At 37.4% G+C, this 144,179-nt stretch overlaps 1 long non-coding RNA gene across 1 annotated transcript; it reads left to right on the forward strand.

Annotated features, from left to right (window-relative positions):
* Window positions 1–15,423: 15,423 nt before the first annotated feature.
* Window positions 15,424–108,593, forward strand: LOC114682141. Its single transcript, XR_003732993.2, has 5 exons — window positions 15,424–15,595; window positions 25,095–25,219; window positions 103,733–103,844; window positions 105,156–105,201; window positions 108,015–108,593. It is a non-coding gene; the product is annotated as an uncharacterized LOC114682141 (long non-coding RNA).
* Window positions 108,594–144,179: the final 35,586 nt, after the last annotated feature.

The following is a 144,179-nucleotide window of genomic DNA, read 5'->3' on the forward strand; positions in this document are numbered from 1 at the left end:
ATTGCTTCCTCAGTACTCCTCAGCCTAATACAGGAGCTTTAGAGAGTTCTTTAGTGAGATTCTTGACAAATGCTGAAAGACCTGACTCAGATTTGGCAAAGCACAGAGTTGTTTTATCAGCAGGCATTTAAAATAACAACTAAAAATGGACTTTACAAAACAGCCAACAGTGATAGATATAGAGAATCTGAACAGACTGCTAGGTGGCATTCACTGCAACTAGGATATTCACTTATTAGATTTTTGAGGTGAGTTGTTAATGAATGACCAAATTGATATATCTGACAAACAATGGGAATGAATGACATTTTGAGTAAAATGATTGGCTGGTAATTTGTTTTTGTTCACTCCTACCCTTTCAGTTAATTTCCTCTCTTCTAAAACTGACAAAAGAAGAAAAAAATGATTCAAGTGAAATATAGACTTGGCCCTTTTTCTTTCATGTTAATCAAAAATGGCTGATAAGGACAGTCTACTTTAAAGATAATTGTTGGTGTGATGAGTTTGTAATTGACCAGTTGACCTCTTGATAGGATCCAAGAGAGAAACCTCACTGCCAGCAAACATGTTCTGAATTTCCATGGCATGTTTCTATAACTTTCATTTATATGAATGTTCAGTCAATGTGTGTATGTGATGGTTGAAATCAGTGTCAATTTTCTTTTCCCCTTGTCTCTTTCTTCTTTTTGGAGTTTGTCAGTCTTGACAATTCCTATTTAAGGTGTAAGCTCTTCAATTAACAAGGATGCTTGTTTTGAGGGTGCTGCCTAGGATCAAGGCTCTTTTCATTCCTTATACATTCAGCAAACATGATCTAATTTTTTATTCCAGAGACGTAAGAAATAGGTTGGTTCCCTGAAGGCCAATGCAATCCATGTAGAGACTGGGGGTGATACATAAAGGCTATGATGTTGATCCATCCTGATTGATAAACAGAGAAGCCTTCACATCAGAAAACAGCTGACTTTTATATGTGGGAGATGAACAGATGTTCTAGTCCCAGACAATGAAGGTGTAAATATCCTCAAACTGAGAAGTAGTAGCTCATGACTTTGCAGAGAATAGTATATCTTTACACTTTAAAACATAACTAGATTGATGGATCCTGGGTTTTGTTTTTCACTTCAGAAGTTATTTTTTGAGATTCTTATTTAGTAATTGATAACAATTCACAATATATTATCTTACCTGACTATTTTTCTCTGCTGAAATGTTTAGGGCATTTTTTGTCTTCGAAACAACTATTGTGTACAACTTTCTAAAGTTCTGTTTACAATTATCTCACCTTTGAAAGTGAGGAAAAGAAACCAGGTGTGAGTCTGTGCAAGAAAAATTGCTTATAGAATATTGTGGCTCTCACTACACACTGGAGAAGAAAACCACATAGAAGACATGCTGCATGGGAATTCACAGCAGCTTAGTTAATTTCTTCCCAACACATGGTTTCAGAACTGAGCAAGTCCTGGTACAGTAAATCTAAACACATTTGTTTTCCTACAACTATTTTATTTTCACACTTTATGCATCTTGTAAATGATTAGGAAGTTCATAGGCTATGGATATCAGAAGGGGATTTCATGCTAGGTTTATAGCTAAATTTTGTCTTTGTCTCAAGCTACAGTTTCACCTAATTGTTGAAATACTTATTTAGGGCAAATCTAGTGTGGGGGGTGGGAAATCAATGGATTTAGTTGTTTCCAGCCACTCAGAGTTGTACTAATACTTGATACTTTTTCTCCCCCCCTCAATTCTTCCTATAACTATGTTTCAGTGTTGAAGGAACTCTGGGGATAAGGATAGGTACATATATAACATCTGGATATCAAGAGAAGATTATTGGGTACACAAGCTAGTGGCCACTGAAAGTTAGAGTCCTGAGTGAATCTTGTTATCTAGTATCTGCTGAGGGTTCTTATATATCAAGCCTACTTTTTGGTTGTCTATGGTGCTTTTGAGAGACATTTTGTTTTTGTCAGGGTTCTCTAGAGTCACAGATTTATGGAATGAATCTATCTATCTATCTATCTATCTATCTATCTATCTATCTATCTATCTATCTATCTATCTACATCTACACACACACATACACACACACACACACACTCTCTCTCTCTCTCTCTCTCTCTCTCTCTCTCTCTCTCTCTCTCTCTCTCCAGTGCTTCAGTTTAGATGCTTTTCTGCTCTAGCATCCCACATGCCATTGTAATCTCTGCCTCCAGCAAATGTCTTTGCATTTTATTTTCTACAAGTCCATTGTCTCTAACAAGCATAGTACCACCGGATTAGGGTCGTGTGTGTGTGTGTGTGTGTGTGTGTGTGTGTGTGTGTGTGTGTGTGAATTTATTGAAATGACTTACAGGCTGCAGTCCAACAATGGATATCTGTGAACCTCAGCTGGTTTTCTGTATAAGACATAGGCTATAACGCCAGTGAAGAAGTGAATATGCTGATGAGGTGAAGGCAAACAGGCAAAAAATAAACACACTCCCTTCCTTCTTCCATTGTCTTTCCAGCAGAATGTGTGGTTCAGATTAAAGGAGTGTCTTTCAGCCTCAAAGTCTGGATTAAGGGCATGTGTCATCCAGGCTCAAGATATGGATCAAAGGCATGTTGTCTTTTTGCCTCAAGATACAGATCGCAAGTGTATCCTCCATTTATGGATTATAGTTCATTCCAGATATAATCAAGCTGACAACCAAGTGGCTCTCTTTCCTCAGTTAACCTCTTCATTTCTCTCACTGACCTAGAGCTAGTATTGACCACCTTTCCTGACTCAGCATTGTATAGTTTGAATCCTAGTTAATTTGAGCAGATATTGTGCTATCGATGTTATTATTTGGATTGTAATTTCAAACACTGCTGAACATAGGGAAGGATAAATTGTGAGGTAGACTTATATATACCTCAATCCAACCTTCTGGATGCTAGTCATGTCAACCCCATTATTTCTGATAACTGTTATTTTTTATGGATTGCCATTTCTTACAAGTGGTCACCATTTTGCCCAGTCAGAGGCTAAACTTGTGAAAAAGAAACAAACAAAATGTAAGACAATCCCTTGTCCTTGTATAAACATAGTCCCTTTCCACTGCGAGACCACACTCTCTAGTGCTTCAGTTTAGATGCTTTTCTGCTCTAGCATCCCACATGCCATTGTAATCTCTGCCTCCAGCATATGTCTTTGCATTTTATTTTGTACAAGTTCCTTGTCTCTAACAAGCATAGTACTACCGGATTAGGGTCATCTGAATCCAGCATATACTCATGTCCATCCATGCCATTGACATTGCCTCTGAAGAATCCATTTTCTAAATAATGTTGCTTTCTCAGGTTTTTGGTGGACATGATTATTTGAAAGACACTATTCAACCCAGTAAAGTTTATGAAGCAGAAGAAAATCACAGTACATATAGAAAGAGCGAATCTAAATTTTATCTACTCCAACATCTTGGGTTTTTGTCGTTTGATTTGCCAACTTGCCACTACCTAGAGCTATCTGAGAAGGAACAATAATTGAGAAAATGCCCCCCTAAAAACAGACTGTAGGCAAGCCAGTGGGGCATTTTCTTAACTAGTAATCAATGAGGGAGGGCCCAGCCCATTGTGGATGGTGATATCCCTAGACAGATGGTCCTGTGGAGTACAAGAAACCAGACTGAGAAAGCCAAACAAACAGAACAGTAAGCAGTACTCATCCATGGCTTCTGCTTCAGTTCCTGCCTTGAGTTTCTACTCTGATTTCCCCTGTTGATAGAATGTGACCTGAGAATGTTAAGCTGTAGTAAACTCTTTTCTCCCATAGTTGCTTTTGATCATTGTGTTTTATCACAGCAATTGAAACCTTGATTAAGATATTCATAGTTCAATGTGTATATTTATATACAACACAATCCAAATACCTTTCCCTTCAAATATCTATAGATTGAATACAGATGCAGTTTTAGCCTCTTAAGAATTGTCAACATCAACAATGAATATATGAAAAGTGAGTAAATGGAGCAAAATGGGATCATGATTCATATGTTTGTAAGCACACACTCTCTCTGCCTTTGCTTTAATTGGTATTTGTGGTTGATTATATTTCCATTCACTTTTCTATGCTCCTCTATGGAAAAGGCCATGCCTTGCTAATCTTTGTATAGAACAAAATTTTAGATGCTTTATATGCTTAAAAATGTGACTTTGACATTTTGTATTAAGTCCAGAATACAGTAGAACACATACCATAGAACCACAAATCCATGTTACGAAGAAAAGGAAGACATCTGAATGATTTCAACCATGAATAGGGAGATTCACCTCAAATAGTCATAATTAAAATGATAATATGATTATTTTCAAGTTCTTATTACACAAAGCAGAGACAGAGAATAAACTTTGAAACTGGTGGACACTATCAGAAAGGTTTGCTTTCTTTCTTATAGTCTTTTATTTATAGGGCACTTACATCTTAAGGCTGATCCCCATGATTGACAGATAATTCTTGATAACAATTGATGGAGTCATAGGATAAACTGCTCTTCCATGTATAAATAGGCTGACACAGAGAATCAGAATTCAAGAATAGCATGAGCTCAAAACACAGAACAAATAAACAAACAAACAAAAAGATTCTCCTTGGCTGCTTTTATTGGCTAGTTTATTTATTCAAACATTTTTGTATGTCAACATGTATAAGGTATGGCTCTGAGTGTTGGGGATGGGACATATGATGAGGTCAAGTAATGAAATCCTGTTTTTGTGTAGATTATATTTTAATTGATGAAACAAGTGTTCTATGTTGACAAAATTTATAGTTTGTAATGAAGATCAGTAATGATGTTTTAATAAATCTTCTACGAAAAATGTCCTATATACATCTCATGAAAACTATAGGAAAATATTTTGGTTTGTATGAACATTATTTAATGAATTTTAAATGAATTTTGATTTGTAAAACTATATACAAACTGACCTAAAATTATAATTATTCCTTTATAGTTATTACTGATTTGTATATATGAATATGATAATACATGTGTGAAATTCTTAAGAATTACTACCAAATATTACATTTCATAAAAAGGTACACTATTTCACAAATTGATCCAATATAGTATGGAATTATTGCAGAATAGCCACATTTTTTTCCTAAGTAACAGTGAAGTTTAGATAATCATTCAATGTATGAAGATAATTTAACCATATAATAAGCATTTGACCTAGGATGAGTAACCATTCAGGCAGCCATTAAACATATGATGACTACCTTGACAAGAAGAGCAGGCTGTTCTCCATTGCGCCATGACCCAGCTCACTTTAGCCTTCTGCCAACCTAAACTAAGCAAAAACAGTGTCAACAACCATGTTTTCTGCTCATGTGAAGGAGCAGTGAGTTTCTTATTTGTTTCCATAGCAACATCTGTTCATCAACACACATATATCATGTCATTAGTACCTTGTGTTTTTAAGGAAAAAAAGCACTGTGGAGAAGGATTATTCAACTGACTATGAGTGCTTTCATTTTTTTCCAGGTTGTTGAAAAGATGTGGAACAATAAGAACTGGTTTGAGTTAGAGGATATTCTTCCCAATTCATGGCCACAGTATTCTCCACTTGTGGGGCTTTAGGAAAGGTGCTTACATTTCCAGAATATTAATATCTTGATTAAGAAAGTCAGAATTTTGTGAGGATTAAACTTAGTTATAAATAATATTTAGGAAAAGCAGGAGGCTTGGGACATGGGAGGCAGGCAATCAGCCTTACTTTAACTAACATTTTAATATAACAAATGTAAACAGTCTCCAGAATAAAACACTGATGCAGCCCAAAGTTGGAAGTAGGAACTCACTATTCTATTGGGTATTTTCAAGAATGTCTTTCAAAGCCATAACTTCAAAATAAAGTAGTAACAGAAGACCCCATAGTGATCAAGTAGGAAAACCAGTGGAGTAGAAGTCAGTAGATGACTTAGCCCAGCAAAGTATTTTCCATTTGAGTGACACAGGGGAGTCAGGGAGATCTTAAATGTGACTTTGTAAACACCTACGGTTTTCCAGTCTGTGTTTGCTTCATTCCAGCCTTCCCTTGGTTGGCTTTAAAAGCAGTTCAATAAAGCCAGCAATCATGTAATCAGGCAAGCAGCTCACTTGTTTTCCATCCATTCTTGGCAAGAGTACCCTCTTTTCCACCCAAAGCCACCCTAAAGGACTGTCTAGTCCACTCTTCCATCTACTTTGTGTTCAAGATTCTCACAGTCATCTTTGTGAAGTCTCCTCTTTGGAGAAAAGGTTTATTTCTGTCATTCTAACCTGAATTGTAGCTATGACCTCTGCTCACAGCCCTTGTTTCTTCACAGCATTTGTCATAGTTAATAATACATGTAAATTCCCTCTCTTCTGCTAGAATGAGGGCAAAAGCCACATGTGTTCTATCATTTCGGTATCCTTGCTGCCAATCTAGCACAGAACCTGGGAAATTTTCTTTTCTTTTTTTAGTTGAAAGTGAATTCTTCTCTCATACAGTATATCCTGACCACAGTTTCCTTTTCCTCCAATCCTCCTAGCTCCCCTCAACCTCCTCTCTCCCCCAGATCAACTCCCCCTATGTTTCCTCTTCAGAATAGAGTAGGCCTCCAAGATATGACAACCAAACAGGACAAAACAAGATACAATAAGACAAGGCAAAAGCCCTTATATTGAGGTTGGGCAAGGCAACTCAATAGGAGGAAAAGAGTCCCAAGATCAGACAAAAGAGTCAGAGATACTTCTGCTCCTAACTGTTAGGAGTCCCACAAAAACTCCAAATTGACAGCCACAATATATACCCAGAGAACCTGGTACAGATCCATGTAGTCCCTGTGCTTGCTGCTTTAGTTTCTGTGAGCCCTGATTTGTGGATTAAATGGACCATGTTCTCCTGGTTTCTTCCATTCCTTCTCAATCTTGCAGTCTTTGCTCCTTCTCTTCAGTGGTGATCCTCGATCTTTGTCAGGAGGGACCTGGTGGAGACCTCCAATTTAAGTTCTCTCTCCACATCATGTCTTTCTGTGGGTCTCTTTACCCACTCACATCTGCTGCTCGAGGAGGCCTGTCTGATGATGCCAGGACAAAGCACAGATCTGAGTACAGCAGAATATCTTTAGGAATAGTTTTATTTTGTTGTTGTTGTTTTGCCAATTGTGTTTGGTTCTACTCTAGGTCTCTCAGCTGGAAACAACAAAGTGAAGCCCATCATGGTATCCTAGTCTGTCATCCTGTCACTCTAAAGCAGCCAATTGAGTTGGAAGATAGTCTAGGGCGCATAGTGAAACCCTGTGACTACTCTAATTGTCATCAGAGAGCCTTCATCTTATAACTGATGGAAACAGACTCAAGGATTCATAGCCAAGCACTGGGTGGAGCTCCAGGAGTCCTGTTGAACAGAGGGAGGAGGGATTGTATGATCCAGGGTGGGGTCAAGGTCATGACAGGGGAACCCATAGAGATAGCTGACCTGAGCTGACTTACCAACTCACCAAGCTAGGGGGCCTCTACATGTGGGTGACAATTGTGTAGTTTGGTCTGTTTGTGGGGCTCATAGCACTGGGATCAGGACCTGTCCCTGGCACATGATCTGGCTTTTTGGAACCTATTCCACATGGCGCGATGCCTTGCCCAGCCTTGATGCAGGAGGAGGAGGAGCTTGGTCTTGCCTCAAAGTGATGTATGCCATGCTTTGTTGACTGCCATGGAAGCCTGCCCCTTTCTGAATGGAGAAGGAGTGAATGGGGGAGGGAAAACTGTGGATGGTATGTAAAATAGCTAAAAAAACTTAATAAAAAAAGAAAAGATAAAAACTCCAAATATATTGATTTTTTTTCAGAAATAATAGATAACTATCAAGGATTATGCAATCCATATAGATTAGTACACATTATACAAATAATAAGTTATTAAGCAAAGCTAGTTCCTATCACTAATTAATTAGTGTACCTCAATATATAATTTATAAGAATATATTTTATAAATATGCTTCTGTATGATTATGATTAAAAATTACATAAAATATGCCAGGCAATGTGCTATGTAAAAGCTTTAGGTGTGAGGTATACCTGAGAGAATATGCAGATTTCTTGTGGAAATGATGTCAGGCTTTCAACTGTGAGTCTGACTATGTTACAGCTAAAAGTAGTGATCCCACAGACAAAAGAACTGAAGATGAACTGGGAGGATGGACTTAGCAGGTGTGGCAGCAGTAAGGTTATTTGCATCTAGGAAACAGATGGCATTCTAGTTTGACAACACAAAGCTATCAACTAACTGTTTATGAAAGAAATGAATTTTGGAGATTAGAAAGTCAGACCATTTACTTTTGAGGGGAAATTATTGGCAGTGTTTTCAGTAATTTGGCTTGTCATTCCCAACATCTGTTGCCTTTGCTGTTCTACCACTTAGCTCCGGATGACAAATTGACCAAGATCAAAGTTAGGGCATGGTAATTAATAGATATCTTCATGAGAAAAATCAGTTCATATCAAGTGCAGGGCAGTGACATGTGTGTACTCTTCTTGTAGCCATCTCTGCGTCTTGTCTAGTCTTACATAATCTTACTTCTGAAGCACTCTTAGCCTCATCTGTCTCTTCCGGAAAAGATCTTATTGGTAATGCCCTATTTATAAAAATAACCCTAAAAGAAACACTTATGTTACATGATTATAAGACTGTTTGATGCATCTTATCTGATGTAAGATTGTCTATCTCAGTCATATCTGTAATGAAACTGAAAAAATTTACAATGAAAAGAATACAAAACGGTTTGGCTCTGCCTTCTGCTTGGTCCATCTGTTGTTATTTTTTCCCTACTGGCAAAATGCTAGACAATATTTCAACTTAACATCTCATAGGCAGTTACGCAACAGAAAAGATACACTATATCAATGTCCTACTTATTTATTTATTTTTACTCCATTTTCTGTTTTATTTGTTCTTCCCTTCAGTTAACAGCAAGGCTAAGTTGATCATCATGTTTTTATGCTTTAGTAAAATCTTCCTACATATCTGACTGTCTTTCATGCTATGTAATGAATAAACTGGAATTCTATTCTGTAGACAAAGAAATGTGTGTGTGTGCGCGTGTGCATGGTTTGTTTCAGGAGGAATAATAGTTTCAGGGATCCAACAAGGACATATGCCAGCCACTGAACTAAGATTTTAAAATAATTAATTCTATCTGAACAGATCTCAAGAGAAGTGAGTTTTCAGTTTTCTATTCAAGAAAAAAAAGCATTAAAATAAAACATACATTCTAGAAAAGATGAAAAAGAAGCGGTTATCCTTTATTCCTTTTTATTTGTTCATTCATTACATCTTTTATTTAAAATGAATGATGCCACACTTACAAAGCCTTGGGTAAAAATGAGGTTACATGGATTTTAATAAGTAGTTTTTCCAAGACTCTTATCTGTAATCTACATGATGTGATCATAGCCTGTTAGTGCTTCTGGCATAAACAATGGTTTCTGGGAACCACAAAGGAGTTCATAAGATATCACAATTAATTCCTTCATATTGTGTGCTCTGATATTTTGCTACAGGTATGGTGTCCAAAGCTTGTGTGACCACTAAATAAGGATTTATGTAAGAATGCAACTTTGCTGGACAACTAAGTCCTCTGTTACCTGCCAGCCACTCTCTGTTCTGAAGAGCATCATTTCATCAACTGTAGTGGGATGATTACTTTGCAAGGACCTCGGTGAAATTCTGCTATGAGGATTTTTTTTTTTTTTGAATTTGTACTTTGTTTCCTGAGATTTTTTTTTCATGTGCTGACCCTTTCAGCTTCTTCCAGGTGTTGCTATGTGTATGTCATGTCTAGTTCTGAAACTGAGTTAGAATACTCATATCTTTCCTTCCACTTCCTTAATTTATTTTTTCCAAATACCAGTGCAAACAAAAGTAAAGAAAAGAAAAAGCTAAAAGAAATCTTTTTCTTTTTTATCCATCCCAAGTAAAATTTGAAATGCCTACCAGCACTTTCCAATTGATTCCCCAGACTGTTGCTCATCTGCTATTCTGTAAAGAACCAGACTGAGTCCCTGTTTTACTTAGAACAAGAACAACAGAAATATAAAGCACTTAGAATGACCTAAACCATATTAAATTCTGGGTCAGTTTTTCAAAAACAAACAGAGAACTAGTCTCTGCTTTTTAATGAGCCCTTACTTGGGAATTTATGTACAACCATAAAAGTATCAAGTAGTAATGAGAGTTGTGGAATTTAAATAGTAAAGAGAACTTGGGAGTTTTTTTTTTTTTTTTTTTTTTTTTTTTTTTTTTTTTGTTGACATTCATGAGAATGGCTGTTTTCCATTAGAGCACAGCACCCAGAGCAGAGATAGACAAATTGACAGACACAGTTGGTGTCTTGGGTGGGCTTACAAAAAAGGTTAACTTGAATATCAAGGTATAGGAGAAACCTGGGAGGTCCAGAAATATGGTGAGTAAGTCACAGCACTCTTTGGTTCTGAGGGCATCTGTAGGAGACACTGAGTACTCTATGTGGGTAGGGTCTTAGGGATAGGAAACAGGATTAGAGGGGAAATAGAGTGGGGTAGGAAAGTTTACAGATTTTGATTTCAAACTCAGGTACTTGGATTTTTATCATGTTAAATGGTAAGTGATTATTAAATAAGGGTCTGACACACTGTTAGATTTTAACAAATGAGGTCCTCAGCTTAAGGCTTTCTCTGTACCCAGAACTCACAAGTAAGCAAACTGAAAGTGAACTTCAAGGCATTTCTTTAACTAACTTAAAGAGAAGAAAAAGACAAAGCAAAGGAACATCTGGCTGAGACTCAGCCTCTTACGCACAGCCAAGAAGCTGGTTGGTTACAGACCCTTTCATAGACTCACACCCATACAACTGGGTACTTAGTTTCATCCAATGGGAGAAGTCCTTTGCCTTGCTGCTATATTCAACAAAACAGGAAAAGCTTGTCATTCACACTCCTGGAATGTAGTCCACAACTTCCTTTCATCTTGCTACTTCCTAATTTATGAATTATCCTTTATTCAAATAAATTCCTTTATGTGTTGTTGTTAAGACATAACTCTGGAACCGTATTGGAAATTAAGTAGAAAGAAAGTGGAGGTATGCTGTGGATATCGCTCTGTATAAATAAAATGGTGATTGGCTAGTAGCCAGGCAGGAAGTATAGGAGGGACAAGCAGAGAAGAGAATTCTGGGAACAGGAAGGCTGAGTCCAGAGATGCTGCCAGCCACTGCCATGAAAAGTGAGATGTAAGGTGCTGGTAAGCCACAAGCCATATGGCAACTTATAGACTAATAGATATGGGTTAATTTAAGGTATAAGAACTAGATAACAAGTTTGTAAGCAATATAAGTCTCTGTGTGTTTACTTGGTTGGGTCTAATCAGCTGTGGGACTGGCAGGTGAGAGAGATTTGTTCTGACTGTGGGCCAGGCAGGACTGGAGAAAATTTCAGTTACAGAGGTAAGTTTGCATGCCCTTGAAATAATCAAGGGACTAGATTGGAAGGGTCTGAATTAAAGATGAAAATGGAATAAATAAGGGATTTTTTTTAGGGATCTTAGAATTTGAGTGAGAGAAAGAATGAGAGAGATATCAATGCACTTTTATCATTTCCAACATAGGATATTATGTCAAAGAGCCCCCAAGGGTGAATAGAGATGAGTGCATTAGTTTTTAAAACTTCAGATAAACAATTTTAGATGTTTGGTGGCGAGACCTCTCAAATACCACCACGTTGTAATTGCTTGAAGCTGTGAATATATTAATGTTCCCGGTAAAAGAGTCACAAACGGCTGGCTGAGGGTCATTTGGCTCCTTTTGGATGAAAATCATGAATAGGCAAGGCACAGCTTCCTTTGTGTTGGCAGTGCTGAGGACTGCAGGGCCAGATGGATATGGGTTGGACTTACAGAACCAGAGGCTTAATGCTCTAGGTTGTGAGAGCTAGAGGCTTAAGGCTTTCCAGGCTTTAAAAGCCAGAGGCTTGTAGATCTCTTGGCACTCAGGGCAGAGATGTTTTGCTGTGGATTTTTAGTGCCAGCAGCCAGTGTTATAATTTCCGTTCACTGTGTGTTGGGACTCTTAGCTTGTAGCCCTTGGTAGTTCCCAGGAACTCTTCCAGCACCTTGAGCCTGGAGCTCTTATCCTTGGTTGTTTATAGTTTCTCACCATCTGTCCTCTCAGCTCTCTGCAGTTTCTGTCCCCAGCTTCTCCCTGGAACTCTTCAGCTCCCTTCCCTCTTCTTCTAGGTGGGTCTGGGGCTAAAAGTCCCAGGGGTTCTTTTGTTCTTTGAGCAGCTACATCAGCCCACTCTACCTATAATAAGACCACAAGTAGATAAAATAATTCTTGAAAAGTCTTTATTGGAGTCATACCTTGCAGAACCAGGGGATAATGCATAGGAGAGAAATCTACCAGGCTGATTCACCAAAACTGAGAAATAGGCTGCTTGTACAGCTAGAATTGGGTTTGGTAAACCTGTGCTCAGATTATTCTCTGTTCATCACAGGGTGATAGTGTGAGGCTTCTAGTCCATCAACCCCAAGCCTCATAATGCACTAAGCACAGTTGTTGCTGTTGTTTTTTTCTGAGTTACTGGGAGGTGCTTTCTCTCCAGTCTTCAGTGAGAGTAACTGCAGGGTGAGCAGTGTTATCTAGAGTTGACTGAAGTTGCCATGCCTGAAGTAGGGTCTTCCTTGTATTATCTGGAGAAGAGCCTTTCAATGCCAGTACAGTTTACTTGGAATGGTCAAGAGTAGTGCAAGGCCCCCTGAAACCAGTAGGACTTCCAGCAGCTGGAGAAATAGTTGCAGTGGTGTTTGCTGCTGAAAAACTTTCCTCAAAGTTACTGTGACAAATAGAGAACCTCTTTGTGGCCACTTTCTGTACAAGGCAATGAGGCATAAGGGGAGGGTCTTCCTGTTGTCATAAAGGGCTAAATGTCCTGTTTCCAAGAGTTTTGTTCATCTACAGGAAGAGTGCTCACAATACATACTCAGTAAATTATCCTTACTCATATTTAACAATGCCTGACTCCTAACTACATGTCCTTAAGAACACCTCTATGGGGATTTCACAATTATGATGAGATTAAGGAAGCTGTGATGGAGTGGTTACCCTGGATTACTCAGGTGGGTTCAATGTAATAATCAGGTGTAAGGAAGGCAAGAAACTCAAAGGCAGACTGAGCACATCATAGAGCTGTGCTGTGAAGATAGGAGCAAAGACTATAGGCTGGCCATTGAAACTAGAAAAGGTAAGTGTATGATTTAATTTTCTTATTACTGTAATAAAATACCTGAGAAGAATCAACATAAGGAAGGGCTTATCTTGGTTAAAATTCAAGGATATGCTTTAGTCCACCAATGGGGTGAAGGACAAGGCAGCAGGGACCAGACACTGCTGGTCACATTGCATTGGCCTTCAGAAATCAGAACAGGAAGCAGGACTGAGCTATGAAATCTCAAGACTAGCCCACTGTGATCCATGTCTTCCAGCAAGGCTCTACTTCCTAAGGGTTCTGACCAAGACTTTGCCAGACAGCACCCCCAGCAGGGTACCAAGTTCTAAAACATGCAAGTCTGTCAGTGAACATTTTACACCTAAACCATAATAGTAGGAAAATAGACTGTTTTTCTCTTAGAACTTCAGACATCTTGATTTTAATAAACAAGATTCAATTCAGGGCCATAGAGATGGCTCAGTCGGTAAATGCCACCAAGCCTGAGAATCTGGGACCCACATGCCGGAAAGAGAGAGAGAGATCAGATCCCATAAGCTGTCTTCTGACCTGTGTATGTGCAACACCACACACACACACACACACACACACACACACACACACACACACAAAACAAACACACACACAAACACAAACACACATACACACTAAAAATGTAATAAATTTTGGAAAGAAAAATTATTTGAAACTTCCAACCTCCAGAGCTATATGTAACACAATACCTTTGTGTTATTTACACAAACAAGATTTTGTAGTAGAACAATCTCTGTGCTCATGTCTACACATTTGAACTGAGAAAATGTCAACCTTTTTTTTTATGTGACAGAAACTTATAAGATTAAGATTTACTTATTTCTCAGACAATGTTAATAAGGGAGTGCTGGGTAAATTAGCTGTACAAAGTCCCACATTCTAGAAGCTGATGAAGTAGCCTCCTAAGCCCTTGGTGCTTGCTCTTCACTGGTGTTGGTGGCACTCCCCATATGTGTTCCCCAGATCTACCAGCCTGATGGAAGTCAAAGCCCTATCACTAGCCATACCTGACACTCTGTTTCTGGGACATTTGACCTGCTAAACTCTGCTTCTTGCTTATGTATCTTTCTCTACAGCCATTTCTCTGATGACCCTTCTGGACTTCCTCCTCTTGCAATGTCCTTGCATTACTGGAACTGTGTGAACACAGTCAATCCAGATTTCTATGTTGGAAGGTCAATTGCTTAGCTATAAAATAAAATAATAATTCCAGGTTCCTTGGCTCAGGGATCATGGATTGTTTTTGGTCTTCTTGATGTACACCAGTAACAAGCTGAAGGGTCCAGAGGAAAGGCCAGTGTCACCTAATCTCTCTGACAGCCTACAAGGCTTCCTATCATCTCCCCTCCCTCTAGCTCATGGTTTTATGTCTGATTTGAGAAGGACAGCCACATTTCTTTCAGATATGTGAGTGGGAGGAGAATGAAGGAATGAGGCATTTCCTGCAAGAAGGACATGGGACTAGTCAGTGTTTGAACGACTCCATCATAATGATAGCGAGTTGAAATATGGAGCATCAGAATTTGAAGCCTAAAATCAGACAAGGAAGCTTGCAGTTTTAAGCCAAGCACTAGTAAGTGGAGACAAGAGGATTACCATGAAGTCAAGGTCATCTTAGGCTACACAATGAATTCCAGACCACCTAAGCCACAGTGTGAGAATATGTCTCAAAAACAGAAACAGAAACAACAAGCTTTCAAAGCCTCCTATGTCTCAAGTTGAAATTCACTTGTGGATGGGTGAAAAATTTCTGAATGTACCACTTTCATCTTTCTATTCTAGCTTCTAACCACTGACTTGAAGACACAAGGGGTGTCTGTTGTAGTTTTAAAGAATAGAACTTCATCTATTCACCCTATTTCAAGTTAATGGCATACTGACAGCATATACCCTAAAGAATCTGGACATTTGATATGGACGTCAAAAGTGACCCAGCTAATGTGCAGAATGCTTGGCATGTGCTTGGCTTACACTTTCCTACTGGAAACTCACATGAAAGCTGTTGGTGCAACTGTCTCGTTTTCTGGACTGTTAATGAATATGCAGAGGTTTAATGAGATCTGCATATTGCCAAGCTGAACACAGCTAACTAGTGACAGGGCTGGGATTAGAATGTGGGTCCTTTTCATTCCAGACACAATGCCTGTTCCTCCATTCCATACATTCCTCAACAGGAAATTCTCTTACAAGCTAAAAGCTGAGAATTCTTTTTCAACCTGTCCTGAAGAGAGTGGTTTAGAAATCAGACTCTCCAGTGAGATGTTCTGGGTGAACAGAGAACGTTGTTACCAGCTATTTGTGTGACTTTGGGTGAGTTATTGCTTCTTTTCCTTGAGTGTTATTATTACTGGTGACATAATGGTAAGTGGAAAATCAGGTGTTTAAGTTTGGGTTTCAGTTTTGTAATTAATCAGCTGTGTGGTAAGAAGAAAATCACTTAACCTATCTAGGCTTTAAATTTGTTTAATTTTTTTTCTGTGTAAAATGAGATGACTATAATATAGGACTTGTTCCTTTCAGGTCTGTGACTGTATTATATTAAAGGTTTCAATTTCAATAATTACAGTTCCACCCAGGCAGCTAATGGGGCCACTTCTAACAATTCCCTAATATAGACTCAATCTTCTTCCAACAATGAAACACTATCCTGGCAAGCCTGGGCTTCAGCCAGATATATTTACAGCACATCCTTCAGCTTGAAATAGAAATTTATTGCTCAGCCATCTGTTACAATTAAGAAAGGGTTTGAAAATGTTTCTGTGTGTTTGACTAATCATGTTTTAGAGCCCTGTGGGTGCTTTACAAATTATATGCATTCCTTTCTTGGCACCACTAAAAATCTGGGCTCTGCTTCCAATATATACCCCCTCCCCAATTCTCTCTTTTCCATAGAAACTTGCTCATAGTCTCACATGGGACAGACTGTGCAACCATGCTTTAAGCTAATAATTGCCCTCTGGTGAATGACTTTTTTGGATTCAAGCAACTGCTTAGATGCTGTAACATGACTTGGTGTCTGCCATAAGAGATTAAATCATGGAGATGGAGCTTCTGGATACAGTCCCTGGTTTCTTACCTAAGAATACAGTGTTAGAACATGATGCTGTTTGTTCCTGTACATGTGTCCCACCCATGTGAACTGTGCACAGTAGGAAAGGAGTACAAAGGGAGGCTCTGAAACTGTCTCATCCCTTATTCTTCTTCATGTCCCCTTACCCTCCCTGGCCTCTATGCTCCATCACATACTCTACTCAAGACGGTGAGACATACACTTTTTAAATCTATTATTTCCCCATAAAATTCAGTTCCCTTTACAGTCAAGATTCTTTTAGTTGTGTTCATGGGAAGAAAATACTTCAGTAAGCTGTTTTTGGTGTCTTTTTTTTTAAACAACATTGAAGGTGATGCAGTTTCTATTTTTTGAAGTAGTTGTTTTGAAGGTAATTTTTTTATAAATTAGTTTTGGAAGTAATTTTTTGAAGTGCTTTTTAAAATAAAAAAACCATAGTGGCAACTTTTCTGTGCTCAGCTAAAGATTTCTGCATGGAGAGAAACATTTTATGCTTTATCTTTAGGGCTTTATAACACCCCCAACCCCAACATTTTAAAGTAACCTTGGCTTTTGCTTATTTATAAGGCTAATTATTTTTGTAGCATCAGTCAGGTAGTGATTGATTTCATTAAAACTTTCCCGTGGAGAGAGCAGGGGTGGGGGTGGAGGCCATGTTAGGATGATTAAAATAATTAACGTAAGAAACTTCCATGTCTATAATCATTGATGGGGCAGGGTTGGGCTAGATGCCAGGGCAGTCTCTTGAAGAATGTTGTTGTTTTCTTTTTCTTCCGTAGAGGCAACAATACTATTGCTTTTCAGCAACTGATTGTAAGAGTACACTTACATTTGAATTTCTCCAACATTTGTAGGTGATACAGGTGTGATAGCATAATATTTATTGTCTAAATCTATTTGCTAACTGATCTAGGGAATAGGCTTTTGCTTTTTAATATCACCACATGAAACTGCTTCAGTATTAAGTGACATTGTCTCATCTCATCACTACATTAACTTATTTGGTTTAAGAATGGGACCTTTTACAGTTTCTCCGACTGCATCTCATTTTATTCACCAGATGAGTGGGTATTAATTGTTTTTAGAACTACCAACAGTATAACTTACTTTTTCTTTAAGACAGAGTGCTTTGTTATTCAATACCTCAATTTTGAAACTTTTGAATGAATATGACTTTTCTTAAAAAAATCTCCAGGCTGTTTTGAATTCCCATAGCTGTTTAAAATAAAATCACTTTTCCTTGCCAATTGGATATGATTTGTAATTAAGTGTCTTTTCAAGATTTTTGAAGACATTGCAACATTTCACTTGTCTATCACAGCCAACATGGAAGAACCCTGTATAAGGGTATTTACTTGTAGATAAGATTCCACCCCTTTCTTGATGTACCAGCACAGTAAAATAACCTAGAGAATTTCAATTCTTCATCACTAACCATATGCAAATGAATCATAAGCCAGAATCTAAACTCTTTTTCATAGTACATCCTGTCTTCAAAGATTGCACTTGGACCATCAGACTTGATTGTGAAATACATACATAAATAAAACACAAAAGGGGGAATATAAATAATGCAATGAGAATATGACAATGAAAAAGGTTTATATTCATAATGTAATTTAATTCAAAACTATGAAACATATTTTTTGCAATAGAAATAAATATTGGGTATAACTTCAAATTAGTAGTAGGTCAGCTAGGTTAGAGCACCAAAGATTTCCTTTTCCATATTGAAAAGGTCTTTCTGATTGTGTATTCCATCAGAGAAGTTATTTTCTCTCTCCCAGAAAATCATTGAGAGGGATGTGGGGCCAAGAATGTAGGAGGAAACGAAAAGACTGAGGACATGCCAGAGTAGATCCATGTGTGAGGGCAGAGAAGTAGCAGGTGGGAGCAGAAAGCACCATTCAGCAAGGCCCTCGAGACTGCCCTGAAAAGAAGAGCACATCTTCACTAACAAGCATAGGGCTAGCTCTCCTCTGCAGGTGGCAGTGCTCACGGTCGGAGAGATGAACATGATTTGACCTTGTTAATAGTAATAGACACGATACAGTCCTAAAGCCACAGCAGAAGATTGCAATGGCTTGGCTGATTTACAAGGTTGGAGGAGCATGATGCCGATGAAAGACTGACAGAACACAATAGTCCTAATGATAACACAGAGGAGAATGATCAGCAATGCTGTTGCTTAATGCACAGGAGATTGGAGGAGTCACCTTTATTCAAAGTCACACTCTTTAGTTAAAGCTCTCTTTAAAGTTTTCAGACCCAGAAAACTTGGCAGGGATGCTCAGGTACCCAGGAAGACAAAATTTGCCATATTATAGTTTTTAATGTTTCCCCCTAATATTTACTCAAAACATTTATAGTCATTTGCTTACCCTCCTGTGTCTCAGTGAGTAAATAGTGTCCATTTGGAAGATTATTAGGTATAGGCTTTGAGTTGAATTCGATGCCTCACATCTCCATGATTGTCTAGGGTGGAAGCCTACAGGAACAAAGTAAAATGTGGATTCCTAGCCAAAGTTGGGCTTATGGTAGGAATATAATCTCTGTGGGTTCACTCATAAATCCTCAGTTTATAGCCGAAATCAGTGTATTTGGATGTGGGAATGGTTAATGTGTAGACACTTGTGAAGCTATTTTCTCTCCCATTGTAGCAGAGAGACTCTCAAACAATATGACCTTGAAGGGGCAGAATTAGACTTAAGAATCCCAACTGTGGACCGTTAGTTCAGACCCTTATGTCAAGCAACTCAATCCTTAGTTTTTATTTACACTTTACAGAAGGGGGGGAGGAAGCTCAGGCTGGCTTGTAGATGTGGCAATCCTGATTTATGGGTCAGGCCCCCAATGGGCCATGACTTTAATAGAGCAATATTCAAGGGGAGCCTTGAAATATGACTGTGAGGAAAATATTCCCAATGAGGAAAGGGCCAAGTAGTCACCTGTGTCACCTGTGTGAAGGAGAGTGGCTTTAATTTAAGTAAGACTGCTTGCAAAAGTGTGAGCAATAACAAATGGACAAGGAGGGCTGGTGAAGAGGTCAATGGATGGGCCCTGAGTGCAAAAATGAAATTGTTGAGTCAGATAAAACCCTATAGAAGGCAGATGATCTGCTTGAGTGCTTTATAGAATGTTCCTGCCTAACTGTGTCTGTGGCTTGACAAACTCAGCAATTCTGGCTTAGTTGAGTTACTTCCAAAAGATGACTTTAGGTCACCTTATCGCTTAAGCTACTGAGTGAGACAAGCAGAGAATGGATATGGAGAATGGTTGGTGGATGGGGGTGCAAACTGCAATGTTTTGTCCTAATCTTTTAGTTTCCCTTCAGAGAGAGGGAGAAGGAGAGGGAGAGGGAGAGGGAGAGGGGAGGGGAGGGAGAGGAGAGGGAGAGGGAGAGGGAGAGGGAGAGGGAGAGGGAGGGGAGGGGAGAGGGAGAGGGAGAGGGAGAGGGAGAGGGAGAAGAGGCTAGCTTCCAAATAAAGGATCTATAGCTCAAAGACTTGTGGAAAAATGGACTAACCCCAGTTCGAGGCATGGGATGAGGTAGCCATGGGTATGAACTGAACAGGTCTCCCTGCAGGGATCCTAGACTGCTGATCATCTAGAAGCACATTGTACTGCACTATCTGAACTGAGGTCATGCTTTTCCTTGAGAAATCTTAAATGAATGAACTTTTCAGGGTAATAGGATATAGAGATTTCTGTCAGTTGGGTACTACCTTGGATGTAGCTAGAAGGTTTCTCCAGTCCTGCCCGGCTTTGTGGTCCCTCAGCCACTTATAAAATAATCATTTGGAGGCTTAATATTAATTACCAATTGCATGGCCTATGGCAGGCTTCTTCTTAGCTAGCCCTTATAACTTAACCGATTTCTATTAATCTATAAGTTGCCACATGGCTGTAGCATTACTGGTCTGCTGGCATCTTGCTGTTCCTTAGGTTGAGGCTGGCATCTCCTCCCTTCTTTCTTCTCTCTGTATATCTGCTTGGATTCTTCCACCTGCCTCTAAGCTATCTTGCCATAGGCCAATGCAGCTTTATTTATCAACCAATCAGAGCAACACATATTCACAGTGTACAGAAAGACATCCCACAGCACTTGGAGGCTCTCTTTGTGACTAAACTTTGATGGCCTGATGCAGACTTGACATTTTCTCTACATGATTGGTCAGTCTGTCACCTATAAACTCAACCTCACTCAAGGTCTTAAGAGATGAGCATTACATAGACTAATTCATAGCCTCAATATCATGTGAGTGGCATCTAGTCCGATTCCTATAGTGTCTTTATTTCCATGTACAAGTCTCATGAGCAAAATCTTTCTTACTCCTATACCTATTAGCATTCTGGTCTTCTGAACTGCCATCAAAATAATCTATGAAGATCTGTTTATCATATTCTAAACTTTTTCTAAGTAGTGTCTCCATTCCCCAGATTTCTTTCATAAGGTCATACCAACTGCATCTGACCCACATGGTGAGGAAATTACAATAATGACCCTACTTTTCATGGCAATTTCATTTTAACCAGTCTTTTGTCAGTGAAACAGAATACTTGAGTAAAATAGCTTAGAGAGGAAAAGATTTATTTATGCTGATGGTTCAGAGATTCAGGTCCAGGGTCAGCTGGGTTATTGTCTCAGACTTATGATAAGGTAGAATTTATCACACATTGGAGCATAAGGCATATCACACAAATGTCTTCTCATAGCAGACAAGAAGCCAAAAGGCAAAGAGCTAGAATCCAGGAACCAAAGATACACTTTTAAAGACATATCTGTAATGACCCATCTCTCCAACTATGCCTTGCTTCCTCATAACTCACCAACGAAGTAACACATAAACAAAGTTAACATCTTCATAGTGCAAATATTTTCAATAATTCCACTAGATAGGGACAAAACTTTCACCATACGATTTTCTGAGACTTTATATTCAGACCTCAGTAGGGATGGAGACATTGGTGTCATCAGCCTGTCATCATCTTTCTGCTATCATATACTCACCAACTGTTGGTGGCCCCTCTAGTCACGTGAAAAACTAATACATACCCACATAAGTGAAGGCCGTCCTTATGGACTCTACAACTCAGGGCTTGCTGGGGATGTCTTTCTGTATGCTGTGAATGTGTTGCTCTGATTGATTGATAAATAAAATGCTGATTGGCCAGTAGCCAGGCAGGAAGTATAGGATAGGCAGAGAGGAGAATTCTGGGAAGTGGAAGGCTGAGTCAGTAGACACTGCCAGCTACTGCCACCACAAGAAGCAAGATGTGAAGACAGAACTAGGAAAAGGTACCAAGCCATGTGGCTAAACATAAAGAAGAATTATGGATTAATTTAAGTGTAAGATCTAACTAGCAAGAAGCCTGAGCCATTAGGCCAAACAGTTTTAATTAATATAAGCATCTGTGTGTTTATTTGGGTCTGAGCATCTGTGATCTGAGTAGGACCAGGAGAACTCCAGCTACAAGGGCTAAAGGGCTACTAATGAAATCATGGACTAGCTGATAACTTACTGTGTTCTGTAAATGCTGCCATTCCATGAGCCACATAGATCCACAAACGATGTTTTATTTACATTTTAGAGACAATCTCAAGAATCCTTTCATGACACTTTGTAAAGCTCTAGATTTCAAAAGAACCCTCCTTGAGAAGCTTTGTTCTAGAACATGCTTTATCATTGTATTTTGTTCTCAGTGTTTTGTCCATGAATTTCTCTTCTATGTAACTTACTCTTTTCCCTCCTGTCTTCTCTTTCATAAAATTTCTCTTTTCAAGTCTACTGTATTTGATACTGTGCTTCTGTTTTAGAGTGGTCTAGAGAAGAGAAAACGACTCACAGGATTTTTAAGGTTGAGGAAAAAAATAAACTGACATAATATTAACATTATGGGATATGACTCATTATTATTCATTGTAATAATGAACTTGAGGTCCTAGAAACATTAATATAGTCCCAAACTGAAACATTAAAATTTAAAGTAAACTTTAAAAAAAAATATTTCTAGCAAACCCCTGTTGGCTATTTTTACCTTCTTGACATTGATGTGATATAGGTTTTACTCTTGACTTTATCCCTCTGGCATTCTCCCCACTGACAGTAAAGTGCTACTTTATTCTATAAGTAAAAGACCCTGTTTATTTATTTGTCTATTCTTTCACAGCCCGTTTTTTTCTATGTTAAATTGTAGATTTAATACAAAATGTGGCTCTGATTTAAGTGTGGTATATATGTCTATGTCCCTATATGGGTGTGGGGGTGTGGGGGGGTGGTTCATGCTGGTGCATGCATGTGTGGAAGCTATATTAAGATGTCTAGGGTTCTGCTCATTTATTTAATTCCTTTAGACAAGGGCATCTTTCTGGTGCTATGCTGGCAGACAGCAAGTTTTAGTCATCTCCTGCCTCCCCACCTCCACAGTGCTGGAGTTGCAGGCATAAGTACTAAGAATAAAAATCACATCCTTTCATTTGTACAAGAAATGTTCCTAACCACTGAATATTTTCTCCAACTTGAATACTCAGTTTTTACATCACTTGGAATTTAAACTTTTTCTCCTTATAATAACTTATTAAATATCTCTATAGCAGATTGAGAGAAAAAAAGCAACTCACCATTGCAATTCACCTAGCATTGTAGCTAGGATGATACCTGCGGATTCCAGAAGGAAATCTTATAATTAGATTAGGTCTCTCTCTACTGTCTTTAACAAGTCTGTGCTTCTCAAGTACTTTAGCCTACTTAGGTGTCAGAGTGATGATCTTAGCAAAGAATATTATAGAAAATTACCCATCATTCTTGTATCCATTGATCTAGTGTGTCAGATGATTAGAGCTGTTTCACAAAAGTGCATTTCCCATTAAATGTAATGATCCCTTTTAAGTGTCAGCTAATTTTTTTTTACTCCTTTTTTGGTGAAAATAGATCAAAACAGCATTATGTATTTTATTGATTTTCTAAACTGTTCATGCTTAAATTTCTAAAATTTCATAAGATGACTCAGAGACAGTTTTCAACTGTAGAAAAGTCTTTCTGTGATGCATTAATTTCAGTATGCTCAAGCTCCTATAAGCAATGAGGGAAGTAGACTCACACGAATTATATAAATGTAACATATATGTGTGTTACCTGTATTGTTTATGAATATAACCTCTGCTCTCAGTTCTTGCTTCTTCTATAAGCATTTACAGGTTTGTGTAAGTAACATACAGACCTCCTGGAAATGCTACTGTTTCCTTCTCTTATGGAGTCAACAGAAATGTTAAGCCTTCTCAAGCCATTTCTCTTCTGAGGATGAGGATCCTTACCCAGGGAATTAGACATTTTTCTTCCCCCCAATTTTTGTAAGAAAATCTTAGTTGTTCATGCAAACCATTTAACCACAACCTTTAGATCCCACAGACCTTGTCTGTGTTCAAATTGAAATAACTAGGTTGCAATGGGATTCCTGACATTAAACACATATCTATATAGTGTCTCAAGAGCTGTTTATTTTTACTTACATCCTTCTTCTCCTATGCTCTATACCATGTGCCAAAGAGTTGTCAAAACAGACATAACAGCTAAGTATCTGGAGTAGTGGGGGCAGGATATGCAGGTGTGTTTGAGGCTGGCCACAGGAACAGACACAGACACTGAGAACTACAGGGGCATTTCTAACATAGTTAGGCCTCCTGCTCTGCTAGTTGGCAGCTTTCATGCATGGACCTTTGGAGCACTCTCTGTGGCATATTGCTTAGCTGAAAACATTGTTGTGCATTTCAAAAATTGATCTTATGTGTTTGCTGCTCTTTATCTTTATGAACATGACTACTTATTTTACTGGTTCCTAACCTGTTAATAGAAACATTGATGCTTAGCAACTTCATGCTGTTGAAGACATATTATATATATATTGCATTACATAATATGTCTGAAACTTTGAATATTATAAATTGTTATAAGGTGTAAGAATTTTTTTTTTTTTTTTTTTTTTTTTTTGGTTTTTCGAGACAGGGTTTCTCTGTGTAGCTTTGCGCCTTTCCTGGAACTCACTTGGTAGCCCAGGCTGGCCTCGAACTCACAGAGATCTGCCTGCCTCTGCCTTCCGAGTGCTGGGATTAAAGGCGTGCGCCACCACCGCCCGGCAAGGTGTAAGAATTTACAGGAGCAGAATCAGTAGAGTTCACATGACATCACTTCCAACTTTTTTTAGAACCTTCCTAAGGAACAAGGAATTCATTTTCTGGCTGAATTCAAGATCTTTACTGACAGGAACATGTCCTGTCCTATTTGACAAGAATGTGGGTTAATGTATATAAAATATAGGAGCACACATTATACTTCCTTCTTGCTTCTTACATCTATGTGTCTATAGCCATACCTCCCTGCATGTGCTCAGTCGGGTCTTACAACAGAGGCTGAGTAAGGTCAGGTCTGGTGAGTACTGGATGGGAGATCTGTTAGGAAAATGCTCCTGACAGAGCTTCCCTCAGCTCATTCAACTGTGCTCCATGTTCTGTCGGTGACTGAACATGGAAATGGAGTCCCTTCCTCATTTACAGTGATGGGCATTCAGATTCAGAGGAATGAATTGAGGAGTGGTCACTAAGCTTTTCAAGGTCTACCATTTCACAACAGAAGCACTACTCAGAAAATCCCATGTTCAGAATAATCAAAGTAATGTAGATATTAATAAAACCTGCCCATTACTTCTCAATGTTATTTTTCCTTTGTATTTATCTTTTTGCAGAGAATCCCTGGTGGGAGAATGAGTGTCAGCATTTCAGCATCGATACCACATGCCAAACTCCAACAGTAGGAGAGAAGGGAAACGATCAATGACTCTTGTGCTCCTGGAAACCACCTTCTGGTTGGGTGAGAAATGTTTGAATAAACAGCTCCACCATCTCGAAGACAGGCGATAAGGATGTGCAAACTGCTTTGCAGCAAGCAGGTCTAGAAGGGTCAGGAAAGTTTTCAGAAAGTAATGGTGCCTGAGTTGAGCCTTAAAGGATAAGAGCTTAACCGTGGAATATCATAGACGTTGTTCTGGGAAAGGGGCAGGATAAGCTAATACACAGGGCTCCTGGGGAGAAAACTCTTTGTGGTTTGGAACTGTTGGAGCATAAAGAGCAATGCGGGGAGTAATGAGAAATACTACAGAAATAGAAGGTGTGGTGTGCAGAGTGCAGGGTTTGTACCGTTAGGAGCTTGCATGTCCTCCTGCAGGCAAGGGGAACTCTTGGGAAAAAAGTCTTTAGAGCAGATACTGGGCGTGTGTGTTTCTCAAGACAGATTTTTATAACACTGTATTTGGTAAATTTGAGGATAATATGACTGGAAACCACTTACGAGGATCTTGCTGCAGTGATTTAGATCAGAATTATAATTTGACAATAGCATTATATATGATTTTAAAGCCAAGACTCACTGTCTCTCAGTTTACATACATATTTTGCATATATGCAGATGCTTTGAAAATACAGGCTGAGTTCTTCGGGCGTGGAATCAGGAAAGTTGGGTGTGTTCTAGACTGGCTGCAGTGACTCATATAAATTTGCAAACACTGCAGAAAAGTATTTCTAACATATTTAGTCATCCTAACACTCACTAGGAAATCACTTATGTCTATGCATTTGAAGTATCTTCAGTGGCAAATTGCTAGGTTGGGAAATATCATGGCATTTTAGACCAAAATTCTGTCTCTTATCAACATTTTACAATGTGATTAAATTTTTTTTTATTTTGATGATAAATAATGGTTTGCTTTTCTTCTGTTTGAGAAAATAATTTAAAATCTTCAGGACCGTGGTAGCACAAGCTCTATTTATAATAGGTTTCTTAGAAGTGAATTCTTCAATTAAATGATTAATAGCTGTGATCACTATTCACCTAAAGAAACATTGTGCTTGACTACACATTCAGCATGATCTAATCATGACTTGTGACTAGACCTTTCTCCTCACCAAATACAATTTATGATGTTTACTCAGGTGTATTCTGGCATGTAGGAAAAGTCACAGAATGTCCTAAGGTAGATGAAAAAGTCAAGTTGCAACTGTCCTCAAAGTGTTCCTCTTGTGCAACCTGATGTTTCTTGAGGTGTTACATTTCTCGTTTGCCAGCAACCAGTAACTTCATTCTGCCTTGGTACTTTTCCATGTGGGATTGCATTTTACTAGCTAGAAAAAAAATTGAATTTGATTTCACAAAGGAGAGCACAAATGTTACATCTGTAGAAGAAATTAAAATGAATCACCAATTTCAAGAATAGTCTAATAGAGACACAGGAATGGTAGTCTACAACAGACTCACTCAATGCATCTTGACATGTTACCTTAGGCAATGCATCATCTCTATATTTATTACAAACTAATAAATTCTACCTTCAAAGTTTTTATTTTTTCATTTTCTTTTACTTTATTTATTTATTTATAGTGTGTGCATGTGTGCACATGTGCCACTTGTGGAGGTCAGAGGACAACTTGCAGGAGTCAGTGCTCTCCTTTCACCATGTTCCTTCCAATGACCAAACTCAGGTCTTCAGGACTGAGGGTAAATGCCTTTATTCTCTGAGCCATCTAACCCAGGCCTGCAGTTTGCTTTTTAAAATTAATTTTTGAAAATAATGTATTTTTGACTTTTGGAGGAAGCATTATCCTCTGTGTAGGTTAGTTGCAATTCAAAATACACACACACACACACACACACACACACACATTATATATGGAGCTACTGTCTAATTTGATTTAAGGCCTCCTGCACAGGATAAAATGCATGCTTGATACTGTAAATATTGCCAAGAATTTATGGTTGGGGAGTGCCTTAGTCACTATTGCTATGAATAGACACCATGACCACAACTCTTATAAGAGAAAGCATTTAATTGGGGATTTGCTTACTGTTTCAAGAGGCTAGTCCATTATCATCATGGCAGGGAGCATGGGAACAGGGAGCATGCTGCAGGCATGATAGGCATGGTGCTAGGAAGTAGTTGAGAGCTGCATCATGATCTGCAGGCAGAAAGAGAGAGAGGAGGGAAGGGGAGAGAGAGAAAGAGAGAGTATGAGAGAGACAAAGACAGAGATAAGAGAGAGAGTGTGGGAGGAAGGGAGGAAGGGAAAGAGAGAGGGGGAGAGAAAGAGGGAGGGAGGGAAGGAGAGAGAAAAAGAGGGAGGAAGGGAGAGAGGGAGAGAGAGAGACAGAGAGAGGGGGGAAGACTGGGACTGGCATAAACTTTTAAAGCCTCAAAACACACCCCCAGTGACATAGTTTAACAAAGCCATGCCTCCCAATCCTTTTAATCCTATCAAAGAGTTCTACTCCCTGATAACCAAACATTCAACTATATAAGCCTATGAAGACCACTCTTATTTAAACCACTACAAGGGGCTTATAGGTCTCAGAGATAAACCTATTATTATTATTGTTGTTGTTGTACTAATGGACAGAGTATCAAACTGCATTCTAAATTTGTGTCTCTCTACCCATAGATGAGTGCCTCTCTCTTGCCTCATCAGAGAAGCTTCTTTGTACATTGGATGATGGTTAACTCAGAAACTCACAACTGATCAAAAGGCAGAGAATAAATGTTAGTGGAATGTTTAGCCACAAGTGGGACATCTGTATCACCCATCCCTCAGGGCTCTATAGCCTCTGTAGAAGAGGAGGCAAAAATATTGAAGGAGCCAGAGGTCAGGGAGGACTGCGGAAAGTATCTTTTGGACATGACTTGACAGCTACACGAACAAACTCACAGCGGCTGTGGTTACCTGTCCAAGATCATGCTAACTAACATTCTAGTGTGAAGTGGGCAGGGGATCTCCACCTTCCTCTCTAGCTAAGGTGCTATTGGCAGTTGATGGTTTTTGGAGGAGGGAGAGTCAGTTTTCTTAAGGGTATGGCTCCTAGTGGGTCAACCATACCACAGTAGATGGCTTCAACCCAGGGGCACAACTTGGACAGGGTAGATTGTTGGAAGGAAAAGCATATGAAGTTGAGATGGGGTGGAAAAGTCGGGTAGGTCTGGGAGAAGTTGTGGGAGGAGAAGGGGCTAAGTATGATTAATATTCATTGTATTGAATTCTCAAATAGTGAAGTATAATATTAAAATAAAATAGTCTCTCCCTCTTTTCTGTCCCTCTCTGTGTCTGTCTCTCATATATTTATCAGTTCTGAAATAGAGTCTCAGGTAGCCCAAGGTAGTCTCAAGCTCATTATGTAACTGAGGCTGGCCTTGAGCTCTTATTCCTTTTGCCTCCACCTCTCAAGTGCTAGGTTACAGATATACACAACCGTTCATAGATTGAGTTTAAGTAGGCATATGAAATAGTGGGTTTTGCTGTATTTTCATACATGTAAATCACTGTACTTTGCTTATGCACCACTCCTTGGGACCTTTCTCCCTCCTGTTCATTTCCTTCTTTATTCATCCTGTTTTCATGTCACACACACACACACACACACACACACACACACACACACACACACACACACCCCTAAATCTGTATATGAAAGAAAACACTGGATTTGTCTTCTCCTTATTACTTACTCTCTTGCTCCCCTTAACCCTACCATTAGTCTTCTACTAAAATAATACCCCTCCTACATTTGTGTCCTATATATTCCTATCTGTCTATCTAGCTATCTATAATTTCTCAGTTCCCCATATGAGAGAAAATTTGTTATTTTTCTCTCTGAGTGTGACTTATTTTTGCTAAATATCATCTCCAGTTCCATCCATTTTCCTATAATGCCATAATTTTGTTAATATTTATGGTTGAATAAAACTCCATTGCGCATATATATATTATACATACAATATGTGTATATATATGTATATATCACTTTATTTACTCATTAATCTATTGTTGAATATCTAGGGTTATTTCAAAGGATTATTTCCATACTTAGATGAGATCAATTCCTCAAATGTCATGCCTGGCAAATAGTGAACATTCCATAGTTAATACTTTTTGTTGTTCTTTGCTGTCACTTTCTGATAACTGATTTTCTTATTTTCTCCATCACATGATGCTTACCTCCAATTTTCTTTGTTATTCTTTTCTCAGTATGCAAGAGTATACAGGAATATTACAAGGCATGGCATGGAATACTGTGCCAGACAGTTTTATGTCAACTTGACACAAGCTGGAGTTATCTGAGAAGGGGGAACCTTAGTTCCCTCCAGTGATTGATGGGGAAGGACTCAGCCCATTGTGGGTGGTGCCATCTCTAGGAAGATGGTCCTGGGTTCTATGAGAAAGCAGGCTGAGCAAGCCATATGGAGCAAGCCAGTAAGCAGGACCTTTCTTTGGCCTCTGCACCAGCTCCTGCTTCCAGGTTCCTGCCCTATTTAAGTTTCTGTCTTGTCTTTCTTTGATGATGAACAATAATATGGAAGCCAGATAAGCCCTTTCCTCCCAAAGTTTGTCTAGTTGTGGTATTTCAACATGGCAATAGTAACTCTAACTAGGACAGACATTGTTAGTTTTCTCTCTATAAAGCTAGATGTTTCTGTTTAATTCCAATATTGTTCTTGATAAGACTTCTGAATCTAGATCTCTAGGCATGGTTTCCCCAGCAACTCTGTATCAATTTATCCATTTCAAATTACTACTTAAGCGTAGTAGGTATTTTATTTATTAAGTCGGTATTTATTGGGTATCTATTGTTATTGTAGGTGTTAAATATGCATAAATAGGAAAACCAGAGATTTTCATCTTTATGTATTTATACTCCAAAAACAGGTTCCTGAAATATTCTTGACATATATAATAATAAAAATTAATGAATTATTTACTGTGGTACTAATAAAAGCCATGAAAAAGCATGTGGAATGGTCATTTATTGCTGCACCATAAATTAACTTGAAACAGTATAGAATTATAGAACAATTCACATTTATGGTTTTTCAGTTTTCCTGAGACAGGAGTACAGTTTTGGTTTTGCTGAGTGGTTTCAACACAGGCTATCCAATGTAAATTAATATCAATTCCCATTTCTGATGCACTGAATGTTGGAAAGGACACAGTGAGACAGTTTCATAAAAAGGCGATGATTTAAGGGCTATAAATCTTGGGGAAAAAGTTTTAAGTACATGAGTCAAAAGTTTAAAGTTCTTTATACAACAGAACAAGGCTTTCTGGTGCCAATGAATTTTTTCTTTTGTTACATTTTATAAAAAATTCTTGTTTAAGGATTATAAATAGAAAAAAATCTCTTAAATACAATAATAGAATATATTGTGACATGTTGAATTAACCAAAGTGTTTAAAATAATGCATATAAAGAATCTGTATGGCTAAAGACTTGAATGGTAAATTAAAAAGAATCTTGTGAAACTATATTTTCTGTATAAACATTTGTATCAGGTCCTAATGTACTTTTTTATTTTTTATTATTATTTTTCATTTTTCTTTAGTTTTTTGCCTAATGCATTTTAAAGAATATAATGGAATATTTAAAAGTTCTCTCCTTGGTTATGTCTGAATAGGAGAGGATTGTGCTTGTTTGTTTGTTTGTTTTTTCCCTGTCTCTTTATAACATTGTCCATTGCTCTGGGACTTGCAAACAGCAATGCCATTTTCCTGTATTCAGATAGTACCCCTGAAATAATTGAGAACAATATACTGAAGTGTGAAGATCATTCTGTCAAGAAAGAGAACTCAGGAGGAGCAGGGGATGGGATGATCTGAGGATGAGCTTCAGGACTGTTAAAGGGGTCATTTACTATGTTCTATTGTCCACATCTCATAGAAAGGCTGAAGTGAGTGTGGCAATCCTCACTGGAGTCTATCTGGTCCCCATTATTCTCTCCATGGTAGTTAGAGGAAAGGAGAGTGAAATGACCGATTCTCTGTTGAATTTTGGAGAATAAGTTGGTAATTCAAAGCTCAAGCACTCTATCTTTTCTTTCCTTTGTGAGTGGGATATTTTCAGGGAATATCTGTTAGTTTTTTTCTCTTTTAGATGGTAGTTGCTCACGAGTGAGGTTTTCCCCATTTACTGTTCATTGTGAGTTAATGGGTCGTCTTTTTCATTCAGGCATTAAGCATAAAGAATCTGACTGTCTCAGAAAGCAAGTTATTTTATCAAATCACAGTTTTGTTAGTAATAATACCAGGGATTTGATATTCTTTTGCTGAGTTCTAGTCTCAGTTTTGATTGATTTAAATCCTAATTGAGGAGAACCCTTACTTCCATTCTCGCTAATGCAACCATGTCAGTCTTTCTTAATGAGTCTAATACCAGCTCCTGACTTGCCATGATCTAGAATTGTAAATGGAATTATGACTATTCTAGAGGTTTAGATGCTTAAAACATTTTCTGTTTTCTGTTCTTCAGGTAGGATCACTGTTGGACTCTCATGATCTATGACACAGAATGTGGACACAGTTCAGAAAGAGGTTGCTTTCAATTTCAGATAAGCAATACCAAACATGGGAAATAAATTCAAGGATATGTAGGTGAGAAAATAATATAGGAGTGAGGATGACTCTAAGGAGTGGAGAAAGCCCTTGATGAGTGATGTCCTGAGTGGTTGTGCATTTTATGACATGGGCACAAGCATTTCAAGGACTCTAAGGCTTTGGACTTATGGGAAATTGGCAAAGCCATTACCCATTTGGGCTTGACTCAAGAAGAATGGCAAAGCTTTCATCTGGAGTCCAAGTATCAGTATTTATGGATGACTGAACATTGTGTATAAAGACCGGCAACTTCAGCTTCTTCCTCTAGGATGTTTACAGTCTGAGAGGCTCATCTATAGGATCTCCTACTAAGACGAGCTAACCTCTCTCTCTGTTCTGTGCCTAATAAACATGCTGAGGTTCTGGGTTGCAGAGATAACTGACTCCCGGTGATTCCTGCTTCACTGCATATATATCTGAGTGCCTGTCCTTTCTTCATCAGCTCTCAGTCAGGTTCCGGGATTCATGAGATACTATAGAAACAGAAGCTTTTGTATCAACTTATAATAAATGTCTTCCTGATATGCTTCTTTTGAAGCAGAATAAGATTAATACATAGATGTTGTCAGTACAATAAGCCAAAAGGTGAATTGTAACTGCTAGGTAAGTGTAGGGCAGTGTAAAGAGAACATATACAATACAATAAAACTATAATAGCCCAATTAAATAATTATTGTTGGTAATAAAATGTCATTAAAAGTGATATTTGTAAGTGCTCTATGAATTGGTAACTATTATTAGTAGCTGTTAAAAACACTGATGGTGCTAAGAGTTAGAATGAGGGATGAAGGAGAATTGCAGAAACACCAAGAAAAAGCTAAAATCTGTTTGTTTCCATAGAACTGTATTTTTCACACTAATTTGTATTTCTAGTTGCTTAACTACGTTGTCTGTTTAGCTACATAAAGAGTGTATGGCCTCTGGGACAATAAAGACCCTCTCTGGCGGGGCAATGGTGGTGCATGCCTTTAATCCCATCACTTGGGAGGCAGAGGCAAGCAGATCTCTGTGAGCTCAAGGCCAGCCTGGGCTACAGAGTAAGTTCCAGGAAAGGTGCAAAACTACACAAAGAAACCCTGTCTCGAAAAACAAACAAACAAACAAACAAACAAACAAACAAACAAACAAGCAAAAAGACCCTCTCCTTACAAGTGGGCATGTGATGTTGGTCTTTAACACAGAGATTTGGAGGAAGTAGAGACAAAGAAGGAGTCTTGCAGTAGCTATGAAATGAAGAAGCGTTTGTGGTCTCTATGCTTTAATTAAATATTAACATTGCATTCCAAATTCAAATTAAAGAGAAGTATAGCCAGTGTAGGTTTCAGGATGTCACCAAGGGAAGCTAACTGTCACCAGGCTTCACAAAGTACCATGCTGAGTTGATGGTATGGCCATCACTGTTCAAGTTTTAGAAACCTGTATATATATATATTTCTTTTGGTACAAAAGAATTACAGTAACTAACTTTACCAAAATGATGCATAATATAAAAATTACATATATATATCATAAAAATATTATATGTTAATTTAAAAAGAAAATGAGTTTTTTTTTTTTTTTTTGGTTTTTCGAGACAGGGTTTCTCTGTGTAGCTTTGCGCCTTTCCTGGACTCACTTGGTAGCCCAGGCTGGCCTCGAACTCACGGAGATCCGCCTGGCTCTGCCTCCCGAGTGCTGGGATTAAAGGCGTGCGCCACCACCGCCCGGCGAAAATGAGTTTTACATATAAATTTCACTTTTTTTAAGTTTTAAGACATTCTTCCATTAATCTGCATACAAAGAGATTTTCTTTTGGCATCTCCACAGTGCTTAATACTCTCCACAATCCATTCTTCTTCCCCATCTCTGCCCCATGCTCTACTTGTACCATTCTTCCTTCGAATCCCACCCATTCAGCTTTCTTTTCACAACTTCTGTTACTCTTCACACCCCCTTCCTTAAAGCCTCTTTTCCCTCATCTTGTGAGACCTGTTCTAGTTTCATGACATCTGTGTACACTAAACCTCACATAACCCCATATGTAATAATTAAAAGCATGACCTATATATTAGAGAGAACATGCAGTAATAGACATGGATAAGTAGATATCTCTGTGGTAGGATACAGAGTCTTTGGGTATGGCTGCATCATACAGTAGTTCTATTTTTATTTTGGTGTGTAGAATGTGTGCTGCTTATACAAGCAGGCAGATCAAAAACCTGAAGAATGCTTGATGGGGAAGAAACAATGACCTCGACCTGCCTCTCCCATTAGCCATCATTTCCACTTCTTGAATAAGCTCTTGATCTGTACCACTTTCCTTCTTAGTCTATTTTTAGAGTGAAGTAAGAGTGATCTTATTTATAACAGGAAAAGCTGTATAGTTTTGCTCCCACATAAAACTGTAATAACTTGCCACTGGGGGCAGAAAAACTAACCCTTTGTGCTCCCTAAAAAGAATTCTCTGCATATTATGACCTACACTTATCTGGAGAGAATATTTTATCTGAGGTGACTGAGTTTTACATCCACACGTTCAGATATAAAACCACTAATATTGAAATTCCTGGTGAAAAATATTTTTATTGTGAGTCTGCATGTATCCAGATGATATTCCCTCTTCATCACAGAAATTATTTTATATTTCTTTTTAACAATGCAGTTTTATTTTCTAGCAGAACTGCCTGTTTGTAAAATCATTTATCTCCAAATAGGCATTGGCACTGTCTGTTAATGACAGATCAGCTGATGGGGATTTGGAGGAGTCTGAGGACCTGTGTGTGCATGTTTCCCCACTTGATATAGAGTAAACTCTAAATATCAACACTCTTCAATGTGAAGTAAAATCACAACACATTTCATATTTCATGGATTTTAATTTTAGATAAAGTAAGATCAGAAATTAAAAATATCAGACCCAAGATGCACACAGAACATTATTTTTAAAATGAAGCAATACCAAATGAATGTGATAAGTAATGATCCGGCAACCTTAGACTCTATGGCTGCAGAAAGGCAAAAACCGAAAACCAAAACCAAACCACCACCAAGAGAAAGCAGCAGCAGCACCATCACCACCACACCACCACAACACCATCACCACCACCACCATTATCCACCACCACCACACCATCACCACTACCCCACCCCTACCACTACCACCCCACCACCATACCATCACCACCACCACATCATCACCACTACCACCATCAACACCACCTCTACCACCACCATACTACTCCCCTCTCCACCACCCCACGACCATGACCACCACCATTATCCAGTCACCACCACCACCAGCGCGACCACCACCAATACCACCAAGACAGGAAGCACTTAGTTAACATTTGGGAAGTTATCCATGGCTTAAAATGGGCTTTTATAATTTATATGTGAAATATAGCACAGGGCTTGGGTTCCATTGATCTAAATATTGATATGTTAGATTTATGGGGAAAGTTCTGATTATTTGTTGCCTGATAGGATCTCAGATGTCTGGGTTCTCATGTTTTATAGTGATATCAAGCTAGTTTTGTTCAGTATACAAGTCTTTTAAGAAACTTTTAAAGAATTTTTGAGGTTGGTGCCTATGTACCAATTGCTGGCTATTAAATTCTGTAGGGGATTTGATTATTCTCTTAGCAAACAGTTTTGCTACTTTTAGCCAGCTGCTTCACCAGAGAAACTGGGAGCATTCCTAGAAGTACTTGGGAATATTTCTACAGGTGTAATTAACTCAAAGGCATCTCTTTTTATGAAGATACACCAAAATTGTACCAGTCTTGCTACGAAATGTCATTCAGAACAGATCATTTCAGGTGTTTTTGAAACTCGGTTTTGGGAAAGTAAGAGGAGCCAGAAGCCAATGTCATGATTGCTTCATGGAAAATGAAGGATGACAGTGTGTACTGACCATGAAAATATTGTTGAACAGTTCTGCTCTCTAGCCTTGATTTCCAGAAAATCTATCTGCAATGATTTTATTTTATCTCCTTAAGCAATTAGAACTAAAAACAAGGGGACAAACACTGGTATGAAGGATGTGAAAAGGAATAACAAATGCTGATAGTACTCACATACTTTAATTTTTAACTTTTTAGATGGGATCATTTTTTCCTTTTTTCTTTTCCTTCTTTTTATTTGTTCTTTGTGTCTTTCACATCATGAATCTCTATCTCATTCATTTCTCCATTCCTTCATGTTCATCCTCTGCCCCTCAAAATAAAATAAAATTTAAGTGAAAAAAGAAAGAAAAAAAAGACAGAAGGAAAAAAAAAACAATCTTGTCATGGAAGCTATAGTGTGACATAGTGAGTCACACAGTATAAACCCTTTTATCCATACATCTTTACTTGCAAGTGTTCATTGCAAAGAGTCATTTGTCTGGTTTGAGGCCTCTGCTTTCTGCTACACTATTGATGCTGGGCCCTCACTGGGACTCCTCTTGGTTATCCTGCTGTTACCCTGTGTTGTGGAAACCCTTTGGGTCTGCAGGACTGGTCCCTTCACCTGCTCCAGCAGATCACAAATGGGATGGATGTCAAGGTGAGCCAACATATAACCCTGGTTCTGGGCCTGGGTAGTTGCAGGGTTGGTCAGCCTGCCAGATCTCCCTTGTCGTCATCACCAGGGTGAGCTCTCCTGCATTTTCGTGGTGTATCTTGCAGCTATGAGCAAGGCAAGGGGCCAGTTCTGCCTGTCTTCAGGATCTGATCCCTCATACCTACACTTTCCGGGCCAGCTCTACTGTTGTTTCCCAGGCATGGTGTAGGGGTTACTTTCCCAGGTGCTGCAGCTGGTGAGGGGAAGGGCCAGCTCTTCCAGTCTTATGAGGTCAGGGCCAGCTCTCCCACATACCTCAGGAGTTGATGGGAAGGTGGGGAGGGCATCTTTCTGCTGTTCATGCTGCCACATGACAAATGAGTAGATGGGGACAGCTCTCCCATGCTCACAAATTTGGGGCTTGCTCACCCACACCTCTGCCAGCAGGATTGGCTCTATTGTGCTGCCCTGGTGAGGTGCAAGGTGCAACACTCTCTGAAGTGTTGCAGCTAGTATCAGGCAGGGGCAGCTCTTCCCTCTGCCTCAGAGGTATCTCTCACCCACCCATGCAGATACGTGATAGATGAGTAATGGGGACAGCTCTTCCATTTTTAAAAACTTAGGGGCTGGCTCACCCATACTTCCACCCATGGTGTTGGCTCTATTGTGCTGCCCAGGTGTGGTGCAGGGCCTGCTCTCCTGTGTGCTGTAGCTGGTGGAGGAACAGGTGCAGTTCTCCTGCCCTTATGATCTCAGGGCTAGCTCTCCCCAACCTAGATGGGATAATTTTTAATAGTTCTGAAGTGAGAAGTATAAATGGGGCCAAAAGAACACAAATCTTATTCTTTTCTCTGTGTTTATTACCTCTGCATTGTTAGTAAATTATTTCTTCACACACACACACACACACACACACACACACACACACACACACACACACGAGTGCACCCTTAATTAATATACAGGATCCTGAAATTTACTGTATGCGATCTTCTTTTCATAGCAACAAGCTTAAAATGTAGATACTAACAATATTCATACTCTGTAGATGAGAAAACTGAGTTTATAGCTCTTATATATCTTCTTTGAGAGCATGCTCCAACAAATCGAATGGACAGAATTTAAATTAGGTCTGTCTGTTATTAAAAACCTGAGATTATAATTCCATGTATTGCATACTGGAAGTCTTAACATAAGAGTAAATGGAACTATTTCTAGGATAATGACAGACATATAAACACTCACATAAAGACGTCACAGCTACAATCTTCATATGAATATTTAGTTGTGTAAGAAAGCAATGGTTTCTGTTTGGTTTAAATAACAAGAAATTTAAATACTTATCTAGCCTTGCCATTGGGGTATTTGTTTTGGTTCCCTGTTTGGGCTCAAGCACTCTGGTGTTACAGTATGATGTGTGGCCCCTATGCTGTTCCACTGGATCAGGACACTCGCTTCAGGTTTTCGGCCTCATCCCTGCTGGTTTGTACTGAAAAGCCTCATCTTATCGTCAGCAACATTGCTTCAGGGCCAATAGATCTAATAGATTTGAGGGACAGAAATCTGTTGTGGGTAGATTCTACATCCCTTATTCATTCATTTCATTTGTACTAAATACTCTTGAAGTATGAAATATCTTCCTAGATGTTGAGAAAAAAGTTCAGCCACTAAAAACATTTTTTGCTCTCTCCTAGAGTCTAGTCCATCTTGGTGTGCATTAAAGAGATGCAATGAGTCATTATACAAAAATCTTTTTTCCTCTTTTAAAATATTTAAAAAATTTTATATGTAAATGATTATTATTTTTGTCCCTTGATATTCAGGAGGATTGGATCTAGATTACACATAGATTCCAGAATTGATGGATGATACTCAAGATATCAAATGGCATCATATTTGAGTTCAACATCTGTTCAGCCTCACATCCTCTGTAATGCTTTAACCTTTAGATTATTACACTACCAATGACACATGACCACTTTGCAAATAGTTATATTTTGTATGGAATAATTACATGAAAAAGTCTGTTCATATTTGGCACACAGTTTTAACCCATAGTTTTGATCCGAGGTTACTCAGTATATAGATGTACAATGCATGGATGTGGAAGGCTGACTATGTTTTGTTTCATAGCCTGCACATCTCTAAAGTGACTCTGAGCTTACAGCTCTGTTCTTCTTTTAAAGCTGCAATTTAAAAATAACCCAAGTACCCTTTTCTGCATATTTTGGAAGCTGAAAGAGCATGTGTGAATTCCCCGTACCCATTAAGCTGCAACAATCCCTTAGGCACACCAGAACATTAATATTTCCTAGAGGGAGCAATGTTTCTTGATATCTCATTCTCCCCCACTGTGAATATATGGAGACCTATAAATGTCTCCTTTAGTAACTCCCAACTTGAAAAAAATTGTCTAGGAGTGTTTTGAAATTCCTATCTTTTGCCCCAAATAAGAAGGACATGATCATGCCTTTGATCTCATATCAGTCCATTAAATTATCAGTTAATTAAGCACAATGATGGCTTTGAAGATGAAAAGATGCTATTTCTTCTCAGCTCAAAAGTAATCTGTGGGGTTAGGAGCAAACAAGCTCAGGCATTCGGGTGACAGAGAAACAAAGGCAGTTACAGCTCTCAGAGTACCACCCTAAAGGTTACAAAAGAATGCATTATCAAAAGAAGACTTTCAGGGGTGGTCCATGAATTAGCAAGTGGGTGTCTCTTTTTTTTTTTCTTTTTTTGCTTTTCTTGGTGTATTTTTTCCCCCAACATAATATTTTTATTATTTGAGACTTTCATACAATTACCTAATTACAATTGGCCCATTCATCTAGGGTCAATCCCCCATTCTTTCTTGTTCCCACCCCAAAAGAAAATAGAAGGAATTGGCCACTGGGAGTTTGACCATGCTCCAATAAGTATATGTACAACAAAACCCGAATTAGGTATCTTTAAAATATGTAATCAGTTTAGTCTTGGTGGCTTTTTAAAGTTTTTTTTTGTATCAATTAGGAAAAGGAAACTAATCCTATTTTGCCAGAACGTTTCAAAACCTTTTAATATTTGTATAGTGGCTGGTGTTTTTAATTTAGTGAAAAAGTCATTCAATTTAATACTTAACTTCTAGATTTACTGAGACGGTACTTAATATTAGAAAAACTGTTTTGGTTCATTACATTTTTTAAGAGGGTCTAAACTTTAATCAGTGAGAATTCACTCAAGCTTCTAGCTGCAGGAGCAGGCTATTTTTAAGTAATGTGACAACTTGAAAATTTTAAAGCTCTTCTTCACAGTTTTTCATGAGTGCCTGTGAAGTTTTGCATTTTTCTAATGAGATAGTGCTTATAAATAGAAGTTCATAAGCTCTATAAGATACGTCTCAGAAATAAATTTTTGAGTCCAAGTTTGCTTTCTATTTAGTATTTTAGAGATTATTTTGAAAAGTAGCATCAAAGCTTATGTTTTTTAAGAGCTTTAGGATTGGCTAGTCTTCTGTGTTATTTTGTAATCATTCTTAAGTCAGTATCTTGAGCAAAGAAATGATGAAAAAGTCTAATATCATGCTAATATAGTTTATATCAGTAGTTCTCAACCTTTCTAATGCTGTGACCCTTTATAATACAGTTCTTCATGCTGTGGTCATCCTCAACCATAAAATTATTTCCATTGCTACTTTATAACTGTGATTGTTACTGTTATAAATTTTAATGTAAATATTTTTGGAGATAGAGGTTACTAAAGGGGCCACAACCCACAAGTTGAGAATCACTAGGTTAAATATAATGTAGTATTACATGATTAACAAGGGATTCTTTAATGGTTCTATGAAAAAAAAAAGATCAAGGAAAGGAAGAGAAAATACAGAATCAGAAATAGTGTCCAAATTGGCATTGTATAGATAATGCTGAGCCCAGACAATGACAGCACCATCAAAAGACAACACTACGAAGCAATTAACACTAAACAGAACAACAAACATTTAAAACTCACTTAAAAACAGCTATCCTCATGTTGATGAGAGTAGAATAAAAATTCTTTTACTGAAATTGAAATTGGTATAGCCCTTCTGGAAAATGTGTCAACAAAACTATATTGTCATTCATGGTCTTTGATTCACCAGTACTGCTTTTGAAGGGCATACATCCAGATGAAAAATAAGTCAGAGTGTTTGAGTCTAGAGTCTATCTGTAGCCATCATTAGAATTTGAGGATATAAATACTCATTTGTGCCCTTATTAGAGCCGAGAAAGTAAAAATCCAGGAGAGTTAAGTACTTTTTCAGAAGTCTACCAGTATCGGTGACATGCCTGTATCTGATCTTTTGGATTTCAACAGTATACATATGGCTTATCTTGAAAAGTAGAAAATTTTGGCTGAATGATAGATTTATTTTAGGCTCTGGACTTACAAAGACAATAACACCTAATATTTACTGAGCATTTTCTGTGTGCAAACTTTTTCATATGTGGATTATGTGATCTGATATGAACAACCCTTTAGTGTCCTGTGTTTTTCAACAAGGAAACAGAGAAATTCTCTAAATGCCAGCAGTCTGAACAATTGTTTTCCTGAGTTGCCGTTCTTATCCACTCCATTGTATTCTCCATGTGTGTGAGATCTAGTCCTCAAAAAGCTCACAGAGCATTTACAAGGAGGCAGTGTTGTTATGGTTCAGAGCATGTGACTAACATACCACGGGAACACAGGGGAGGACACCATCATTATTAATACTGCTGTGATTTGTTTCTCCTAGTGCTGACAGGATCTATAAGAGGGTTCTCAATAACTCCATCTCTAAGGTTTATTTCTTTTTGGAGTTTTCAGCTTTGGATAATCACAGGAACTGGGGAGAAGATTCAGCAGGTGAAGTGTAAAGGGTCCAGGAGTATAGAAAAATAAAATTATAAGCTTAAGAGGTGAAAACTGACAGTCATCAGCTTTAAAGGTTAACTGCTAATAATGGCTCTCTGCTTACAGCCCGCTCCTCTGTCAACAGCCAGGGGTTAACTTTTAATCCCCCCTGCCCCTTATAGCCAACAACTGCCTGGACCAAAGTTAACTACGTGACTCCTAGCATGCACTCTGTGCCTAAAGCCTCCCCCTTACTATAAAAAGGGACTCATAACCACCTCCCAATCCAACTGTCACAGCCTTAAAATCCAACTCTGGCTGTGGTCTCAGCTAGCTGATAAGCTTTTGTGCCCCACTGTGATTTTATTTTATTTTATTTTTTCTTTCTTTTTTTTCTGGAATAAAGCTTGCTTCTGGTTTAATAGACTTTGGTGGTCTCTCCTCCATTATTGTGAAACCCTGGAACCAACAAGTGCTTATGGTGCAAGGATGATGGTGTGAGTTTGATACTTAGAACTCATGTCAAAAGCTTATATGGTACTCTGCTTATACCCCCAGCACTGGGAAGACAGAAACAAGCAGCCCTCTGTGGTTTGCTGGTCAGGCTAATAGAAATACCAGGCTCTAGATTCAGTGAGAAACTGTATCTTACCAAAACAAAGTGGAGAGAAACTGAGGGTGACACCCAAGGCTGACCTGATCTCTGGCCTCCACATACATGCTCATACATGTGCATGTTTCCTAAACAAAAATGCATGCATGACATATTTTAATATGTCATGATTTATGACATATTAAATATGACATGTTTTAATGTCTGGGAAGACTTTGGAGTTAGGTGAACATATTTTTACTTGTTAATTTGCTGAAAACTCTATGTGTTTTGGGCTCCCCTTATTGAATAAATCAAAACAATATTCTTAGAAAATTATTACATGAAATAATGCATTCAAATGTTAATAAGGCATGGTTGTACTCTCAATGATAAAATATTTTGTCTTTCTTATCTCTCTAAAGTTATGCTTTATAACTGGAAAAATGTGTAATAGTATATTATCAAATATGTAAACATTTGAATATTGGTAGGAAACAACTAACAACATCCCATGGGCTAGTGCATGTGTTAAGGGCAGAGGCCACCAGGTGTACTTTCAGAGTTTCTCTAAATTCTTGCACTGGTGAAATGTAGGAGCTGCCCTATAGGTCTTTCCTAACAACACACTCAGTCAGAACTTAAGAGGACTGTGGCCAGAGTGGCCCTGCAATCAGAACTGAAGCATTTACTTGTCACACCAAATAAGAAAATATACACAAATACCTTTGAAGCACATGTCGTTGTGGTACAGATACGAGATGTATTTAGTAAGGCTGAAAAGTATGAAAAGGAATCTCATTATCAGAAAATCATTGAAGAAATGCCATTCTGAGCATTTCCGCTCTTGTCATGGGTCACAGTATAAGTACTGAGAGCTTGTAGTTAGATGCCCCCTCGAAAGCAAAGTTTGAATAATTTCCAGTCTCACATACAAAGAGCAAACATCATCTGAACAATTTCTCATGCTAAGTGCTTAACAACATTACTCCTTTGACCCTTGAAAGGATTTTTGTTGTCTTCACTGACATGGGAGTAGAAGGAACATAACTTGATGAGGGTCAGAGTCTTGTAAATTGTAAAGCCAAGAATTAAACTGAACCAGAAAATGGACTAATTTATTTACTAGATGGCCCTTTGCATTTCAGAGATAAAAACATAGGCATTTAGAATTTGATAATGATTTCTCCCATGTCTTCTTCCACTACCTTCTACTATTATCCACCATGTCCCTAATGCATTTTAATGCATTATTTCATGTAATAATTTTCTAAGAATATTGTTTTGACTTATTCAATAAGGGGAGCCCAAAACACATAGAGTTTTCAGCAAATCAACAAGTAAAAATATGTGCACCTAACGCCAAAGTCTTCCCAGACATTAAAACATGTCATATTTAATATGTCATAAATCATGGAGTCCTCTTGATGCCTTATAAAATGGATTTTAAATCTGATAATCAATACATTTTGTGTCATCCTCTAAATACTATAAGACAATTGGGAAGAATTCAATACACCCAGTAGCACAGGTAAAAAAAAGAATCAAGATTCTCTGGTGTCGATAAAATGGCTAAAACCCACAGTTAATATAACCTTTTATCCTTCCTCTCATATCATGCTACAAACATCTCCATATGATTTTGCAGATTATTTTCCCCAAATATGCACCAATCCAGATTTGGCTACTGTAATTTAAAAGAAAATAGTCTTGTTCTGTCTCTATTGAGTCTCTTTCTTTCTTAGAAGATCAACTTGGAGAATGAGCTGGTTGTTCCCAGCTGTGCACCTTTAGTGCTACATTATTGACCTACCAGACATGATAGGCCCCCTGGTGCAATGGTGTTAAGATTGTTTTGGGGGTAATCAGCTGCTTTCTTATTGAATTTGAGACATATCCCCCTGAAAGAGAATATGTGCCTGGTACAATAATCCTGGCCAAAACCTATGACCAGCAGGTCAGGCCCTGGTGGGGAATATCCTTATGAGTGCTTTGTTAAACAGATGTGAAGGTAAACTGTTTTTAAGTATATAAATATAAACATCCAAGAGCTAGCATCACTCTCACCTGGCTTAGAATGGCTTGGTTTTTTTTTTTTTTTTTTTTTTTGCAGTGAGTGATTACTATCAAAACACTCATAACTGGTCAAAATTCTGAGAACAAGTGACTACTGAATGGGCTGCCCTAAATGAGGCAGCTACGCCATCCTCTCTACGGCCCAAGGTACATAAAAGAAAGCTTTCAGAAGCAAAGGACAGAGATGAATGATATCTTCTGGGTATGATACAGCTTTGCAATCACGAACACAGGGCCTCTGTGGTCACTTACTTTTAAAAATCCATGAAAGTGAGAGGAGGATTAAAAGAAGAAGGAGGTGGAGGAGGAGGGGGAGGAGGAGGAAGAAGAAGAGGAAGAGGAAGGTCAATAAAAGTGGGAAGATAATGAGGAGTTGACTATGATCATAGTATATTATATACATGTATTAACTTGTTAAAAATTCAAGGCTAGTAATTAAAACCATTCTCATTATCAAAAAGAGAAATGACTGTTAAAAAATTTAAGGAGCAGAATATAGAAAGAAATCAAGAGAAGATTTGTAGAACTATACAACCTCAGGAAATCGAATAGAAGTTGGCTTCAAGGCTGATAAAACCTAATCCCACAGCTCTGCAGTTTGATTGGCTTTAGGTTTCTGTGATGGTCTTCATCTGCAGACAAGAGAAGTTTTCATGATGAGGGGTGAAGACTACCCTTATCTGTGAGTATGAGGGCAAATGTTTATAGATTGTTGTTAGGGATTATGCTGGTCTAATAAATTAGAAATGTGGAGTCAAGTCCCAATGGATATCTACAAAACACCCTGGCACTTAAGACTCAGGTATCATTGCAGAAGAGGGGGCAGAAATATTGTAAGCACCAGAGGAACAGTAAGTTTGCTATAACATTGTGTCTCCAAGTAACATTAGAAGCTACAGCCATAAAGTCTCAGCAACATAACTGCCCAAATGTGAGCTGAACAATAATGACACCAACGAACATGTCAAGCTAGATGGGGAAAAGCCAGGAAACCTGATCCCTACATAGAGAACTGTAGGCAACCGAGGAAAGCTGAGAGTGGGAATGTGGTTTTCCCAAGAGAAGAGTATACCAGTTGGTTGTCCAGTGCCAAATGGTCAGCACTGAGACATGCATAGAGGTAACATTATATAAATGGAACATGTTAGGTTTAGGAATATATATGTATATACATATATGCATGCAAAAATAATTCGTGAAAAAAGAGGTCATAAATTTGAAGGAGAGTGGGAGCAGTATATGGGAGGGTTTGGGGTGAGAAAAATCAAAGGGATAAATTTTGTAATTGTATTTTAATCTCAAAAAACCCTCAACCTAGTCCCATATTTTGTGGTTGTACAGATACCTGTACAATTTAGGAAGTGGTAAGCTCTGAACAGGCAAGAACATTTGAATCTGCTTTATGTGAAGTGGATTTTTTATTCACATGAGTTAGTGGCATTTACTTTATAGCACAATCTTGAGAAGCCAATATATTTAGATACAAATAAAGTTCACCTCTGTGAACTATTCTGACTTTTGGATGGATGTGGTAGAGTTCACCACTCTATATAGCTGAGGTTCTTGGATGGATATGATAGAGTTCACTACTCTATATAGCTGAAGCTCTTGGATGGGTATGGTAGAGTTCACCACTCTATGTAGCTAAGGTTCTTGGATGGATATGGTAGAGTTCACCACTCTATATAGCTGAGGCTCTTGGGTGGATGCAGGTAGAGTTCAGCCTCTGTTCTATCAGACTCTTCAGTGAATGCAGGTTTTAGAGTTTACTTCCTTTATAGCTGAGGCTCTTGGATAGAAGCATGTAGAGTTCCCTACTCCGGACTATTCAGTGTCTTGGTTTTTCTGATAAACCTTTTCAGAAAAATTAAATCTCTTATAAAACCTATTTTTAAAACTTACATATTCCCTGTCCTATCAAGTATGTTTCCCATACATTCTGTTATTGAGAAGTCTTATTTCTGAAGAGTTATTAAGCCATAATAAACACTATTCGAGGTGAGGTGGGTGGGGAAAGTGCTAATTCTAAGGGAATTTGGCCACAAGGGGGAAGTAGAGGCACTTTCTCAAGAACATCAGTGGGTTCCTTGTATAATTTCTTCTTTCGTTCCCTTCTGCACTTTCATAATTTTTATTCGGAATCTCAAACCAGTCTTTCAGGCTTCCTGATTCTAAATATACCCACATAGGCCCTATACATGGAAATTTTATTGAAGTTAATGACCTTTAGTAACAGACTGATGTGCAGGGTAAGGTAAGTGGAGCTTTGCTCACAGTAACAGTCTCCGATCTCAGGTCTGCTCTTCAGGATTCTAAAGCAATAACGACTCATCCCTGCAGTGTATCTACCACTGAGAGGGACTTATTAGTGGTTACAGGAAGATGTCTGGGTATAAGAGTTAGCACAGCACCTATCAACTGAAAAGTTTCATTCAGGTCTCGCTTTCTCAGGGAATCTAGAAGATATCTAGATGATAAGTATTACTTATCTTAAATGTTCTAAGCTTATAGGATTCATCCCATTTTGTTATGCTCATCATCACTCCAATTATAGCCAGGGCTCTTCTAGAACACACCTTTTTCTGATGATTGCTTTAAGTTCACCTTGAAGTTATTCAGTCTGTGTGTGTGTGTGTGTGTGTGTGTGTGTGTGTGTGTGTGTGTATGTATGTGTGTGTGTTTACTTATGTGCAAATGTACAAGTGTGCATGAGCAAATGGAGGACAGGTCAACTTCTGGTGGTGTTGTTGCTCATGACTTTTTCACCTTGTTTTTTATTCCTTGAGATAGGGTCTCTCAGTGGGAACTGGGGCTCTCTGATTTGACTAGGCTTGGAGGCCACAAGTCCCTAGAATCCTGCTGTCTCTGCCACTCAAGTGCTGGGGCTGCAGGTACACACTACCAAGCTTAGCTTTGTATGTAGTTGCTGGAGACTGAACTCAGGTCCTTATGCTTGCACAGTAGGCACCTTCCTTAGGCCTTGGGCTATAGAGTTGTAGTTGATTATTTGAAGGATACTTATTATTTAGTAAATGTACAAGGGCTGAAGAGATAACTTAGCAGGCAAAAAAGTGACTGTTGAATAAACACTAAGACCTGAATTTGAATACCCAGAACCCACATATAACTGGATGTAGTAGCATAGCCAGGTAGTCCCAGTGCTGCTATGGCAAGACGGGAAATGGAAGCAGGAGAATCTCCAGAAGCACATGGGCCAGCTAGCCTGGTGTACACAGAGGAAAAGCAACAAGAGAGTCTATCTCCAACAAGATGGAAGGTGAGAACCAACACCCTACATTGCATGTACATAGTGCAATTCACAAAACATGCTTCTACACACACACACACACACACACACACACACACACACACACACAGACAAACACACACACACAGAAACAAAAATACATAATTTGTACTATGCATATTATACCTTCTGTACCTTCTAGGAATTGATGATTGCACCAGATGAGGTAAGAATTCTCAGGAACTTCTGGTGTTACTAGTAATATATTGATTTGAGTGGGTTTACTGATATTCAAAAAGCTTTTGCTTCCCACTTACAAGTCTGAAGCTCACAAAAATGTAAGATTGTATGGACTAGAATCCTATTTGGAGATAAAACCTCAGGACAACCTATATACAAAGGTGCATGGGAGGAGGATAAAGCGAAATGAACAGATGATAGAAGTGCAAAGCATGGCCTCTATCACTGAGTCAAGTGAAAGCTGCAGCTCATGGGGCGCCCCCTGCAGGGAATCAGTGGTAGGAAGCTTTTACTGAGCCTGGAAAGTAGAAGTCAATGCAACCAATATTTCAGCTTCCTATTTCTCTTACAGCCTCCTTCTGATGTAATTGTTGTCAGAACCAAATGGAAGTTACAGGGACAGGGCGCATGGCATTCATCCATCTCTTTTAAGGTTATGCCTCCTGTTCTTGTTCATAGTTAATTTAGCAACTACAAATCCTTTTTTTAAAGATAAAAAGATTATTGAATCTACTTTTTTTTATTAAGAAAAATTTTCATTCATTTTACACACCAATCAAAGGTCCCCCTCTTCCTTCCTCCCACTCCCCCAGCCTCCACCAACCCACCCCCACACTTCCCTGCACAAGAAGGCAAGGCCTCCCATGGGGAGGCACAGCCAGTAGAGGCAAGTCCAAGCCCTTCCTCCTGCCTCAAGGCTGCACAAGGTATCCCATCACAGGAAGTGAGTTCCAAGAAGCCCGCTCATGCACCAGGGATGGATTCTGATCCTACCACCAGGGGGCGCCCCAAGCAAATCAAGCTACACAGTTGTCTCGCCATGCAGAGGGCATAATCCAGTCCCATGCAGGCTCCACAGCCATTGATCCAAATTTCATGAGTTCCCTCTAGTTTGGTTTGGTTGTCCCTGCAGGTTTCCCCATCATGATCCTGATGTCCCTTGCTCATAGAATCCCTCCTCTCTTTCTCCCCGACTGGACTCTTGGAGGTCTGCCTGTCTGGCTGTGGATTTCTGTATCTGCCTCCATCAGTCACTGGAAAAAAGCTCTGTGATGACAGTTATGGTATCCACTGATCTGTTCACTGGGGCAAGCCAGTTCAGTTCAGGCACCCTCTTCACTATTTCTAGTAGTCCAAGCTGGGGTCATCCTTGGGGATTCCTGGCAACTTCCCTAGCAATGGGTTTCTCTCTATCCCCATGATATCTCCCTCCATCATGGCATTTCTCTCATTGCTTTCCCACTTCATCCCTGTTCCAGTTTGACCATCCCATTCCCTTATGTTCTCATCCCCTATCTCCTACCCTCCATTGCCCATCCCTCACCCCCAGTTCACTCATGCATCATTTTACCAGGAAGTTCTCAATATTGACTGGTATTTCTGAGCTTTTTCTGCATTCTAGATGTATTTCTAGCAGTTGGGAAATATCTACACCTTTCAAGGATTTTCTACCTTCTAGTGAGTCATGTTTTTATAAAAAGAGTACCATGTAACACTTGGATAAGCATACTCTTGATCAGGGGCATTCTGAAAGATTTTCAAATGTAATAATGGCTAAGCTTGTATGTGGAAAATGGTAAAACAAGGTGGGGGAGTGGAACAAGAGAAATGAGGATTTTAGGGAGGGCCTAACTATAGAAAGGAGGTTGGCCTTTTTGTGGAACTGCAGACAGCGCATTATGGCAGTGTGTGGTTGAGGGGACTGAGGTGACAATTGAGGAAGCAGAGGTGACAGTGGCCCAGCAAAGGTCCTCTGAGGTCACAGTAGAGAGCAAGGCCTTTGGGTAATTGGGAAACTCAGATCTCATTCTGCTTCTGCAAAACTCCTGTCAGACATGTTTGTGAGTTTCCTAAAACAGAAGGCTGCTGAAAAGAAAGCCCAAATTTCTACAGCATACTCACAATTCTGAGTTCTGTGAGGCATGATTGCTGTCTGTGTGGTTCTATAAAATGTCACTAGGACTGAAACAGCCAACTTTAAAAATCATCCAAATGTTGTACTTTCTGTGATTACTGGGGGTGTGTTTAACTCTCAGTCACTCAACTCTTGCCGATGAGGCAAAGGAAGCCTAATCAGCCCGAGACCCTGCTTATACCAGCGGGTGTCAGCACATGGCACATGCAGGCCGAGTGTCCATTGCCTGTGTCTTCCATTTTATAAATCCCTAGCCTTGGACTGAGAATCAGTCTGTCTATAATGAACCCCAGGGTCTAATATAGACTAGTTTTTATTACATAAGCATCCCTTGTCATTTCTCTGAAGCTCACTTTTCTCGTCTCTGAAATCTTGAGAATTATAATTTCTCTTCTGAAATTTCACCATAGGTTTTTTGAGGAGGAAATGAGACAAATGATTTAATGATAATCTACCATGCTTCAGGGACTGGCATGATATGTCTCTAGCAGGAAGGTTGAAAGCCTCCCCCTGGGCTGAAGTTCAGTGTCTTGAAAGTCATACATTTCAAGGCACTAGTAACCCAGTAGGGGCAAACAGCTAAGCAGATCTGCTTGTAGTATTACACAGTGATTCTACACAGATTCTACCCACCCTGTACACATTTTGTGACTTCTTGAGTTTTGGTATTTGTTGTTGGAGCTGATGTGATATGATAGAAATTAAAATTGCATTAACCACTAGGACAAAACTGAGTTTGAGGTGCTTCCAGGTCGTATAATAACTAATCTCATATAGTATCTTCAACTCAGAAATAATTTGAGATATTTCTTTTAATTATTTCCTTCTTTCACTTATTGATTTATCAAAGTTTATTGGTAGTGTAGCTCTGTGTGACACCTTCTACCTGCAGATTTTTTTTTTTTTTTTTGATTTTTCGAGACAGGGTTTCTCTGTGTAGCTTTGCGCCTTTCCTGGGACTCACTTGGTAGCCCAGGCTGGCCTCGAACTCACAGAGATCCACCTGCCTCTGCCTCCCGTGTGCTGGGATTAAAGGCGTGCGCCACCACTGCCTGGTTTCTACCTGCAGATTTTATGTATGTGTTCTTTTTTATGTATGCTATAGTTTTTTGTCATATAATCTATCATTTATATATATCGATCTATCTCTGTGTATGTTTTACAAACTAACTTACAGTGACATTTACCAACTTATTTTCTTGTTCCTGGAGTTAGTTGACTATTATTAACAAATATTAGACAACCCTCTCACCTTAAACATTTGGAGGGTGTTTTACTCCAAATCAGGAAAAAACATTCTCTCATTTCTTCACAACAAATGAATCAAATGATTCAATCAGATAATAGCTAGTAAAGAAAAATTAAGATTAATTTGGAACTAAACATTAGTCAAATGAATTTATCATAAGCTATACCCAGTGAGTCATGATCAGACATTACATATGCATATGAGTAATGAAGACTTCTACAGATATATTCCTCCCCCTCCCCCGCTTGGAGGTAACCTGCAAGTAAGTTAATTGCATCTTTCTCATGGAGGTATAAAGAGTCAGGCCCCTGCTGGTCTTTACTAGCAATATTACAGGATATTTGTCAACCTTTCATGACCCAGGGCTGTGCAACAGCTGCTTTGATCTCTCTTCCTTTTCCTTCTTAATTCCAAAAATATTCTGCCCAATTTAATTTGTTCAAATCATGACATAGCATCTTCTAGTTTCAGTTTCATGGTGTGGCTTAACAGTTGTGAAAGGAATGACATGTAGCAAATGGACAAAATGTCACCAAGTCTACAAGGGTCAACTGTCCAAGAATTCCATGACATACCAGTGTAAGAGAGGAAAATTGGCTGATAATGAAAATGGAGGCCATTAATAGAAATGCTGTGTTTTCCCTGCTCAAAGAGGTATCACTTCAACTCCATGGAGAGCGTCTCTGGCCATATCAGCACTGAGGTCCTTCAGTTTTGTTTAGACTATTAAATATGCCTCATTGTGATATAGGTAAAAATGACAGACACTCTCTGTAGACATTGCCTGTCTTATGCTGTGACCAAGTGTTTGGAGACAGTCAGCTTCAGAGAAAAAGTGTTTATTGGGCTTACAGTTGTGTGTGTGGGGGGGTGCTACAACTCATCAGGGCAAGGGATGCTTGGAGGGCAGATATTCAAGATGGCTGGCTGGTCACATTGTCATACCCAAAATCATTAAACAGAGAATAATACAAGTGGACCAGGGCTATAAAACCTAATGCCCTACCTCCATTGACTTACTTCCTCCAATAAGGCTCAGCCTCTTAAAGGTTCTACAACCGTACAAAGCATTTCTACCAGCTGGGTACCAATTGTTTAAACTCATAAGCCTATTAAAGACTTTCACATCCGAACCATAACACCCTCTATAACTCCAAATCATTACTATCTTTTTATGTACACCTAAATGTCACCACTATGCTCTTCCTAATTATAACTTCTAGAATTGCCTTCCTATTTTAAAACAATACCCACATGGCTGTGGCTGGTTTTTATCAAGTCTTTGTTTTGCTTGCTTTATTGTAACACTTATTTTGAAATGGGTTTTAGGGGTATTGTATGAGTGCAAAGAACCCAAACTCTGAGGTTTATGTCTAAATGTTATAAAATGATTTGGATTTATAAACATTTGTATGCTTGTTATGAATTTCATGTTCAAGCCACTTTTAAAATTTATTATTTACTGATATATAAAACATAACAGTTATATTACTAATGGGAACCATGAATGTTTCGATGCATTTGATCACTTGACGTATAGGATACATTGTATAATATTCCCTCACATGTATCATTTCTTTACTACAAATTTTATCTGCACGAGTGTTTGCCTGCATGCATGTGTGTGTACCACTTGTGTGTCTGGTATCACTGGAGGTCAGAAGAGAGTGACAGCTTCCCCTGGAACTAATGACTCCAGTTTTAGCTACCATGTTGGGAATTGAACTCAAATCCCCTGTACGAGCAGCAAGTACGTCTAACCACTGGACCATCTCTCCACCCTCTCAAAACATTCTTTGTGACAAAAATCATTCACGATTTAAAGTGTTTAGCACACTATTGTCTCTACTCACTTTATTGTGCAATAGTTTACCAGTGCTTTTTGTTTGTACGTAACTGTAAGTTAGCAGTCAATATTCTGGTGCTTATGTGGGGCTGCTTATAGGTAAAATTAACACCAAGATCAGCACATTGAGTAGAGCATAATTGCACCCCCCCCATAAAGCAGATGTGCCACCTGAGAGCACAGAGACATTTTCCTTCAAGCATCAATATTATCTTTATTCTGCCTTTGAACTTGAGCCGAAACATTAGTTCTTTCTGGGTTCGTACCAGTGAGCCTTTGAACTACACCCTCAATTCTTCTGATTCTGAGGCTTTTCAACTTGATGGTTCATCCTGCAGATATTTGGATTTTTGCTAGGCTCCATAATTGTGAGTTAATTCTTCATAACAAAGCTTCTGTGTTTCTGTATACACAAACATATGTCTATGTGTATAAACATATGTGTTCATATTCGGAATACATATAATTTCTGTATATATATATATATAAATGCATACACTAAACACACATATACAAGTACATATACAGTACACTGTTTCTGCATATATGTATACAGAATATATGTGTGTGTATATATATATATATTTTGACTATATTCTGTTTTTTCAGGGGAATCTTTTTTAATGTACTTAAACTTCCAAGGATAATCATATAGCCAAATTATTATGATATACATTTTTAAACAATTGCAAAAAGTAATTGGGATTACCTCAGTATCCTATTAAATCAATCCTATGTTCAGAATGTCTTAAAATGTACCAGTTAGTGAAATCTCTAAGGCAACGTCTTCCCACAGCTCCCTTTTTATTTGAATAGATTTGGCCTTCTCTGTAGCACAGTGCTTTCCTAAATGCACTTCTAAATATGAAATTCTCTTTCACAATGACGAGTTTGAAGCTGATCTGGAAGGCAGTATCAAATCATTTTTCATTTGCTTGTTTGATTGTTCTTTTTACTGTTTTGTCCCTTTGTCAAGAAATTTCTCCTTTTAGCTCTAAAACTTATGACGATTTTACTCAAACTCTGCATGATTAGCTTTTAAATGTGGTTTAAAGTGGAAGTTTCAAGGAGTAATTGTTTGGATTGTTTCAAGGAGTAATTTCTTTTCTTCCACAAAACAGATATTGAAATGTAGAAGAATTTGCATCCCCCCCAATAATAAAGCCAGCACTTTAAATAAACATCTAAATACACACCATGCTTTTTATACTCATGGCTGATACTTAGTACTGTCGCTAATTGTGAGTGAGCAGAGCTATTGTCTTTGCTTTCCAGTTTTGTGTGCAGAGCCTCAGGCACTAGACCAAAGTGCCAAAGCTTCTCATCTGCTACAAAGAAAATGTTTCTCCTCTCTGAGCTTTCCTGATAAAGTCATGAGATTGGCTGCTGGCTTTGTTTGCACAGGTATGTGGTAAAATCTTCTAAGAATACAAAATTTGTTTTTATTCCAAATTCTCTGTAAAATGTTCATCTCCCCAAATTACCACATGCCCATCTATGTCTTCCCTTCTGCACCAGTTCATGATTCCCCAGAGGGGGGTGTGCCCTGCTGAGAAGTCTAGCTTACTTCCCTCTCCATCTGGTTTTCCCTGCAATGAGTTCTTCAAATTACAATCAAAGCGTCTTTTTTCTTTTCCTTTTATACAACTCTTATGCCTCTGTATTTTAAAGTCTTCTGAAGCTTCTGCTCCTCTCCCTGTAAGCCAGACTCTAAAGCACAGTCTGCCACACACTGGGTCTTGACTGGTTCTACACAGTCAGTAGTTATCACCATTTACTTCCTCATTTCAGTCAGCAGTTTTCTCACACACCAAACTTCTTGTGTTCCTTTCTTTTGGCTAGCCTGTGCTAGATCCCTTTCTTGTTTCTCAGTCCTCCTTCTTGGATACTTTCTTCTGACTTCCCAGCTTTCCAAGCTCAACTCTGTTCTCTCTTTTTCATTCAGAGATAGATGTCTAAGCACAAGCTTGATTTCCCTGTTACAGCACTTGCCACGTCACATGAATTCCCTCTCTCTGTGTATAAAATACATATTTACTGACCTTACATAATGAATAGCCCCTTCCTTTTTGTCTCTTCTGTCCACTGCTCCTGTCTTTAATGCAGCGTTTTGCATATAATTGGGATAAAATGCGTGATTCACATAGTGGAGAACCTCCAGTCAAACTTCCACCAAGAGTCAACATTAGGAGGGGGATATCCTGCCTTACCCAAGGCTTTAATTCTTACAATTTGTTTTCCACGCTATCATTTCCTTCATCTCTTCCCAGCCATCCAGGTGGAACCACATGACATGTAGTTCCTTGGAGCTTTACTACAGGACTCTGGGTGAGGGAGGCTGAGTGTCAGGAGTGTAGTCTCTTGATACACACATACTCTCCCCAAGAGTCTTGTGATTCTTCTCACACTTCGCTTTCATGATCCATCTCCACATGATGCTGTCTGTGGTCATCCGAAGGGCAGTGAGCTTTTCTGATTTCTGGAGCTTATCCTAGTTTAATATATTGTACAGTCAAAGAATTAAGTATCAATTTTGTTTTATAGAACCCCGAGTCTCAAAAAATCAGCATTATAGATTTTGAGTTTTTAAGTGCTAAATTGTTGTGGGGATAAACTAGAGTGGAAACCATAATTTCTGAGTCAGATTAAAAGAAATTCTTTTCCAATTACTTAACAGTAATCTTACTTCCCATTTTAAAAGATGTACCAGACCATCAATAACTATTTAAGCAGGCCTATTATCCCACTTACTAGAAGGATCATTTAACATGACAGAGAAGCTTAGATACATCTAAACAAGAACCTATTAGAGACCTTTACTGAGTTTGTACTGTGGCTGTATCTCCTATGGTTGATAATTTTATGGTCTCTTTAAAAATTTTCGTTGAGGTTACCACACAAAAATAAATGCACACATATTATAAATGGACAATTTAATGAGTAGCCACAAATACATCTTTGTAACTGCTATGTAGGTATGAAAAATGTTACCAGCATCCTAAATACTCTTACTATTACAGCCCAAAGCTTCTATTTCTTCCCGTTTATTTTTCAGGGCTTTCCCAAAAGCTGTAGAATTATAAAAGCTATGTGAAGAATATGCCGTCATTCCTGAAAATAAGGCTCTTCCAATCTAGCAGAGGAGGAGACCTTTTTCATGCTGGTGCAAGACAGCACATTCAGGGGTTAGGAACATAGGTAGTTTATTCTGGAAACCCAAAAGAGGGAAACTTACACCTTTGAGCTGAAGTGGAATGAAAAGAAGTCATCACAGACATAAAATGAGAATGTCTAAAAATATTTTCTTGCATTAGAAAAGGGAGAAAAGTAGTCAAAAACAAGGTATCAGCAGTGTGATAGAAAGGAGAAAGGTTGGCTGCCTGAGAAATGGCTGTCTGTCTAATGTCACATGATTATGGCAAAAGACTTCATCTTCAGATATATGAATGCCAGGGTCACTTATTAGTCTGTTCACAGAATGCACTTTGAGTTCCAGATTTATTCTCTGTAGGGATCCAAGAATGCAGTCAGAGTGTGCAGGTTTTCACAGATCTTCACAATTAATTTTGGTGTGCAGACAGGATGGTAAATGACCCAAACAGTGGGTAGTACACCTTAGATAGTATGATGCAGTACAGACATGTGTTGGATCATGGCATGTCACAGGATTTTGGGTGCTAAGCTACCCATTTTGTGGCTATGCTCTTTTTTATTCTGTAGCTTGGAGCTTTCTGAATTTGCCTAATCAAAAGCCAGCTTTCTTGGCCCTATTTCAAATCTACAAGATAATGGGAGGGCACTAGAGAATTCCCTTCCTTCTTTTCTTCATTTCCCCCCATCTTTTCCCCTCTTTCTTGTTTTGCTTTTTGAAAGCCAGACTCCCTAGCTCACCTTTTCTTCCTTCCTCCTTCCTTTCCTTCACCTTTCTCCTACCATTCCTCCTCTCCCCTTTCTTTTTTCCCTACTTCTCTGTCTTCCACCTTATCTCCATGTTTTTCTTTAGTCTTTATCCAAAGAATTCAGGTGGTTTTTATTACTACTCACATAGGGGATCATTTTTTTTTTATTTTTTTTGGCTCTGATGTCCCCCAGTGAGAGTTTAAGCTCACTGGGGGACATTCAAACTCTATTATAGAATCTGATCTGCTTTATAGGTCATCATGGTAGAAATTAATTGGTTTAGAAAATGGAAAATATTTGAATGAGGGAGAGGAGATGAATGCTTGTTCTATAATTTGGGAACTACGTGATCAGCAGAGACTTTTGTACATTTATTAATGCTTATGAGAGAATATCCAACACAATTGTTGTTCTGAAATGTGTTATATGAAAAAAATGAACCATTATTTTGTTTATGAGGAGTGCACAGAAAAGATATTTTAAAAGGTAAAATAGGAATAAATCAATGAAAAATTAGGAGTTGGGATTCAGGAAGGGAATTGAGCACTAATTGAAGGTTTCTACTATGAATGGAAGGGAAGCCACACAGATGTTAGACACTTGCTTTAAGAAATGGGTCATGGATTTAAGGCCTAGATGGTAGACTGGCAAAGACGATTTGAACTTCTGACAGATTCTTTCTCCTTTGTTTCACTTTCTATTTGTGCCCAGAACCATACTTTTCTCCTCATGACATCATTAATATATGAAAAGGAGAGACAGCCAGGCTAGATGAAAGGATAGCTGCCTGAAGTTGTTACGCTATCTACTGAACGATCCTGATTGTACGGTACAACTTGGTACTTGAGTTTGGAATAGAAGGGTGAAACTATAATTGAATTTCATCTTCAAACAACCAGAGTAATAAAAAAGAAATGAGTGGAATTTCATAGCAGTTCAATTTGAGAACCCTTGTAGCTGCTCAATTTGAGAACTCCACATAACAATTACCTGTGTATTAACAGATCATAGGTGAGTCTCAATTTTTCACCTCAGTGAACATTTTTTTTTCTAGCAATAAAACAAGCAGTACTTTCTTTCCTTATTATGGTAAAACTGCCACTGGGCTTCATTTAATAAGAATTAACTGTGAATAACTTACAGAGTCAAATTATCTACCATGACATGACTTGGTGTGAAAATCTAGGCAGCTGCAAGACTCCTTGAAGTTAATTCAAGCTGAGCTCAGTAGAAAAATCCTTAATTACCTCCTAGAATCCGTGGTTCTGTTTTCAGTTCTTTGTGGCATTGGGATCACAGTTTATTTGAGCACACACTCTTGAAAAGCATTATTTGTAGGAATAGGCCCCAAATGGGGTCATGCTTTTTATATGTGGATTTGCTTCTAGCTTTCACTAGTAAATGCATCCTTGCAAATTGGCCCAAGAAATCACAGCTGGATTTAGGAGAATCTACGTTTTATATTCAGAAGGAAGCAGAATCATTGGACTCTGCCTCCCATAGAGAACAGACTTTCTTGCTTTTGTCGTTTCTGACAGATGGTCAGCATGTACTTAGAATAGCCCCATGATTAGGTTTCATTATCTCCCAAACCAGCATATTGGCTCATGGCATAAAATTTTAGAAGCTGCAGTCAAAATCTAGGTGATTTACTAGTCTATCAGGGTTGAAGTTTCTCAAGCTTATCTGATTTATACCCCCTAGAATTTTGAACCAGCAAGTCTGAGCATGAACCTGAGAATCTGCATTTGACTCATATAGCTGAGTGGCTACTACTTCTGAGCTTCTACAAGCACATCTCAGACATGGAATCAACCAATAAGCACATTAAAAAACAAAAAACAAAAAACAGTATTTGAATGTGTGTGATAGGATCTGCTATTCTGTATTCTTATGGGTTCCCAGGTGATGTTGCTTGTCTGTGGACCATATTTTGGATAGTAAGACTCTTGAATAATAGCATATCCACTTTCAGAGGATCCTTAAGATATCATGAATGATAATGATCTTTCATTAGCTTCTAGTTATGTATCTTTTCAAGCTGAATATCTCCGATTATTTTAGTAATTTCTTAAACAGTATGAACATGCTATCTCACCACAACCTTTGTCATCTTAATTTCTTCTGAATTCATCTTAACTTGTTAATTTTTCTCATGGACTATAATGCACACAGTCTTGCACAAATATTAAAATTTGTATTCAAGTCTTGCTCTAATAATTTAATCTATTTTTTGTGATCTTTAGATTATAGGAAACTGACCTGCTAATCAATATAAGTCTTCCTTGTTTCAACTACAGGAACGTGTGGTCATCCGGAAGCCAATTCAATTTAATTCTAGTAGGTATACATTAAACTCCATGGCTCATCCTTGTTAAATTTCCCATTTCAATTTTTCTTTAAGGAAAGATTAATCCCAATTGTTTTCTTATAATCTAACTATCTTTTTCAGCTTTCTTCACCCTTTCATGGTATTCCTTCATCTATTTTTGAGTGGTGACAGTGAAATACAGACTTCTGTGGAATTCAATATCATATACTAAATTTCTAATCTACATAATTCAGTTGAGATCTTGGACAACTAGTTTTCTCCTAAAAATTATTTCATATAGCCACTGTGTTTTTAAATCAAGAGTGTATTGGCATTTTAGATAGGGTGATACCTGGTTGTTAGAGACTGTCTCATGTTACTTAGGATCCCTATAGTGTCCTCTGACTTCAAAGAATGTACTTTTGGGGAACAGAACTTTTCCTGGCAGAGAACTGAGACAGCCTAAAATATCCTGCCTCTCTAGAGTACATCAGGAGAAGATTTAATTGATACTTTGGTGAAAAATTTCTCTGTATTAAACTACAGCCACTGCCTATTTAAGAACCAAGGCCACTTCTTTCACATGTTTTAGCCATCTGAACTGAAACTGAGAGCACCTGGGTCAAAAATTTAACTTTGTGATCAGGGATTTTTTTTTTAACCAGTAAGATAACTCAGTAAGGAGTTAATATTCCATTTTTGCTTCTAGAACACTTAGTGTTTTAATTTATCTTTATTTATCTGTATACACAGCTTGCTTATTTGGGTAATCATTTATCAAATTTCTCATCTTGATGGTAAAACTGTCCTAAATTACATGTCATAAAATTTCCCACATCTTAATTAATTACTTATCCAGTAAAAGATCTGCTTTTAACCCCTTTGTACTAAACTGCCCTTAATATCCCCTTTGAGACGCGGTGAGACTGTCAGGCTCATGGTCTCTGCTTTAGTTAGTTTCATGGGTCTAGATCTGGTGGGTTAAGAGTTTCTTTCATAGTCTTTATAAGAAACCTAATTCTACTTACTAATAAAGGACTTAAAATTGCTTCTGTAGCTATTTAGGGAGAGGAAAAAAACAAGTTGAAGGCAGGGGAGGAAAAAAGAGAAATTGATAGAGATTATAGAGAAATGTGTTCCTTTCTCCTAGTGGAAAGGAAGGTTCTCTGGTGGCCACCAGTGCTTGTCCCCATCAACCAAACAAGACAAGGACAGAGCAATGTGGAGTGCAGAAGAAGGTGCTCCACAGAAAAGCAGAGCTCAGAGGAGATGAGGCTGACTGGCTGGAGACAGCATAGCAGTTGGAGGTTTCGTTTTCACCAAATCAGCCCCAGATATGTTTGTTTGCTTGTTAAGACCCTCAGTGTGTTTGTTTAGGTAGAGTTCCTGTCACAATCTCAAAAACACTGACGAATAGAATATATACAGCTCCTAATTTATCCAGAAATGTAAGATGGTATTATTTTAAGTCAGCGTTTTTACATATTAACAAAGGCTCAAGGAAACAGAGAAGACGGAAGAGAAACAAAAGGCAAAAAAGAGGCAAGAAGAGAGAAACAGTTGGAAAAAGAAAACCACAAAAGACTGGGGAGAAAAACAAACAGATGGTTCTGTTCATCATGGGGTAGGTTTTGACTCATTGCTGGTTTAAGTCACATGATTGTTGACAGAGAGGAGAAGAAAGACATTAAAATAACCAGAGTGACAGGATTGACAGAGGGATGCAACAAATCACCTCCCACCTTCTGCAGCAGCAAACTGCTTTTCTGCAGAGATGATTCCTCCTTGCAAGACTCTGATAAGCAACCCTAACCAGGGTGGGACTGCTAACACCTGACATATGACAGTTTCAACTGATGTTCACTAAAGCATTTAATAATTAATTTTCATTTTTCAGAACTGTGTAAAGTCAGCATTTTCTTTAGTTTTTGTTTCAATGTTAACAAATGTCCAAATTTATACTATTGATGTACAGCTATTAGCTTAAAGAGTCCAGAAAATTCTCCTACTGTTTATGTACCTTTCCATATAAAGAGGAAACCTTAAGGAATATTACCAACTGAAATCAACAAATGCAACACACTACATAAATAGACATAAAGATATAAATCACATGGTCATCCTAACAGATATATTAAAGGCCTTTGGCAAAGTCTAACATCCTTTCAGATAAAAGCCCCAGAGTAGCCAGAATAAAAGGAACATGTCTTAACATAATAATGACTGTATGTGACAGAATTATAGCTAAATGGGAAAAGAACTTAAAGCCTTTCTTCTAAAATCAGACATATGATAAGGCACTGTAGTTCAATAGACTGACAGCCACAGGCAAGAGGAAGAAATAAGGGAGAGAGAAATAGGAATGGAAGGAGTCAGATTACCCCTGTTTGTAGACAGCACAATCTTATAATTTTAAAAGTCTCCCGAGATTCCACCAGGAAGCTCTTAGAATTGATAAACACCTTCAGCAAAGTGCCAAGTTATAAAATCAGCACACCAAAGTCAATAAATTTCTGATATATTGATTAAAAAGTTACCAAGATGGCTGGAGAGATGGTTCAGAGATTAAGAGCATTTGTTACTCTTGTAGATGGCCTGGGTTGATTCCCAGTACTCACAAGGTGGCTCACAACTATCTGTAACTCCAGCTCCAGGGGATCCAATCGCCTCTTCTGACCCCTGCGGGCACCAAGCACATACATACAGGCAGATAAAACACTCATAAACATAAAATAAAATTTAAAAATACATAAAAAGGAATCCATCAGAAAGAGTTAAACAAAAAATTCCATTTACAATATCTTTAAAAATTTTAGGAATAACCTTAACCAAGGAGGTGAAAGACCTCTACAATGAAAACTTTAAAACACCGAAGAAAGAAACTGAAGGAGATGCTACTCACTGGAGAGACTTCCCATGTAATATGTTGTCAGAATTAATGAGAAAATGGCTATATTGCTGGAAACAATCTACAGATTTTCTTTTAGCTATGATAAATAATTTAGTTTGGCTCTTGTTTTAAGAAGCGATCTGCTGGGTGGTGGTAGCACACACCTTTAATCCCAGCACTCGGGAGGCAGAGCCAGGCGAATCTTTGTGAGTTCGAGTCCAGCCTGGTCCACAAAGTGAGATCCAGGATGGGCTCCAAAGCTACACAGAGAAACCCTGACTCGAAAAAACAAAAAACAAAAAAACAAAAAACAAAAAAACCCAAAAACCCCAAAAACAAAAAACAAAACAAAACAAACAAACAAACAAAAAGAAGCGATCTAGTCCATCTTTATAGAACAGCATGGTGGCATGAGTGTCAGGCAGCCCTTCACACTGTGTTTGCAGCCAGGAAGCTGAGAGGTGGACACTGGTGCTCAGCACACTTTCTTTTTTATTCAGGAAGAGACCTTAGCCCTGGGGTTGCATTCAAGTTTCTCTTCCCTTCTCATTTAAACCCTGTCAGAAACATATATTGGCAGACATTACTAGAGGTACATTTTGTAGGTGATTCTAAACATAGTAAAAAATGAAGATTAGCTATCATACTTTTCATAAAATGCCCAACAACGTTCTTCAAAGAACTAGAAAAAGGCAGTTATAAAATTCATAGGGAAGCTCCAAAAGCCCAATCAGCCAAATCAGTCTACCGTTTCTCAAATCATACTTTGGAGATATGGTAACAAAAACAGCACAACACTGACAACAGAAACGGACATCAAATAGAATAGCACAGAAGACCACAAAGAAACCCATACACCTATAGCCACCTAATTTTTGACAAAGGTGTCAAAAGCACATGGTGTAAAAAAGAGCCTCTTCAACAAATGGTGCTGGAAATGTAGAAAACATAGAAAAGTGAAACTAGTTCTACATTCCTCTTGCTTCATAAACATCAATTCAAATTTACTAAAGATCTTAATAGAAGATCAGAAACTCTGAGACTGTCAACACAAAACACCATAAAAACACTTAAAATGTAGATGGAGGAAAAAAACTGAAAGTAACCCCAACAAAACAGAATATCATCCTAAGACATAACAAATGGGGTGATCTGAAATTAAAAAGCTTTTCCACAGCTAGGGAATGTTTAGGATAGTGAAGAGAGCCTATAGAAAAGGTGGAATCTTTTAATTATACTTCTTTAAAAATATTTTAGGTTTATTTTATTTTATGTGTATAAGTGTTTTTCTCATATGTATGTCTATTCATCACATCATAGTTGGTACCCATAGAGGTCAAGGTGTTCATTGGATCTTCCAGAACCATAGTTACAGACAGTTGTGAGTCACTATGTAAATCCTGGGAATTGAACTTGGTCTTCTTAAGAACAAGAAGTCATCTTAATCTCTGATTCATGTCCTCAGCCTTTCATTATACTTCTTACAGGAGATTAATATCTGGAGTACATAAAAAGCACTAAAACTTAAACACCAAAAATAACACTATCCAATCAGTATATAGTCAAATGAACTGACCAGATATTTTTCAAAGAAGAAATACAACTGGCCAATAAATATTTGAAAAAATGTTCAACATTCTCAGCTATGGGGAAATATAAATTGAAACTGCAATGAACTTCCATCAACACCAAACCAAACCAAACCAAACCAAACCAAACCAAACCAAACCAAAAAACAAAACAAATGACTACGAATGCTGCTGAGAAGGTGAAGAAAGAGGAACACATACTCTGTTAGTAGAAATGTAAACTTGTGCAGCCTGTATGGAAATCAGGGTTGGAAACTCTTCAAAAATCTATGAATAGAGCTACCATATAACCTACCTATACTACTACTCAGCATATTTAATCGACATACTCTAAGTCACATTACCACAGGGACACTTGAACAACCAAGGTATGGAACCAGTCTAGACAGTCAACAAACAATGGATAAAAATGTGGCACAATGGAATTTCACTCAGTTGTGAAGAATAATGAAATAATATCATTTATGGAAAATTTCATAGAACTAGAGATCATATATGTATATGAATATATGCACATATGTGAACATATATGATTCCAAAGTAGGAGGACTATGAGATGAGGGGAGGAAGATGGATGAGAGGAGGAAGAAATGATTAATGGGGAGCAAGAAAGACAAACTATCTCATGCTTGTCTTTGTATACATAATCTAGATAACTATGTGTATAGATATATATGATACAAATGCAGAAGGGATTATTTGAAAGGAGAAAGAAAATTGAGATGGGAGGAGAGGGCATGGTTGTAGATATTGGGGATCAAATACAAACAATACACAATGTCAAAGAAATCCAATATTTTGTGTGTTAACTAAAAGTTACATGTGCTAAAATTATTCTCTAATTTTTTAAAAAAACAACATTTTACAATACTTTAAACTTTAAATCTATAATTTATTGATTTATGTATTATCATAATATCTATATTAAATGAAACTTTGCTGATGAAAGGTGTATGGCCCATGTTTTGTTAAGAAGTCTAATGACATCAAGGAAGCTACATCCATGAAATCTCAATAGTAAGACCTGAACAATTAACAATACTTGACATCTCAATGTAGATGTAGGAAATCTCACAGGACCCCACCCCTAGATGAAGAAGTACAAACAATTAACAATTGCTGAGAGAGGGAGAATTAGGCTTACCCAGGAATGAGCCCTCTTAATGAAAAGCTGATACTGAGTGGTCAGCCCTAGGCTCCTATACGTACAGTTAACACTGAAAGGATTCAGCAGTTCATGTTTATATTACTTGCTTATATGAATATATAATAATAATTAAAGAAGAGGAGGTTGCTAATTAGGGAGAGGATGGACATGGGAGGGTTAGAAGGAAGGAGATAGAGAAGGAAATGGTGAAATATATTTTAATTTAAATAAAATGAATAGGCAAAAAATAAGACATTCTGATAGTGAGGATTTTGAAAATAAATCTATCTGAAGAGTTCAGCTTTATACATAATATACTATAATGCAGTATTTGGATCATTTAAAGTGTTTTTTCAAGATTTATTTCTCTGTTCATTTATTTTTTATTTTTGTTTTATGGGTATATGTGAGTCCCTGCATATTTGCATGTGTAGCATATGTGTGCCTTTAAGATCTCTTGGAGCTACAATTACAAGCAATTATGAGACCTCAATGTAGATGCTGGAAACCAAACCTGGGTCCTCTGCAAGATCAGCAATGCTTTTAACTGCTGAGCCATCTTAGGACACAGGACAGTCAGATTTTTTTGTTACTCATTTAGAATTCATTCTCCTGTTTTTCCCTGGAAATTTTATTATAGACTGCAGTCTTGTCTTTTACAGAATTCAGGGAAAATTTGGTAAATAATTTGTCATTCTTTTTATTTAATTTAATAATTTTTGTATGGAACATATACTGATGAAGAGAAAGTAAACTCAGTAGAAATCCTGTTTGGCTACACAGGCAAACTCTAACATATTCATAAAAACAGCATCCACAGACTAACTCCTAATTGTAGGAGTTTTATGCTAAATGAGCCTTTATAATGCAACCAAGAGTGCCTTGAGCTACATGCCTCATATATGTTATTGGTGCTAGGAGCTTTTCCAAGGAACAGGAAGACAAACTAGATAGATGTGAAGTGGAATCAGTTCATGAGAATTTAAGTTCTCAACCAGGGCATAAAGTGCAACCATGACAAGAAGGAAGGAAGGTGTGGTGGTGTAAACTATGTTGTAAGTACTAGGAACATGTGGCAGGCTCAGATTCATGTTAGGGAGATACCTATTTCCAAAAACTTTAGGTCTAAGTGGGGTAGGCATTTTGTGTGCTATTATCAATGTGAGAGAGACAGAGGGGACACTAGTGATAACTAATGACCTGGGCTGAGACCAGAAACTCAGTATCCCCAGACCAATCACGGGGAGGTCACTCTGCAGCCATCCTAGCAGAGATGCTGTACAGCATTAGCATAGATCAAGAAGTTTCAGCAGGATACTCTTATAAGTACCTGGAGTTTTGAATACCTTTAGAAACTCATTCATCAGCCAAGACAGGCATGAACCATATCCAAATACAACTTGCCAGCAACAGAACTATTAATGCCTTTTTGGATGCATCTAATTCTCATATGAATCAGGCTTTAGCCTGTAGGTATACATAGATCAATCTTCATGTTGGATGAGATAAGTCATAGCTAACATTGAAAGGGGCTGAGGATTTAGAATCTAGGATACATAGATAAAGAATGACTAGCTTCCTTTCAGATTGTTCTAAAGAGTCTCTCCTTATTGTTTATATATTCTGGACTTAAGCAACCTACCTGTCACAATAAAGAAAAACTATATGTTTGTTGTCTTGTTATAAAGCACAAAGCACATATTTACATTAATAATGTAATGAGAATTGAATTATTTTCAAAATGAGGTGAATCGTTATTATTAGTTTTCATTGATGAAGCAAAGATGCAAAGGAGATGAAACTTTTCCTTTGTTTGAATCCAAGTTCTATTCTCTCTTTGTACATTGATCTTATTTTAAAACACCTGTCTATTGCTATCTAAATTGTCTTCAGAAATAGTTGATACAGAGTAATTTAATGGTAATTAGGCAAGCAAGCTTAAACAAGGGTCCTACCTTATTACAAATTGACACACCAAAGAAAGCTTGATCCAGACACTACTACAAACCTAAGCAAAGATTGCATACATCACTGCAAGATATAGTGGAATCCATACTGATTATAAGTAATTTATATGAGGTAATTGTTATGTTATGAGTTAGCTCTCTCCTTTTAGATGTAAGAGCAGCCATAGTTGTGTTTTCTTAAATCATTAGAGTAGTTTCTGCTATTGTGTTTTTCACAACAGCAATAGACCTTCATCTGGCACTTCCACTTAGCAGACCATAGCAGTGTCTCTTCTGTGTTCTGTTTAATGTCTAAACATTAAGATTTTATGAATGAATGCAAACAGATAGGCAGTGCCAAGGCAGGCCCCAGTTGCAGTTGTTCAGCAGTGTTAGCTCTGCTTCAGTTTTCTGAGCTCTGAAAACACATCTTCCATCTGGCAGCTGGCTTCATTTTCAGATTTTTTTTCTCCCTGAATAAAGAAAACCCACAGGCAATGTTATTTTTTACCCTTTGTTATTGAGGCCAAGTGAATAGCCTATCAAAATCTACTGAAGAGGTCTTCCTGATTAGTTTTCTTGAACTCCAGATAAAATATGCATGTATATTTGCATATCACTCATTAATATTATCTATGAAATCTATGAAAAAAAATCTTTACTGAGGCTGTATTTTGTCATTTCTTTTTTTTCTCTCATTGATGGTGTGGTCAGCTTCTGCTTTTCCTGCCCTTTTCCTATGCCCAAGCATAGGCATTCTTGACTCAACTATAACCTGGCATCATTTGGGGATGGCAGCCATGTCTGTCTTCTTTATCACTCAGTGAGACCTTTATCTTTTCTCCTAGGAAGACTCAGTATACAATGTGCTATAGATGAGCTCTCAGTGTACTTGTGTTGGTGTTCCAGTATCTCTTGTCCTTGGTCACACACATTGATTCACTTAAGTACAGATTTCTGCTATAGGATTCCATTTACATAAAAACTAGTCTACTCTTTATGTTATTTATACCACTCCACTTCATTCAAGAGAACTTTTCCAGAACATTCCTATGTGAGTATCTGTTAAAATGGCTCCTTTGAAAGGCAGTGGCTTAAAAAGAGTTAGATTGGTTTACTAACAGTAAGATAGCGACTGTGTGTAGAAGCCTCGTCCTTGATCTCATTCTGTTTTTTAAAATTATTTATTATTGATATAGCAATGTAATATCATAATTTACCCCTTTCCCTTCCCACCTCCAATCCCTTTAAAAAAATCTCTTCTTGCTCTTTTTCAAATTTATGGCCTTTTTTTTATTAGTTATTGTTACATACGTACATGTGTATGTATATATACATGTGTATATTCTTAAGTGCAGCCTACTCAGTTTGTAAGCTGTTACTTCTATGTATGTTTTCAGGAATGGCCATTTGATATTATACAACCAGTTGGAGACTATTTCTCCCACTCTCAGAATTCCTTAGTTGCCTGGAGTTCTTTGTGTAGGATTAAGGCCTCATGGGCTTCAACTGCTTTAGTGTAACTTTAAGTCTAACTATTGCTGTTGTATCTTAATTAATGATATTATCTGCAGCAAACGCCCCTTCTGTTCAGGAGATGCAGAAAAACTGATCTCTTTAGTATTCTACACCAAAATAATGAAAGAATGACGTTCTGTGAGAAGAGATTACCCTTCCATAACTTCCAAACTTGGCTTCACAAAAGAAATTCATCTTACCACAGAGAAAGAACATGATGCTGAGTCAGGTCATCTGAATTTAATTGCACTATGCCTGGATTGACCTAAAATTTGTGTTTGTTACATCATTTCTAAAACGTCTTTTAGTTCAAAGCAAATCAACAACTCATTGTCTTTTGTGAAGAAAATAGAAAGTCAAAGAATCAACTGTTGTAGTGTGTGAATTCAATGGACGGGCTTTGTAATCAAGCTTATTTTCATACAATCAACACTATAATAATGAGTCTTTAACTTTGTACATGATGTCACCTTTAAGCTTCTGTCTAGCATGTCACTCAAAATTCTAGCTGGCAGATAAAGAGAATCTACAAGTAAACTTCTCCCTCTATTGAGCCAATGAAAAGCTCCCCATGGTATATAGGAAACATAAATCTGGTACTGATATATATTGGAAGCATTATAAATTAAAGAAGTAAATAAAGTATTGGTCTGGGAGATAAAATATTTGAAAAAATAGAAGCACTTTAATACATTGCAAACATTTTTCATCCTCAACAGGTTGTTTTGTAATTTTAAAGAAGTGTTAGAAACGAAGATTTTGATTAAAAGTTGAATCAACCTTGGTTCATAAGGTCCACATACTATTATTACGAATCCCATTTTAATTGAAGTGTTATTTTTCTGTTATAAATGTGTTATAGGTCAATTTTTTTCTTACAGAAAGTAAAAGAAATATTACCATTAAAGAAAATAATTCATTCTTTATCTCAGTAAATATTAAAAGAGAACTTTTCTCTTAAGTTTTTTTTTGGGGGTTATACACGTGGGTATATTTTTAAAAGTTTGTATATTATGGAAATATGTTTCAGTCTTAATTAGTGTTATTTAACCACACACTATAAATACTTTGCTGTAACGTTCAATAATTTCCCAAAGCAAAATAGAGATGATATTGTAGACTTTTATATGGCTATATAGTTTAATAAACATTTTTTGTCATGGGTTTAGTTCAAGCATCTAGTGAGATAGGCTTTACACCATGTAGGGTCCTGTTCTATACATGCCTTCTATTAGCATTTACTAGCTCATTTAGCCTTCACAATAAACATGTGACATACATACTCTTGCTTGTCTTACTATCAAAGATATCAAGAAGTTAAATACGTTAAGAACTATAAAAACATCTCACTTATCTTCAAGTAGATATGCCAGTGACATACCTATTGGAAAATCCACTGGTGGCCTTTGTTAACAGGGGAGTCTTCATTATGGAATTGATTTCAGTAGTGTATTCCTAATTTGTGATGAAACTGCTGTTGGAAAACACAAATTTTATAGATCCCTAGACTGTGTCAGCTATTCTATGTAAATGTCTTTGTGAAAAATTTTTTTTAAAATAAGTAATCTGGCTATATACTATTTTTAGAACAAAACAGGACTGAGAGAATTGAGTTTGCTTCCTCAATCCTTCTCCTTGCAATCACTTGCATAATTGAATTTGTTATTTCTGTATCAAATAAGATCTTTTATTCGCTTGAGTCTGACATAACTTATTTAAGTGCAGTACCAGATTTGTTTTTAGATTTTTGATACTTAAGATCTGTTGGGAGACAATTCTCCATGGCTCATGTTTAATATACATTTTATAAACTGATTCTCTTAGTACCTTTGTTTCAAAGGTTGTGCAGCAAATAACCTCACAGAATTGAGACTATGTAGAACCTCAGAACAATGGCCAAGAACATTCACTGTCTACTGTGAAATAATTAGATTCAAGCATCTCTCTTTTAGTTTAACTTTACATGTGCATTTCCACGTTACTCTTTCATTCTGTAAATTACAGCTTAACAAGCTGTCACAAGAACCTAAAGATAATACAGCTATTAGCATTTTACGTCTTATGCTAATCTTTACAAATACACTATATATTAATTGTTTAGCTTGCAAACATGCTAAAAATCAGAACATACCTCATCTCTTGGCAGAATCAAATTTCTTTTCAAAAAAGCAGTATCATTTCACAGTATCACCAACTTTTCTCTCATCCTACCAGTGATCACTGTAAAACTGGAATCAATATGGCCAACTTCATTAATTCATGATTTAACAAAGATTATATCTTTGAATATGTTCCTTTCTGTAGTTACTAAAGAAGCATGGCATAGTATTGTGACTGCCTCCAAGTAGATGTTTAACTCCCACAGTAAAGGGACATGTCTAATATTTTTCTGTATTTTTCCAGAACTAAGTTAGTGTCCAAAAGCTACTAGGTACTCAAATAATTGGTACACTTAATGGAGAAGATGGGTAGCTTTTGGGGTGTGCCTTAGTAGTTTTTCTTTTGTCATATTGACACAAGCTAGAATTTTCTAGGAAGAGGAAACTTTAGTTGGGAAAATGCTTCCATCTCATTGGTTCTATAGAGCATTTTCTTGATTAATAATTGATAAAGAGAGCCTCATCCCACTGGGGGTGATGTGTCACCCCTGGACAGGTGGACCTGGCTGTATAAAAAGAGAAAAATGAAGGAACTATGGAAAGCAATCCAGTAAGCAACATTTAACTATATTTTTTAAATCTATGTGCATATATCTTTATAATGAATTTGAGGCAACAAATTAGTCACTATAAATTAAGAGTCTTAAAAAATACATTGCTTGAAATGTAGTTAAAAACAAAGCATTTTGTTCATTTCAACATTATTTCTATAAGTACAGTTCTCAGAACCCTTTTAAACACCAACATTAAGGGAAGTGAATAATTTAAAAGTAGTGTTTAGAGAAATCTTAGTTAACATTGAAAACAAATATGTGAACATGTTTGACAAAAAGGAATGTTTTGTAGAAACTACTTTGAAATGATATCAATGACAATATTAGGAATATGAAGCTATTTTGACTTTTAAAGACTTAGGAATATATATTTAAGGAGGTTTACTTTCCTGTGAAATTGAAATATTAAAAGTTGTTTGTCTAGTAAAGTATTTTCCCCAAAATTTAGTCATGCTAATGTCTAGCATTGACTAAGAAGGCTACACTGCACTTGGTGGAATAACAGTACTTATTCCTATCAGCATCATGTCCAAACTCAGAATCTTAAAGATTCAGATAAACCAACTAGGTGAAATTTGTTCCTGTCTTTTTTGGAAGTTAAGATTTAAGTGTAAGTCTGACCAATTGGGCCTGGGGAGATAGTTCCATCAAAAATGAAGTCCCAAGGTAGATCTCTAGTGCTCATGCAAAAAGTTGGTCATGGCAGTGTTCTTCCGGAACTCTAGTTGCAAGGAAGCATGGACAAGTGGGACTCTGTGGCATACTGGCCAGCCTGTTCAACTGTGTTAGTGAGGACCAGTTCACTGAAACCCTTTGTCTTAAAAAATAAGATGTACAGGCTAAAAGCTTTTTAGATTATGAATTAGCCTATAGAAAAATGCCTGCTATAAATCAAACAGTGAAGGGAAAGATGAATAGGAATCTCACTTATACAACTTAAGTAAAACATAGCTCTCTGAACAGATGAAGATAGGTCTCTTCTGTATCCCAGACTCTAATATTTATATGTATAAATTAGCTATTATTTGACTTAAAAGGACTTATTGGGAAATGTTATCATTTACTATTTTCTACAGAGAAAATATTTACTAGTTTCAAATAAAAAATTCCTCCCCCCAAATAAGATGTAATGTGACATTGACCTTTGGTCTCCCCATGTATGTACATGTATCCCTGTACACACACGTAAGTCTCCACATACATGTTCTCCTGAACACACATGTACAATTCCATATCCATGTGCTCCTGCACACACTTCTGCCTACATTTACAGTGACATGGATATTTTTATATACTGTGTGTACACAATACAACAAAGGTAATAAACTAAACTAATTGCAAAGTGCATACATTTAGTATTTAAAAGTACCTCATTAGACGGCATGTATGTGATTAGAGAACATTGCATAAGCTTTATTTTAGAATAAAGAAAAAAAAGTTTTCAGTTTCTTTGTACGCTATTTCCCACCATTAGAGGTACATACAAGTATATATATGCCTTCAAATGTAAAATGATTTCTTTGAAGTCATTCTAATGTGTAGATAATTTCCAAAAATTGTGCAGCTCAGAGTTACAACAGAAGAATAAACACCTGGCTTTGATCTACTGTCTCTCCATTTACTGTTGTGTGATATTTGATCACACTGTAAAACCGAGATTGTGTTAATAAAATCAACTTGGAAAACTATGTCATTAGCTAACAATGAAATGTTTTATACTGTTCTCAAAAGACCATAACTTGCATGAAATCTGAGTCTGAGTACTCAACTATTTTTGAACTCATGTATAAGATTAATAATTCAGATATTAAGAGGCTAATGAAAACACATAAATTAGTTGGATTGGGGTGAACCTCTGAACAGAGTAAGAGGACCTGAACTTTACTAAGGATATTTTTCTCCTGGGACACCAGCATTCTTAGATATCATTCAATACAGAAGAATGTTAACTTCACCTTAGATCTTTTTGCTATTATGTTTTAATGTTTTTTTTTCTTTTAATTACTACCTATTGGACATCTCTGGTGCATATCTCCAACTGCTGTGGAGAACTGTGTGATTACCACAGGTTATACAGGATGAGTAGCTGCTTTTGTTGTCCCTTTGGTCTCCAGATTCAGCAGGGCTGTCAGTACACTGTTGTAGCTTTAGCTGAGAAGATGCCCATCAGAAACGTAGTCCTGTAGCTCTTGCACAACCTATAGAGCCACCATCCACTGCCAGCTGCTTCTCTTGCCATCTCCTGAATTTGTCTTGACAACGCTGGCTGCTTTAAAGGACATGTGGCCTTCAGGAAACTTCTCTTCTGCTGCAGCTGCCCCAGGAGATATTATGATGCCCCTGAAGGTCCTGCTTCTGCTTCTGGAGACTTCGTCCCAGTCTGTGTGCAGGAGGCCTCACTCTGGCCTTGACCCCCAGCTGACACCATTATGACTTTGCCCTTCGCTACTCCAATGTCTTCAGCTAGTTCGGGGAGATTACCTTCCTTGTCCTTGACAGGTGAAAAAGGCATGCCTTTACAGACTGGAGTTCCATCATCAGAGAGGGGTTGTGGCTGTGTGACTGGCTCCATAACACATCCCTTCTCTTACTCTCCTCAGTGTGATGCGGGAGATCTCTATCCTGATTACCATTACACTTCCATCTTTCACTTTGAGGTCCAGTCAAGCCTCCTAAAGGTGTTTTTAAAAAAATCACCTACTTTTAACCTTTATCACAATAAAGCAGGCTGAGTTAGTGTAACAGGAATAGGAGCTTGTGGTTCTGCTGACCCTCGGCACACTCAGCAGGTGGAAGGGGACTCAAGAGTTCCAGAGAACAGCTGCCAGCAGAGACCTGGGAAATTGAGGCTGAGCAGTTGGAAGTGCTCCTAAGACCAGAGGCTGTGAAGAGCCACAGGTAAGAGGCAAGGGAGCCCGAGGCTGTGACTAACAAGGGGCTGTTAGATTGTGAAAGGTGAGGAGTTGTGAAAGGAGGGAGGAAGAAGTGTCAAGAATTATTGACACGGGCAGAGGAAACAACCTCTGAGCATTGCCACAAGCTGACACACTATTAACACTTGTTGCCAGGTGCTGGGCTGCAGGGACTTCAGCTTAGAGATGAGTCCAGGCCACTGACACGAAGAGCTCTAAGCAGCTTGTAGGAAGGAGCTGCATTTTGGATATTTGAGATTTTTCTGTCTGAACAGAGGAAAAGAATCCTCAACCCACAGGGAACACAAGTGTCTGGTCCTGGCACGAAAAAGTTTATAGGAATCATATTAATGGTATGTTGTAAACTGTTAGTTCACAGAACATTGTTTTAGCAAAGGCGCATGATCCTGTCTCAAACAAGTTTAAAGGGAAAAAAATAATTATCCGAAATAGGAAAATAACTCTTGAAATTCTTTATAGAGTAAACAAAAACAAAAACAAACAACCCAACCAACCAACCAAGTAGACAATAATAAGACTAGTAATTTTGTTACTGTTTTTTTTTTTTTTAGTTAAAAAATTGTTCTACACATTTAGATCCTTCTGAGTTGTGCATAGTAAAGGTTTCAGCAAACCAATAAATTTGAGGGTTGGGATTAGGAAAGATGACTAGATAGTGGGAAGAGGACTTGGAGCATCATGAAAGTATTCCATAGACCATAAGTGGAAACATGACATTGCCCATTTGTCTGTACTTGTATTTACAGAATGTGAAAAACTGAGAGTGATTCCTAAGTGAGCTATGTCCCTTGGGTGATGGTGATGTGTCCCTGCAAGTTCATCAGTTAGAATAGTAGCTGCCCTGGCGATACTGATGTCAGAGGGTGGTGTGTATATGAATATGGACAGGCACAGCTGAGCACTCTACACTCTCTGCTCAATTTTGTTGTGAATTTGAAACTACTCTGAAAGTGAAACTATTCTAAAATTAAAATTTGTTTCAGCTTTTCAGACCATGATGCGGCTTTTTACTTTGGATATAATAATGGTGTTTTTACTTTTATTGTTATACTTTCTATATTTACTACTACTAAAATATGAAGAAAAGATACTCAATACTAAAGTAGCAGGTGTTTCAGTTTCTGCCTATTATTTCCATGCAGTTAATTACAAATGGCTTCTTTTACGGTGTATGTGAAGTATGAGCTACAATCTTCAGTTTCTGTTTTGCCGCTTGAGATGGTATTACAATCAGTTGTCTACATATTATCTTCATAATGATCATTGTTCATAGCTGTGCAACATCCATACATTAATGCATCATAATTTAGTAAGCCTTTCAGCTTTTCCATTTGTTTTGCTGTTGAGAAGATGGCACTGACTACTTTGTGGGAATGTGTTTTCTTGCTTTTGTTCAACTGTTTTCTTAGGGGAAATTCCAAAATTTACCCGTCACAAGGGAATGGAAAAGCTTGTTTTTGCCATGAGGCACTCAAGTCCATTTAGAAGCGTCTTATTAATTTGTACTTATATGAACTGAGTATCAGTGATTTTTACTTATCTATGAAATTTTTGTCTGATGATTTTAGTTCTAATGAGCAATTATAACTTGTTATGGAAATGTTTTGAATTTACTTAATCATTTTTTGAAATTTTGGTTTTAGTAATAATGTTTACACAGAAAAGTCAACATTCCACTATTTCCTAGTGATTATTCTGCATTTCTCTATATGTGAACACCACAACTATGTGAGATCAGCTAATTAATTATCGACAGTTTAGCACCTTGCATGTAAACATATGCAGTTTTGAAAGTTTGAAAAGAGTTTTATTTTTAAATCATCTAAAATTTGCCTTGGTAATTCTGCTAAAATAATTGATCTGTTTAAGAGAATTGTTCATAACATTACAAACTTTAGTACAATCTCAATCGACTATGGCAAATTATGATTTCAGAACTGTGAATTTAACATTATTGTATGTGATGAAAGGGGGCAGTAGCAGGCATTCACGTTTTCTTGATCACAGATGCCATATTTTCATTGTTCCATTAAGGACATGACTCTGAGAGTATAGATTGAGCTGACTGGCTCAGCAATGCAGGAGAGATTTAGTATTTAAAGTTCAGGCAAATACCAAAAGGCCCAGAGGTTTTCTTCTACACTGAAATAGCAAATCCGATTACTTTGAAAACCAGAAAGGAATGAACACCTCATCAACTTTCTTACCCATGTAACTCCTTGAGGCGTTCACCAGCATCACCATGGACAGCACCATCTCTCACACTGAGTTTACAGGGCAGCTGAATCCCCATCTCTCAACGATGCACAATGATATTGCATTGATAATATTCTCTTGGTCAAAGCAGATTTATTTCTGTCCATCTGAGTGGGAGTTCTAAATGCACTCTGCAAACAAATACCCATAAAATTTAGTATGAATTATGCCCTTTGGAAAGTATATGGATTTTATAACAAACTTATTCAGGAATTATTTTCATTGTCAAAGAATAAGTTGTGGGTTGTCTTGAGGGAACAGAAACAATTGCTATTCCAGAAAGTTTTGTTTGGCCTAACCAGCATTAATTTTCTCCTTCCATGTTGCTCTGAGACTGGTGACAGAAATGACCTTCAGTTTTCTTTTCTGCAGGTTTCCTGATATCTTTAGTGCATACTTGTGGGGATGAACAAATATTTGAAGCTGCTGAACATGTTTTCCAAGAAATTAGCCCTTTGCATGGATAGTTAATAATTATGAATATAAAACCTTATTAAGCTAAATGAACAGCCTTAACAGACTTCTTTGCCGCAATTAATATTTTTCTTTTATTAGCATATATGTGAATAACAGCAAGCCTAGAATTAAAGGTTAAAATGTTGACTTAAGATTAAAAAATGAGTTTTTATTTAATTTCATGCATCAAATCACATAAACACACCAGTATCACCAGGTACTCCAAGTTAGAAGCTGTAACTTAAATGATAACCATTTCAGGGGAAAGTTCCTTGTTTATTTGGTCTTTGACTATATAATTGAATAATAGGATATCAATTATTAAAATGCTAAATGAAAACTGTTTAAAATTCTCATTGTATTTCTCTATATTAATATATCTAAAACAATACTGCGGGTTTTTTTTTTTTTTTTTTGCAAATTTTTCCTTTTCAGATCACGATTGGATTATTATGTTGCTGTAATTCCAAGGGAGCACTTAATGGAACTTGTACTTCAAAAACTCTTTCTCATTCTGTGTGTGTCTCTCTGTCATTTTTCTGTCTCTTATACACACATTCCATATACTTAAATATGAGTTGTAGTCATTTTGTGATGCGGAATTTAGATATTTAGTAAAATCTCCTTTTTTGACTCTTGAATATGAGGGAAGAGACCGTTTTGTTCAGGGATACACTGAAGTTTGCAATCAGAGCAAGTATGGTGTTACTGATGGCAATGATGTAAAAGCCTCCACTCTCAGCATATCAATTTATCTGCCACATGACATACACACCCCTGGTCGTGAACTGTCAGTGTCCCTGCATAATACAGATGAGCCTTGCACTTCACAGGTTGGTGTTCAATAGATGTGATGCGAGACTTGGAAATAAAAAAAAAAAAAAAACAAAAAAACTTGCAGGTGAAATTAGTACCCAAGGCACACAGTAGAATTTACAGATATTTGCCAAAGGATGGATATGACTTTACTCTAGATATTTATACAAGTTGAGCTACTATTAACACTACATATCATAGTATCAAAAATCTAAAGTCTTTTTCAGTGGTTCTTTTTTTTTTTTTTTTTTTTTGGAATGAATCAGTTTTGGAAGAGAAATCACACAAAAATCCTGTTATAAATATTCAGAGAAGACATATTGCATAATCTGGTGAGAGTATTCTCAATAATAACTGATGAATACATGCTATGATAGCAAGTGTAGACTACATTATAAAGTTCCTTCAATATACATCCATATCTATATTTTCAATTATTTCAAAGCTTCATGTCTTAGCACCCACCTCTACTTCCAGCACTTGGGAGGTAGAGGCAGAAAATTCAGGAAGGAGTTTAAGGCCAACCTGAGCTTCATAGTGAGTTCTAGGCCAGTTTCAAGACTCTGTCTCAAACAAAACAAAAGAGAAATTTAAGTAAAAGATGATCTTTTATAACTGTTGAGAACAGATGAGTGTGGTGACATTCTGTTCCCCAATATATTGTGCACCCTAATAAATTTATCTGGGGTCTGAGAACAGAACAGCCACTAGATATAGAGGCCAGAAAATGGTGACACACACACACACACACACACACACACACACACACACACACACACACTTTTAAGCCTAATATTTCGAAGGCAGAGATCCATCTGGATCTCTGTGAGTTCAATGTCACACTGGAAATAGCCACACATAGTGACACATGCCTTTAATCCCAGGAAGGGATGGTAGGAGTAGAAAGGTATATAAGACGTGAGGACCAGGAACTAGAGCTGGTTAAGCTTTTAAGCTTTTAGCAGCAGTTCAGCTGAGATTCATTCTGGATGATGACTCAGACAGAGGTTTCTAGTCTGAGGAAACAGGATCAGCTGAGGAATTGGTGAGGTGAGGAAGCTGTGGCTTGTTCTGCTTCTCTGATCTTCCAGCATTCACCGCAATGTCTGCTTCAGGTTTGTTTTTATTAATAAGACCTTTTAAGATTCATGTTACAGATGAGCATTCCAGTCTGGCAAATGTAGAAATGGAAAGAATAAAAGAAAGAACTTAATCTGAGGTTTAATAATAATCCCATTTAATTCCTATATTATATTTGATTTGCAGAAATTCTGTCAGAGTACCCATTGTCATCTACACTTGTTTATAATCATGACTAATTGGTGAAAAAAATACAAGATTAAATAAATCTAGGTACATTTAAAGGACAGCTCTTTGTCTTTGTATTGCACATGTACAATAAAGAAAGAAGGTATAGAAGCAAATACAATTAACCAGATACAGAATTTTCCAAGTATTTTATTATTTTTACATAACTTTGATTTTAGTTCCAAGAAACATGGTGTTAATGGCTATAAATGGAGGCAGAGCTTTTCTGTCCTGACTGCCTGGACCCAAATAAACACAAAAGCTTATATTAATTACATAATGCTTGGCTAATAGCTCAGGCTTATTACTAACTAGCTCTTACATTTAAAATAACTCATTTCTCTTAATCTACATATTACCATGTGGCTTGCGGCTTTACTGGTCCTCTAGCATCTTGCTTCTTGGGTGGCTTGCTAACATCTCTCCTGACTCCACCCCTCTTTATCTGAGTTCTCTGTTTGATTGTTCCACCTAACTTTATCCTGCCTTCATAGGACAACAGCGTTATTATTAACCAGTGAGAGTAATACATATTCACAGCATACAGAAGGATCATCCCACATCAAATGGTGATGAGCTATCTCAGCGTACAAAGCTCTTAACTATACGGCAGTACAAATAGTCACAAAACGTTTATTTTCAGTTTTAAGAAAAATGTCTAAAGCAAGTGTGTATTCTTTTATAAATCTTGCATCTGAGGAGAACTTTTGGTCTGGAGGACACTGCACCAAAGCAAATTGTTATCATCTTTTCAGCTCTTAATAGCATTGAGGCCTAATAGTGTTGAAGATGAAGCGTTTTGAGGTCCTATAGCCGCAGGTTGTTAGAGATGATGTAAGCTACACCAGGATTTAGAAAAAAAAATGGTGTCAGGGAAAAAGGAGCAGAGGGTTTTCTGTATTTGAAAATGACCAGTTCCTTATCAATTATTAATTCACACAGGAAAAACAACTATGACAGCAAAGGCCAGATACTTATACATAGGCTATAAATACAGATGAATAATTCATTTTTCTATTAATTTTGAATTTATAGGCTAACTGATAAGATTCCACTTTTTTTCCTTTTTCGGGAGGTTATGACTGGGACAAAATGCTGCACTGCCAACAGTGTGGGTGGAAAGCACTGAGTAAGATAAATAAAATTTACACATGTATATTTATCATACTTGAGTTGGCTCTCATTGGAGCTCTTGTGTCACAGTTTCTGAGAAGGTTTTGAAGAAATCACTGAGATTTTTGGTAATTTTAAATTGTTCAGTGCTGTGATTTCCAGACATTGAACATGGAGCACGGGGTACACTCGTCAAGCACTCTCCTCACTCAGCTCCATCCACAGCGTTGGGACACCCCTTTCTCTGAGATAACCATAAGTGTGAACGTTGTCTGTCTTAGACTGCCAGTCATTTGAAAGATCTTCAATGCTCCACACTTGGTGCTGGCAAATATTGTTTTGCTTTCTGTGTTGTCAAGTTGTTAATTTAGTGTTTTCCCTCTGACATTCCTTAGTTTAAATTCAAATGTATTTTGCTATAACTCTCAACTTTCCCCCTAAGTCAGCCAACAAACTTGATGATCAAAACTTGACATTTATTCAAGGGCATCCTTTAATGACTCTTCTAAGATAAATATCTAAACTTGAGAATCTGGGAGGAACTCATTCTGATGAAAAGGTTATTTATGTAATACATTTGTTGAAAAGCTGCTTTAATCAAACAGGATGAAGAGGTCAGGCAGTTTGGGGCTGACTCTTGTCCACTGGGTGTATACCTGTGTTGATGATAGAAATGAATCCATTATGCACACTCAGCCTGCCTGAGGCAGATCCCATCTCCTGTGAAAAACTACCTAACAATAAAAAATACATTTTCCTTGCTATAGCTTAGTGTTCAAGTATATCATTTTGACATAAGACAGATGTGACAAAACTGATTGGGAAATGGCAAGATTTAGCCAGGACATGTACCTAAAAGCAAAATTCTGTGACCCATACTCCAGTCATGCAGAAGAGGTAGACACGCAGTAAATCAGTAGAGTAATGTGTGGGGCTGATGAAGTTTTTTTTCCCCCTTCTCCAACGTGCAAATGACCTATCAGGAAAACAAGTGCTTCCTAAAGTACTGACATATCATGTCTCCCAGAATGAATGATCATTTGTTTGACATATAACACTTTTAGAGGCTACAATACTAATTATGGACAACTTTTTTATTCTGAGATAAATAGCAGAGTATAAATAGTAATTAAAGCCTTTTGTGAAAGAATCACAAGAATGATGTTGAAATCATGTTTAATTGCTTTATGTGTATGAATCCTCTAAGGGGAATTACACCTTTCAAAAATTTCAGGAGCCTTCTTCCTATCTATGGGAGATTTTGCTGCAGTTCAAAAATTAAATGTAGTTGATACAACAAATGATGATTTTTTCCTTAGGTAGAAGTCTGTTTATGTTTAGTTAATTGAAAAGGATAAAGATGATATTTTTTAAAAGTGTTTAGTAAAGGCTAATTACACTTTAAGTTTTCTTTCTTATCACCTTTAAGAAAATTTAATGCAGATGTATCAGAAGGAGTCAGGAAAAGCCCTTTCCCATTAAGATGAGATGAGTGTTATTTCATCAAAAGAGTGCAGAGAAGCAAGAAATCTATAATAAAAGTAAAGAATCTAAGTAGTTAATTAGTATCAGAGGTCCATTCTTGAAGTTCCCCTCTCAATTATGGAAAAACTCCACAGACATTGATAAAGCTTGGTAGAATTCATTTTTCTTATATTGAAAATAGATTTTCTCTCATACAATAATCCAGGCCACAGTTCTCCTCCAATCTTTATCACATCTCCCCTCTCACCCAAATCCACACCTCCTCCATTTCACTTCAAAAAGGAGCAGGCCTCCTAGAGACAGCAACCAAACACAGCAAAATGAGATACAATAAGACAAGGCAAAAAGCCCTCATTTTGAGGCTGGACAAGGCAACCCAATAGGAGGAAAAGAGTCCCAAGAGCAGACAACAGAGTAAACAAAACACCTGCTTCCTCTCTTAGGACTTTCATTAAAAGACCAAGCTGATAGCCATAACATATATGCAGAGGACCTGGTGCAGACACATGCAGGCCCCATGCTTGCCACTTCAGTCCTTTGGGGCCCTATGAGCCCTGCTTAGATGATCCAGTGGACCTTGGTCTCCATGCCCTCTGACTCCTACAATCTTTCCTCCCCCTCTTCTGTGGGGTTCCCTGATCTCCAAGGGGAGGAACCCAATGGAGACCTAAATTTAGATTCTCTCTCTGAATAATGTCTAGCTGTGCATAGTCTCCACACCCTCTACCATCTGCTGCTGGAAGAAGTCTCCTGGTGATGACTAGACAAAATATTGATCTATGAACATAGCAGAATATCATAGGGAATCATTTCTTGGCTTTTTTTTAGACTAGTAATGTTTGATTCTATCCTATGTCTCTGGGCTATCCAGTCTTCAGTTTCTGACCATACAGGTAGTGTTGGATATGGGCTACCTCTTCTTGCATGGACCTTAAGTTAAACCACACATTGGTTGGCCATGCTCATGAATTCTGTGCCACCATTATCCCAGCACTTCTTGCAGGCAGGACCGATGGTAGGTAGAATGTTTTGTGGCTGTGTCTCTGTCCAGGTTTCTCTTTCTGTAGACTGGATGATAAGTACCTTCTTGCCTCAAAGAGCCTAAAACATAGATATGAAGGCTTGACTGCTCTACATTCAATGAGCTATGTGGATGTTGTCCTCAGCAATGGTGCCTCTCTGTCAGTTTTTGGAGCATGACCTTCTGCCTAGCACCATCCTGGCTTGCTTCAGGATCTCCATGGGACCCCCTCAGCCTACGACTTGACTGAATGTAAACCCTGCCAACTGCTGGAAGCTTTAGCTGATTATAAAAAATGATCAGTTCAGACTCTCTCTCTCTCTCCTATGTTACTAGGAGTACTCACTAGAGTCACTCTCATAGAGTTCAGGTAATTTTCACTACACTAGGTTTTAACATTGACCTAAATGTCCCTCAAATTCCAGTCATTTCTCTCTGCACTCTCTCCCTCCATCCCTCTCTCCCACTCTCATTTCTAACCACTCACAGTCCACCCACAAAACCTAGTCTATTTCCCCCTTCAGGGAGATCCATGAGTCCCACCTAGAGTCCTCATCTTTACCTAAACTCTCTGGGTCTATGGATTGTAGCTTGATTATCATTTGCTATCCACTTATAAGTGTCTTTTTAGGTGTGGGTTACCTCATTCAGGATGATTTTTTTTAGTTCCATACATTTGCCTGCAAATTTCACGTCATTTTTAAAAAAAAATATTTGAGTAATACTCTATTGTGTAATAGTTTCTTTATCCATTCTTCAATTGATTAACATGTAGGTTGTTGCCAGTTTTTGGCTTTTATAAATCAAATTAAAATGAACATAACTGAGCAAATGTCCTTGTGGTATGATTGAGCATCCTTTGAGTATGTGCCCAAGAGTTGTATATCCAGGTCTTAAGGTAGATTGATTCACAATTTCCTGAAGAACTGCCATATTGATTTCCATAGTGGTTGTACAAGTTTGCAGTGCATTCAGCAATGGATGAGTATTCTCCTTGCTCTACATCCTTTCCAGTATGAGCTATCACTTATGTCATTGATCTTAGCCATTATGACAGGTGTGAGATGGAATCTCAAAGTAGTTTTGATTTGCATTTCCATGATGGCAAAAGATGTTTAACATTTCAAGTGTTTCTCAGCTGTTTGCAATTCCTCTATTGAGAGTTTTCTATTTAGATCTGTTTTAAAATCCATTTTAAAATTGGATTATTTGGTTTGTTGATGTCTAGTTTCTTGAGTTCTTTACATATTTTGAATATTAGCCCTCTATTAGATATGGATTTGGTGAAGATTTTTTTCCTATTATGTAGGCTGGCATATTGTCCTATTGAGGGTGTCCTTTGCCTCACAGAAGCTTTTAAGTTTCAGGAGATCACATTTATTAATTGCTGATCTTAGTGCCTGTGCTATTGGTGTTCTATTAAAAAAGTAGTCCCCTGTGCCAATGATTTCAAGGCTACTCCCCACTTTCTCTTCTATCAGGTTCAGTGTGTCTGGCTTTATGTTGAGGTCTTTGATCTATCCATTTGGACTTGAGTTTTGTTTGATGTGATAATTATGTATCTATTTACATTCTTCTACATACAGACATCCAGTAAGACCAGCACCATTTGTTGAAGTTGCTTCCCTTTTTCCAATGTGAATTTCTGGTTTCTTTATCAAAAATTAGGCATCAGTGTGTTGATTTATGTCTGGATCTTCAATTTAATTCCATTGATCAACCCATCTGTTTTTATGCCAGTACCATGTGGTATAATCATTTTATAAGTGTTTTAAATCTATTTTTAAAATCCCACAGGACATTTAAAAGAAACAGTAAGAAAGCAACATAAACTACCAGTTCATCAAAAATGAAATATAAGTGGGTAAAATATTGGGAAAATGAGCCTTGGACATACCCAATGCAATAGAGTCCAAGAATGGAATAAAATTCTTTTACCAAATTGGTGTTTTGGTAAAATTCTATACTAATTGTGTGATAGAAGATGCTGATGGGCAGTTATCCTTAGCTAGTGCTAAAATTATACCTTTACAAATAGAAGAGCTTCATATATACTAACAATATATAAATTTTACTATAGGCACTCTTATTGATAATGGGGTTACATCTCCAGAAACCATAGTAAGATGAAAATATCATAAATTAAGAATGCATTTAATATAGTTAACTTATATCATGTCTTAACATCACCATAGATTACTGGTTGTTTATTTTTATAATTGGGAGTCTAGCTTGAAGCCAACACAAAGTATCATTAGAGAATAATCTACCACACATTGTACCCTGAGAAACAGTCAAAATTCAAACTTACATGAAGGTTCCTACTTGATGCATGTCACATTTGTGCCATTGCAGAGTTGGGAAATCATAACATGACACATCAAAATCTAAGACTCTGTATTTGAGATTGAGGATAAAACTTGACCAATAATTTCACTTAAAATTCTATTCCTCTTGGGTGGATGGAGCATGATGTCCTTGGAATGAAATCTTCTGGTGATCCTTGCCTATAGACACCATAGGTCTACCAGCTATTCTCACATCAGACTAGTTCACAGAAACTGAGTCCAGGTGACAGTCTATAAAACCTGTTTTTATTATATAGAAACAAAAAGGTAAGAAGGAAGAGTTGGCTTTATGCATCTTCTAACTCAAAGTAGTCAAGTATGGAAAAAAGATACTTTCTGAGTGGAGAGAAGGAATGAAATCCAGACCTTATACTTCAAACCTAATACCAGACCAAACACAGTTCAACCAAGTACTGAGAAAAGGCCTAAAACCCCTGTTCCTCTGAATCTCTGAGCCTATCTTAGGTCAGGAGATTGGTTGCACCCACCACCCCTCCTCCAGCCTTGGGCTTTAGAGCAGAGAGCAAAAATCCCCTTTGGAAAGTAGGACATTAAATTTCTCTCTTGGATTTCAGTACCAGATCTGTTGTTGTGGTTAATAGTCTGAGACAGGGACTCTTTCTTTGTGGGTAGGACAGGATAATAAACATAAAACTTTGCCCTAGACCTTAATGCTAGAATGGGGAAATTTAATTTTTGTTAGATCCCAGGGCTCCCTTCTCCAGGTTTGCCTGTGGCTGTAGCCTGTAGAATAGCTCCAGTGCCAGAGGAAGAGAGATAGCTTCAGTCTGTGTGATTTCCATTCCAGTTAGCATTGCCTTTGTAGACAGTTGCACAGTCAGTTGTGGGCTATAATCCAAATCAGCAGTAGGGAGTCCAGAGCAGTGTGGGTCTTGGTGTTCTGCTAGGGTTGGCAGGTTGTGTGCACAGGTTTTGACCCATTTCAGAAGCACTAGTGTCTATAGGTATGTCAAATGGCCAGTGGGGCTGGTTTATCTACACTGAGTATGCACAGGGCTAAAAAACCAAAACCATGCTGTTTTGGCACGCATTTTCTTTTTCTTGTGGTTTCTGTTAGGCACTTCTTATTTTGCAACCATGTCAAGTTGCTATTATTTCATAACAACTTGTTACAATCAAAAAGATCTTATTTCAAGTAACTTCAAAGTGAAATCTATAACAGACATCCAGAATCTTAAACAAAATATCACAAAATATTATGAGAGTAAACCATTTACACAAAAAAGAAGAACTGTAGTAAAGAAAAGAAATACAATAAAAGTAGAAAGTAAGGTATACACCAAATATAGTAAGATCTTAATTGTCAATAATTGGAATATGAGTGAATAAATTCTCTATTTTAGTGATAAATAGATACTACTAGATTGAAAAAAATACAATTACATGTAGCTTCCAAAAATACTTTACCTCCTAAGACACATATACGCTGAAATTGAAAGGATATAATGAAATATTCCATGTAAATTGAAAGCAGGAATACTAAACTTACATTAGGTAAAATAGACTTTAAAGACAGTGAAAAGAGACAAGAATGGCCAAGGAAACATCCCAATCAGTAAAGTAAGTGGCTTGTGAGAATGAGGACCTGGGTTCAACCTCCAGAATCCATAAGAAAGCTGACCATGTTTGTGTGTTGTGTGTAATTCCAGTTCTGGGAAGCAGAGACAGGTGCATGTCTAGGCTCTTGGGCAGCCAGTCTAGCCTACTTGGCAAGTTGCAGGCCAGTGAGATAGCCTGTGTTAAAAAAAAAATAAAGGCAGGGAGATTGGGATCCATCCCTGGTGCATGGGCAGGCTTTTGGGAATTTGATGCCTGTGGTTTGACGCCTTGCGCAGCCTTGGTGCAGTGGGAAGGGGCTTGGACCTGCCTAGGCTCAGTTCTGCTGACTCCCCATGGGAGACCTTTATTTGGAGGATGTGGGGATGTGGGGTGGGTTGGGAGAGAGGATGGGGGGTAGGAGGGGAGAAGGTGGGATCTGTGGGTGGTATGTGGAGTGAGTAGAAAGTTTCTTAATAAAGAAAAATGAAAAAAGAAAAGGTAAATGACTTCTCAAAAACAACACTCAAGGTTGACTTTCTGGCCCATGCTCACACATTTACAGAAGCACATGTAGACAGGCCTACAGATACATGAACATGAACACACACAAAGAAACAAGGAAGATCCCTAGGTAATAGTGAAGAGACTGATTTAGTATGAGGAAATAATAGTCTTAAATCTGTGTATACCCAATAACAGAGCACTCAGTATCACAACGCTGAATTTACATTCATGTCTCATAAGCTAGTCTGGCTTGTCAGATAAGGTTTAAAATAGGTTAAGAGCTTGGGGAGATTGCTTATGAAGCTTCTTTACAATTCCCATTTGCATTTTCCTCCACATTTTCTATAATTTCTACACTTAAAATGAGCAAAGAATAGACTCCATGTCTTAGCAGACAAGATGTTAGGAGGTTACAAACATGAACCTTTGGGATGAAATGGACCAAATCAACCCAGAAATTTATTTCCTTCTTTTACTAGGAGTTGGGAAGTTGGTCAGCATACAGTGAGTCTGAGCATATCTCTTCCTGCATAAAGGTCTTAGAGATCTTCCCCGGGTTTTTCCCAATCTGTGCCATAAGAGCATCTCACATATAGGGGGCTGGAGAGATGGCTCAGTGGTTAAGAGCACTGCTGCCCTTCCAGATCAGAGGACCTGGGTTTGACCCTTATAAACTACATGGCTGCTCACAACCAGTTCCAGAAATCCAACACCCTCTTCTGTCCTCTGTGGGCCTATATATCTCAATAAATATGTATTTTTATTTCTAATTTAACCTCCTGGTAGTCAGAGTCCAAAGTTATTCTGGTTATTTTGTTGGCAGAATATTTGTAGGAGTAATGACACTTAAAATGTTTCTCTGTAGCTATAATGCCTTACATCTATAAATTTTGTGGAACCCAGATCAACTTGTGAACCTAGTATTAGGCTCCCATCTATGGCTTTGGTTTGGGCCCCTTCAATAGAGTGAAACTGAGGCCCAAGGTTGATTAATTTTTGGCAAATAAATTCCTACATCTTGAAATCACATTGCAGGTAAGGGAAGGTCAAGAAAGTCTGATGAGTAGTACAGCAAGGACAAAGGAACACCTTCAGTCTTTAAATATGAATCCCACTCTGCTGTGAAGGATGTGAGACACAAAAGAGGCATTTAATATGATGGCAGCAATAATGAAAATTGTTAATGAAATACCGAGAGTGGAAATCTACAACTGCTCTCAAATACATAGCTACATGAGATCATTAAATGTTTCTTAAATCAATTTAGCTCATTTAGGACTTCATTCATTTCCACTGCAGTCTCTTTTAAAAACATAAAGCCTTTCCAAAAAAGATTTATACTATTACTAAATAATATAACTGTCAGCTTTTGCCTCTCCTTTTAGAAGGAGATTTAATCAATTCTTCTTAATCCCTTAGGAGAAAGTAACTTTTAAAATGACTTCGCTAATTGTTTAATAAGATTGACTATAATGTTTCTCATGCATACCTTTCTTTGTAGTCTCACTTCACTGATACGTAACTCGCTAATAAAAGTATTGCCAATCCCAAGGCTATTGTGTATTCATGACCTTTTTTTTTTTTTTTTTTTGAATTGGCAAAAAAAAAAATCATCAGATTAAAAGTTAGGCAGGATCTTCCATAGTTCATTAATCATTCTATTCTGCCTTAAATCACATCTCACTTTCTCTCAGAGAAAACCCACAGTAATCACTACCTGGAATGAAGACTCCATCTCTTTTCTTATTTCCTTCATTACTTTTGGGCAGAATCCTACTGTGTGCCAATTACTGTGGCAAGAAAACATGAACAGGCCTCTGTTGGATGTTTAGAACATTGTGAGCTGGACTGTTTTATTCACTACTGTAGACAGTGCATCTAACTCAGGCCCGATAATCAAATACTAGTCACATGTGTTATTGAGTGCTGAAGTTGATTTGTAGTAGAAGTCGTTTTCAGAATTAACCTTGGAAGACAGACTGTGTGTGTTTAGTAAAATACCATGCTGTGAAATGATGACAGAGAGCTAGAGCCAGGAAGGAGCCAAAAGAGTTATATCTTATCAGTGTTCTGTATATGAGTAAACAAATGTGGATAGTATCTTTGTCAGGGTTTCTATTGCTGTGAATAAATACCATGACTACATTAACTCTTATAAAGAAAAAAAAAAAAACATTTAAGTGTGGTAGCTTACATTTTCAGTGCTTTTGTCCATTGCCATCATGGTACAACATGGTAGTGTGCAGGCAGACATGGTGCTAGGGAAGTAGTTGAGTGTCCTACATCTTGACTTGCAGGCAACGGGAAGTGGTCTGAGACACTGGGCATATCTTGAGCATGTATGAGACCTTAAAGCCTAACTCCTTAGTGACAAACTTTCTCCAATAAGACTACACCTACTCCAAGAAGGCAACACTTCCTAATAGTACCACTCTCTTTAGGGGCCATTTTCTTTCAAACCACCACAGGTGATGTGCTCAAACTAGGGTGAAGAAATAAATGCATGAAGAGGGCACATCAAATAAAAAAGTAAGAAGATGGATGGCTCTAAACCAGAAAAGGGATGAATAGAATGGCCATGAAGGCAGTGGAATGGTCCAAATATTTTGAGAAATTGCTTATTTATTTTAGTTTTATATTTTTTGTTATTTTATAGTTACGTGTATGTGTGTGTCTATAGGTGGTTATGTGACATGAGTACAATAACCTCAATAGCCATAGGCTTCATGTCCCTTAGAGCTGGAGTGACAGGTGGTTGTCAGCCACCTGACACGGGTACTAGGAACTGACTCAGATCCTCTGAAAGAGCAGTATGTTCTTTTAATCCATGAGTCATCTCACCATCCCCCTGAAGAATTATTTATACAAAACACTCATATGTTGATATTTGAAGTAAAGATATACAATATTCCCTATCCCCAATTGGTAAAGAGGCTATACAGTCACTTGAAAGTGTATTTTGGATGATAAAGGTATAAACACATTGTCTGTTAAGTATATATTATCTGAAATGCTTTGGAATAGAGAAATTTTGAATATAGGATTTTTTAGATTTTCAAATATTTTTGTAGACATATAAATTATCTTGCAGTTGGGACTCAAGTCTAAGTACAAAATGTGTATATACATTTTGAGTGTGTGCAGAGATATGTGCAGGTATGTGTGTATGTGTGTGTGGGGGGGCTAGAGGTTGGTGTGTTGTTCCCCTTTCTGCAGCTTTCTATCTTAATTTTAAAGACAGCATATCTCATTGAATCCAGCAGTAACTGACTGGCTAGACTGGGTGCTCACTGGGTTGCAGGAATGCATCTGTCTTTGTTCTCACCATCAGCGCCAACCAGGCTTACTGATGTGTGCTGCAATGCCTGGCTTATATGTGAGTGTTGGAGATCCTAACTCAGATCTTCATGCGTGCTCAGCAGGCATCTAACCAACTGAGCCATCCCCAGGCTTCATATGCCCTTTATCTTGTTTCATCTTTTTTGATTTATTATTTTTTTATTTTATGTGCATTTATGTTTTGTACAAATTATTATAACTCACTAGTGGTGCCTGTGGAGGTTAGAAGAGGGTAGTGGATCCCCCTGGAACCGTAATTACAGACAGTTGGTAGTTGTGATATGGATCCTGGGAATCTAACTTGGGTCCTCTGGAAGAATGGTCAGTGTTTGTAATTGCTGAACTATCTATCCACCCCTCCTTTCTTTAACAACAGAAGTGACACACACCTCAGTCTATATTTTCTTTTACTAGTATGTTTCTAAGACTTTCTTTTGGGGAGAACAGAAATTAAGAACACAAGATGTTAAATATGAAGAAGAAATCTTCAGAGATATGACTGTAATTGTCAACCCTCAGCTTGAAGGTGAAGTTCTTGTTATTTCTATTTCTTATTTTTCAATTCTTTTCCTGAAAAGGCATTGGATGTACCTTTCACAGTACATTTTTGTAATTTGACTCAATTTGCACATTTCTTTTCAGGGTTGGCCTGTTTTATATCAACAATTCATTCGCAAAAAGACACAATGACAGATTATTTTCACTTGTCCATCCATCTACTCTAGAGCTACAGACATATCTATATTCCATTTTCTGTTCCAGCAAATGAAATAAAGATACAGTGAAAACAGCATGAGTGGAGAATATTACAGGAAATCTATAATGTAGATAAAACCTCCAGGTTTAGCAGAAAAAACCCCAGCCAATTGCAAGTTTTTATTTGTTTTTTTTCTCTCTCAAAAATAACTTATTTATTGTAAAAATAGGCCAAATATCAAGTAAAGTAAATGAAACAATGCAGAAAGTTTTTATTGAATTTTGTCCAAGTTTCTCAGATTAAGATATTCTTTTGTTTTGTTTTTGTTCTAGATGGTTCTGAGACATGGTATAGGACTGTACATACTCTTAACATTATTTAGGCTTAAAAAAATAACAGATTCTTTTCTTTTCTTTCATATGTGTACAAAAATCAAGTTCATTCTTCCTAGCTTACATCCACAAACACCATCTGAAAGCTCTGTCTGGTCCATTCTACGCTGTGCTTCTAGGTGGCCAAATTGGCAACCCATCTGTGTGGAACTACATAGAAATTTCAGGAATTTAAAAGGAAACCCAAAAGCCTTTGTAAAATACATTTGTAAGGTCCTCAGTAAGAAAGAATGAAGACACGATCTTTGTAGTTTGTCACTGGGCCAGGTTTGGATGGAAGAAAATGGTACATGATTCAGAATATAACACAACTTGTTTGGGATCATAAGTGACACAGTGAGGAGAATAAAGAAGTCTGAATGATAGCATTTAAAAAAATGAGTAGTTTGGAAGCAAGAGCCCAATATTTAGCAGTAATAACATTAGAGCTCCAATAATGCATAGAAAAGCCAGGAAATTTGAAAGCCCAGATTTCTCATGATAGTGAGCTCTATCTGTATGAAGGAACTAGGGGCTCAGAGCCAATACTGACAGGATACAAAAATCACCTTCAGACATCAGCACAAAGGGAACCCTTCCTGCTGTCTTCTAGTGAAAGTGACAGTTACTCTATTTCAATTATCTTAAGCAATGAAGGAAGATTCCTACATTGCCTTAGTGTAGAGTTAAGTGACAAGAAGGCATTGGATACTACTCTAGAAGAAAGTTAATGAGGTCAAGGCTCTAAATCTCCTCTGTTTCTTCTTCCTAGGCTTTAACTTCCTTCCATTGTGCACAAACTGGGAGTCCTCCACCTGGTTCACTGCACTGTTGCTAGAACCCCAAGTCCTGATCACTGATTTCTCAAGAAAACAATATAACCTTGCCTAACCAGGAGTCAAGTCACAAAATCCATGTCGAAAGTTAGCTTGAAGTAGGAATCCAGCACTAAGTAAATCATGCTGTTGGAAGGTCGATGAGATTTTTTTTAAAAAATTAGTAATTTGTATTCTCCTATTATGGTGCATGTCCTAAAAGATTTAGGGTTACCTCTTCAGAGGGGAAAATGGCAGAAGAGCATTGAAGACCCATCAAGAGAAAACTTCTGCTCAATAGGACAAAATGGCTGGCCTAACATTCCAGCTGGGCAGTGACCTGGATAAGGGATCTGGAGGAAGAGAGGTTCATCTTAAACCATGCTGAAGAGATCAGTGGGATAATTGGCCCTTTAATGAGCTCATGAACATTTCCTTCCCAGAATTCTCATCTCCTAGCAAAGTATTAGAGGGCACAGACATGTAGCCCTTCCCTTTTCTGAGTTCCTCCTTTTCTTCTGTCTCTTTTCTAAGCACATTTCCCCGGACAACGGGTTGCCTTAACACTTGAGACTACCTTCCTCCTTCTCTAGAGATCGTCTCTCTGCTCTAGAGCTTCCTGATGCTGTGTGTCTCTCCTCCATCCTGCTCAATTTAAACAGCATGGCCTTTTCCAGTCTCCATTCTCCTCAGGGCATGTGCTGAGATTTATATCTTGCCTCTCCTCCTTTCCCCTGCTCCAATAAAATTGTCCTCAGCAATAAAAATATATAAAATAAAAAATTTATAAGTATCTAACATCTTAGAATTCATGTTTAGGGCTAGTGTAGATTTCCTTATTTATTTACTTGCTTACCTATTTTTGGATGCTAGACACAGTGTTCCAAAGGGAAATGAAAGGCCCAGTGGGCATACATAAGAACACACATCTGAACTAAGCACACAACCAATGGTGCGACTGTAGGACCAGTGCAGATATCCTTAATCTTTATAACTGGAGGTCTTAACATCTAGGAATTTTGATGACACTGGCATCAGCAGTCAAAATTGGTGCTTTTAAAATTATTGTTCACAGGGCAAAGAATCACTAAGCTTCAGTGGAAGAGTAGGAAGGCAATACATGGCATTTAAGAAACTGGGATGGGCTAATTAATTTTTGTCACAGGACACAGACTTCATTCCTGGTAGAGGGAATCCTAGTAGAGGAATTCCTTCTGTCAACTTGGGCTGTGAGCATGATGGGAGGCATTTTCTTAATTGCTAATTGTTTTAGGAGTTAAGGGGTATATCCACCTTGAAATTATGTATTTCAAACATATTCATTTTCTGCACACATCTTTTATTTGAATTTTTATGTTAATTTTTGAGATTATAGTTTAATTACAACATTTCTTTCTTCTCTTTCCTCCCTCCAAACCCTCTCATGTACCCCTTCTCACTCTTCTTTAAACTCATGGCTTCTTTTGTCACTGATTGTCATTGTATGCATATATGTATTTATATACACAAATATATTTCTAAATATAAACTTTTGAATCCATATACTCTTATATGTATGTTTTCAGGGATGACCATTTGGCACTGGACATCTAATTGGTGTGTTCCTTCCTGCCAAGGGTTACCTATCTATCCCAGATTTACTCATTCGCTTGTGTTATTGTGTAGAGTGGAGGCCCATGGACTTTCACATATTAATTGGTTTCTCTTTGTTCAGCTAATGTTCAGACAGTTGTAGCCAGAAATTTCTTCAGTCATGCCGAGTCTCCTATTTGGGACAAATTTCTCCCACCCACATCCCATAGCCGCTTGTTCCCAAGTAAATACACAGAGGCTTATATTATTTACAAACTTATGGCCTATGGGGCAGGCTTCTTGTTAGCTACCTCTTATAACTCAACCCATTTTTATTAATCTATATGTTGCCATGTGGCTGTGGCATTACCAGTCTGCCAGCATCTTGTTGCTCCTTGGGCTGCAGTCTGGCGTCTCCTCCACTCTCCTTTCTTCTTCTGTCTCTCCAGTACTGCCTAACCTGTTTCTGCCTTGGCACTGACTAAACAGCTTTATTTCTCAACCAATCAGAGCAACACATATTCACAGCATACAGAAAGATATCCCACAGCAGACATGTTGGTGAGACTATAATTGTAGTTCCTGATGTTACTAAGAAACACAATCTCACATCAACGTCCCCAATTCTATAATCCTTCTGTCCCCACTTCTTCAGTGTTCCCAAGCTTTAGGTTTGGGAGTGTTTTGTAAATGTATCCACTGGGACTGGGCTCCAAAATATGCATTTTGATTTGTTGTAATTTTCTGCAGAGAATTATCCTTGATGAGGAATGAAGACTACACTCATCTGTGGGTATAAGAACAAATGTTTATAGGCTGTAGTTAGGAATTATACTCATTTAGTAAATCACTGGTTGTAGATTTTCCTTCAATAACCATGCTTTCACTAGCACTGAGTTGTGGTGATGTATTGTGTCCCCCAATATTGAACATCCTAATAAAGTTTATCTGAAGATTAGAGAAAAGAGCTAGCCACGATAGTGAACATAGAGGTCAGGCAATGGTAGCACATGCCTTTAATCCTATCACTTGGGAGGCAGGGATCCATCTGGATCTCTGTAAGTTCAAGGCCACACTGGGAACAGAGCTAGTCATGGTGGTACATAACTTTAATCCCAGCACTAACCATAAAGGTCTGGAGGTCTGTATAGACAGACAGGAAGTGACAGATCTGGGCAGAAAGAGGAAGTGATATAGCTGGGCCGAGAGGGGAAATGAGATGGCAGAACAGAAAGGCATATAGGAGTGGATATACAGGAAGTAGGTCTCTTTGGAGACTGAGGTGTTGTTGAGGTGAGGTTGTCTGTGGCTTTTCCTATTCCTTTGATCTCTCAGGTTTTTACCCCAGTATCCAGCTCCTGGTTTTTTTTTTATTAATAAGAACATTTAGCAATTTGTCCTATACTGAGTAGTTACCTAGGTTTCCAGGACCAGGCATGGTATCCCTCTTGCTGAGTGGGTCTTACATCCATTTAGATCGCTGTGGTTACTGCCAAGGTATGCATGCCACTATTGTACCTGTAGGGTTAGTGTGCCTTGCTGGTCATTGATGTACATCCTAGCTGGGAAGGACTGTTGGTTATCTTCCTCTTTTAGAAGCTTGCATGGAACATTCTGGTACTATGGTGATATTTTATTTGTACTGAAATGTGATTTTAATTGTATGTTAATAAATAAAGTTACCTGGAGGTCAGAGCTATTAGAGCCATAGCGAAAGCTGGGCGTTGGTGGTGCACGCCTTTAATTCCAGCACTTGGTAGGTAGAGCTAGGTAGATCTCTGTGTGTTCAAGGATACAGCTAGCATTGGAGACACACACCTTTAATCTCAATACCAACCATAGAAGACCTGGAGGTCTGTACAGACAGGCAGTGACAAGGCAGTCATGTGGTTGGGTTTATAACCAATGAGAAGGCAGAACAGAAAGTCTATATAAAGATAAACAGACAGGAAGTATGTCTCTTTTGGAGAGGTCTCTTGGCTAAAGAGGCTAGCTGCAGCAGGCGGGTAAGGCTCTTAGCTCTGATCTCTTAGCTTTCTTCTTTGCATTGGTTCTGTGTTTCTTATTTAATAAGACAGTTGGTTATATCTACATGGTACCATGAAAGCTAGTCCCCAGGGAGGGGGCTTTCAGGTCAGTTCCACTTTAGGAACTGGGTACTGTTTCTGAAGTGTATGGTATCTTAATGAGTAGGGATTTCCTTCTGCCTCTTGGGGGCTGGTAACCAAGGCAAAAGCAATGGGCTCTATTTTTTAGGGGTCTTTTCAACAGCCATGGCCAACAACTCAAAGGAGGGCTTTACATGTCTGATATTGGGGTTTTTATTATGTGGTCATTGGCTGTTGTAGGGAACACTATCAGCCCAGATGAGAAAAGTTCACTAGAACTCTATATATGTTTTGCACACTTCCAAAGTACTCTCATTATTCAGCTGTGAAGGCTTTACGTTAATCTAAAATATGCATGCAGAGCAATATTGGAATAGAGAGTTGAGGAATTGTTTAAGTGATTTTTTTTTGTTTTTTGTTTTTCGAGACAGGGTTTCTCTGTGTAGCTTTGTGCCTTTCCTGGAACTCACTCTGTAGCCCAGGCTGGTCTCAAACTCACAGAGATCGCTTGCCTCTGCCTCCCGAGTGCTGAGATTAAAAGTGTGTACCACTACTGCCCGACTTAAGTGATTCTTTGTGTTAAAAATATAAATTTCTCATGCACAAGTCCAGTAGAAGCTATGACTGAATTTTAAGATGTTTATGTCCAAGACTTTAACTCACCATGACTACTGGAAGATGATCATAGGATTAGTTAGTACCTTTGAATAGAACATGTCTATATAGGGCAGTCTTCAAAAATTGAGAAGAGCATTAGGTTATATAACCTAGGGGTTAATGGGCTAGACCTGTACAGAATTTTGCTTTATAATGTGAAAATATGAAAAGAAGATAGCTTTATATTAGAAAACAAATAAGATATCAAAGGTAGGACATTAAATATTATAACTTGCTTTGTTAGTATAGTTATCTCAGAGCAATGTAGTAAACAACAAATTTGGTTCATCTGTTGGATTCTGACTTTCCATGGGTGATATAGCTAAGCCACACAAGACTTCAAAAAGGGTGATAAGAACCAATCTATATTGTGCATCTATTGGGATTAGCTCTGAACCTTCAGTGAAAGAGAGTGTCTAGGGAAGTACGAGCACCATATGAATGATCTGTAACAGACCAACACAGATACAGAGAAAAAGAAGAGGAGACTGACTGATAGATAACCTTTTGAATTCAAAGGAATCTGACACTTGGTGCTATATTCTCCTTACAGTTTTCTGAGCTTAGTTGGAATGAATTAGAACATTGCTCAGCATTTACTTGGTTTGATTAAATTTCAGAGCTGGGATAATATCAAGTTTTGCAAGGATATATGAGTATGCTATTTGAAGAGAGGAGTTTTGATTCATAACTTTTACTTAGTGGGATTCTGAAAGATGAGACATCACTTTCCCCTTGGGGTAACAGGTTGCTGGTTTAAGTACTGCAGGGCTGTCCTGGAAGTATGTGACCACAGCATGGAGAAATATACAGGGCCCTTCGTGGCCATCTCCCATTGGTATGGGGCAAGCACTGTATTCAATCACACTGTCAGAACAATGACAGCTAGGAGAAGGGGCCCATAAAGCCATTCATCAAGTTCTGAAATAGCTAACACTTTACTTGTCTGGAGTTATTTACTAGTGGTTGATGATGACACAGTTGAGTGAGGCCGGAGCTTATGAAATGTCTTGACTTTCTGTTTTGGTGAGAAGGTCATTTTGAAAGAGAATATGGTAAGTTCTTAGGCATATCCAAATCTAGCCTTCTGTTAATATGGCAAAACAGCACTAAAATGTGAAATTTTGTGTGAAGGGGTTTGGGTTGCATTTTTTTAAAAAAAATAAAAATTTGTATCAATTGGTGTTAGAGCAGAAAAAATGGACTCATTCAAACATATAAATCATTTTAGCACTGATAAGAACTGAGGAAAACCTACACTGAAAATTCCTCCTAATTAGATTTAAATCTTTGAGTAAAAAAATAAAATCTCCATCCTCAGTCATCATCATCTGTAAATGCAGAGTGATGACAAGGTGTCTCTCAGTACTAATATGTTTGTCATTTTTCTGTCATCTGTTTATAACTTGAGATAATCAACCACTACACAGAAAATGTTTATTTTGTTATAATGTTGAATTTTCAGTCCTTTTCAATTAGACCCATTGCTTTTTGGCCTGTGGTGAGGCAGCATACTTTGGTGGGAGCATGTCATGGGAGAAAACTACTTAGGGTTTCACAACTACCTTGTGGAGCATGAGACACCCTCAAGACCTCCCAGCAGGCCTTTTCCCTAAGAGTTGAAATCCTCCTCAGTAGTTCCTGCACAGAGACCGAACCTTTAACACGGAGGCATTTTGGACCCCGAAAGATCTAATATGCAAACTATAGCACTTTCTAGATGTTCTTCAGTTGTCTGGATTGGATGCATGGCATAAGGCAATCCATCATCTGCATATTACTGGGCCAGGGCAATGCAGAAGTTTACTTTATAAATTAAAGAAACAAAATCAAGACAGTTTTGAAGGAGAGGACAAATGGGTTCTCTGTTGGTCATAAATCTTGACCTACTATTTTTAATCTCCCATAGGATATAGAATTCAACAAAAATTAGCTATCTACTTAAAAATAATTTCTTAATTAAAATCTTTGTAAGATTAGCTGATAGATGATCCAATTTTCAGACAGTTGATCATTCCATCATCATATTGAACTTTAATACATAGTATTTAAACAGATACGATGATCTTCAAATATATTCTGTCTAATGAGTAGGAACTTACAGAAGCTTTCATCTGATTTTCAAAGTCACTGAAACATTTAAATAAAGTTAGTTTGCATTTTCTTCTCATAAGTGTCTTTAATGTATGACCCAAGCTTCTAAGAGTTTTAATTTAGAAAAATCTATCATAACTTTCAAATTTGGTTTCAGCTAGTAAGAATAAAATATTGTGTACTTCTTTTAGCTGATAGCCATCTGCTACTGAAGCATTCAAATGTCAGCTCATCAGAATTTAAAAGGACTTCCTGAACAGAAGTTCACAGAAATTCAAGAAACTTTAATGGAACTTCTGTTGTAAAAATGATGCTGTCTTGGCTTTAGGCTAATCCTCAAAACACACCTACAAATCCATCTCCTAAAATGTCTGCTACAGAGAAGGAGCTAGGTTGGTTTTACAATTTTTATGGCAAAGGTTAAAATAAGTAATTTCCACAGCAGCTGTCGACATCCAGTATGTCTTTGGAGGCTGTTTCCCCTAGAGGATTTTATTTCTTCAAATGTCATAATTAGAATTTCATCCCCAGTGACTACTCAAGGGAATCTGGCAGTAGGAGACAGTATGGGTCACATTTTAATTACGGATGCATCCTTCCTTTCTTGAAGGGCCAGAAGCTGGTTGCTAGTCATGTCACTGGAATCCTGATGCACTGTGAATAATTAAGTGCTCTTTTCAGCGGAGAGCAGTTGTTTTCCTAAAACTCAGCAAGATTTATCAGAACCTTAACAGACTTCTCCGTCCTGGTGAAAACCGATGGGCTGAAAAGAAGTAGATTTCCAGGCAATTAAAGCAGTGAGTTGTGCTTACGTTCATGCATTATCCATGACAGATGTGCATCAACTAGAGGGCACTTTTATGCATGCATTTTTATGTGTTTTCTTTCTTTTGTTAAACAAACATTCATTGAATATCTCTACTTTGATGCTGAGAGTTGCACTTACTCTTGGGGGGAGCAAAGTTGAACAGTACCGTCTTTTTCATAAGAGAGGCATACCTAGGTTTGGTCATGAATTATTATTAAGTGAATAATTAAGTCGAGTTATATACCTGGTGGTACTTTGGGGACACCAAGAAAGAAGTAATTAATACTACTTGAAGAGACAGGAAAGACAATATGTGGAAAGTGGAATCTCAGCTGAGCTGTAAAGAATAACATGCAGGAAAGAATTTGATAGACTGACAAGGACTGGCAAATAAAATTGTCTCTATAGAAACAAGGGGTGGTTGGAGGCACCAGTCATTGTTGTACTGTGCATTCTTTTAGGTAAATAGGAGATACACATACACTCCAGAGCCAAGTTTTTTTTAATAAAGGCAGAAACGTAGATGTTGTGTACAAGAAATCTGTTTTTGCAGAAGGGCCAAAATTATGTGATGACCTTGATCTTCTCTGACCTTAAAATAGCCAAACAAGACTTTTGAGAAGATTTTTCTTTTATTCCAACATGCCTGAGAAAATGAATCATTCTCCCATTTTTCCCCATGAAGTGAAAAAGATTAGTTCATCCATACAATGAAATATTACTTAATAATAAAAAGAAACGAACTATTGAGATATGCAAGAAAAGGGATGAATCTCAAATGTATTTTGCTAAGGGAAAGTAGCCCGAGAGAAAAGACTGGATGATGTATGTTTCCATTTATATGAAATTCCAGAAAATGCAAAGCTATAGTTATAAAAAAATAATTTGGTAGTTGTCAGGACCGGGGGTTGGATTGATGATATTAGCTGAAATGGAGCATGAATGAATTTTTGGGAGAGACAGAAATGTTCTGTCATAACTGTGATGATGATTACAAAACTGTAGTTCTCAGACCTCATCAAATTATGTGTTTAGAACTAGTAAATTTATTGGTTATAAATTATAGCTCAAATGAGCTTATGGCAATGTTGAGGGCAGAATGGGTTAAACACATAGGTTCTAAGGAAACAATAGACTTTGCATAAAAAGTGTCTAGTGAGAGAGGCCACTGCACTGTCCTTTAACATTGGGAGCAAGAGAGTGTTTGGGACTTCTAAAAATGTTTAAGTTAAAATGTAACTATAGTAGTAAGAAATAATAGAGTAACTCCACAACGCTGTTGCAAGCTTTACACATATTAATCATTTATTTTTCATAGCAATAATATGTCTCATTGCTACTCTCATTTATCAGATTAGGAAATTGAGGCCCAGGGATGTTAATTAAATTGCCTGTGAATACAAACCTATTCAGTTTAAGAGCTAAGGGTCAAATGAGGCAGTATGGACATGTTATATTTATATGAATTATTTGCTATATTCATTATACTATATAATATTCAATTTAATTTATTATAATGCATATAACCACAAACACATTATATCTGACCCTTTTCTCAGAAATTTAATAATGGGAAGAGTTAATATTCAGCCCTGGCATTTTGATGTTTTTATGTTTTCTTACTTGGGTTTATTACTGTGGTTATTTCCATCATTGTAGAGCCCTGATGTAGCTGGATATAACTAGAGGGAATGGGTTTTCAATAAATATTTTAAAATATAGTGTTGTGTTAGAATTTATTACCTAAGCACATTGCTCTTATTCATTTTCATGCATTAGGGTGGCAAAAATCTTTGTTGTTATGGTATAAATGATATTCACAAAGGAACAATCATTGATACTGGAGAAATGGCCAAATGAAGATGAAAGAGACTGTCAGTCACTGACAAAGGATGGCTACAATCATGTATGAGTACAGGTTTAGTGAATCACTGTAAAGTGGACTGCACATTGGCATGTGCAGGGGCATCACTTAAGGACGTCTTCTGGGTCCATTATTATACTGCTGAGTTAACTGTAGTGTTTATGAGAGTTATGTTCTGTATTTCTGAATTACGCTAGGATAATCTATTAAAATACTCATAACCTGGCTTCTGCTCTAATTTTTCTTTTGTAAGAGTAAGAGAAAGAAATTTTCAGTAGTTACCTGACAGCTAAACATTTCCTCTGGCCGAATTTCCCAAAAGGTAGGCTGGAAAGATGGAAACAGAGACCACTGGTAAGCCAATCATGCTTCGGACACAACCTTCAGATTATCAATAATAAAACTCTTATTTGATTCACATCTCATGGGTGGGACTCTTTTTCTTGGATCAGAACTTGGATGGCACAGATGTACTTGAACAAAAACCGCAATGCTGATAACTTCATAAAACATCTGCATTAATATTGGTGATTTGGATGTAATATAGTTAGTAAGGACAACATGAGGGTCAGCAGATGCCATGGAAGAAAAATGGAGAAAAACTAAAATCTCTCTTTCCCAAAATATGGCTCCATCACAAACAGTGCCAGCATCAAATATGACTCCAATAACATCCAGATCTTTTACCTCTCAGCACATTTTCCATAATATTTTTCAGTCTTATTAAAAGCTAGTGCTAAAGACAACAAAGAACATACTTGTGTTTTAATTTCATTAGCATACTTTAGTGAGAAAAACTGCATCCACTGTGGAAAATAACAAAGTGATATGAAGCAAGAATGTCTCCTTCTAGGGACTAAGTAACACTGAAAGATTTGTCTGTCTTCTCTTGATTACATTGTCAGAAACTGGGGCCATTTGGTAATTAAGTATATTAATTATATTTAAATTCAGGAGATAAGACGAATAAAACAGGGGTGTCACTAGTAAGGATTAACAACTCATTATATCTGGGAGAGGAGTGTGATTGAATGGTGTGATTGAATGTGATTGTCCTGGTTCTTTACTTTTTCTCGCTTTCTTTTTTTTTTTTGTGAGTTTTGTCACTCTAGTTTACAATTCATAAGAAGTTCCTTAAAGGAACTGTAGAATGAATACAACATTTTTAAAGTGGTGCATCCTATGGTTTGGTCTGAAATAGCCCGATATGCTCAAGTATTTTATCACTTGGTTTTCAGATGGTGGGTTGCTTGGGGTGCATGTTGTAAGCAGATCTTAATGGGCCATTCTGCTGGGAGTTCAGAAGACCATTCTGAGTCAATAGAGAGGTGAACAGTACAGACTGATTTCACAAGACTTGGGAGGGAAACAAGGAACACATTGGAATTGGAGTAGAGGTCATTTGTGTTACATTCTGGTGAAGAATCTGGCTATGTGTTGTCCATAACCTGAAAACGTACAACTTGTTAAATGCAATGTAATTAGGTAGTTTGTTTTATGGAGGAAATTTTCACATAGTGTAACATCCAGGCTGTGGTAAGGTTGCTGTTTGCTCTGAGAATCCAGTGCAAAATGCAGAACAGAGAGCTATAAAACGTGCATAATGAAGTAAAGGAAGGAGAATAGATGCATTTAAGGTTGCAAACAAGCTGCAGACAAAGTGGTTGAAATTGCTAATGAAATTACTATTATGAAGACAAGAACTCATACAATAGAAAAGTGTAGAACCATCCTATGGACGGTTTCAGAGGGTAAACAGGCAAATTAGTTAGGAAGACTTGCCTTTAAAAGAGTACCTGGATGGACGGTCTCCAGTGCACCCTGCTCCAACACGGCTTCTATGGAACTGTCTTCTCAGCTATTGTAGTAGAATGCCACGAAGTCCTGGAGATGAGGACATGGGGGGTTCTGAGTGCCACTCAGTTTGTCTTTAGATAATTTCTACTTTCTCATGATGACATCAAACTGCATCAGGCTGAGTTCTGAGGACTGATGAATAGACACTGTGAGGTCCTTTCCCAAAAGAAGGCTATTTAGTGGACTCCAGGTTGATCCCCTAACTGGTTGGAAAGCAGACTGAAGCTTTCCAGGGTTTGGCATAACCAAACACAAAGAAAGTGAGTTGAAATTCTCCCTTCCGGGACCTGCAGTGCCCTGGCCCCCGTTTTGGGTAACTGTTGCCTTGCTTTGAGGACATTGACCTTGATATTCTCCCAATGCTAATTCCCTGCCAGGTTCCACTCTCCTGAATGCTTAAGGGAAGTTCCTTGTCTGTGTATCCTGAATAATGGTCGTTAGTTAACAGCTTAGATGCAAGATTGCAAAACATCAGTTACGAACTTTTGCCCTCCAGGGCCCTCCCATTGTGCTGTAAGCCTGTATTTAAGACCTCCTACCCCCTTCAAGAAATGACATTAGACATTTAAAATTATATATATATATATATAATTGAATGAATACTGTGAATGTAATCTATACCACAAATGTGATTAATATCATGAGCGTAATTAAAAAAATTAAAAAAAAGAAATTCTCCCTTCCATCATTTACTGTTCAATGGTGGGTTCTCAAACCGGCTAGGGAGCAGGGGTCACAGTAGTAGGTGTTGTTGGGATTTTCTTTGGGCTATCAACCAGCTCTCAAATAAGGACATGGAGACTTATTGTTAATTACAAATGCTCAACCTTAGCTTAGGCTTGTCCCACTAGCTCTTTTAACTTAATTTAACCTGTTTCTATTCATCTATGTTTTGCTTCAGGGATTTTTACCTTTCTTTCTTTCATTCTGTATGTTCTACTTTACTGCTTCCTCCATGTCTAACTGGCTTGACCCCTGGTGTCTCTTTTTTCTCCCTCTACCCTCCATCCCCAGCCTAAATTCCTCCTCCTATTTCCTCTCTCTGCTTGGAAGTTCCACTTACACCTCCTCCCTTGCTATTGGCCATTCAGCTTTTTATTAAACCAATCAGGTGCCTTAGGCAGGCAAAGTGAAACAGCAACACATCTGTACATAGTTAAATATTCCACAACTTGTAGGGGAACAATTTCTTTTCTATGCTGTTGTCCCGTTCTCCATGCCTAACATGGCTCTAGTCCTTTCCTTAGTTCCAAAATTTTCAGTTACTTATCTCAAACTGCAACTACCCACCTGATTCTTTATTTTACTGTTTAGAAAGGTGTGAGTTTAGGGCTCCTTCCCTCAGCCATCTTCGAATCTCTCCTTTTTTATCTTCTTCCAACAGGCTCACAGATTAATATTTTCTGATGTTGATATTCTGCACAGTTTTTTATGACCAGCAAGGACATAATACAGCTACTGGCTGCAATACCAGCTCACAGCTCTCAGCTGTTAAGGTTTGTTTTTATATTTTTCTAGGTTTCTTACATCTATCAACTCACCATTCTGTGGTGAGACAGCCTGAAGTCATTTTTAGGTAGCAGTAGTAACCTGTGTTAGTTATCATTCATAACTATGCTTGTGCATGACTATAATTTACTATAAGTTCAAATAGAAACTTGTACACATGTGTACATAGAGGTAATTGTTCAGAATTATTCCCAAATAAAAAAGACCACACTGTACATAAACCTGTGAAGGTATACTTAAACAAGCCACTGAATGAGGGTAGATTAATAGTAACAGACAGTGCCAGGTGGTGGGAATGGAGAGCTACTGAAGATGGGGTGGTATTTCCTTTTACATCTGCATTCCATCTGAGTTTAATAAGCTTAATTTTCACAAGGTTCCACTTGAGAAGAGAATTTAAGCCATATCTCCTTCCTCTTCATCATGATGTTCATTGCAGCAGCAAGAAAACTACCTATATTTTCATACATTATTTTTTTCTTTTTAAAGGACTGTCATCATTTAAAAGTAAATGTAAAGATTCTAAAGTATTTTAGAATTATTTAGATATAATCCACTTATGTTCAATAGGCTTTCTTAAGTTAGCTTTCCCACAGCACTGTGACTTTCATTACCATACATAGATATTATTGCCAAACACCAGCTTCCCTCAGTCACTCCACAGGAAGCCATTGACTTAAGGAACCTACCATGACTCGTAGAGTCATTCTCAATTTTACATGCTCAGAAAACTCAAAGTGAAAGAGAACTGAGAGAATTCAGGAGAATTCCTCTTACACAATTCAGTCTCAGTATGGACTTCTGTACAAACCCAGTATAGGAACTTGAAGCTGCAAAGAAGTGGTTAATTTTATGCATCAGATTGGCTGGGCTACAGGGTGCCCAGATATTTAATCACATGTTGACCTGTGTCTGTAAGGATATTTTAGAGAGAAACTAATATAGAGATTAGCTAATTGAATAGAGACAATTTCTTTTATTAATAAGTGTGACTTTCTGTAATCTATTAAAGATCTAACAGAGTAGGAAGTCTGAGTAGGAAAGAAATTTCAGGTGCTTGATAATTGACCTGGAACACCGTTCCTCCTCTGCCCTCAAAATGGCTTTCTTAATGCCTAATTTTTAATACATGGAATGGAGTTCATACCTTTAACTCTTGGGTCTCTGTTTGTCTGCTGAAGATCTTAGGACTTTTCAGCTTTTATAGTTATGTGAGCCAAATACCAATTTATATTCTCTCTCTTTCTTCCTCCCCCCTGTCTGTCTGTCTCTCCCTATTATTATCTTTCTGGCTTAAGAATCTTGTCATTTGGCTAAACATATGACGTAGATTACTAAAACAAGGTAAGTAGATTAAATTACCTACTAACACTATTTATTATAGTATAACTGAAGTACACTAATCACTGGTGGCACCAGTGTTCTCTATATCTAGAAAGGAGAGATACCTATATCTCCCTTTATACATGTAATATTTTTCTTCCAAGATGATTACTAGCTATTTCCTATCACAATATTTATTGGTGTTTATATGTCTGCAATATTTTAAATATGATATAATAGTATAAAACCACAAATGTATGTTTTACTGTAAATAATAGGTTAAAAAATAAACATGAGCCAGGTAGTGGTGGCACATGCCTTTGATCCCAGCACTTGTGAGGCAGAGGCAGGCAGATCTCTGTGAGTTTGAGGCCAGCCTGGTCTACAAAGCAAGATCCAGGACAGGCACCAAAACTAACAGAGAAACCCTGTCTTGAAAAGAACAACAACAACAACAAAAAACCATGAAAAAACAAAAAATAAAAACTGATATTAAGATATAGTAACTAGAAAGATTACTACACTTTTAATTTTAAAGGTGATAATTTGGTACAGGTCCAAACAGACACTGATATTGCTCTTTACATGGCTACAGATTTGTTTTTTTGGATGAATTGCCATGTGAAACTAGGAATATCACATTGATAAGCAACCTCCACAATACTCTAGAGTTACGCTATCTATGTGTTTATTTTTATTTGTTCAATTATTTATTTAATCTATGTGTTTATTTATATTGGTTTAAATTCAAGGTTTTAATATAGTAATACTATAAATTAGCAAGTGTATTAAAAATTAAATTGTATTGGATCACTCACAACTTCTGTAACTCCTGTTCCAGGGGACAAAATGTTCCCTTCTGGCCTCTGTGCCCACCTGCATGCATGTGTTGTGCATATATACACTCAGGCACCTAAACATGCTAAAGTTTAGACAAATTAAACATTCTTTTCAGTATTTGTTTCCCATATATGGAGGTAGAGCTATCATTAGATGATGGACTAGCTTCAGATGAAGGCATTGTGATTCTCAGAGTAACTGTTTCTTTCTGATGAAGAGTCCCTATTCTATGGTGCATTGTTACTGTATAGTAAATGTGGTACCTGCCAATGTGTTCGAATTCTTCTTGACTAAGAGGAGAGGTAATATAGTTACTTGGCCTGGGATGTCCAAGTAGCTCAGGGGATTCCTGCAAAATGTGCTTAGGAGAATAAAATTGCCCCTACCACTCACAGTTCTTTTTATTGACATCATGAGAATCAAAGTTAAGATCTATTTCTTTATCTCTCTTATATAATGGTCTGTTTTTAATTTTAAGGAAGACTTCCTTTTGCCTTTTTCAATACACTTCCCAATTCCCTAATTCTGGATCCTTGTGGACCTGACATTATAAATGAGGTAAATTATAAGCCAGGCTGAGAAATAATCAAAAGTATGTTCATATAAAGACCAGTGAACTATGACTTTACCCGGGTAGATGTTTGAACAGCTGTCATTATTTGCACAAGGAGAATTTTCTACAGCTAACTCAAAATACCTCTGATTCTCTCAGTTCTGTAATAAGTCTGCAATAAGATCTTTAATTCCTGGATTCATTATGGTGACTGGCTTTACATGAGAATAATTATTATAAACAACTGTTAGTATTGCATGATGGAATACTGGCAGTGGTGTTTGAATTTTAAATTGTTCTATTTCCCTCTGTCAATAAGAGAGTTTAGGTATTTAAATAGAATGGGTTAACAATAAGCTGTGAGAATAATCAGAAAACATTACATATGTTTGTGTGTTTTATATGAAAATGTCAGGAGCAAATTTAACTAATAAAACATATTTATACATTATATTCTAAGTAAATATAAATCACTTGATCATGTGTATACTTGTTGGCATTAAGTATACATATGTTGTATACTTTTGTATTATTTTCCATTGAAAGTGTGTATTATAATGACAGCTCAATACTCTTTATATATGTGTGACCTGTTACAAAGGGATGAAAGTCATCATTTATGAATTTCCATATATATTTTAGAAAATAGTTGTCAAATTATTCAGAAAGTTTGCTGATGTTTTGATTGGGATGGATTCCTTTTATTTTTCATACTGGAAGGATTTCTGATTTAACTGTTTGAAGTCTCTAGCTTTGGTCTTCAGATATGAAAAATGCCTTGCTAGGATGGCCCCCTAATTCAGATTTACATGCTACTTTTTGTGATGTGGATTTTTAAAGCTCTAGTGTTTTATTGTTTCAAATACAGAAATACCTTGAATTCTATATGTTGCTATTGCATCTCTTGACCTTTTAAAATTGATTTCTTCTGAAGACTTTTAATTTAGATTCTTTAAAAATTTCAAGGAAAATCAGCTAAAACTGACAGTGTTTTATGATTATCTGTCTTTTGAAACAATCTTAAGTTATATAGCAAGTCATATTTAAACAATTTTGTGTTTTTTTTTCCTTCATGACACAATGTTCCAAAACTAAATTTCTATTCAAATTAACTAAAGACATATCTTAAGACTTATGTAGTTATGGTCCCCTACCAAAATACTTTCGGGGAGTTTCCTACAACATTGGGGAAATAAAAGAATATGCAAGGCAGTAATACACATGCAACTGGTTTAATCAAACGTGAACTAGAAACTCAATTCAGGTCAAATCTAAAATGTTCTATTTTTAGGAAAGAAAAATAACATAAATTTGGTCACTTTGTAATGAAAACTTTGAAGCAAATTAAACTTTTTTCACATGCAACCATTAAATTTGAAAGGCAGCTTTGGGACATGAATATTTTATAATGTCACATTTGAAATTTAATTTCTACTTTCAGAGAGAATAGAGCATCCTGGTGTGACACATCCATCATCACATAGTGTCAGATGGGCCATCTGAATGAAAGAACTCTCAGCATGACAGGGACCTCCAACCATGAAAGGTATGTTGAGATTTGTGTTAGCTTCTGCTCTGATGCTAAAGAGGTTTATTATGGCCAAGAAAATAGAGATGTCCTTTCCACTTCACACAGGAGCTGTTGTTTGTGTATTAGCATGAGAAGACCTCTTTCTGTGCTTTATGCTGATTTATTTGAACCTTGAGGGACATTGCATGCCAAAGTGATTCTTGAAGGGGTATATCTAGAGTGAGAAACAAGGCCTCTACAACCCAAGCAGGAGGAAAAACGACAGATAACTGGAGTTACAGCTCTCTGACAAAGCACTTTGCCAATCTCAGGGCAACAAACACAGCAGAGATGTTGGTTAATTAAATTATAACACCTTGTGGCCTGGAGAAAGTGCATGAAGCTTGGCGAAGTGAAGTAATTATGTAAAGCAGCCAAGAAGAAAACCCAGATCCTAAGGCTTATAGGATATATTCAAACTGTGTGGTTGAGTAATTTCTTGTAGGTCATTCAGGCAAAATGTTATTACACACAAATTCATTTTTATGGTGATTTTTTCCTTTGATTCATGCATTCTTTAGTTATACCATGTCTTTTTTTTTTTTTTTTTTTTTTGTGATTTTACTGTTGTCCTTCCTTGTTTGATTTCTAGTTTGTTTTTGTAAGGTCAGAGAACATATGATGTTATTTTAAAAATTATTTTGTATTTACACAAATTTGTTTTGTGTAATGCCACTTATGATTAATGCATATTCTTAAAAAAACTGCAATTATGTGAAAACGGGAATAATGGTTGCCAACAGCTGAGAGTGAAGGAAGGGGCAAGTACTAATCAACGGATACACAACTTTAACAGTCATTTAAGTAAATTCTGGGAGGCTAATCGACAGCATAGGGATTGTACTTAATACTATACTGCCTACTTGTTACCTGAATAAAAAACAATGCCTGGAATTTCATAAAGAATGAAAGAAAGTTAACAACTTAGTTCTCTGGCTATACTCAGTTTAAACAGAATATTAATGATAAGTTATGAAAAGGAAAAAAGGAAACATCTAATTTTAGAAAATTAACAATCATCTAATAGGTTGGTTGTGGAAAGAAGAAAGGGATAAAGGACAAATAAATTATGGTTAATATTTAGGGTTATTAATTTTTTGGATTTTTTTGTTATTTATTATTATCATTATTATTTTTTGTGTGTGTCTGCTTGTGTGCATGCACAGGTGTGTGTAAGTGCCTGTTTAAGCCACAAGAGGGTGTCAGATCCCTTGGAGCTGGAGTCATATGTGTTTGTGAGCTGACAGATGTGAGTACTAAAATCTAAACTCTGGTCCTTGTGATGGAGTAATAAATAAATGCTCTTAACTCCTGAGCCATCTCTCCAAGCCCATACTTGGAGTTTTTATGAAAGCTAAAAAGAGTGAAATAAGGAGAAAATAAAAGAATGGAGAGGAAATCAGAGGAGGGAGACAGATAAAGTAGAAGCTTTAGGGAAATCTATTTGACTGTACTTGACCCTTCATAATAAATATCTCATATTTTCCCTAAAATTTAGTTACTTATTATATCCCATTACAACTTGGATTTTTGCCAGACCCATTACTCTCAGATCCGTAAGTGAAATCTATTGATTCTTTTAGCCTGCCACATGAACTACATTTTACAAAATGCTGTTTCAAAAACTTCCCTTCCCAGGAGAGTCGGTGACATATGAAAATTGTCCCAAGGGATTTAGATTACTAGTTTATTTTACAGTGACATTTAGCCATTCTGACAACTGCTTAATTATTCTATGTTCCTCCATAAAGGTTGTCTCTGACAATATGTGTAAATCAAATAAATGAGAGTACCATAAGCCATTAGTCTTTCATCCTAGTTGGCATCTGTGATATCCGTTAATAATTTAGTACATTTGTTGACAATGATGAAGTCAACACCATTATTGCTGGAACTGTTTTCTCCCCAAGGATGGATTACACAGATGCTTATCGCTAATAAAGTTAAATCTAATGCTACATGGCTGCACATTGTCTTATGATAAAATAGCATAAATATCTCATGTTAGTTCACCTTACCATCATGTACAATATACCTTCCTATGTTATGATGTAAAGGAGAGATCATTATATCCATGGGAAGTTACACCCTCAATCAGTACCAGCTCTGTCAATGTTAGCCTCTTATACACTGTTGATTACTTGTCTTGTCTGGATCTTAATTTTCTCATTTATAATGCAAATGCTTTGGTCTAGATAACAAAGGCCTTTTTAGTAATAAAATGGAGGTATTTTTTTTAAAAATCAAATCCTTACCCACATTCAACCAATAGGTAGAGACTGTTCTTTTTCTTTTCATTAGTACCAATACTCCCATAACTTTGCTCTCCATATTGTATACCAGGTGCAGAGATCACTGAAATATAGGCATGAGACTATATTGGGGCTTCTTGAAGTACATGTAATTTTTAGGACATAAAGCAAATCGGAGTGATTCCTATGCTATTAACAATGAACAAAATCTAAGTTAGTTACTTGAACACATGAGTTTTCATGAGGTGGTTAAATACAATGGCAAAAAGGAAAAAATGAGGAAGATGGTGTGTGGCAGGCTTTCTTGGACTACCAGCCCCAAATCATGACATGGGGACTTATTATTAATTATGAATGCCTGGTCTTAGCTTAGACATTTTTTTAGCTAGCTCCTTTTGATTTTTAAACTTAAATTAACCCATTTCTATCAATCTATGTGCTGCTCTGAGGTTCATTTACCTCATTATGTACTGTCCGTTCTGCTTATCTGCCTGGCTGGCTTCCCTTTTCTCTCTGTCCATCACCCCTGCCTATCTCCACTGGCTAGCTATTGGCCATTCAGCTTTTTATTAGACCAATCAGGTGTCTTAGGCAGACAAGGTAAAAAGCAACAGATCTTTACATAATTAAACAATTATTCTACAACACAAACAAACACAACACATTTTTACATAGTTAAACAAATAATCTATTCCACAACAATGGTGATGGGAGAAAGTTAATATTTATTTCATCTCAGCATTTACTGGAATATCTGCAATGTGCTAAGTACTGTGCTTGTTGCTATGCCAACAAGTAATTACTAAAAGAAGAAAGTCCCTGTCCCCTGCACTCTTGAAGCCATGTCCTAAGGTAGAAGCAGATAGTAAAACAAACGTTATGATTTGTGTTAGTAACAGCATTTGACTTGAATGAGTGCTTATCCTATTCCAAACCTCCTTTGTAGGAGTTCCATTGTGAGGATTAGTATCAAAACAGAATCATATAGGCCGGGCAGTGGTGGCGCACGCCTTTAATCCCAGCACTCAGGAGGCAGAGCCAGGCGGATCTTTGTGAGTTCGAGGCCAGGCGGGGCTACCAAGTGAGCTCCAGGAAAGGCACAAGGCTACACAGAGAAACCCTGTCTTGAAAAACAAAATAAAACAAACAAAAAAAACAAAAAAAAAAAAAAAACCAAAAAACAGAATCATAAAGTGAACATTTTTTAAAAATCACATCCTTCTCTCTCTCTCTCTCTTTTCCAGCCATGAAAAAACGAGTTGAAAGGTTTTTTTTTTTTTTTTTTTTTAAAACTACCTTTCACTCTGGAGTCTGGCGGCAGCACAGGCTTTCTGCATCTTGATTCTCAGTGTCAGTTTTACTGCTCTTCTTCATTTCTGCTTCACATTCACAGTCCAAAAAGAGAACCTAACTCAATGATTTTCACATCATCACTTTCGGGAAGGGGTTTTGTTTCGGGTCATTTCTGCTTTCAGATTTTTTTTCAAAGTGTAGATTGGTGACTTCAGAGCCAGCCTCTTCGTGAAACCATGTATGTCAGTGAAGGACACTGTGTTAGACAAATGCCTGCTTCCTCAAGGGTGCATAATTCCACGGAAGCTTGTTTTGGGACTCAGGAGGTGTAACTGGTCAACTCAGTGCAGAGGATAAGGGTGGGTTTTGAATTATGGGCTGTATAAACCATGGGTGAAAGGATAAAAAAGAAAGGCAAAGTGGGTACTGTTGTGCCCAGATCGTAACCCCCAGAGAGACCACCAAGGTCAAGCATACCAGAATGCAAAAGCAAGGTTTATCTGTTAGAAGTCATGACAGGGAACTGAACTCAAGCCATCTCAAGTGAGGCAGGGAAGAGTTACTCTTTCTTGGGGAAGTTAGTTTTTATAGGCAAAACCCATAAAATTTCTTAGAGGGGAGGGGTTAGTACGGGTCCATCCTTGATTGGTCCAGTCACTTTTTCCCAGGCCTGGACTTCATCTTATTCTAGCTTATCTGTTTGCCCTGTCAGGAGCTTTACAACTCCTCTCCCGGGTCTGGTATTCTCGTGGTTAATTGGTTACCATCAGACATCCTGACTCTGTTCTTTTGTTCCTGGGGCTGGCGCCATCATTTCTGGGGACTTGAAACTGGCCTGGGTCTATCTATATTAAGATATCTTTGTCTAAGGCCCCCTTTTTGAGACAATAGAGTGAGGGTCTTGTTGTGCCTAGATCACATGCCCAAAGCCACCACTGGAGACTTTAGGTACAGAATGCAAAAGTAAGGTGTTTTCTAAGTTTACAAGCCTCCAGGGAGGCTCTTCCAAATCTCTCACTCACAGCAGGGAGCTTGGAAGGAGCACTCCCCTTTCTTTGTGAGGCTAGTTCTTAAAGGCACAGACCATATAATTTATTTTAACCTGCCTCCCTTTTTAATCTTTTGGTTGAATATCCTGTGTTTTCCAAAGTCCATGTAGCAGATACAGCCACCTGGGGAAAAGGGGTCTAAGTTCTTATCTACACTTAGGAATCCTGGTTTAAGCTTCTCTTTGTCTGTAGGGGATAGAGTGGGGGGTTTTTACTGAGGTATCACAGGTACTGCCAAAGTATGCCATTAAGCAAACACACCACTCAGCAACAGAGTTAGTGCAAGAGGTTTATTGGGGGAGAGGGAGGAGGAGGTGGAGAGTGAGAGAGTGAAAAGCATGTGGGAGGGAGAACCTGAGAGAGGTGGGCAGACAGACAGAGAGAACAGGGAAAAGGCAAGAGATAAGAGAAGCAAGAGAGATAAGATATATAAGAGCAAAGTAGGAGGCAGGAGAGAGCATGTGGTGCCTGGCAGGCACTTTTAAGGAATGTGCATGTGGAGAACCTGATGGTGGAAGGCACCTGGTGACAGGTGATGACATCACTGCTCCTGCTGCAGAGGCAGACTGCTGTTGCAGTGGAATTAACAATGAGAACATTAGCCGGGCGGTGGTGGTACACGCCTTTAATCCCAGGACTTGGGAGGCAGAGGCAGGCGGATCTCTGTTAGTTCGAGGCCAGCCTGGGCTACAGAATGAATTCCAGCAAAGGCGCAAAGCTATACAGAGAAACCCTGTCTCGGAAAAACAAACCAAACCAAACAAACATACAAAAAAGAAATGTTAAAAACACAGGGACAAATAGCCAAACTAGCTGAGGAGCCCCCATGGAACTAGACCAGGCCCTCTGGATAAGTGAGACAGTTGATGAGCCTGAACTGTTTAGGAGGCCCCCAGGCAGTGGGATCGGAACCTCATCTTTGATGCATGAGCTGGCTTTTTGGAACCTAGGGCCTATGCTGAGACACTTTGCTCCACCTTGGTGCAGGGAGGAGGGGCTTAGAACCTGCCTCAATTGAATCTACCAGGCTGAGTTGAATCCCCAGGGGAGACCTTGAGTTGGAGGAGGTGGGAATGGGGGGTGGACTTGGGGGGAAAGCCTGGAGAGTGGGAGGAGGCAGGACAGAGGAATCCGTGGTTGATATGTAAAATTAAATTAATTATAAAATAAAAATATTTATTAAAAAAGAAATGTATCATAGCTAAAACAATTTAGTTCAGTTTTAAATAGAAAGTTAAAACAAACAAACAACAAAAAAGCAAATTAGGAAGCACTTTGTGGAATCTAAAAGAATATATGTACTGAGTAAATTATAGGAAATCATTATTAGTCTAAAAGTATTTGTGGCACAAGCTGAATCTCTTATTTTTAAGTTGTGATGGACATGCAAACTTTTTAGAGGTGCCTATATACTTATTTTGCATATTTTTGCTTATATTCCTAGTGTTTCTTCTTGGTGAGACTGTGCTATTTGTGTGGGGCTATATGATTTGGTCATTTGGGAAGTGAGATAGGAATCAGACAAGGGGTGCATATGCAGAAGTTTTGATCATGGCCTACCCAGTTCCCACTCTCAGAGTGATGTGTCCAGGGTCAAGCAATGCCTCTGTTTCTCTTCATGTTTGTGATCAAGAAATCATGAGGGTTAATGTTTGAGAAATATTTTTTTTTTGATAAAGCAATACTATACCTTCTATGGCAGGCAAGTGCTCAGCATTCCTCAGTTTTGCTGTCAAGTTGAGATATTTCAAAGACATGGGGAAAGTTTTGACAGTAGGTATAGAGCAGTTTTTCAGGCCTAGAGAAACAAATATACAGAGTTTACATGTAAATTTATGATGGGTTTTATATATACATATGTGTATATTCATGTTCTCTTTTTGGATTTAGTTCTATGCTTCTGTTAAAAGATGATAAAACATATTTTTAAAAGCAAATGCATTAGGAGGTTTCTATCACTGTGACAAAATATCAAAGCTAGTCAACTTCTAGGAAAAGGGAATTAAATTGGCCCATGATTTCAGATGTTCAGTCCATGGTTGACTAGCACCATTGGTATAAGGCTTTTGGAAAGGCAGACATATTGTGATGGGAGGGACATATGGGAGAGGAAAGCTGGTCACTTCATGAAAGCTCAGGAAGAGAGACAGGAAGAGAAAGGAGGGAGAAAAGAAGAGGCAGAAATATATGTGTGTAGATAGTAGTTGAATAGATAGATGATAGATAGATATAGATAGATAGATGGATATATGTGCCATGAACAGGATAGACCCTCTAAATATTCCTTCAGTGATGTCCTTCCTTTACTCACACATATTAATAAGGCAGTAAAAATTAAAATGGGTATAGCTTCTCTGTCATTCCTAGGAGACATAATCTCAGCAGACTTTCTGGTCCTCTATCTCTTACAATCTTTCTGCCTCCTCTTCTTCAATTTTCCCTGAGTATTAGGTGTAGGACTTGCTTGTAGATGTGCATGCTGGGGCTGGGCTCCCCCAAATCTGTTGATCTCTGCATTCTGTCTAGTTCTGGTTTTCTGTAGTGGTCTCTGGTTGCTGAAAGGAGAAGTTTCTTCAATGTGGGGTCATATCTACGCCTATCTGTGGACATACGTATAAGTTTTAGAGTGAAGTTAGGAATTATTCTGGTCTGTTAAAATTGGGGTAGTAGGTTCTCCTTTAAGATCTGTGAACTTACTAGCCCTGGGTAGTTGGCTAGATTTCTAGTACCAGACATGATTTATCTTCTGTTGAGCAAGTCCTAGGTTCATTAGATGGCTGTTTATTAGCACAAAAATGTGAGTGGCACTATTGCACCTTTTACAATATCTTTCCATGCTGGTCGTTGTTGTGGTTCATAGATATCACAGCTGGATAGGACTATTGATTGCTCCCTTCTCTTGTTAGCGTGCATAGCATTGTATGGTAATATGAAAGTCAGACTGCAGGAAGGAGGCTTCTGGTTAAGTCCAGCTCAAATATTCTTCTTTGTATTACATGTAATTATACGTAAATATAAAATAATGGAAAATAATGGTTCATTGAGCTTTATCAAACATCCTCAATGGGATTTGTCCTTCTGTCTTCCTTCTTCTTCTTTGTTGAGCTCCTTCTCTCTCCCCAACTAGAGACCCATCCTCATTTTCCCCATTCTCCCTTTATTTCACCTGTATCTTGCAAGTCCCTCTTCTAGACCCCTTGTGCTATACCCAAAGACACATCAACAGTATGACTGTCCAAATAAGACCCAAATAATGGTAATATTGATAGACATGTCAATATGGAAGAGAAAAATATCAGAGAGTACCACCCGAAGACAAAGAACTAGAGGAAACAAATGACTGCTGGGAGGTGGGGAATTAGTCTTCCCCTGGGAAGAGCCCCCTAATTGGTTATCTTCTACAAAGTGGTCAGCCCTGAAATCATATACACACAAGTAATGCTACAGTGATTCATACAGTTGTGTTTACATATTTATGCACATTTAATAATAATAATCGTCATAACAATGATAATGAGATCATCAATTTGAGGGGGTACCTGAGAGGGGTAGGAGGGAGGAAAGGGAAGGAAAGAAGTAAATTGTATTTTGTTGCAGAATATTCTTTTATACTGTATGGAGATGTATCACTGAGATTGGTTTAATAAAGAGCTGAATGACCATTAGGTAGGAAGAAAGAGACTAGCTGGGATTTCTGGAGAGACAGAGAGGACTTGCAGAGGAAGAAAGAGGAGTCACCAGCCAGATGTAGAGGAAGCAGGATAGGCAGTACAGAGTAAAGGTAACCAAGCCATGTAAAAGAATGTAGATTAAAAAACATGGGTTAATTTAAGTCATAAGAATTAGTTAGAAGCAAGTCTGAGCTATGGCCAAGCTTTCATAGCTAATAGTAAGTCTCCATGTCATTATTTGTGAGCCTGTGACCCCAAAGAATTTCCAACTACAATGCTTTATTTAAAGGAATTATATTTTAATTAAAATTAAAAAATAAAATAAAGAAGGCTGTAAAGGTTTTATTTTGTGCTGTATTTTGAAGTTTCTCACAGTTTTGTGTTGAGATTAATTATCACCCAAATGCCTTATGGTGTTTTATACAACTCTATTTTTTGTCCCAATTTTCCAAGTAAGTTAGACATTGTCTCTCTCAGTGAATTCTCAGCATTTTGTTTCACATCTTAGTATAGAATTTTCATGATTTATAGTCCCACTGGCAGGCAGTTAAAAAACTTAACAGTTTTTTACCCAAGGTTCTTATTGCCTGGATCTCAATTAGTTAAGAAAACAGCACTTCCATTCTAAAGCTGTCAGCTATTACACCACTTATATCACCTTTGATCATCTCAACATAATTATATTTAACATTTCTGTTATTTTCTATGGGGTGTTTGGTTTACATTTTTTTTTTTAGGAATAAGGAAACTCCTGATCTGATATGTAATATTCTAGGACACAATGACCTTTTATGTATCTGTAAGGGTCAGTATATTCTCTCATTCCATAGTGTACTTAATTCTCATATGCTATCTCTATGTGTATATTTTGGATGCTAAAAAGTAAAATGTGATAAATTACTGAATTTTATTTAATAGAGTTTTAAAATACTACATAATTTTCATGTCATTTACTTTATATTCATTCAAAAATATTTATTTCATGGCTATATTTTTTTGTGGAGAGAAGCCAGTTTATTATCTACATGGGAATGTATTTATTCTTACAAAAGAAACTATAATACAGAACTAAAAGCACCCTGAGAAAAGTATGGCCAAAATGCTTTAGGACATAAGCCAACTAATTTTCTTTTGAGAAACCAAGGAAATAGAATAGTTTACTATGGAAGAAATCTTCATATTAGCCTGACAAAATTATTTTTCAAAGATACTTTTTTATAAAGGAGCCCTGAAAATCATGTCTTCAAAAAATAAGGAAGCTGACATCATTAGACGTGGGACATGCCCTCCACCAATGTTACCATTAATAGTAATGGATGGCTCAAAATTCAATCCTTTTCACTTCGACTCATTACTATTAATGAGACAAAATGAAAGAAAATGCCAGATAGTCCTCCTGGAAAAATAGAAAAGGTGAAAATGAGAAATATGAGCTGATGTTTTAATTTGTAAGTCTGAATATAATAAGGTAGAGTACAGCCTCTGTGATTTATCAGAAAGTTAGTCCTTAGCTTTCTCATTGCTATTTTGTTCTTGGTCTAGTAAGGTTGTGCTCTCCACACAGTTTTCAGTTCAAATTTGCCTGCCAAGAGATTCCAAATAGCAGTCTTAAGAACATGTAATATGAAGCTACTAAAAAAAAATATTATGTTGTTCTATTTTACTCTTGTCATTTGTTCTGTTAATTAGCTTTCATTTAAAACCAATGTGGGCATAGAATTAAAAAAATTAAAATGGGAATACTTATTCTAGAAAAGGGGATATTTGATGCAATCAGACTGTGTGAATTATCTTCCGGCTATACCAAAGTCTAGGTGACTGCTTTTCTTGGTTGCTTTCTTCTTCACTTGATTTTTCTATTACTAGGGTGAGCAGAAGGGAAGAGACAGCTTAACACTGAACCACAAATTACTGTGGGCATTGCTTATTTTGAGTTTGCGATTTGACTGTGTTCTTTTAATTGTTTGTGTTGCAGGAAACCTTTCATTTTCTAAAACAAATGGGAGTATGTCACTATGTCCCTTTCTGCCAGAAAATGTAGGAAAATATTTTATGAGAAGCTCTTTAACTATTCTCTTAAGTACTTTCATGTAGGCTTAATAAGACCCAATGGAGACATATTAATTAAATGTCTGTAGTGGATGGGTGTCTAGCTTTGTTTTGAGCTCTTGCCAAGCATATGTGAGGCCCTAGGTTGGATATCCAGCTTAGCTAAAATTCATCATTACTATAAATGGATCGGTTTGGTCCTTTTACATTTTTATACCTTCGTCTCTGGATCAGTTGCTTCTTTTCCTTTTCACCTTAAACCCACGACAAATGTCTGCTATCCCCAAACTTTTTGCAATTCACATTCAAGAGCACCAGGGTACCATATTCAGTCATCTTGCCTATCCTTGGATTCAGCACTACTGTCATCAATAAGAAAAGCATATTACGTCAATGATGGAATGTACAAAAGCACAAATTTAAGACAGGAGCATGAATTTTATTTCTCTGGAAAGTAAAAAGAAAGTTGTCAACACCAATAGATGATGAGTCTATCTCAGGCACTAAAACCCCAGTTATTCAATTTGAAAAACATACTCATTCTGATGGTTTCAGATCCAATAACTGACCTTTAATTTTTCCTTCAGGTTTTTTTTTTTTTTTTTTTTTTTTTTTTTTTTTTTTTTTTTTTTGCGTTAACTACCCACCTCTGTAGATCCTCATCCCTCAGGACTCCTTGCAAAGAACCAGAAGTCCACTAAAACTAGATCTGTGTGTCAAGCAATCTTTATTCCAGATTATTTTTTATCTCACAAAACCAAGACAGAGATAGCACCCTAGGGGGTTATTAGGAAGAATTCCTTTCTATTCTCATAAAACAGTAGAGTTCTGCTGTTTTCCTAGGACGCTAGTATTTACCTTATGTGCAAAAAAGAAGAGTGAGACAATTAGAATTTGCCTTGCTTCATGGCAGCACAGACAGTTTACAGCTCTCATGTGAGCTAAAAAACACTACCTAGAAGATGATTACCCAACAATAAAACCTTCTTCCCATTCTCATTAAGGCCGAGTAAATGAATTATTGAGTGGAAAAATGAATCTTAATTATATATAATATGCTTGTTCAACATACAGTTGCTAACTTTATTGTGTGTGTCTCGGCTTTCTTTTAATATTGTAATGCCTATGCTTTTAAGATAATTTTTTTTCTGAGTAAATTAATAATCCTGAATTTGTTTATAGCAAGTGTGTAGCTCTTTAACCTTTGTTTCATGTAGCTCTCCTCACTATACTTCTACTTAAGGTTTTCTGAATTTTTGTCTTCAATAATCTTAAAAACTCCCTAAATCCATTAACTAGTTTAAATATGTGTAAACTAATAAACATATATTAACATTTTTTTTTGTGGTGGATTCCAGAGTGTACGTGTGTGTGTGTGTGTGTGTGTGTGTGTGTGTGTGTGTTGCACACATATATACGCACCAACCACACACACATGCATGCACACACACGTATATGTGAAGTCTAGAAATAACTTTATGACAAAATTCACTCTTCCCAGAAAGTTTTTTTTCAGCTCATTAGATATTTTGGTAAACTCCCAAAAAATATATTCTTGAAAAAAAATTCAACTTTGAAAGACTCTTTTAGTTATTAAGTGCTTATTTGTTACATTTTTCTGCAGGACAGTCTAATTTTTAATAATTTACTTCCTAATTCACATAGTGCACTTGGAATGATTGTGTTCCATAGAAAGTTGAGGCCATTCATTAGCCTCCTCTTCTCTGCAAATTCTGGGTAGCTGATTATAAGGTAAAGCTACAGGACCTTGACTTGGATGATTTATGATAAGTGTTTTGAAAATAATTAGGATTTTCCGTAGTCTATGACACACATAAAGAATAAATCACACATAAGATCCAAAAAGATGCCACCTATAATAATTGTGAAAAATCATTTTTAGTATTTCAACCTTTGTTTAGAATGAGATGGACAATGGAAAATACAAAAACACTTATATAAAATATTTTGAAATAGCTGGGCGGTCGTGGCGCACGCCTTTAATCCCAGCACTCGGGAGGCAGAGGCAGGCGGATCTCTGTGAGTTCGAGGCCAGCCTGGGCTACCAAGTGAGTTCCAGTAAAGGCGCAAAGCTACACAGAGAAACCCTGTCTCGAAAAACCAAAAAAAAAAAAAAAAAAAAAAAAAAAAATTGAAATAAATGTTGTCTAAGCTAGCACACATAATGAAAAAAATTCAAATACTAGAGCAATTGATCCTATTTGTCAATGTCTGTGGGGTATCCCTGAACTGATCAATTAAACTTCCCCCAAATTACCCAGGATAGAACTGTTTGATGAAATAAAATGTACACTTTTAGTAGGAACAGATGGTTACATACTGTATGATGCATAGGTTTATGTTTTATATATACAAAGAAAGAGAAAGAATACACTTCCTGTGTTCCAGCTCCATGTCCATCTCAAGAACCTGTGTTCCCTTTAGTCATTTCCACATAATCTATTCTCCATCTCTTTCCGGTGGAACCTGTCAAGCAGTTAAGAATTTAACTAACAACTTAATATTTTAATGTGTTTGCAAAATAGATTTAAAATGTGCTTCATGTTTATTTCTTAAGCTCTTTAGTTTTTGTTTAAGTCTACTGACTAGACACCAAGAATCACAGCATCGTCTAGGGTCCAAGGCAGAATACACTGGCTTATCCTGTGACATTAGGATATTGTTTTCCACACTGGTTTATCCTTTGACATTAGAACAAACATTGTCTTTGATTTGCTTGTAGTCTTTTCATTTTTGAGGAAAGCTATTCCCCTGCCCCTAAGAATAGAAAAGCACTCATAAAATAATCTCAGAGGCTTCATGTTTTGAAAATCTTTACTCCTCTACCTCCTGCCCCACCCAACGTTGTCACTTTTATTTGAAGTGAAGGAATTTTATTTATTTTGAAAATTTCCTCCATAGCCATTGAAAAATGTGTTATGGAACCAATCACTTTTCTGATCCATTGAATTTCAGTGTTTAGGTTTCCAGCCATGCACACTTACAAAGGGTAGTAGTATGACTCCTGTGGCTAACTTCAGACATGTTTAGTTAGGCAGAGGATTCACAATGTCCTCCAAACATTCTTATGTGTTCACTTAGTAGAACCTTTTACGCTTACAGAATAAAACACCCAAGAACACATTTACTCTAAATATAGAGCTTAACCATTGCTTTTCCCATGAAGACGGTACTTTTCTAGGGACTATGTTTTAGAAATTGAAGGATATGCTAGTCAGTATGTTATGGCATTGGGAGTTTATTTCACTTCACATTTCTCTGGTAATTACTGATGCTGACTTTTTTCACATATTTGGCACTGTGATATTGGGTAAATAATTGAGCACATGTACTGTTCTTTTCCTAACATCTGCCAGGTTGCTATTAGTCACCTATATTTCCAGCACTACAGATCCATAGCCTTGTTCCAGCATCCTTGGGCACCTGCACTATGTCCATGGATGTGTGCATACTCCTCTCACACAGATACACATAATTAAAAATAACATTTGAAAATATTTCCACATAGGATTATTGACATATAATTACATTATGATACATGAATAATTTTATTATTTTAACAAAATAATAGTGATATGTATACATGGATGGCATATAAATATATACTATATGTGTAGCATGCTTTAATCTTTAATGTGTATGGAAACATTTTATTGTTGTTGAATGTCCATCGTATTTCTGTTCCCCACATCTTAATTTTATTGTTACTTTATGTTCTTGCATTTGTAGACATCCCTCAGGGATTGCTGCTCTTTGGCTTTAAATTGTATTTTATATATTTTATTTATTGTCTTTCTGCTAGAATCAAACCTGTTCCTCTTTGTTCCTCTTTGCCTGGGGTAATGTGTGTTTTGCTTTTGTTTTAAAAGAATTTGTTACAAAGTTGGCAGTTTTTTTTTTTTTCCTAAGAACATTAAACATTTCATTCTGAAGAGTTGTGGCTTCCATAGCCATTCTGGCTGCTTTTAACCTTCTCTTTTATTTCACAATGCTCTTTAAGATCATTGCTTTATACAGTTAATCAGTTTTGGAGAGTGCTTGGTAATTAAAGCCTTACATTTTGATTCTCTCTCATTTTCTCTCTTGGCCTTCAATTTCACAATCTCATGAGAGCGATTTGTTTTTTACACATTTCCTTTTGATATCTGATTCCTGGATTCCAACTTTTATCAATTTGCTTTTCAAAACTCTTGTTCAGTATATCACATTCTCTGTTATTTTTGTGGGACTTTATAGACAGTACCTTACAGTTGAGTAGGTAGCTACATAGTAGGGAAAGGTAGTCCTTGTGGAGGGCCCAAATCTTAGACTCTTCTCACTTGGACATTTGCTTCCTCACGCTTCTGTGACTTGTTAACTTCTCACCATTTTCAAGTGTTGTTTGATCTGATGTTGCTAACCTAACTTCTATGTAGTCTAAATGTTAGCATTAACTTACTTTAGCCATATGGAGACTGTGGAGGATCCTCAGTGAATTTTACACTTCTAACGACAGAGAGAATGTGGTGTTTGTGTGCACATCATGTTTTATATGCAATATTCAATACACTTCCCTAGTATTCCTATTACTTTTCTTTTAACATTTTCAACAAATCTGTAAGAGACATTGATCTATATCTTTTTAGTGAAGCATATGTTTCTAAGATTTATGGAGAAGAAGAAAAATCTCACCTCTATGAATCATTGATTTTTGCTTTGGCACCTTCCCTTAAACACACCCACCAGGTACAATGTCAGTATATACATTTAAATATTTAATAGTTTCACAAGTCTCTGGTGTATACACACATTATATTAAAACCCTGTAGACTATTTACTTTCTCTAATCACTCATATAGGCTGCTACTTGCCAAATGTTAATGTGACATCTGGTATACCTAATTCCAGTAAACATCAAGAACTTTTATGTATTTGCAGTTTATCACACACATGCCATCAATTTGTTCTGAGACATGTCATTTGTGCAAATAACCTACATTCTTATTTACTGAGATTTGCATCAAGCAACACTAATCACTTTGATTTGAAGAGTTTAGATTTCCAATCCAGATGTTTGTAATCTCTCATGCTATTTACTGACCTCACCAATATAAGGCTGTGAATTAATTAGCTGTATTTACATAGCCTTAGTAAAGAGATGGTATTATCAAAGTCTGATAATATATTATGTTCGAATTTCCTAAAGCAAGGGAACAATTTCTATTTAATATGGAAGAAGGAAAATATAATTAAAAATATGATTTCTGAAAAAAAATGGCAGTGTAAAATTAAGACTAACTAGTTTCTATGCTCCACAAAATTATGTTTTTATTTCTACAAACAAAAAGCCATGGTACACATGGAGGAAATTTGGTGGTAGTATTTTAAAGGTTCTTTTATTATTTATTTATTTATTTATTTATTTATTTGGTTTTTCGAGACAGGGTTTCTCTGTGTAGCTTTGTGCCTTTTCCTGGGACACACTTGGTAGCCCAGGCTGGCCTTGAACTCACAGAGATCCACCTGGCTCTGCCTCCCGAGTGCTGGGATTAAAGGCGTGTGCCACCAACCGCCCGGGCTTTATTTTTGTTTTAAGGAAACTTTTCTTGTGTTCAGTTGTCTAACCACATGACAGTTCATTCAGCTGTTTTTCAAACCTTTCATCCTCTCTTTGAAGAAAATGTTGGAATATTAACATTTAAATAACACATCTGTGTACAAAAAAAAGAAAAATGCTGTATATGGTCTGAACCTAATTACTGATATTGATATTAATTATAATATCAGCAGTTTGGAGATAAAATATTTATTAGGTTCAATAAAAGTTCCTATTTCAGAAACCTGTTTTTATAGAAGGGTTGATGACAAGTTACATAAACTACAAGTTTGTTATGGGCCTTGCAGTCTTAGGAATTTCTCACAGCAACTTTCAGGCTTGAAACATTCATAATGATAACATGCTTATCCATTCATTTGTAGCTAAGAGAAAGCTAAGAATTTCTCCTAGCACAATAACACTCCCAATGCAGCTCTTACAACAATAAAATGTACAAAACTAATTATAACCAACACCTCTCTTTTTGTAAAATGGAAGGAGAACTACCTATTAGTGATTTTGCTGGAGCTCTGTGGGAAATTGCAAAGATGTATAATCTTTGCTTGTAACATACATGCTGAAATCTTTCTCTCCTATATTTAGTTTTATTCTGGGAGGTAAAATTAGAAACATTTGTCTCATATTTCTTCAAGTAGCTAATTTAGAATTGTGGGTGACTGGAAAGCTGTACACTAAGGTTATCATATTCTTCCAGGTAGGTGATCTGGGTGTATTTGTCCAGGCATTGCATTTTCTTTAAATCTCTTTATGACATTTCTGTTTCCAACATACAAAATTTGCTTTATAATCAGTCTCCTATGTGGATGTGGACTTTAGAGACTTACATCACTAAAAGATGGAAATTTTTTTGAAGGATAACCTTATCCACTGTACCTACTCAATTTTCATATTTATTTTACTCTTGGTATGGTACAGAAAATCAAATAAGTGGTCATCGAGTTGACACACCTCACCTGTGGCTTTTCCTTTCCTCTGCCATACTGGACAGGGTTAGAAACAACACACACACACACACACACACACACACACACACACACACACACACAGAGCAAGAACAGGCTTGTAACTTTGTATCTAATCAGGACCATCAGGATGAAGCTATTGCTTGCTTTTATTTATCCCCTGGGGAACTCTGAGTGAAAGGACAGTTATATGCTAAGCTAATTGCTGGCATAGTGCACTTTTGCTAATGAATACATTAAAATCTAAGAGCACCAGCTGACCTATACACATTGCTCTTTGATGCTAACTCAATATTTTCAGGAAGAGTGGGACAAAACTCATATTTTAAAAATAGCTACAGATATTTTATTCCAGAACCTGTTTTTTAGCTTTTTTTTTAGTTCTTTGAGATGTAATTTACTATACCTCTAAGCCTTCCCAGATCCACACTTTCTCTACCCATCCAACTTGTGTCTTCTTATTTTTAGTTTTTAAACACCTATCAAGTCCAGTTTGAGCTGCCTGTATATTTTTGGATGTCCATTGGGGTGTGGTTTATTACCAAGGAATACATTCTTAGAGAAAGTTAGTTCTCCCTCTTCTAGCAGATATCACTTACCAAGAGCTCCTCTGCTAGGGATGGAGTTGTCTGCCCACCTCCCTTCTCCAAGCTGGGATTATGTCTGGATTGAGCTTGCACAGGTCATGTGCAACCACTGTGAGTTTATATGTTCAGTTTCCCTGCAGTGTCTGAAATACACTATTTACTTGTAGCCATCTACCACTTGTGACTCTTATGCTCTTCAGCTCTTCTTTTTGAATGATCCTTGAGCCTTGGGAGGAGATGTAATTGAGATGTCCCATTTAGGGTTTAGAATTCTGTAGTCTCTTATTCTCTGCATTTTGACCAGTTGTGTGTCTCTATATTAATTACAATCTACTGCAAATAGAAGCTTCTCTGATGAATGTTGAGAAATTCATTAGTCTATGGGAATAGCTATTAAGACATTAGTATTCAGTTTAATTCTATGTTAATTTAGTATAATAATGATGATAGTAATAGCAGTAGAGTAGTAGTAGATCCTTTGGCAGGGTATATGGTCTGTCTTTTCTTTACTGATACAACACTTGCATTAATAATGAAAATAGTAATTAATTCTTAGAAAGTATAATGTTGGACAATTGTACAATTCTGAGTGGTTCTAAACTTGGTGAATCTCTCACAACAAGCAAAGGCCAGCATGAAGACTTCTCTCTTTTTTTTCCCTACTACACACCCACATGCCTTAGTTTATCTTTTTTCTTCCTTGTTTGTCCCATCAGCCACTTTTTAATATCATGTCCATTAAACTTACCGTCATGTTTTCATCATTTAGCTTTGAGACAGTGTCTCACATATTTTAGGCAGGTCACAACTTCTCTATGTAGTTGAAGATGACCTTGAATTCCTGAACTTCCTTCTTCTACTCTGAGTGCTGAGATTACAGGCATGTACAACTATGCCTAGTGCTTGTGGTACTGGGCAATCAAAGGCAGAGATTTGTGATGCTAGACAGTCTCCCAACTTGCACACCCTTAGCCAAAATGTTATGAATAATAAAAGATTTTGAAAGTATGAACTGGCCATAACAAATGAAACACATAAGCACTGTAATGTGATGATAGTTTAATAACTATTACTACTTCCTATAGTTAATATTATAGGCTTGCTTGGGAGTAGAGGGGACTTTATAGTATGCTCTGACCTTCCTGTGTTGAAGGATAGAATACTCTGCAGCCTTCTCTGCCTCAGATCCTAGCTCTTTGATGAATTGCTTACTCAGTGTTTTATATACTTATCCTGAAATAGATTTGAACTTACATCCACTGTAGTGCCCTATTATCTCACATAAGTAGTTTGCCTCCTAGAGACCTGCAGAATATTTACATTCAACTGGGCTCTCTCCTACTTTTTCTACCTGTAAGAAATAAGCAGTACTTCTTTATTTGTGTGTGTGTGTGTGTGTGTGTGTGTGTGTGTGTGTGTGTTTGTGTATTTGGAAAATATATTTTTTTTCATGCAATATATCTTGATTATGGTTGTCCCTCCACCACCTCCCCCCAGATCTTCCTACCTATTCACACACCCAAATTCAAGTTCTTTCTTGTTCTCTCTCATTAGGAAAGAAAAGGGATCTAAAAATAAGAAAAAAATTATTAAATAAGATAAAAATAAAAAAACATGAACAAACAAACAAACAGAAACAAGGAATGAAAGGCAAAGCACAAGAAACACATAGAGATGCAGAGACACAAAATGGCAAACACAGAAATCCCATGAAAACATAATATATAAACAAAAGAACTGTAGGGTAGGAGAAAATAAGGAAAAATGCCGTACAAGCATTACAGGACCAAAAAACAAAAGCAAATAACCCTCCAAAAATACCATTGAATTTGTTTTGTGTTGGCCATCTACTGTCATGCAGGTTCCTGGCTTTAAGAATAATTTGTGTACCCAGTGAGATGCAGTTGGAGAAAACTAATTTTTCATTTTCTAGTGCTTATCTACTGGAGATAGCTCCTGGTTAGGGATGGGGCATGTGTCCATTTCTCATTTCAGCTCTAGGACTTTATCTAATACAGTCCTGTGCAGGCTGCTATTGTCTCTGTGAGTTCATTGTGTGTTAGTTCTACTGTGTTCAGAAAACCCTGTTTCCTGGCGTTCTCCATCCACTCTGGTTCGTTCACTCTTGCTGCTTCCTCTTCCACAGGGTTCCCTGAGTTGTGAGGATAGATATGAGGGAATTGACGGAGTCATCCTGTTTAGGTCCCTCACTATCTGCACAAGGTCCAGCTGTGGTGCTCTGTATTTTGTTCCCATCTACTTTGGGGGAAACTTTTCTGATGATGGGCAAGTAAGAAACTGATTGTTGAGTATAGCACAATGGCGTTAGAAATCATTTAGTGTGTTGTAATAATGTGTGTTATTATGGCATTTTGAAATACTTTCTCTTATTTGCCTCCCTCAACTATTACCCTTCCCCCAGCTGTTTCCCTTCCTCCAATCTCATAGCCCACATTCTGCTTTCTTATCGTATACATCCCATTTTCTTTGCCCATTTGCTTCTTCCTTAAGGTCCTCTTGTCTCATAATTCCCTTTGTAGTTTCATGACTTACACACACACACACACACACACACACACACACACACACACACAAGCTAAGGATATTGTTCAAGAGGTTTAGTGATTGCCTAGATGTATAAAGCCTTGAGTCTGTTCCTCAGCACTACACAAACTGGGAATAGGGCAAAGGCTTTTCTTCCAGCACTCAGTGAGTGGAGCTAAGAAGCCAAGATACTCAGAAGTTTAAGGTCATCCTTGACTACATAGAGTTCAAGAGCATCTGAGGATACTTGAGTTCCTCTCTTCAATCGTATTTAAACTAAACTAAATTCAGTTAAGTCAATCTAGATGTTACATATGGGAGAAAACATGCAGTTTTTGTTGCTTCGAGTCTTGCTTGTTTCACTTAACCTTAAATGGAAACCAGTACATAAACCTAACAAAAAGAATTCCTTGAAGTCCAGCCAACTTACACTGTATCTCACAGATGTATCCCTAGAGGAATTCAGTCTCCATGTATGACTCATAAACATATATGTGTGAAGACAAATAATTCTAAGCAAACAGAGTCCATTTCTCTAAAAGGAAGGGAAAAAAACCACCCACATTGATTTCAGGCCAAATATAATGGCATGAAACTATGAATCACTATGAAAGTAAAACATCTAGTTAGGTTTCTTTTTCTTCTACAAGGACAACAATGATAGGAAAGAGAACAACTGGAAAATCTTCACTCACTCGTGCAAGTTGAACAGAGTTGAAGTTGTCATTGAATCTAGACCTCAAAAGTACAGCACCACAGAGGGATTTGTCCATCATGATATCTAATAGAACTGCTAAAGAAAAGTTATCCAAAAGTGTCTGAATAGTATGAAAACTTTGAAGGAAAAGTGAACTTTATCAGTTGGAATTTTGTAAAATTCAAACAATGTTTTATATTTCAAAAATATGATAGAATGAAAAGATAGTCTATAGACTAATATAGCATAATATTTTTATGAGAAAGGACTTATTTTAGCATTAATATGTTAATAAAGAGCTCCTAAAGCATTAGTATATTAATAGACCTCTCAAATGAGTAAGAAATAGAAATCTGATGGTAATATAGGTCAGAGGTGTGGATTATTATTTCACCATAGATGACACTAAATGACTGATATTTACATGAAATGATGTTTCATATCTTAGTTGTGGACCTGTTCGCTTCCTCCTCTCTAACTTCACTTCTGTGAATGTTATCTTTCCTTTGAGGATAGAGAGAATCTTTGACTTGATTTTGAGTAATAAAATATTACAAAGGAGATGGGCTATCCCTATGTGTGAGTATTGCATAAAACTTTATTAGTAGTAGGCTACTCCTGGTTAACACCTGTTTTTAGCTATATGAAAGTTTAATCAGATGATACAATAGAACCTGGCTTCCTCCCTCCCTCCCTCCCTCTCTCCCTCCCTCCCTCCCTTCCTTCCTCCCTTCCACCCTCCTTCCCTCCCTCTCTCTCTGGTCTGCATGTATATAAACATGTATATGTAGGTGCATGTCTGTACAAGAGCTTGGGGAAATAACACAAGTACATTGGGTGTCTTTTGCTGTATGCATTATTCCACCAAGATATGCACTTCAGTGAAGATAACACAGGTACGCGCCACCATGCCTGGCTTTTTCATACATTTTGGAGGTTTGAATTCATGTTCTCATATTTACATAAAAACATTGACCCATCTCCTCAACCTAAGAGCCTCATTTCTGATGATAGAAGCTATGTGACAGCATATGTATGTTCCTCAAAGCTACTAAATTAGTGGCAACTTGTTATCAATTATGAGAAACTAATATCTTAGTCACCAATGAAATACAGATTAAAATCACAGTACTGCAGCACCATTTTATTATCACTCAATACTATAATCTAAATACTAGGCAATAATACCATGGCAAAGGTATAGAGAAATGAGAACCCCCCACATACTGCTCATTGATATTATAATAGTTTTCATTTCGGGAAACATTTTAGGGAGTCTAAAAAGTAAAATCTAGTCCCTTACAGCAGTTAAGTAATTGTATCTACATACACAATATAATTAAAACTCTAACTTTTAGCTATTAAGAGAAATAATCTAAATCTTTCAGCATTAAAATGGACAATAAAATGGTTTATTTTTATAATGAAAAGTTATTCAGCCCTGAAAGAACCAAACCATTGATGCAAGCTGCATCATGGACTGAACTTAAAGATATTTTGTCTACACTATAGTTTACAAAATCTGTTGATTTAAAAAAAAATAATGGCTGCATTTTGCATATATTTATTTCTGGTACATGTTTCATATACTCTTAGTAACTGTCACTTTTGAGAGCCGTGTGATTCACACTTTATTGAAGTACAACAATTCCCCTCTTTTCCTATTAGTCTTACTCCAGTGCTTTGAAGCAGTCCCACAGCTTATTTGTGTGAGAGAGTTTTGTTTCTTTCCACCCAATCAATGTCTCAGAACTCAATTTCCATTTAAAAATCTAATTTCTAAATGTGCAAGCTTACTGACATTCGCCACATACTCTTTTTTGACAGGATGTTAGATTTGTCTTCATTTAATTCATGACATTTTATTTGAGTACTAAGTTGATTGTACATGGCCAACTTTGGTATTGGGAGTTTTCATTTCCATTTGCTAGATATTTTCATTTCTTTGTGACTTTTTTTACACGCTGGCTACTTGTCAGTGTGGTATTTAATTTATAAACATTGGAGGCATTCTCATGCCCAGCTCTGCAGTAGGACACATGCTGAAACCTCCCTTTCTCCCAGCCTATGGATCACACAGATCGTCCCTTCCTAACTCCCTAACTCACTCAGTGCTTTGTCACAACTCCCAACAAGCACTCCCTGGAAACCCGAAGCCATCCTGACCAAGGAAGCCAGTAGAGTAACTGATTATCTTTACCTCTCCTTCTATTTCTCCAAGTCCAATCCTCCAGTTTCGTCCCCAGCTCTGTAGCAGACTTTCTGCTGCAGCCTCTCCTCACCTTCTGCTATCATTACCAGGGAACTAAGTAGATCCTGGTGAAACATCCTGCTTTCCTTTCTCCTGTGGGACCCCTCAGCATGGACTCGCCCATCCACATTCCTAAGTGTCAGCTTCCAATAGCCACAAACACCTTTTACCTGGAACCCCTGTTGGTCACACCTATCAGGATCCTAGAAAAATTTTCCTACCAGGCAATACACAGTAACTACACTCTCCTAAGAACCAGAGAGGGCAACAGAAACCAAGGAACAAAACTTCCCCCACACAAAGACAAGAGCAGATATTAGCATCTTATAATCTTCCCAAACACAGATGCATAGACATCAGTGTAAAAATGCTATCAATAACATCCAGGACAACACGTCTCCACTAGAGCCCAACAAACTTACCACACCAGTTTCTAAGTATCCCAACATAGCTAAACTCAAGAAAAAGACTGTAAAATAATTTTAAGGGACATGATAGAGGCCCTTAAAGGGAAAATGAACAAATCCCTTAAAGAAATCTATAAAAGCACAACCAAGAGTGGAAGTGAGTGAGTAAAATGGTTCAAGACTGGAAAATGAAAACAGAATAAAGAAAACCCAAACTGAGGAAAATCTGGAACTGGAACATTTAGGAACTCAAACAAGGACTTCAGAGGCAAGACTCACCAATAGAATACAAGAGATGGAAGAGAGAATCTCAGGCATTAAAGACACAATAGAATAAATGGATACCCTGGTCAAAGAAAATGTTAAATCTAGAAACAATCCTGGACACAAAACACTCAGAAAAACTGAGACATTATGAAAATACCAAATCTAAGAACAATAGAAATAGAGGATGAAGAAACCCAGGTCAAAGGCATAGATAATATTTTAAACAAAATCATAAAGGAAATTGTACCTAACCTAAAGGAGATGCCTATAAAAGTACAAGAAGCATGCAAAACAGCAAATAGAATGGACTAGAAAAGAAAGTCTCCTTGCCACATAAATCTAAAAACACTAAATGTACAGAACAACAAAGGAATATTAAAAGTTGCAAGGGAAAAAGATCAAGTTAATATGCAAAGGCAGATCTATTAGGATAACACCTGACTTCTCAATGGAGAGTCTGAGAGTCAGAAGGGCCTTGAAGGATGTGCTACGGACTCTAAGCGATCATACATGCCAACCCAGATTACTATACCCAGCAAAACTTTCAATTACAATGGATGGAGAAAATAAGACCTTCCATGATAAAACCAAATTTAAGCAATATCAAACTATGTTGCTAGAGTTTTCCGCCTTGCCCACAGTCAGGACAAATCTTTGTCACCCGCAGTCCACAGCCGCTCAGACCCAACCAAGTAAACACAGAGACTTATATTGCTTACAAACTGTATGGCGTGCAGGCTTTGCTAACTGTGCTTATAGCTTAAATTAGTCATTTCCATAAATCTATACCTTGCCACGTGCTGGGCTTACCGCATCTCACATACTGCTGTCATGGCGGCTGCAGTCAGTCCTTCTGCCTTCTGTCCTTTATTTCTCCTCTCTGTTAGTCCGCTATCCTTCCTGCCTAGCCACAGCGATCAGTTTTATTTATTGATCAATCAGAACAACTTGACATACAGACCATCCCCAGCACAGCAAGTGCATACCATCTCAAACACCTGCACTCAAGCCATGTCCTAATTATCCTCTATACAGACCTGCTGGTAACGCACAAAGAACCAAGAAGGCTCCCACAGGACATACAGAACATCCCACAGCAAAACTACAAATGCAGCACTACAAAAGGAGCTAGAAGGAAAATGCCAACTAAAGAGGTTAACCACAAACAATAAAACATGAGTACTACAAAATCTCAGACCAGAAAATCAAAAGAGCAGAAACACACACACACACACACACACACACACACACACACACACACACACACACTACCACCACCACCCAGAAACCACAAAAACAACCATCACTACCACCAAAACAACAAGATAGTAGGAATAAACAATCATTGGTCATTGATAGTCCTTAACATCAATGGTCTCAATTTCCCAATAAAAAGACAGAGACTAACAGAATGGGTGTGAAAATAGGATCCATCCTTCTGGTGCATCCAAGAAACACATCTTAACATTAAGGAGAGACATCACATCAGGGTAAACAAATGGAAAAGGATATTCCAAGCAAATATATCTAAAAAATCAAGCTGGTATAGCCATTTTAATACATGGGAAAATAGACTTCAAACCAAAACTAGTCCAAAGAGATAGGGAAGGACACTATATTCATACTCATAAAAGGAAAAGTTCACCAAGAGGACATTGCAATTCTTAACAACTGTGCACCAAACACAAAGGCACCAAAGTTCATAAAAGAAACACTACTTTAGCTTAAGTCACATATTGACTTTCACACACTGATAGTGGGAGACTTGAGTACCCCATTCTTGTTAATAGACAGGTCATCCAGACAAAAATAAACAGAGAAATGCTGGAGCTAACTGATGTTATAAGTCAAATGAATCTAACAGATATTTACAGAAGATTTCACTCAAACATGAAAGAATATACCTTCTTCTCAGCATCTCTTGGAACTTTCTCCAAAATTGACTGCAAACTCACATAAAGCTAGTCTCAACACATATGAAAAAATTGAAATAACTCCCTGCATCCTTTCAGACAACCACGGATTAAAGCTAGATAACAACAACAGAAAGCCTACAAACTCATGGAGGCTGAGAAACTCTCTATTGAACTCTCTACAGAAATAAATCCATATGCCTGTGAACACCTGACTTTTGATAAAGAAGCCAGAAACACACACTGGAAAACAGATAGCATCTTCAACAATGGTTCTGGTCAAACAGGATGGCTGTATATAGAGGGGTCCAAATAGATCCATACTTATCACCTTGCATAAACTCAACTCCAAATGATTCAAAGACCTCAACATAAAACCAGCTACAATGAATCTGATTGAAGAGAAAGTGGAGAATAGTCTTGAACTCATTGGTACAGGAAAAGACTTTCTGAACAGAACACTGTTAGCATGCGCATTAAGATCAACAATTAATAAGTGGGACCCCATGAAAGTGAAAAGCTTCTGTAAGGTAAAAGACAGTCATTTAGACACAGTAATAGCTTATGTAATGGGAAAAAGGTATTTACTAACTACACTTCTGATAGAGGGCTAATATCCAAAGTATATAGGGAACTCAAAAAAGTAGATATCAAAAAAAATTTCACAAGTGAAAAATGGGGTACAGATGTAAACAGAATTCTCAATAGAGGGGACTCAAATGGCCGAGAAACCCTTAAAGGAATGTTCAACACCCTTTGTCATCAGGAAAATGCAAATCAAAACTACTTTGAGGTTTGGATTTATAGCCTGTTAGAATGGCTAAGATCAATCACACGAGCTCTTGCTTATTAGGACATGGAGTAAGTGGAAACTTGTATAGAGATTTTGGAAATCAGCCTGGCAGTTCCTCAGAAAATTGGAAATTGATCTACTTCAGGATCTCACTATACCACTATTAGGCATATACCTGAAGGATGCTATGACCTACCACAGAGACACTTGCTCAACATATTCATATCTGTTCTAATCATAATAGCCAGAAATTGGAAACAGCCTAGATTTTCCTCAACAGAAGAATGTATAAAGGAAATGTGGTACATTTACACAAGTGAGTATTAGTCAGCTGTCAGAAAGAAAGGTGGGGTGGGGAGGAAGGAAGGAAGAAACCAAAAGCATAAAATTTTCAAGTAAGTGGATGGAACCAGAGAAATTCATCCTGACACAGAAAGATAAATGTGGTATGCATTTACTTATATTTGGATAAAACTATTAAGTAAATGATAACCAGGCAACAAGCTAAAGAACCACAGAAGTTAGATATAGAGTAAGGGACTTGTAGATACAGACAGATCTTGGTACGAAAGGAAAATAGAATAGTTAAGGATGGAGGAGTTGTATGGAAATGGAAGATTAAATGGGGAGGGTATGAGTCAACCTGGCTTTAAAGTGCCTTTTAAGGGCTGATGAGTTGACTCAGTGTAAAGATGTCTGTTCAGCATCCCTGGGGATCTGAGTTGGATCCCTGGAATTCACATAAAGGTTGAAGGAGAGAACAGATTATACAAAGTTGTCCTCTGACCTCCAGTTGTGTGCTGTAACACATGTCATCCCACTGTGCACAGACACATACACACGTGATAATATAGATAAAAGTCTTTTAAAAAGTACTTTTTGAGATTCTGTAGTATTCCCTTTTTCTTATTCTCAAGTGAAATGAGAACCACCATGGGATCAGATGCCCTCTAGTGATGTCTGAGATCACCAAGCGTGCACATGGTACACATACATACATGCAGGCACACACACACTGAAAAAAAAAATTAAAAATTAAGGACCATTGATTTTGCATTAAAATTATTCACAGACGCATATTTTTTTGACAGGGTATTACATTGTAGCCCAGACTGACCTGGAGCTTATGACAATCTTCCTGCCTCAGTCTTCTAGGTGTTGAAATAATAGAACTCAGGAGGCAGAAGCAGGTGAATCGCTATGAGTTCCAGACCAGCCTGGTCTACAGAGTGGGTTCCTGGACAGCCTGGGCCACACAGAGAAATCCTGTCTCAAAACAACAACAACAATAACAACAACAACAACAACAACAACAAAATACTTAAAAATTTTAATCGATATTTTTTGTTTTAATTTCAGAGGAAAATGAGCTAATTGATGCTGTTTAACTTTGTGCTTATTTTCATTTAATGTCTGAGAATAATTTTGTTAGTATAAAACACAAAAAAAATTACATGAAGTATATAAGGTTAAAACTCACAATTTGCAAGTGATATACAGCCCTAAAGTCCTGGAAGTACTGAGTATGTGCTCAAGTATTTGTAAAAATGTGTTTTCAGTAACATCAGAGTTATTAATGAAATAGAGTTGAGAGCCATTTTGCCCACAAAAAAAAAAAAAAAAAAAAAAAAAGTGGGGAGGGTATGGTAGGGAGAGGCAATGGAGAAATACAGGAAGAGACAGCTAAAATTCAGGGCCATTTTAGGGGTAGTATGGAAAGGTAATGCATTAGAAGCTTCGTAAAATATATTCAAGTATGAAGGTGAACTAAATTGAATTGTCAATGAGGGAGAGAGAGTCCCAGTTGGCCATCTCTTGTCACCAAATGAGGCTTCCAGTACTGGAATTGTGTTATATCTAATTGAGTTGCTGGACAAAGGGGTCCTCTGGGAATCTCCAAACAACCCAGGTTATTGCCAAGACTATAGCTTGCTTTTCAAAAAGTGACAGCAAGGCTCCATTGCTAAAGACAACACCTACAGAACTCATAGAACATGGAGAAATAGACATTTTGCCTTTATTGAACCTTCACCCCTACATTTTGAAGTCTTTGGTGCAGAAAGCTACTCTGCAGAGGACCAAAAGAGAAAAGGAAACACAAAGCCAGTTAAAATCCCTTTGATCTACAATGGTTTTCTGCTGCATGATATATTAGTTCATTGGTGGCACAGAGCTTGTGGGAGGAACCAAGCAATATCTGATTTGATGTAAGGCCCATTCCACTAGATGGACCTATACTGGACACTGCTTGTGTGTTGAAGAACCTGAGACTACCTGGCACTACTACTATCCAGGGACCTAGGATAAAACCAAATTCTACTTTTCTAAAAGAAAAATAAAACAAAACAAAATAAAAACAAACAAAAAAACATTACTCTTAATGATTTCTGCACTACTCATCAATCAATGCCTTGTGCAGTGGTCATCAGAGAAGCTTCCTCCTACAGAAAATTAGGACTCAACTAATTTGAGACACTCAACCAGACATTATGCAGAGTAAGAGACCTGAGGATTCTCAACCTTAAATGGTATGTCTTCATCAAATCCCTCTCCTTGGGGCTCAGGGAACTCTACAAAAGTGGAGGCAGAGGACTTCAAGGGCCAGAGGGGATAGAGGTTGCCAAGAACACATAGTTCTCCAAACCAACATGATCAAAGCTCACAGAAATCAGAAAGACTGAGGCTGAATGCACAGGGCCTGCACTGACCTACACCAGGTTCTCTGAGTGTGTATTATGGCTTCCAGTTAAGTGTTTTTTATGGAATGATTGAATGTGTGAGCAAGTGGGTCTCTGATTCTTATGTCTTCTCTTGGGTGCTTTTCCTTCTGTGTATCCAATTCTGATGTGCTAGTTTTTGTTTTATTTTAATATAGTTTATTTTATTATTATTCCTTAGAAACCTGCTTTTTTTTTCTAATGAGAGACAGAAATAAATGGATTCTGATTAGAGGATGGGGAAGAACTGGGAGGAGTAGAGAGAGAGGAACCCATAATCAGGATATAGTAAGTAAGAAAAAAATTATTTTCAATAAAAGGAAAAAATTAGGCAACTCAAAAAAGTAGAAGTAATTTCTAATTTTTCCATCATTGGTTTTTATTTTACTTCTGTTTTTGTCAAAGAACATATTTTCTATGGTTCAAATGATTTTAAAATTCACGAGGTTGCTTTCTGGCCTGGGGTTTGGTACATTCTGATGTGTTCTTATGTTTACATAAAGATGATAATACATGCCTTTTGCTCTAGGGAACAATCTGTGAATATCAGTTTGGTCAAATCAGCTGACAATGTTTGCTAGGCTTTTTTTGCGACGACCTTTCATCTCTATTTGTTCTATAAATGATGGGGAGGAGTGCTGACATCTTCAATTGTAATTGTGGATTTTCATTTTTTCAGTTCTGTTACTTTTGCTTTATGTTTACTGGTAGTTTATTGTTAAGAATATTCACATTTAGGATTTTATGTTACCTTAAGATTTTAAAAATAATTCCTTAAACTTTGTGTATTTTTCTTTATTCCTGTAATTCTTTTTGCCCTAAAGGACTTATTGGATAGTCAGATAGCCACTCTATCTTAAGGATAGAGCTATGGAGGTAGAATGATCAAATGGTCATACTAAGAGATAGGCTGGGGACACAGAAGACATTTTTCAACTTTATCTTCATGAATTTTTTTCAATTATGCAATGATATCCTCTTTAAAAGCCTGATACACATTATTGTGCATAATTTAACTTTAAAATGATAGTTCTGCAGAAGAACAGGTAATTGCTTCAATTTTACAAAATAATTCAGTGCTCTCTTCCATATGAGCAAAAGAGACTCTACTCTGAATACATAATTTCAAAACTTGCTGAATTGACAGAGGGATGATGGAAGTGGCCAACATGAATGCTCTTTAAAACTTGATGGGGAGAAATGGAAAGTTGAAGGCATGAGTTGTCTAAAACAGAACCCAGGAGGGCTGATGAAAAATCGACAATCCCAGCAGGGTTACGAAAACTCGGAGTAGAGTGTTTGTAATAAGAGTCTGTTTGGTTCTTTAATGTTGTCTGGGTAACACAGACATCTGAGGGTTTACAGTTATCTATGCACAGGGCCTGTATTCTGTCACAAGAAAAGTACCTAGTGGGACTAGTTGCCCTATATTTGGGCAGCAGCTTTTAAGAAACACTGGGAAATATGTATGTGTCTGTCTATCTATCTATCTCTATCTATCTATCTATCTATCTATCTATCTATCTATCTATCTATCTATCTATCTATCTATCTAATATTCCAGTGGCTTCAGTCTCACTACCAGGTCCTGAGGAGGTGTGAATCTCTACATAGTGCAACGGTCTCAGTCTTGTTTTCTGTACACTCTTGCTCACTGGATTCCCTCTGTGTTCCCGTCTCTTCTCACATTTTCTCAGAAAGCCCTGAACAATGCACAGACATTCAGATTCAGTTTTTCTTTAAAATTTTATTCTTATCCTTTATCTTAGTCAGGGTTACTTTTGCTGTGATAAAACACCATGACCAAAGCAACTTGGGGAGGAAAGTGTTTATTTGGCTTTTACTTCCATATCATTACTCATTACCATAAGAAGTCAGGACAGAAACTCAAGCAAGACTGATTCTGGAGGCAGGGCCAATGCAGAGGTCATGGAGGAAATCTGCTTACTGGCTTGCTACATACAGAACGTTTTTATAGAACCCAGGTCCAGCTGCTCAGTAGTGTCCCCACCCACAAAGGACTGGGCACTCCCCCATCAATTGTTAATTAAGAAAAGGCCTACAGGCTTGCCTACAATCTGATCTTGTAGAGGCATTTTCCCAGTTGAGTCTCCCTCCTCTCTGATGACTCTAGTTTGGGTCAAGTTGACATAAAATTGGGCAGTACACCCTTTAAATAAAAAGTACATTCATTATGTTGTCAAAAATGCTTCCTTCAGCTATGCTTTTTGGTTTGGTTTTTCTTTCTCTAACTAATAAATTTAAAAATAATGTATTATACATCTTTGTGAATTACATATTGCACATATTTATCTGTGGAGGCTAAAGAAAAAAACTCAGAAATATTAAGAATTGGAGAACGAAGAAATCCTTGTATTTGGAATTTTTAAAATATTCACACAGTATATTTTTATCACATTTTATCCTGTCCCTCAACTCCTCTCAGATTCTCACTCTCCCTGTCCACCCAACTTCAAGTTCCTTTTCTCTCTCAAAAAGAAAGAAAGAAAGAGAGAAAGAAAGAAAGAAAGAAAGAAAGAAAGAAAGAAAGAAAGAAAGAAAGAAAAAAGAAAAGGAAAAGAGTCACTAAAAACTTGGAGCTCAATTTGTTTGGCCAGGTGCTACTGAGCATGGGGCCTGCCCTGGAGTTTGATAATTTAAAGTTATACAATCAGAGAAAACAGATTTTCCCTCTCCTCATAGCTATTACATGCAAATCTCCTCTTGGCTATGGGTGGTACTTCATGTCTACTTCCTCTTTGCGAAGCTGGGATTTTGTGTGGCTTGAGATTGTGCAGGTCTTTGACAAGCGTCACAGTCTCTGTGAGTTCATGTGTCCATCTGCCTTGCTGTGCCAGATAAAAAGTCTTTCCTTGGAGATGTCACCACATCTGCTCTTACAATCTTTCCATTCTCTTCTGCTTGGATCCTTGAGCCTTGAGGGTAGAGGTGGGATAAAGACATACAACTCAGGGCTGAGCATCCCAAAATCTCCCACTCTCTGTGTTTTCCAGCTGTGGGTCTCTGTGTTAATTATCATTTGCTTCTCTGATGAGGACTGAGTGATGCAATGATCTATGTGTATAGCAATGTGTTGTTAGGAGTTGTTTTATTGTTATGTTCATTTAGAAGAAAAATAATAGTAGGCTTTCCTCTGGGGCTATAACTTATCTAGTCTGAGGTTCTTGACTTCATTAATAGTATCAGGTATGAGTTCCATCTCATGCCATTTAAAAAGATCCTTTTTGTCACACTTTATCTTAATTAACGTGTGTTGAGATTAAGAAAATTCATTTTAGTAAACTGTTCTTCAAACAACTAATTATTGTAGAAGTGGGATTTAAAATCCCAGTCTCCAGATTGTTAGCCTATAAAATTTTATGGACTCATACATGTCTTATTTTTAATTCCTTAGCCTAGTTTTACTCTTATCTACAGAGAAACTCATTTCTCCACTTTGCATTTAAAGATAGAATTATGTAGAAGCAAATCAGGCAAAGGAGACCAAGAAGGATACTTACATGACCGTAAAGATGCATAGATCAAGGAAATCATAATTTAAGTGGTCTCTTGCCATAACAACATATGTACACATAATTTGGTCCTGTGTGTTTACAGCTACGCAGTCCATAAATGAAATTGTATTTTTAAAGTTTGTACTGTTCAGGTGTAACATTACTTACAATTTTAAGAACATAGCTATAAAATATCTAGGTTACGCCTGATCCGAAAGGCTATAAAGGAGAGTTAAATTGGTTTTTCTGTAGGGGCACATAGTTACCCCTACAATTGTCCTCATGTTAGAAATAATAGTCTTGTGTCACTCTCAGAACTGGGGTCACTCTTCTGATGCTGTGTGTGATTTATGCACAAGGGCATTGTCCCACATGTGAAGCAAGTAATAATACATTTGTGGTAATACGAAAGTCCTATTCATAGTTTAGCTTTATTAGCAGGAAGTATTTATATTAGTTGCATGTTACTTCTCATGAGGTTTAACAGAGAATATGATGGGAATAACTTCCTACATTTTTATTAATGACTTCACACTTCAGAGTATCTGAAATGGAGAAGTTCAAGCTTTCTGACCTGAAGCAATAGCATAGCACAGAGCTCAGCTAACTGCTTTTACTCAGGGATCAAAACCTAAGAGACATCTTTGATGTTGGCTTATTCACTGAGGTATACAGAATATTGCTCATAGCAATTTTTATATCTCGGAATGTGTTACTGAGGTCCACATTTCAGATTGCAAAAATAATTTGCTAAATACCTTTGATCATTTTCATGTATTCACAATTTGAGAGAAGTCATATCTTTCCATCATTTCTTCCAGCATGGATGAAGATCTTTCCACTCAACTTCATAAATGATTCTTGATTTATCAAGCTACTTTTTAACTATTAAGGAAACTTTCAATGCCCTTACTTTCTTATGCCTTGGGGGTTTCAGATGCTGAAGTAAGGAAAAAAAAATTTCAGTTTGTCATGGAAGGCTTTAAAAAGCATGTATTATTTGTGAAAAGTTGATTTATAAACTTATACACTAAGCAGTTATTTTTAGACTTCACACCAAAAATTAAATTTGTCTTTCTCATTTATAAGTTCTAAAACTTTTAATGGTTTAGAGATGATTTCAGGGCTAATATAAGAATAATGAGAAGTAGTAAATAGCCTGAAAGTATTAAAATATGGAGATATTTTTTAAACTTTCTTTCAGTAAGGAAGAATTAAAAATTTTACATTTTTGTCAGAAAAGATAATTTAAGATTATTCAGTGTTAATTCATCTACTTAATAGTATACTTGATAAATATCAGATGCATAGATTATAAAATAAAATCTTATTTGATGATAATATCTTCTAAATTAAAACAACTTGCTCAAATGATAAACACTCTATTTTTTAATGCAATTAATCATATACATGTTTGTATGGATAAAATGACCCAGGACTCCACAAACCTTCATCAACTAGTTGGAGAGATAGTGAAGTCTTAACAGAATTTGGAGGTAGTATCAATAACTAAGAATCACAATGCCTTGTTGTTTTTAAATGTTAATTTTTTGGAGTGCTTATTCACTTTTAGATGATTGGGTCCTAGATTCAGTCGGTTTCTTTCTATAGATAAATATCACTAGAATAGAAACACATAGCTATGGGCTTTCCTATTTTCTAAAATATATTTTTATTAGTACTTTATTAGAATTTTGTATTATGGGTTTTGATCTTATTTACCCTCCCTCTCCCAACTCTTCCTAGATTCAACCCACTTCCCTTCCCACCCAATGTTGTCTCTTTCCTTCCCATCAAGGCCAATTTGTGCTGCTCAAATATTCTTGGATGGATGGTTTTCCACTGGAGTGTGGTCAACTGATCAAGGTCTATAGTCTAGAGAAACAACCTTTCATCTCCTAGCTGTTAACAATTGCCAATAGCTCTTCAGGTAGGAGTGGAACTTTGTGTCCACTTCCCTGTAGCACGAATCGCTAAACAGTCTTATTAATAAAAAACCTGGAACCATATATTGGGGTGAATGCTGAAAGATCAGAGAAGCAGAACAAGCCACAGCCAACCTCACCTTACCGACTCCTCAGCCGATTCTGTTTCTATGAATCCTCAGACTGAAAACCTCTGAGTCCTCACCCACAAGGGAGCTTAGCAGAATTGCTGCTAAAATGCCTGAAAGCTTAACAGCCTCTAGTTTCTGATCCTCCCGCCTTATATACCTTTCTGCTACCTACCATCACTTCTTGGGATTAAAGGCATGTGTCTTTCCCAAGCAAGACATGAGATCTCAAGTCCTGGGATTAAAAGTGTGTGCCACGATACCTGGCTCTGTTTTCAGTGTGGCCTTGAACTCACAGAGATCCGAATAGAGATACCTTAGTCTATGGGTCTGGTGATAAGTCATTAGGAGTCAATTTAATATTATATCCATTTATCAGATTACTTTCTGAAAGTGAAATTAGGGAGTATGTTCACGCAGTGGATGAGATCACTTTGCTGAGGAGATGAAGCAATCCATTTCCTCCAATTTTGTTCTCAAGGATTTAGAAATATAAAAACTTTAATAATAGTCCTTTGCCTGCACACACTAGAACATGTGACTTGAATACCATCTTAATTAAATAAAAATTGTGGTAATAGGATAGAGGTCTACAAGACATTCATAAAACAGTGTTCAAGGACTAGAAAATCACGGCATTTGTGTGATTCTGCCTATGTGAGATTTCCAACACATATTTACCCATGTTTCTCTCTTCAGGAATGTTGGGTGAATCTGATTAATGTTATTTGATGCCACAGACAATTAAAATCATCATCCAACTTACATCTCTTTCTCTGCTTCCATGCTCACAAGATGAATTCCCATTTCAGTTGTGAGTTGAGATGGGTTGGCCTTTTTGTTCCCAATGGGAGACAAGATGCTTATCAAGTGTGTGGTTAAATCTACTTAGAAGTGATAAAATTACGAGATATTTTGGGAAGAGGGCAATGAAAAAAATTTTCTATCAAAAATATATAACATAAAAAGTATATAGCTTGTAGAATTTGCCTTTCTGAAAAATAGCACATTTTTTCTCATTAAGAGTATAAATTAATATTCACATGCATGTGCCATGAAGGTAGTAAAGGGGATTATGAGAGAGATGAACAAGTCTAAAATCAATGCTATTTTTTTAAAAAGAATATAAAGAATATGTAACTCTCCTACTCCAAAGTTCTTGTGAAATGAAGATTCCATATAAAATATTCACACGAAAGATACAAAGGTATCACAAACACACTCCACATCACAGTACTCATTCCACTGTAATTTGCTGTGTGTCTTTTATAAACCAGTGCTGGTCTAAGTGTTTGGATGTTAAGACGGAAGAAAGCTGGAATAGTGCTTGCTCAGAATATCTTCAGGGTTTTAATTCTCATCAAGAGAGAATATCGTAACTTTATTTTTAAATCTTCTT

Source organism: Peromyscus leucopus, chromosome 2 (genome assembly GCF_004664715.2).
Source record: "Peromyscus leucopus breed LL Stock chromosome 2, UCI_PerLeu_2.1, whole genome shotgun sequence".
NCBI lineage: Eukaryota > Metazoa > Chordata > Mammalia > Rodentia > Cricetidae > Peromyscus > Peromyscus leucopus.